This window comes from Anomaloglossus baeobatrachus, chromosome 6 (genome assembly GCF_048569485.1).
Source record: "Anomaloglossus baeobatrachus isolate aAnoBae1 chromosome 6, aAnoBae1.hap1, whole genome shotgun sequence".
In the NCBI taxonomy this organism is placed as follows: Eukaryota; Metazoa; Chordata; class Amphibia; order Anura; family Aromobatidae; genus Anomaloglossus; species Anomaloglossus baeobatrachus.
Genome location: NC_134358.1, coordinates 162612134 through 162736400, shown reverse-complemented (window position 1 = coordinate 162736400; position 124267 = coordinate 162612134). Strand labels below are relative to the sequence as shown.

Below are 124267 nucleotides of genomic sequence, written 5' to 3'. Positions count from 1 at the left end.
AGGTTGTCCCCAGCTCCACTAATATTGCCGTAATCCGCTGACCGGAGTGTTTTATCTTTGTGAATAAATGTCGTTTTTATTGCATCTGGACTTTTGCCTGCAGCCTTTTTGTGCATCGGCCGATGAAGACACCGACATACACTCTCTCAACATTGAAGAAGTGATGAAGCCAGGGATGTGCCTTGAATACAGTGCTGCCACGACTACACAGCCAGAGGCCTCCCTGGCTGGTCACTTCACAAACATAGCAAATAAACAACAGATGCACCTTGACAGGTCAGGCCTTCCCGGATTTCTAGGTTTTAACCTTTGCAGCATGCTATCTTCAGCTTAAATAGCAAAAACCTGCTCACATATTGCCTTTAAATGTGAGCTACAGACTTCATTGCCAACAGTGGGAGACATTTTTTTCTTTACATCTGTAAATGATGCTCTTCTTCTTTATAGGCACATTGTGCTGGTACAAAGATATACATCACGTTTCTATATACTATATATACTAAATATATATAATACACAATTTTCAATACTAAATGTATAAATTCTGCAAGATGTATTTTAAGATTCATAATAAAGAGAAAAGTACTTATCTGCCGCTCCACTCAAAATACAGATCCTGGCAGGAGGCAAGGGATGCATGGAAGGAAGAAAACAGCGGGTCACCAGAGTGGTGTAGTCCAAAACAAACGACAAAAAAGATTCCAGCAATCCCATGAAAAAATGAGTAAATAAAAAAAACCCACTTTATTTCAACAGCTTGGATAAAGTGACACAAAAATAAAAAAAAAACAGCAGATGACTCATTTTGAATTGTAAAATCCAAATCAATAATCAAAAAGAGGAATAAATAGTATAAAGACCAAAGAAAAAAATCCGCTAAAAGAATACTTTATTTCAATAGATTAAAACGGTATGCCTCAGAACCATCAGTATAATTCTATCCGACCGTAGTCAAGTGAAGGGGGTGAAGTACAAAATGCAAGATAGGGTGTGATAAAGTGGTAAAGAGGGGGTGACAGTGTTCACCGATACCTACAGAGATAATACTAGTAATCAGGGGCAATATATCTGCTGTCAATTGGCCCTCACTGTCACCTGCCTACCAGCGGAGTTGCACCATAATGTTTAGGGTGCCCCTCGCTCCTCGTCGGCTGTACCCTATCTTACCCTAGTTTGATATTTACCAAAGATTAACCCCATCACCATAAATTAATGTGAAGATAGTTTGTGCCCAAAAATCTGTCAGAGGTCAGAAAAGGCAAAAGTTAAGTCCTCCTAGTTATTGGGAACTAAACTCAGACTGCCTAAATTAACAGATTAGAGCAAAACACCAGATAAATATTATCATATATACGGATATTAGAATGTAAATTCCCAGCATAGTACTATATACCTGACGGTTGGAGTGACCTGTCATTCTACAGTGGGCACGAAACAGTCTCAACTGTGGAACTTTACCCAGGCACCAGCATTGTCTGCCCCTGGAATGGACACCATTAGATGGCCTTTTTGATCCTGGACTATTGTCCTGTGAGGGTTCCCTGATGAACCCCAAGAAATTCGGGGGGAAACGCGTCGGGACTGAGACAGTTTGCGGATACTGGCAGATATGTCCCTGCTGGAAATTTACATTCTAATTTCCATATATATGATAATATTCATCTGGTGTTTGCTCTTTGAGCAATTGTCTAATCTGGTAATTTAGGCAGTCTGAGTTTAGTTCCCGATAACTAGGAGGACTTAACTTTTGCCTTTTCTGACCTCTGACAGATTTTTGAGCACAAACTATCTTCACATTAATTTTTGGTGATGGGGGTTAATCTTTGGTAAATATCAAACTAGGGTATGATAGGGTACAGCCGACGAGGATCGGGGGGCACCCAAAACATTATGGTGCAACTCCGCTGGTAGGCAGGTGACAGTGAGGGCCAATTGACAGCAGATATATTGTCCCTGATTACTAGTATTATCTCTGTAAGTATCAGTGAACACTGTGTGTGTGGTGTGTTGTGCTGTGCGCGTGTGGCGGTGTGTGTGTTTTGGGGGGAGGTGTGCATCCCCATCGTGCTCCATCCCCCATGCTGCGCACCCCCCATCGTGCTCCTTCCCCCATGCTGCACACCCCCATCGTGCTCCATCCCCCATGCTGTGCACCCCCCATCGTGCTCCATCCCCTATGCTGCACACCCCCTATTGTGCTCCATCCCCCATGCTGCGCATCCCCATCGTGCCCCATGCCCCATGCTGCGCACCCCCCATCATGCTCCATCTCCCATGCTGCGCACCCCCCATCGTGCTCCATCCCCCATGCTGCGCACCCCCCATCGTGCTCCATCCCCCATGCTGCGCACTCCCCATCGTGCTCCATCCCCCATGCTGCGCACCCCCCATCGTGCTCCATCCCCCATGCTGCGCACTCCCCATCGTGCTCCATCCCCCATGCTGCGCACTCCCCATCGTGCTCCATCCCCCATGCTGCGCACCCCCCATCGTGCTCCATCCCCCATGCTGCGCACCCCCCATCGTGCTCCATCTCCCATGCTGCGCACCCTCCATCGTGCTCCATCCCCCATGCTGCGCACCCCCCATCGTGCTCCATCCCCCATGCTGCGCACCCCCCATCGTGCTCCATCCCCCATGCTGCGCACCCCCCATCGTGCTCCATCCCCCATGCTGCGCATCCCCTATCGTGCTTCATCCCCCATGCTGCGCACCCCCAATCGTGCTCCATCCCCCATGCTGCGCACCCCCCATCGTGCTCCATCCCCCGTACTGCGCACCCCCATCGTGCTCCATCCTCCATGCTACACACCCCCCATCATGCTCCATCCCTCATGCTGTAATAGTCCTCCTATTATACTCAGAGAGGAGTATAATAGGAGGAAAATAATAGGAGGAGTAGTCCTGGGGAAAGAGGAGTATAATGGGAGGAGTAGTTCTGGGGGGGAGGTGTATAGGTGCCCAACGTGTGCCGGGGCGGGGCCGAGCGGGCTAACGTGTGCCGGGGGCGGGGCCGAGCGGGTCGCCGGGGGCGGGGCCGAGTGGGACAAACGTGTGTTGGGGGCGGGACCGAGCAGGCCAACGTGTGTCGGGGGCGGGGATAAGCAGGCCGCCGGGGGCGGGGCCGAGCGTGCCAATGTGTGCCGGGGGTGGGGCCGAGCGGGCGAGGCGTCAGCGTATGCCGGCTCCCTGCACATGCGTACCGGGAGCCGGTGTACGCTGGTAACCATGATACACATCGGGTAACTAAGGGAAGCACTTCCTATAGTTACCCGATGTGTATCATGGTTACCAGTGTACACCGGCTCCATCACGATCCCAGCATCGCAAGGTTATGTTCGCCGGGGCCGAGCGTGCCAACGTGTGCCGGGGGCAGGGCCGAGCGGGCGAGGTGTCAGCGTATGCCGGCTCCCTGCTCATGTGTACCGGGAGCCGGTGTATGCTGGTAACCATGATACACATCGGGTAACTAAGGGAAGCGCTTCCTATAGTTACCCGATGTGTATCATGGTTACCAGCGTACACCGGCTCCGTCACGATCCCAGCATCGCAAAGTTATGTCCGCTGGGGCCGAGCGTGCCAACGTGTGCCGGGGCCGAGCGGGTGAGGTCTCAGCGTATGCCGGCTCCCTGCACATGTGTACCGGGAGCCGGTGTACGCTGGAGCGGGCGATGCGTGCGGAGAGCTGGGGCGAGCGGCCAATCCATGCGGGGGGCGGGGCCAGGCCGAGGCAAGCGGCCAATCCGTGGGGGGGGCGGGGCCAGGCCGAGCCCAGTGGCCAATCCGACAGTTGTCACTGTAACGACACTGTCACTGTAACGATACAATTTTGGAGCAAGACAGATAGCATAAGGCAATTATATATATAAATAGATAATCTTTGTTTATTACCATATGTCTAATTTTCCTTCTTTTTTCCCATTTACATACTATGTGGTGAGTATTTCTGTGCAAACTCAGGCTTTATTGAATCCACCTGAATGTGGGTGAGCGCCTGCCTGACAAATATGTAATAATGGTGGATGTTTTATGTGACCGTAGAAATGTGTAAGGATCCTGTGTGATCAGAAACGTGTAACTGCTCTATTTTTAATTTTGTGTCCTATAGCATTTTATCCAAGATGTTTAAATAAAGTGTTTTTTGTAGTAATTCATTTTTTTTGTGGGATGCAGCTATTCAAACAGTGCGGGCCCCCTTTAATCAGCTGCTTGGAGACCGGCCCGAGGCACCCTGCCCTGCTGGGGATGATGACAGTAAAAGCCCACACAGCGGGCAGCCATGCGGGCCCCTTCAGGTCATGGGCCCCATACCAGTGGTGTGGCCTGCCTCTACTGACGGTACACCACTGGTGCCTAGTTGACAGGTAGTCTCGCTAATTAAGGCTTTTCTTGTAGTTAATTCTCAAATTTTGTTCTGCCAGATACCAGTCCAACCTCACTCACCCAGCTTGGGGCAGTAGGAAAATGTGACAGGGGGAGTCACAGAGTGAGATTTTTCTCCCCTCAAACAGTTTTCACAATGTTAGCACACACATTTTTCACTGACGTGTTGAAGGTGCGTATGGCCCTCCGTGTGCTGTGATTTTGGCACACGTTTGTTTTGTGCTATTCATGATAGCACACGATGATCAGGAACTTTATACTCACCTAACCCCGGCACTACTGTCCGTGGTGCTGATGTTTCCAGTGCTACAGTCACACTTGCTTCCGGGTCCGTAGTGCAGTGAATATTCATGTGCATAATGAGCGGGCCTTGAAGCAAATGACAGCAGCGCCGAAGAAAGAAGCGCTGGAGACAGGTGAGTATAGAAAATAATTTTATTTCACAGACGTTTTCTCCAGTATGTGTAACACGGATCACACCACTGTGTGGTATAATGCCTCAAGCATATGGACAAATATTGGAATATACAATGAAAAATGCTACTTGCTAATTTGAACATGTGAATAATGAATTGCATACCTGCCATGAATATTAGGAAAAAGGAGATATTTAGCAATCGCATTGATCAATGTAACTGAGCCCCAAGGCCTCGTCAAGGCATATCTCTATATTGGGGTCCCTAGCTCTGTGACCCTAACTGTGTGTCATCTCATTGCAATTAAAAACTGCTATGGGTGGAGAGGGGTAACTAAGGACTTTCTTATATAGGAGATGGAAAAAACATGGCCGAAAGGGGCGGAGCTGTGTTCACATTCAGAAAAAAACTACATATAACTGAATAGGATAACTGAAGTGAGCACTAATATATATATTATGAGTGCAAGCCAAAAATTACATACTATATACGGATAAGGCTGCACATCAAACTTAGATAATAGTATAATGCCTCAAGCATATGGACAAATATTGGAATATACAATGAAAAATGCTACTTGCTAATTTGAACATGTGAATAATGAATTGCATACCTGCCATGAATATTAGGAAAAAGGAGATATTTAGCAATCGCATTGATCAATGTAACTGAGCCCCAAGGCCTCGTCAAGGCATATCTCTATATTGGGGTCCCTAGCTCTGTGACCCTAACTGTGTGTCATCTCATTGCAATTAAAAACTGCTATGGGTGGAGAGGAGTAACTAAGGACTTTCTTATATAGGAGATGGAAAAAACATGGCCGAAAGGGGCGGAGCTGTGTTCACATTCAGAAAAACACTACATATAACTGAATAGGATAACTGAAGTGAGCACTAATATATATATTATGAGTGCAAGCCAAAAATTACATACTATATACGGATAAGGCTGCACATCAAACTTAGATAATAGTATAATGCCTCAAGCATATGGACAAATATTGGAATATACAATGAAAAATGCTACTTGCTAATTTGAACATGTGAATAATGAATTGCATACCTGCCATGAATATTAGGAAAAAGGAGATATTTAGCAATCGCATTGATCAATGTAACTGAGCCCCAAGGCCTCGTCAAGGCATATCTCTATATTGGGGTCCCTAGCTCTGTGACCCTAACTGTGTGTCATCTCATTGCAATTAAAAACTGCTATGGGTGGAGAGGGGTAACTAAGGACTTTCTTATATAGGAGATGGAAAAATAGATAGAAAGTCCTTAGTTACCCCTCTCCACCCATAGCAGTTTTTAATTGCAATGAGATGACACACAGTTAGGGTCACAGAGCTAGGGACCCCAATATAGAGATATGCCTTGACGAGGCCTTGGGGCTCAGTTACATTGATCAATGCGATTGCTAAATATCTCCTTTTTCCTAATATTCATGGCAGGTATGCAATTCATTATTCACATGTTCAAATTAGCAAGTAGCATTTTTCATTGTATATTCCAATATTTGTCCATATGCTTGAGGCATTATACTATTATCTAAGTTTGATGTGCAGCCTTATCCGTATATAGTATGTAATTTTTGGCTTGCACTCATAATATATATATTAGTGCTCACTTCAGTTATCCTATTCAGTCACACCACTGTGTGGTCCGTGTGACATCAGTGCTGCCAGAGAAAAACAGACTTGTCTCTGTGCGGAACAAACGGAGATGTATGTGTGCCGCACGGATACACGGTCCCTGAGAAATCACTGATGTGTGCACAGACCCATTGATTTTAATGGGTCTGCGTATGTCTGTGATTTCGGTACGTATAAAAACGGCAACATACGTACCAGAATCACTGACGTGTGAAGGAAGCCTTAGCTTGAGGAGACGCTTATTTTCTTGGGTTTTCTTTTTCAGGCTGCTGCAGACGCCCTTGCTGCCTCTTTACTCCTGTCTTGGCCTCTTCTTTTCCTCAGCTAGCATCCAGACGGATGATCCAGGTGTCTTCTGTCACTAGTGCCATTTGGGGACACAGCAGCTTGTTTTCCCAGTTCTTGCACCCTTACTGGTTAGAGTAGGCGCCCAACGTGACTTATTTCTATGTATTGATTTGTAAAGTTCATTGTTATACATTGTATGTATTTATATCTTTGTCCTTTTTGTTATATAAATAATTCTATTTGTTTTAATAAACCAATTTGAGCACTATGGGTTCAATTTTCATTTATATAAGGGTGCACTAACATTAACTTATTAAATTCGCCCAGATTCTTAGCCAGAAAAATTTGGCAAGTGTCATGAGGGTTTTTTTTTCCCTCATCTAGCATCCATATGTCATGCGAGTGAGCACTTTAGGCAAGAAAAAAATGCATACACGTGTAGCACTCGCATGACATACAGATGCTAGGTGAGGGAAGAAACGCATGACACTTGTCAACTTTTGTGGCTGAGAATCTGGGCGATTTTATATACACGAATGTGAGCGTACCCTAATTATACAGCTTAATGTGACATTAGTGAAAAGTAACTGCCAGTGGAATCTTTATCAGTGTATGTTCACATATTGCTTCTGATAATTTCCCAAACAGTCACAAAGTCTTTACATGACGCACAATAAATTGTTCAGTGTTAGAAGGATTAAAAGTTTATCAACAATTTCTCATTTTTTTCAACAAAATGTACAGAATCAAATTTTTTTTGTAGAGACCACATCATATTTAAAGTGACTTTGAGGGGCCTATGTTACAGAAAATACCCAGAAGTGACAGCATTACTACACCGCACAGCAGGGCTCGGAAGGGAAGGAGCGCCATTTTGACTGGAATAGAATCTGAAGCAAGAAGAAAAGACGTTGCACATAAATGAGCACAACCCAAGATAGAGAAGTAAATAGAAAACCTTTGGAATAGAATCTGGACGTCATGTCACAATTGAAGAGCCCCAGACATGCCAAAACAGCAGAAACCCCCGCAAATAAGCCGCAAGGAATTTATTTAATGTTTGGTGAGCACCTTGAACTCACAGGTGCTTGATAGAATTTTATAATGTTGAGCAGTAAAAATGTAAAAACATATTTTTCCACACAAACATGTTGCTTTTGCCTCAATTTTTGTATTTTCACAAGGGTTACAGGAAAAAATGCACTATACCATTTGTTGTGCAATTTCTTCTGAGTATGCCGATACCCCATATGTAGTGGAAAACTACTGTTTGGGTGCATATATAATAAAAAAAATGCCATGGTAAGGTGTCTGCAAAAAACAATTGTGATATCAAAAAGCCCCTATGAACAGACATATGGCATGAAACTGTTCATAAAAGTCAAGAAAGAAAAATTCATAAAAAATATATATTTTATTGAATAAATTCATTTGTTAAAAAATCCTTTATGGAAACAATCATGGTAATAAATTGGAACAAAGAATATTTATCTAGACCGAGTTACTCCAAAGAAGACAAAAAACGAGGTAATAAATAACAGAGGGACCACTAGTGGCAAATGTTAACACTCCATCCAAAAATATTCAATAAACATGGCAAAAAATAACCTATTCAAATGAAAAAATAAATAGATAAATACCGATGCATATAGCACTAATTTTATCCCAATTGTAAAAATAAATAAAGTGCAATAGTGCTTGATAGAATTTGTAATGGGAATACTGCATGAAAGTTTAAATATGGAGTAATAGAGGATGTGAAAAATGCCTAATACAGGGTCTGTGAAACTCGTCTGTACTCAGTCCAACGCGCATTTCCTCTAGCGTTGACTTCCTCAGGGGGGGTAGTGTTAAGAGTGAGTAGTAGTGTGAAGAGTGTGTATGGGTGCATTGCAGCAATTGGAAGGGAAGGCGTGCCACTCTATTTTAGAGCTCAAAATTGGCTGAAATAGATAGTGGGTGCATGTCACTTTTGCAGAACCCATGATGTGCCTAAACAGTGGAACCCCCCACAAGTGACTCCATTTTGGAAAATAGACCCCTCATGGAATTTTTCTAGAGGTGAGATGAGCACCTGGAAACCAGAGGTGCTTTGTAGACTTTTAAAACATTCAATATTGAAAATAAGAAATTAAATTTTTCCCACAAAAATGTTGCTTTAGCCCCCAATTTTTTTTATTTTTCACAACAGAAGAAAATGGACCATACGATTTGCTGTGCCTGCACAATTTCTCCCCAGTGCGCCAACACCCTACATGTAATCAAGAATTACTTTTCAGACACAGACAGACACAGTGGAAAGCTCAAAGGGAAGAAACGCCCTATTATAGCTCAGATTTTTGTGTTATGGTTTGTGGGTGTCATGTCACATTGACAGAGCCCCTTAGGTGCCAAAACAGCAGAACCCCCAATAAATGACCCAATTTTACAAACTGCACCCCTCAATAAATTCATCCAGGGGTGCAGTGATCATTCATATTGACACCACAGGAGTGTCACAGAATTTTATACCATTGGGTGGTGAAGAAAAAAATAAAAATTTTTTTTTTTACATGGGCACACATTTTTCTACATTTTCTCATGGCGAAATGAGTAAAAATGGCACCAAAACATAACAGTTTTTGCTGAACGTGGCAATACCCTATACATGGCAAGACTCCTAAAAGAAGGAGCACTATAGGAGAACAAATCTTCATTGAATAGTTTTTCAGATTCCACATACAAAACCCCTATGTGCTAGAAGAGCAGAATCCCCCCTCAAGTGACCCCATTTTGGAAATTACACCCCTCTGAGAATTTACAGGTGTGGTGACGATTTTGAGTCCACAGAAACAAGCAGCAATGGATGCTGCTGAACGAAAATTGCAAATCTGACATTGTAGTGCTCAGTACATTGTAGTGCCTGTACATTATGCCCACCTTGTGCTTTTAGAGAGATGCACTCTGTAAATTAAGCATGCCCTCCTCACTACAGTAATGCCAAATGTGTGGACACTAAATGTGTTATATACACACTGTGGAGCTCAGAATGGAGGGGGGGCACTTTGATTCAGGAGCACAGATTTTGCTGGATTTTTGGGGGGAGGAGCCATAGCACGTTTCCAGAGCCTTTATGCTACCAGTGATGTGGAAGCCCCATATATTTTCATTGACAGATTACATACCTCAGTGAGGACTTGATTTTTCTGTGGATGGAGTTAAAACTTTTATTGGGAACATGTACATTTACATTTTCTGTGGATGGAGTTAAAACTTTTATTGGATCACATTTATCCTGTGCTCTACACTGATCAGTTAAGAGGATTTTAATCTAAATCGCCTTAGGACAGGAATCAGATGAAACCCCCAAGGGATCCATTTACTATAATGAGGCAGCAGAGTAAAGGGCACTTTACACGCTGTGATATCACTATCGATATCGCTAGTGAGTGGAACTGCCCCCGTCAGTTGTGCGTCACGGGCAAATCACTGCCCGTGGCGCACAACATCGCTTACACCCGTCACACGGACTTACCTTCCCTGCGACGTCGCTGTGGCCGGCGAACCGCCTCCTTTTATAAGGGAATAAGAAAGCCGCGGAGACACCATCACGTGTTTCTCAACGCTGCCAGGAAACTAGCCAGGTCTTTCACCGGGAAGGAACAACCACGGGAAGGGCAGTCTCCAGTCAAGGAGACCACCTATACCAAACATGGTATCCATCCACAGACAGCCGTTTCGGGGTATTTGCCCCTCATCAGTGTGGAGTAGGAATCTGGCTAGTGGGGGGCAATGCCTAGTAAAAGACTTCCCAGGGGGCGTTGCTCTAGAATCACTGCGTTGAGAAACACGTGATGGTGTCTCCGCAGTGGATATGTTGATCTCCCTAAGGTCAACAATACTTGCTTAAGGAGTCTTTTACTAGGCATTGCCCCCCACTAGCCAGATTCCTACTCCACACTGATGAGGGGCAAATACCCCGAAACGGCTGTCTGTGGATGGATACCATGTTTGGTATAGTTGGTCTCCTTGACTGGAGACTGCCCTTCCCGTGGTTGTTCCTTCCCAGTGAAAGACCTGGCTAGTTTCCTGGCAGCGTTGAGAAACACGTGAGTGTGTCTCCACGGCTTTCTTATTTGCATACTTCCCAGGGGGCGTTGCTCTAGAATCACTGCGTTGAGAAACACGTGATGGTGTCTCCGCAGTGGATATGTTGATCTCCCTAAGGTCAACAATGCTTGCTTAAGTAGTCTTTTATAAGGGGGCGGTTTGTGCGGCGTCACAGCGACGTCACACGGCAGCCGTCCAAAAGAAGTGGGGGGGCGGAGATGAGCGGGTGGAATATCCCGCCCACCTCCTTCCTTCCTCATTGCCAGTGGACGCAGGTAAGGAGATGATCATCGTTCCTGTGGTGTCACACATAGCGATGTGTGATGCCGCAGGAACGACGAACAACCAGCGGCATGCAACAACAACGATATTATGAAAAGGAGCGACGTGTCAACTATCAATGATTTTTGACGTTTTTGCGATCGTTGATCGTCGCTCCTAGCTGTCACACACTGCGATGTCGCTAACGACGCCGGATGTGCGTCACAAACACCGTGACCCCGACGATATATCGTTAGCGATGTCGCAGCGTGTAAAGCACCCTTTACTCTGGACTCCGTCTGGCCTTTGTTCAGCGGTACCTTTCTTTTTAGAAGTGCACAATACTGTGGTTGACCTCGCTTTTATGCATACTTAAAAAGACATACACCGCTGGATCATTGGACATAGAGGGTCTAAAGGACTCCATCTGCATCATTACAGGGAATCTTCCATCAGGGTCATTGTCTGAATCACGTATTTCATACATTTACACTGAAACCCAGGTGTAAGCGCTCAGTGTAAAGCGCATAATAAACGTGAGCCGCGCCTTACTGTAATCTTCAGGAGGAAGAATGAACAAATTAACAGCAGGTCAAGAATTGCTTTTATTTGTTTTTTATGTTGTTCACCATACGGTGTAAGTATGATTATGCGGCTTTATTCTTACAGCAATATCAGTTTTATTTAGCTTTTTCTTTAAGGCTACTATCATGCACTTTTTTGTGTGTGATAAAAGTGGTAAGACAGGTGTACTCTTCTGGTGAGTATAATTAAAGCAATGTCACATTTATATAAGTGTGTTTTATGTTTTGATGCTTTTATACAATAAAAACTTTTATAGAAAAAAAGATTTTTTTTGCATCGATATATTGTTTGAGGTATAGTGTTTTTATTTCTCTGACAGAGCTGTGTGGCAGATTAGTTTTTGCAGGATGAGATGACGTATTCAGCGATACCATTTTTATTTACATGCAAGTTTTTGATCGCATTTTATTCTACTTTTTTCAGCTGAAGGAAAAGTATTTTTTTTGTTTGTTGAGCTTTTTTTACGGTGTTTATTGAAGTGGTTTAACATTTATTATTCTGATCACTGGTATAATGTATTGAAATGCACAAGCATTGTAATACATTACTCCAGTCAATGTTGCACTAGCAGAAGCCTTTGAGACTGGCTGCAAAAATATCATGAACCTTCGATCAAATCATCTCTACAATCAGATTGCTGGACTGGAGTTGCTGCAGGAAGGAGGTGCTTATAGACAGCACTATAGAATTTTTCTTTTCCAGTATGTACGCCAGTCTCTGTTAGCACCACTATTTTGAAGAGTGGGCGGAGCATTGCGAGGAGAGGGGGTGACCATGACAAAGCATCATAATTTACATTACAACAGTGGCATAAATTAGGACATACACGTACTTTAGTAACCCCGGACATTTCTGTCATGATGTATGTCACTTTTGTGTGGTAAGTTATGATGTCTCTGCCGACTGCTCTTTTGCGCTTTCTCCCCTTGTAGCTCCTCACTCTTCAAAATGTTGGTGGTGCTGGTGAGGACTGTTGTACATCCGGCAAAAGTCAGATCTGCCGAAACTGAACAATCAAAGCGGTGTGTAATTTTTATATTATGAAAAGAGATAAAGAAAAATGCAAGTTTTATTAATCAGAAAAAAAAAGTATTGCCCTATAGAAATACATCAAATATATAACTGCAAGATTTGATGTTTGCTCCATTAAACATGTAAGCAATACCCTAAAAAGCCATGAAATCATTGTAATTATAAAGAAAGTAACAGAATCTCGCCCTGTGTCACAACCGTCCAGAAAGTCTGGGACAACTTTTTGCCTTGTCTGTGAAAACAATGTAAGGCATCTTTTAATTTTTTGAAAGCTGATGAAACTTATACAGATTATTTGGTTTGTAATTATTATTTTACAGTGACTGTGTAGCACCCACGCGGCAGGGGTTAAATTACTCGTCGCCGGGCCTGGTGATGTCAGATCTGGGATGTCACGGGTGGCCCTGCCCGGCTTCGTGGCCCCGAGGTGTACACCAAAAGGGGATAGATGATGATAGGATGGTGGGATGATGAAGATAAAGGGGTTGATGATGTTGTAAATGGTAGTTGTCTCGTGACGCCACCTGCGGTATGTGGCTAGGGATTAGCCCCCGCTGTGGTCACTGTCCTTTGGGACAGATGGTGTCGCAGCTAGGATAGTTCAGCTTCCCGCAGGTGAAGTTAGACTCCAGGGAGGATGATGGGGGTGGTAGTGGTGGCCGTTGGCGCCAGAGAGTGGGGCGTTGGTGCCGGCAATGAAGGGCTGATTCAGTAGTTGCGGTTCAAGATTTTTACTCACTGTCCAGTTGTCACCCTTAGAGTGCCGGTCTCTGCCGTGATGGGTCCCAGCCAATACCGGATAATTTGGAGGTTACCGCCAGTGTTCCCACTGTGTGTCCTTTCTGGTTAGGGTCCCTCCAATCCCGTGGATGGAATGGGGAACAGGCTGTGGGTGTTTCCTGCACTGTCCACAGACCCTGGAATCCCCGGTAGCTGTAGTGAGTCCAGGCTGAGCTGCCTGCTCCAAGCCACGGGTCTTGCAGTGCTCCCAGAAGTGTGAAGGTAGAAAGAAATGCCTGGACCGAGGTCCCGACTGTGCTCCTGACCCCAAGCTGTGCCCAGGGCTAACTAAGTGTGTAGATGCTCCTTCCTTTTCTCTCAAGTGGTGCACGCCCCCAGGTGGTTGTCCTAGTCACTAGTCACTAGAGTTGAGCGCGGTTTGTGGTTCTCCAGTTCGCGGTTCGAGTGATTTTGGGGGCTGTTCTAGATCGAACTAGAACTCGAGCTTTTTGCTAAAGCTTGATAGTTCTAGTTACGTTCGAGAACGGTTCTAGCAGCAAAAAACCAAGCTAATTACTAGCTGGCTTTCCGCTGTAATAGTGTAAGTCACACTATTATGAAATTTCAGCGTATAGTGTGCGGAAACAGCGCGTTCAGATCACTGCTGCTGGGATAATGGCGATCCACATTTTTTTTTTTGTTCTTCCTTCCCAACCTAAGCGCACGTGTAGTGGGGCGGGCCAGCATGTCAGCCAATCCCAGACACACACACAGCTTAGTGGACTTTTAGCCAGAGAAGCAACGGCATGTGTGATAGGATGTCCATGTCACATGTCCCTGCATTATAAAAACGGACAGTTTGTTCCAGCACGGCATTATCTGCCTTCTGCGTTTGGGTGTCAGTCACCTCTCATGCAGCTCCTGTCGCCGATACTGCTGTGTACGCTATACACACAGCGCTATACAGAATAGGGATAGAAGTTTCTTTCAGCCCTTGTAAGGGCTAATTACAGCAGGCTCAGAGCCATAGGTGACAGTCAGGTCCGTGGAAAGAGGTTTTAACAGCTACAGATAAAAGCATCTGTGTAGCTAAGGTCAGGGAGTTCCTTGCTGCATTTCACCATTAGGAGGGATAGAAAGTGAGGCTTCCTTTCCTCTACAGTGACCCACAACCCGGCCACTGTACCCTCCTGCCCTTTGCACACTCAAGCTCATTGTTACTAAGCCATTATACTAGCAAACACTGAGGAAACTTAGTGGCATCCTAAAAGTGGCTGTTGGACTTCCATTAGTGTCTCACTAGTGCAAAGATATTTGCAGCACCTCTGCATTGCACACTCAAGCTCATTGTTACTAAGCCATTATACTAGCAAACAGTGAGGAAAATTAGTGGCATCCTAAAAGTTGCTGTTGGACTTCATTAGTGTCCCACTGGTGCCAAGCTATTTACAGCACCTCTGCATTGCACCCTCAAACTCATTTTTACTAAGCTATTAGAATAGAAAAAAACACTGAGGAAACTTAGTGGCATCCCAAAAGTGGCTGTTGGACTTCATTAGTGTCCCACTGGTGCCAAGCTATTTACAGCACCTCTGCATTGCACCCTCAAGCTCATTTTTACTAAGCTATTAGAATAGCAAACTGTGCTGCCAGTTTAAGGGCCATAGTTGCATTGTCGGGGATAGTTATTGTTGTTTATTCTGCTGTCAATAAAGCTAGACCACCGCTGCAATCTACACCACCTCTCAATTTTTACTACCACATTTTAAGTGCACTATCTTGTCGCAATCAAAATGAGTGGCAAAATGACAGATGCTGGTGGAAAGGGGAACAGGTGTGTTGGGAAAGGAAAAAAAGTTTGTGTCCATGGGGAAGGTGGCAAAGCTCCATTAACATCTGCTGAAGATAGGCCATCTACCAGCAAAAGTAAGACGTCTACTACTTTCCGTGGACAATCCGATGTGCTCCCTTTTTTACGGACACGAAGAACTGGAACAAAGGTAGATGATGCCCAAAAAAAGAAAATGCTTGAATGGATCTCAAGTGGTCCAAGAAGTGCCCTCTCCTCCACCACAACTACCGCATCCAAAAAACACCAGTCCTCTGAGTTGTCATCCCAATCACACTTGCTTTCTCCTAGCTCTCAAGTTTCCATCCGCCCTGCACAGTATGGTGGAACAGAGATGGCTGAGTCTGCAGAGCTGTTCAGTCACACTATAGCCTGGGAATCAGAGGTCTGATCCCAAGCTACAGTGAGTACAGACCAGGAAATAGTCTGCAGTGATGCCCAGAACCTTTGTGACTCAGATACAGGCCCTGATGACCAAGTTTCTGAGCATAATGTAGACCCTTATTCACAAACTGTAACACCTGTTGTTATAGACAATGAGGAACATACTGATGACGATGAGACGCAGATACTAGATTGGGATTACAACTTAAATATTCAGTCAGGGCAGGAAGCGGCTCGGTCTGAGGGTGAGGGGAGTGCAAACACAACAATTGATGAGGAAATTCTAGATCCCACCTACTGTCAACCCAGAGTCAGGCACTCGAGGAGGTCAACAGAGGCGGTGGAGGAGGATGCAACTGACGACGAAGTTACCTTGCGCCTTCCAAGACAGAGGAGGAGTACTGGTAGCGTGTCTACAACTGCATCCTCAGCCACCACTCTGCCTCTGAGCACTAGTCGGAGTGGCTCACCAGGTCGCATGCCCTCTAAGCCTTGCCTAGCCTGGTCCTTTTTTGACCTTGCAAAGGATCGCCCAAATCATCTGATCTGTAAAATTTGTCGGGAATCTGTTAGTAGAGGCCAAAACCTCAGCAGTTTGACAACTTCTTCCATGAATCGTCACATGAATAAATATCATATGTCCAAGTGGGAAGCTTACTGTGCTGCAATGCGGCCTAGCGGAGCGGACCATCCACCGCCTGCCCCTTCCAGTGCATCCGCGCGCTCTTCATCTTCTAGGACTGTGGGGACAGCTGTCACACCTGGTTTTCCACGCACAACTTCCACCACTGTAACCGCAACAGGCAGTTTGCTTGTTAGGTCGTCAGTTGGTTTGGAAGGGGAAACGAGTGCGTGTGTACAGCTCTGTCAGACATCGATAGCACCAATGTTGGATGAAGGCAACATCAGGTCTACGCCTGGACTTTCCTCACAAACCTGCATTTTTCCAGGGACACCATACTCACCACCGTCTACACACAGCAGCCAGATCTCTGTCCCTCAGATGTGGACAAATAAAAGGCCATTTCCTGTGACCCATGACAAAGCTAAGAGATTGACTTTATCCCTCTGGAAGCTCTTGGCTACCGAAATGCTGCCTTTCCGCCTGGTGGACACACAGGATTTTAGAGACCTTATGTCTTTCGCTGTGCCACAGTACCAGATGCCCAGTCGCCACTACTTCTCTAAGAAAGGTGTGCCTGCGCTACACCAGCATATCGCACACATCACCGCTTCCTTGAGAAACTGTGTGTGAACAGGTGCATTTCACCACAGATACTTGGACCAGTAAGCATGGACAGGGACGTTACATGTCGCTGACTGGGCACTGGGTCACTATGGTGATAGATGGTGAAGGGTCTGCTGCACAAGTCTTGCCGTCCCCACAACTTGTGTGTCAATCCTCTGTCTGTCCAAGTTCCTCCACTGCTTCTGCCTCCTCAACCTCGTCTGGGTCCTCCACCTCCGCACCAAGCCTGCCTGGTCAGGCCACCAGCGTTATAACTGCGCAGAAGGAATCACGCACCCCTCATTACTATGCTGGCAGCAGAGCACAACGGCATCAGGCGGTCTTTATCTTGAAATGTCTTGGAAATAAGAGTCACACAGCGGTTGATTTGTGGGCAGCTCTGGAGACTGAGTTTGGTAAATGGTTGTCTCCACTCAACCTGAAGCCTGGTAAGGCTGTGTGCGACAATGCTGCAAACCTGGGTGCAGCCCTTCGCCTGGGCAAGGTGACACACGTGCCTTGTATGGCTCACGGGTTGAACCTTGTTGTCCAGCAATTTTTAACACACTATCCCGGCCTAGATGGCCTTCTGAACACGGCACGAAAACTGTCTGCTCACTTCCGACGTTCAACCGCTGCAGCTGAGCGACTTGCATCGCTCCAGAAGTCTTTCAGCCTGCCGGTTCATCGCCTGAAATGTGATGTGCCGACACGCTGGAATTCGACTCTCCACATGTTACAGCGACTGTGGCAGCACCACCGAGCCCTGGTGCAATACGTCATGACGTATAGCCTGGGCCAACGAGATGCAGAGGTGGGGCAGATCACCCTGATGGAGTGGTCTCAGATCAAGGACCTATGCACCCTTCTGCACAGTTTCGACATGGTGACGAATATGTTTAGCGCTGACAATGCCATTATCAGCATGACAATTCCAGTCATTTACTTGCTGGAGCACACGCTAAACACTATTCGGAGTCAGGCGGTGGGACAACAGGAAGGGGAGGAACTACAGGAGAATTCATATGCGGAAGAGACAACAACATCACCAAGGTCCAGACGTTCATCATCACCAAGGCGGCAGGCATGGGACCATGGGGGACAGGGATCAACAAGGGCGCATAGTAGCAGGCAAAATGTTGAGGAAGGTGCAGGGGAACATGAAGAAATGGAGGACGAACTGTCCATGGACATGGAAGACTCAGCGGATGAGGGAGACCTTGGTCAAATTCTAGTTGAAAGAGGTTGGGGGGAGATGTCAGAGGAAGAAAGGACGGTTAGCACCTCTATGCCACAAACACAGCGTGGACTTGGTCTGCATGGCTGCGCCAGACACATGAGCGCCTTCTTGCTGCACTACCTCCAACATGACCCTCGTATTGTCAAAATTAGAAGTGATGATGACTACTGGCTTGCAACACTATTAGATTCCCGGTACAAGTCCAAATTTTGTGACATAATTCCAGCCATAGAAAGGGACGCACGTATGCAGGAGTATCAGCAAAAGCTGTTACTCGATCTTAGCTCGGCTTTTCCACCAAACACCCGTGGTGTACGGATTGAATCTCCTAGTTGTAACTCGACAAACATGGGACGGTCTCGTCATCTTCAACAGTCTACCTGTACCAGCAGCACCGTATCTGGTGCTGGTAACAGCAATTTTATTGAATCTTTTCAGAATTTTTTTAGACCATCCTTTGCAAGGCCACCAGAGACAAGTCTGACACATAGTCAACGGCTGGAGAGGATGATACAAGAGTATCTCCAAATGAACATCGATGCCATGACTTTGCAAATGGAGCCTTGCTCATTTTGGTCTTCAAATCTTGAAAAATGGCCAGAGCTCTCCACTTACGCCTTGGAGATCTTGTTGTGTCCAGCTGCCAGCATTGTCTCTGAATGTGTCTTCAGTGCTGCTGGGTGTGTGCTGACAGATAAGCGCACGCATCTGTCCAGTGACAATGTGGACAGACAAACGTTCATCAAAATGAACAAGTCATGGATCAACAAGGAATTTACTACCCCTGTGTCATCATGGGGAGAGTAAATGCTTGTGTATTTTGAATGTGGAGAAACCAAGGAAAAAATTGTGAAAACATACCCTGCTGTAACTAAATAAAAGCATAGTGCATATAAACATAGGGTACTTAGTAAACACTGTTTTTGATCAAAAAAAGCATAAAGCTATCCCACCAACGCCAAGGTGTACCCAGTTGGGATAGTACCTACACTCTCTAATATTAAAACCTTACAATGGGTCTAAAATAGGCCTCAATGTGGCTAAGGGCTGAGAGCGACCGGGTCAGCCCTTAGCTACATTGAGGCCTATTTTAGACCCATGGTAAGGTTTTAATATTAGAGAGTGTAGGTACTATCCCAACTGGGTACACCTTGGCGTTGGTGGGATAGCTTTATGCTTTTTTTGATCAAAAACAGTGTTTACTAAGTACCCTATGTTTATATGCACTATGCTTTTATTTAGTTACAGCAGGGTATGTTTTCACAATTTTTTCCTTGGTTTTTCCTTGTCTCATGGTCAGTGTGAACATGGTCTCACAAGTTCCATGTATACCATCTCATACTCCGGCTCACTTTTTTGTTTTTGTTTTTATGTATTTTGAATGTGCTTGATGCAAATCAACCTGTGAAGTGTACAACTGGGGCACAAGTGCTGCCACTGAAGGGGTGTCTGTGTGGCCCAATTTTTGGAAAAAAGGGAGACTCCGCTTGGAGTAACCCTTGCATTGCTTTTAAAAATGATCCAAGATGAACAAGTCATGGTTCAGCAAAGACTTTGCTACTGTTGTAGCTGTTCTGTTTTGTCACAAGTCAGCTTATGGGATCACCAGTGAGGTCCTCTGAATTAGGCCTCTTCAGACCTAATCAAGAGCGAGCGCTCGGAGAAAAAGACCTGCATCATTCATGTGAGCATGATCAATTCTTCTGTTTATTTAACGTACAGTTTATTTATACCATTTACAGATCAATGTGATATTGCAAATAAAGCTTCTAGCTGGAAATTTACAAGTTGCTCATATGACCTTTAAGTTTCAGCAAAACAGAAATGTAGAGTCATGCATATGAGATAAGAAGAAGATAAGAAGAACATTTAGAGACAATAATAATCCTTGATCTTGTCTCTTATTCCGAAGGCTCTGACTATGAACTACTTACTATTGAAATAAAATATCTTTAATAAAGAAATAGAGAAACCATTTAACCCTTCTATATCAATTTCCCCCTTTTGTAAATGGTATAACCTTCACTACAGGGTCAGTAGGCGTCCAAACAGGAGCTGCTGGCTCATGGGCCTAGTACCCATGAGGGGTCTTCCTAAGACTTCACCCATCCACCCTCAGTGTGGACACCTACTCCCGGTCAGCAGAGGCCATTTGGGGTCCGTAGTAAACTACAGAGGGTTCAATACTGAAACTCTTAGAACATACATTATTCAATAGTTTAGCTAACGCATATATCAATGCTTTTACAGCTATATAAAGCAATAGACAGAATAACAATATTTGCATACAGGATTGTATAATGCCAGAAATCCAACCTGCTAGGCCCTTAAACCAATTAGCTGGATTCATAAAAGAAAATGTCCAAGAAAAATGTCCAAAAAAAAAATATAAAAGAAAATGTATTTCCCCACCAGGAGTCTTTGCTGGAATCATCCATATATATACATATATACATATAATAGGAGAACAGACAAAAACTGGTGACTATGTATGTAGATACACATATAGACACAAACACACGGAAACAATCATTGTCCTTTCCACAGATAGCAACATCATTATATTGAAGACTGAACCATAATCCATCGTAGGTAATGGGGCCTGAATGAGGGATCTTAGTCTTTAGTTTGGTAACTACACCCTCAATGTCCGGATTGTATTCCATCCACCACGACTGTCCCCTAGGCTGTGTGATATTTAGCTGGAACCAGGGATTAGTGACCTTTCCAGCTATAGTCAAGGTGGCAAATACATCTTTTCACCAGAATATCGATAGAGTCCAGGTTTCATTGTGTATACAGTCTGATATCAACACCTCCTGTGGTTCCAGAGGTAAGGCTAAATAAGGCATAGTCTTTGAAGAAAATAAAACTGTGTGTGCAGATCCAACAGTCTTTTGGCTTTTCTCCTTCCATGTCCTCAGTAAGAGAAATATGGTGGCGAATGAGTTTATTATCCCAGTCCGTATTTAAAAGTTCGCTCAGTGTCTTTGTTTGGTGCAGCAACCCTGCTACACCTAGCAGGATAATTAGCAAAACTGTCATTCTGCCGGTGGAGTGACCTTTTTACAGTGACTGGCGTGGATCCAGGTGGGCTTTCCCTCAAGTTTCACTGAGGTGGATGTGGTCAGCTGGACTTGGAATGGGCCATCAAAGCGTGGATCTAGGCTCCTTCTCACGTGTCTGCGCACGACCACCCAATCACCTGGATTCAGCTGATGCACATCTGCACTTGCATTGGGATCTGGAATGGATGAAAAGACATGTTTATGCACCACATTAAGTCTTTCCTGTAAGGCCTGGACGTAGGCTGTCATAGTGCCGTGTTGCATCTGTAACACTTGTGGAAAGTAGAGACCTGTTTTTGGGGCACTACCAAAAAGGACTTCAAAAGGAGACAAGCCTGTCTTTCTATTTGGAGTGTGTCTGACTGAAAAGAGTGCCAGGGATACCCAATTCTTTCCTGTCTCTGCCATGGCCTTTTGAATTTTTAGTTTAAGTGTCCCGTTTAATCTCTCTACTTTTCCACTGCTCTGTGGATGATAAGGGGTATGGAATGCCTGCTCTATTCCCAGGGCCTGCATAATGTCCCTCATTATTTCTCCAGTGAAGTGTGTACCCCTGTCACTTTCTATGGCTTCTGGGATGCCATACCGACAGACTAGTTCCTTCATCAGTTTTTCTGCAGTTGTTTTAGTATTTGCACATTTTACTGGATAGGCCTCAACCCATCCTGAGAAGAAATCTACACATACCAGAACGTATTCATACACTCCTACCTTGGGTAGTTGTATGTAGTCTATTTGCAGTCGTTGACACGGTAGAGCGGTCTGGGTGTCGCTTTCTTAGGGACTTTTACTGTTTTACCTGGGTTGTGTTGTGCGCAGATAATGCAGGATTGTACGTGTTTGGAGCCTACGTAACTGAAGCCAGGAGCGATCCAGAAGGCATTCACCTGGTTACACATGTGACTTTTTGAGGCGTGAGTGGGGCCATGTGTTGTTTGTGCCATCATAGGGACCAGGGACCTTGGTAAACACAACCTATCCTTACTTTCCCATACTCCATTTGAGTTCAGCCCAGCTCCCATTTTCCCCAGTGTTCCTTCTCTGTTTGGGCAGCCTGATGCTGGAGGGATTTCAGGACATCCAGACTCACTGTGGCTGGGACTTTCTGGCTCCCTGCCACTATCCTCTGATCCCAAGGCCTCTTTGCCGCTGCTTTCGCCCGCTACCTCCAGTGAGTCACCTTTTGTGTGTGCTTTCACCTTAATGATGCCAACCTGGACTGGTAACATTAGTGCCTCCATTAACCGTTTTACCAATTCTGCATTTTTAATAGGCTTACCAGCTGACGTAAGAAAAGCTCTACTTCTCCAGATAGGGCCAAAATCATGACAGATCCCAAATCCATAATTTGAGTCTGAATAAACATTAATTTTCCTACCTGATCCCGCTCTACACGCCTCAATGAGCGCTGTTAGCTCCGCCTCCTGCGCGGACATGTGCGGCGGGAGTGGTTCAGCTCGGATTACCTCATGCGAGGATACTACTGCATATCCAGTGTAGAATCTCCCATCCAGGTGGTATCTGGAGCCATCTACAAAAAACTCAAAATCTGCATTAGTAATAGGTGTATCATAGACATGGAAAACCTGCAGTCTCCTGACTCATCAGCTCTATGCAGCCATGCTCGTGCGTCATGTCAAAGTATTCATCCTCACTTGTCACCAATTCCCCCTTTTCTGAATCTACTGGCAAAAGGGTGGCTGGATTCAGAACATTGCACCTCTTGAGGGTGACATACTCAGGAATCAGAAGGGCACATTGAAGTCTGAGCTGTCTGGCCATAGACAGGTGTTTCGGTTGGACTTGCACAAGTATAGCATGGATGTCATGCGGGGAGTAAATTGTTAAGGGAAATGTCAATGTGATCTCGCAAGCTTTCCCTAGCAGTACTGCAGCAGCCGCTACAGCATGGACACGTGGGAGACCCTCTGACAACTGGGTCCAATCGCGCTGAGTAGTTTAAGGGAATGAAAGGAATCAATAGCTTCCTGAGTGAGGTCAAAGGGGTCAGATGACAGACAATCATAGAGGGGTTGCATCAGGTCATGAGGCATGAGGTCCCCTCATGTGTGAAGGCAAAAAGATACTGACAGTCAGGGTGTAGAGGCACAGAGAAAAATGCATTTGCCAAATCAATTACTGTAAAACATTTGGAGGTCCCTGGGATTTGTGACAGTAAGGTATGTGGGTTTGGAACAATTGGTGTTACACTCTCAGTGACAGCATTGACAGCTCTCAAATCATGCACCATTCTGTACGTGTCAGGGGAACCTTTGGGCCCTTTTTTTCTTGATTGGATACAAGGGAGTGTTACAGGGGGAGGACCTTTGTACTAGAGCCCCTGCTTGCACATATTCTCTGGTCAGGGCCATTGATTTGGCTGGGCTTAAGGGATACTGTTTTATCAAGGGAATTTCAAACACTAATCCCTCCAGTCCCTTCATGGTCACCAGTTTCCTAGGCCAGAGGCAAAGGAGGAGGGAAGGAAGGAGGAGAGTCAGTCTGCTCCCTCTCCTATTTGGGGTTTTTGCACTGTCTGGCGTAATGTCCATTCTGTCCACAATTCCAGCACTGTACGGTCGCTCGGTCACCTGGTGCCCTCCCTCTCTGCTTCCACTGTCTTCCTTGTGCTCTAGCATACATAACTGGTCGCTTGCATTTTGTCAGTTCAACCCCCTTAGCTATTTGCAGAAGGTCTGTTGGGTCCATGTTTCTCCACTCAGGTCTGGCTGTCTGTACTGCTTTTCGTAAAACCTTATTCATACCGTTAACGAATATACTCATCAGTATTTTGTCATTAAGGGAGGTTCTGACTTTGTACCCCACGTCTGCCCACTTCAGCTGTAACCTCCAAAAGTACGTCTCTATACTCTCCCCTTCCTGCTGTATTACGTCAGTCAGGGAAAGAGGGAAAGGTTGGTCTTCAGGGTCAGATAACTGTTTTCTTTCCTCACCATCAGGGTAATGTCCAGCTTCCTCCCCAAAACTCAATTCCTTCACTACCTCTGTCTCAGTGTCAGCGTCCTCTGTCATCACATGTGATCTGGTTCGAACAGGATTTAGTGCAATCTGCTTAGGGCGAGTAACATTACACGTAGCACAAGTACCTCTCCAGTCTGGGTTTTTCTGACTACAATGTTTACAAGTCCATTCATCTGGTCTGGGTTTCTGCTTATGTGAAGGGGGGGCGGTAGCAGTCACAGTTTTTGCTCTTGGTGCATTAAAACATTTATAATACACTTTACATAACAATAATATAATAATACATCCCACTGTTATTTCTTTACATCCACAATGCTGCACCTCTTCCTTGAATCTGTGCCATTTCTCAACATCCAAACACCCACACTCTGGCATGTCTGCCTTTCTGAGTATTGGTCTGACATTTTTCACTGCTTCCTTGACTTTCCTTTCTTGCACTATCTGTTTGGCTGTTTTGGATCCTGCTGGAGCCCCACACTGCACACTGAACAAGTTGCCCATGGCTTCAACTTATTCCCACACAGCCCACCTTTCTGCAAATGCCCTCTCAGTGTCCCTGAACCTTGTTAACAGGCCACACGTCTCCTGGCAAGTCAGAATGGGCTCTCAATTGGTAGCAAGAAGGCTCAATCAGCATTCACTCTCACCTGCTACACTTGTAGGGCGTATTGGGAAGGGTTAAAAAACACCTCTCACCCAATAGACCAGATGACTAAAGCAGGAAGGACCAGGTGTGATAGTCCTCTCACCTGCTAGACCACCTCCATGTAAGTGGGAAGGCCACACGGCTCTCTAACCCACTTAGACCTGATGTGCAGTTGGGTACCCCATGCTGGTCCTTTACAAAGTATTCCAGCAACGAACGTAAACTAGAGTTAAACCAATACAATCCTTAGAGCTGACTTCTCACAGAAGACAGAAAATCGCGCAGCTGTTCACTTGACCCCTCCCAACAGAATTTCAGCGCACAGTTTGTTTAGCAAGAGTGTTATCTCGTCCAGATTCAGATTTCCAAAACACAATCCTAATACCCACTGGTATAATACACAATCCCAGCAGAAAATTGAGACTACTTATATACCTTCTCAGTACTAATATTCTACTTTGCTATAAAACCTTCATCCCCATTTTGAGGGGAAGAAACACACAATATCTCACTATAAGGACAGATCCCAGGACCACTTGTCTTACTCATTCATTGATTCCAGAAGCATATGTAACAATACACCTTCCAAGGATCAGTTAACCTCACATGCAAATAAAATTATCTAAACCGCTCTTGACACTGATGGGAAAAAAATACATATGTCAGGTATCCACTCAAATACTCTATATGGCTATGCCCTGTGACATTTCACAACCGGAACATCTTTTCACAGTCCACAGTATGACCTATAACCATTAGACTTATACATACATATTATTTCACCAAGTCTCTTATCTCAATTACTCATCACTTTGTTATTCAGAAACTTCTCATCAATATACAACAACCTATTGCCTGCCTACTTTATCTAGGCATTAATATGGAACCACTTATGAACACATATCCCTAGACCAGTGTATTGCCCATCAAAGATGCAAAGATGGCCAAAGCAAAACACAAAACACAGCAACACAGCAAATGCAATTATACAGAGACTGTCCCAAATTCTATGAAATCTATGCAATCAGTTAATGAACGGACAACAGATTATCTTATTACTCTATATTTCAACTTTCATTCCGACATGCATGAAAAAACAATACTCACTGGTGATGCCAGAGTTCTTGAACCGTGTGTACAGCCTTACCCAGAATATTCGGGAAATCAGAGAGAGTGAAATGAAGTGTAAGAATAAAGCTTCTCACCTTGCTGCAGCTGAAATTTCACTGTCTCAAGAGTCCCCAAAACTTCTTCCGAATAGGCTGGTTGGCCACGACCCCACGTTGTAGCTGTTCTGTTTTGTCACAAGTCAGCTTATGGGATCACCAGTGAGGTCCTCTGAATTAGGCCTCTTCAGACCTAATCAAGAGCGAGCGCTCGGAGAAAAAGACCTGCATCATTCATGTGAGCATGATCAATTCTTCTGTTTATTTAACGTACAGTTTATTTATACCATTTACAGATCAATGTGATATTGCAAATAAAGCTTCTAGCTGGAAATTTACAAGTTGCTCATATGACCTTTAAGTTTCAGCAAAACAGAAATGTAGAGTCATGCATATGAGATAAGAAGAAGATAAGAAGAACATTTAGGGTACCTTCACACTTAGCGATGCAGCAGCGATCCGACCAGCGATCTGACCTGGTCAGGATCGCTGCTGCATCGCTACATGGTCGCTGGTGAGCTGTCAAACAGGCAGATCTCACCAGCGACCAGTGAACAGCCCCCAGCCAGCAGCGACGTGCAAGCGACGCTGCGCTTGCACGGAGCCGCCGTCTGGAAGCTGCGGAGACTGGTAACTAAGGTAAACATCGGGTATGGTTACCCGATGTTTACATTAGTTACCAGTGTGAGCAGGGAGCAGGGAGCCGCGCACACTGAGCGCTGGCTCCTTGCTCTCCTAGCTACAGTACACATCGGGTTAATTAACCCGATGTGTAATGCAGCTACATGTGCAGAGAGCAGGGAGCCGCGCACACTGCTTAGCGCTGGCTCCTTGCTCTCCTAGCTGCTGTACACATCGGGTTAATTAACCCGATGTGTACAGCAGCTACATGTGCAGAGAGCCGGAGCCGGCAGCACAGGCAGCGTGAGAGCTGCAGAGGCTGGTAACTAAGGTAAATATCGGGTAACCACCTTGGTTACCCGATGTTTATCTTGGATACAGCTTACCTCAGCTGTCAGACGCCGGCTCCTGCTCCCTGCTTGCTTCATTTGTCGCTCTCTTGCTGTCACACACAGCGATCTGTGTGTCACAGCAGGAGAGCGGCTTTGAAGAAAACGAACCAGGGCTGTGTGTAACGAGCAGCGATCTCGCAGCAGGGGCCAGATCGCTGCTCAGTGTCACACACAGCGAGATCGCTAATGAGGTCACTGCTGCGTCACAAAAAGCGTGACTCAGCAGCGATCTCGGCAGCGAGCTCGCTGTGTGTGAAGCACCCCTTAGAGACAATAATAATCCTTGATCTTGTCTCTTATTCCGAAGGCTCTGACTATGAACTACTTACTATTGAAATAAAATATCTTTTATAAAGAAATAGAGAAACCATTTAACCCTTCTATATCACTACCTACCCCGGTGTCATCCTGGGGGCAGTTAAGGCTGGCGTATTTCTGAATGTGTTTGATGCAAATCTACCTGTGAAGTGTACAACTGGGGCACAAGCGCTGCCACTGAAGGGGTGGGTGTCTGTGTGGCCCAATTTTTGGAAAAAAGGGAGACTCCGCTTGGAGTAACCCTTGCTTGCTGTGTTTTTAAAAAGGAGCCAAGATGAACAAGTCATGGTTCAGCAAAGACTTTTCTACCGACCCCGGTGTCATCCTGGGGAGAGTAAATGCTTGTGTATTTTGAATGTGTTTGATGCAAATCTACCTGTGAAGTGTACAACTGGGGCAGAAGTGCTGCCACTGAAGGGGTGTCTGTGTGGCCCAAGTTTTGGAAAAAAGGGAGACTCTGCTTGGAGTCCCCTTGCGGTGTTATACATGATTTTAGAAGGGCATGCCATGCCTATAGCTGTGTCTCGTCCTCTTTTTCCTCGTTACGCTGTATTGTTTTCGCATGAGAATTTGTTCATGTCACTTTCCCATGTGTTTGTGTTGTGTTGTGAGTTGTTTGTCACCTTTTGGACACCTTTGAGGGTGTTTTCTAGGTGTTTTTATGTGTTTCTGATTGCCTCCCATTGTTTGCTATGCGGTTCGAGTGGTTCGCCGAACCGAACTCGAACGAGACCTCCGTTCGGCGAACCGAACTTGAGCTGAACCGCGACCGGTTCGCTCATCTCTACTAGTAACTCGGAAAGTCCCATGCCTCATGATGGCCACCCCCCCTGTCTACCCTAGGCCAATCCCAGTGGGAAAGCACCTACCTGTGTGTGATATGTGATTGTGAGAAACATCAGCAATTAACCTCTTCCTTACCTTGGATAAGCACCGCACCTTAAGTGAGGTGCAGTACGCTGTGGCGACTGAAGCCTCAGGGGCGCCACAACAGCAGCTGATGTCTTATCAGAATTATGGGCTGTACACATGTATCACTTTTATAATCATAATGATTTATTTTTGTTTTCCAATATGTCCGTAAAAAAATATTGTCTGTCCTTGTTTTTTTATAAGCTGTCCAGAGCAATAAAAAGTTAAGTTCACAATCTTGATCTTGCCCTAGAACTGAACAGCTTTGCCTTATTCTGTAATGGACGTTTCAGGGTGCTATCTGCATTTGCAAAAAAAGTGATCTTGTACAAACCTGCACAATGTTCGGCCTATCAAAAGGTTTGCTAGAGCCCCCAGAACGCTGTCTGGGAGACATCGGCGCTCTTCTTCCTATATTCCAAATTATTTGCATCTTTTTGACGTGAATACAGTTGAACACTTGTGCTCCGTAACTGGGGCAGAGGAGCGCTCATCAACCCCAACCCAATGTACAGCACCACAAAGAGGTCAGCACTAGAGATGAGCGAACCGGTTGTGGTTCGGCTCGAGTTCGGTTCGCCGAACGGAGGTCTGGTTCGAGTTCGGTTCGGCGAACCGGTTCAGCGAACCACTCGAATCCCATAGGAAACAATGGGAGGCAATCACAAACACATAAAAACGCATTATGAATGTACACATACAGTTAATGTACATTGCCATAACACTTACTTGTCCCCGGGATGCGTCCTGCACTCTGTCTCCCGCAGCTTTTCCATCGGTAATCGCTGCGTCCTCCGGGAACACCAGCAGTGATGCAGGACCTATCGTGACGTCAAAATAGCCATGTGACCAGTCACGTGTCTATTATCTCATTGGCTACAGACTGGTCACATGATTATGACGCGTCATGCTAGGACCTGTCATTGCATCTCTCTGTTACACGGTGCACGTTTGTGTATCGCCGTGTACCGGCGACATGCTCTAGCACATGGTCGACTCCCCGCTCTGCTTCCCCGTTCCCTTAAGGTACCGTCACACTAAACGACGCTCCAGCGGTCCCACCAGCAACCTGCCCTGTCAGGGATCGCTGGAGCGTCGCTACACGGGTTGCTGGTGAGCTGTCACACAGGCAGATCTCACCAGCAACCGGTGACCAGCCCCCAGCCAGCAGCGACACATGGAAGCGATGTTGCGCATGGTAACTAAGGTAAATATCGGGTAACCAACCCGATATTTACCTTGGTTACCAGCGCACACCGCTTAGCGCTGGCTCCCTGCACTCCTAGCCAGAGTACACATCGGGTTAATTTTACCCGATGTGTAGTCTGGCTATGTGTGCAGGGAGCAGGGAGCAGGGACTGAGAGCGGGGGACGCTGGTAACGAAGGTAAATATCGGGTAACCAAGGGAAGGGCTTCTTGGTTACCCGATGTGTACCGTAGTTACCAGCGTCCGTAGAAGGTGGCTCCTGACCGGCTGACACAGCCGGTCAATAACGGAGATCACCGTTGCCATAGCAATGCGCTTGGTAGCGGTGACGGTCACGTCCCGCTAACAGCATGCAGCGGCACCGGAATCACGTGATCGGAGCAGCGTTGCTATGGCAACCCGTGCCACCGCTTACAGCCGGGAGCCTGTGGTCACTCTCACAGAGTGATTTCTGCAAGGAGCACAGCGTCCTTTCTCCCATGCAGCTGTGCTGTCTGATGGAGCAGACAGAGCTGCATGTGTTGAAGGAGAAAGAAGACAGAAGAGCATGGATCGTGGAGGAGTGAGAGGGGGTAATAAAGATGGAGTCTCTAAGTGTGTCTGTGTATTTATTTCTATTAAAGTATTTTTTCTCTGTGTGGTGTTTTTTTTTAACCCTTTATTGGAGATTCTTAATGGCCGGGTCAAACGTGCCTGACATTAAGAATCTCTGGCTTAATACTAGCTAGTAAAACAAAGCTAGTATTAACTCATTATTACTGAGCAAGCCAACCAGCTTCAGGGCTGTTGGAAGAGTTGGATACAGCGCCAGATGATGGTGCTTCTATGAAAGTGCCATTTTCTGGGGCGGCTGCGGACTGCAATTCGCAGCAGAGGCGCCCAGAAACCTCGGGCTAACCTGTGCTGCGGATCCAATCCCCAAAATGGGGCGAAGCCCACGTCATATTTTTTTTAAATTATTTCAAAAATTCATGAATAAAGTAAAAAAAGGGCTTCCTTATATTTGTAGTTCCCAGCCGGGAACAAATAGGCAGCTGGGGGTTGGGGGCAGCCGTACCTGCCTGCTGTACCTGGCTAGCATACAAAAATATGGCGAAGCGCACGTCATTTTTTTTGTAGTTTTTGGGCAAAAAAAATAAAAAATGCTTTTCAGGATTTTCCATTGCCAGTGAAGGTAACACCAAGCAGTGGGGGTTAGCAGCCAGTAGCTGCTTGGATTACCCTTAGCTAGCAATACAAAAAATGCAGCGGGAGCCCATATATATTCTTTTTAATTATTTATTTAAATAACTAAAAACAAAATGGGCTTCCCTGTATTTTGATTGCCTGACATCACAGTGCTGTAAAAATAATTCTTTAAAAATAGACGTAGCGCTCCGCAGTATTTTTGATTCTCAGTGCAGATAAAGCAGACAGCTACGGGTTGCCACCCCCATCTGCCTGGCGTTACCTTGGCTGGCAATCAAAATACAGGGAAGACCATTAATTTTTTTTATTTAAAAAATAGTTAAAAAAAAAAATGACGTTGGGTCCCCCCATTTTTGATGCCAGCTAGGGTAAAGCAGACGGCTGTAGCCTGAAAACCACAGCTGGCAGCTTTACCGTGGTTGGGGATCCAATGTGGAGGTCGTCCCAGGCTCTTTTTTTATAATTATTTTATAAATTTTAATAATTACAAAAAAAAAAGTAGGGTCCCCCTCAAATTGGATCACCAGCCAAGGTAAAGCGGACAGCTGTGGTCTGGTATTCTCAGGGTGGGAAGGTCCATAGTTATTGGTCCTTCACAGCCTTAAAATAGCAGGCCGCAGGTGCCCCAGAATTGGCGCATCCACTAGATGCGCCAATCCTGGCGCTTCACCCCAGCTCATACCGTGCCCTGGTGCGGTGGCAAACGGGGTAATAAATGGGGTTGATACTAGCTGTAAGGTTACCTGACATCATTCTCAGCAGTTTGTGATGTCATGGCGTCTATAAGATACCCGACATCACAAACTGTCAGCACTAACAAAACAAATAGACGAAAAAAAATGTATTTGAAAAAACACTCCCCAAAACATTCCCTCTTTCACCAATTTATTGTAAGGAAAAAAAATAAGGGGGTCCCACGATGACTCTGGACCGTCTAGAATATGGGGGGACACGCTCAGGGAACGTGTCCCCCATTTTCTAGGAGTGCAGACCCTCCATGTGAGGAGTGTGGGTGCAATGAATCTGCACCCACTCTCCCCGGGTCCACAGCAGCCGAGTCCATGTCGTAACTGTTGCTACCAAAGCTGCAATGCCCTGCTCATGAGGTAAGGGCATGCCTAATCAGGAGAACTATTCTACATTTCCAAATATTGACATTTGCTGATATTATTGCTATTCCACCTACTATATATTGGGGATTGGATCTTGGAGATGGAATACCCCTTTAAGTCCAGTTATCCAGCTGAATGAATTCTAAACAACAGAGCTCGCTATTTAGACATGTTTTCTTGTGGCGTATAACGAACTCTCATGTTTGGTAGTTGTTCTGCAGGGCAACAGAAATAGCAAATCCCTCCATTTGTAAATGTAGTATAGCTCTCCTGATCAACTATGTTCCTTACCTCATGAGCAGGGCATTGCAGTAGCTTACAGATGCATGGTTACCACCACTCACTGTGTCTGAACACAGGAAGCTGAGCTGACAGCCGCTCTGTGCATGCGGCAGCGTCTATTGTGAAGGAGGGGGCCGCGGGGGATCAACGCTGCACAGGTACCGTGGGACATCAGGGAACACCGGTGGGTTTATAGGGGGTGACCTGGCAGGGCCTAGGGAGGAGTTTTCTGTCGCATGTGTCATGGCACATGCGACAGAAATCAGAGGAGTAGGGTGAATGCGGCCGGCGCGCTGCTGTGCGCATGGCCATCTTGGATTTTCGGGAGGGGGTTGGGGGGGGCACTTTGGCGACACCGGGGGACCGGAGGGGACTGGGGAGGAGATTTATCTCCCATCTGACATGTTTGTTCATGCCAGATGGGAGATAAATAATTTTTTACCGGCGCTGTCATTTACTGTAACATGATCACTGGTATATGGTGTATACTGGTGATCACATGAGCGGGGACCGGAAAAAACGACCTGAATCATGATCTCCAGGGTCTCAGCTACCCCTAAAACCCCGGAGATTTTCTGATGCTGGGGGACGCTATTCACTTATTATTGCCTGCTGTTTATAAACGGCAGATTAGAATAAGGCTACATTCATACGACCGATCCGTTAGTTAGGTCCGGGTGGTGGATCCACTGGGCCGTGCACCCCACCGGAGGCCTGGGTGCACGTTAGCCGGAGCACTAGCGTGGCAGGAACTGCGCCCCACAGGGGACGGGTAGAACAGTCACTGGGTCTTTAGAGTTCCTGGAGACAGTGCAGGAATCTGGTACAGGTGCCGGGTAGGAATGTCAGGCAATAGTATTGATCACAGGACACGGCACAAGGGGGACCTGAGCACCTAGCTTTCAAGACAAGGCTTACAAGACACGTTGATCAGGCCCCGCCCACATGGCAAGGCCAGTCTTATATACCCAGTACAGCCTCATGTCATATCCTGCTGCAGCAGTGCTGGGCCCATAAGACCAGATGAGTGGGCGCGGCCCGACCCTATACAGAAGCATGAGTCAGACACATGAGACTGGGGACAGGACACAGGAAAGCATAAGCGGGAGCGGCAGCCATGACCGGTGGACCGGATCAGTGGGTAAGGAGCGGTGCCGTGCAGGTGCGACCGGATCAGTGGGTAAGGAGCGGTGCCGAGGCATCGGGAGCGTGACACGTATCTGGTCCGTATGTTATCTGTTTGTCATCCTTGCGCCTTCGGTTTTTTTGGCGTACTGCCAAAAAACTGAAGGAGGGAAAATACATAAATTTACCCAGGATCCATAGCTTCATCCTACATGAGGCGGTCACATGTTCACTCCAGTGCCATTTTCTACTGCTTTTCACAGCGTAGAGCGCTCTGGTGATTTTCCTGTGCTTGTACACTTCATATCAGTCTTTTCTGTCATTATAATGGCAGAAAGACACATAATGTCCCACTCTCCTGCATTTTGTAATTTTGCACCCTTTGGTGCCTTTCATGTGGCACTAAGGGGTGCTTAGCCTTGTATTTACCAAAATAAATAAATAAATTTAAAAAAAATGACGTGGTGTTCCCCCTATTTTTGTAGCCAGCTAGGGTAAAGCAGACGGCTGCAGCCTGCAGACCACAGCTGGCAGTCTCACCTTGGCTGGTAATCCAAAACTGAGGGCACCCCACGCTGTTATTTTAAATTAAATAAATAATTAAAAAAAAACAAAAACACGTAGGGGTCCCCCCAAAATTGGACCACCAGCCAAGGTAAAGCAGACAGCTGGGGTCTGATATTCTCAGACTAGGGAGGTCCATGGTTATTGGACTCTCCCCAGCCTAAAAATAGCAGGCCGCAGCCGCCCCAGAAGTGGCGCATCCATTAGATGTGCCAATCCTGGTGCTTCGTCCCAGCTCATCCCGTGCCCTGGTGCGGTGGCAAACGGGGTAATATATAGGGTTAATACCAGATGTGTAATGTCACCTGGCATCAAGCCCTGGGGTTGGTGAGGTCAGGCATCTATCAGATACCCGACATCACCAACCCAGTCAGTAATAAAAAAAAATAGACGACAAACACATTTTTATTTGAAAAAACACTTCCCAACACATTCCCTTTTTCACGAATTTATTAGAAAGAAAAACAAATCCAGGTCTGCTGTAATCCAAGCGGTTACCATGACGATCCATACCATAGTCACTGTCCCAGCCAATGAAGAACAGAATGTTTCCCATTGGCTGGGAGAGCAGTGCAGTGACCTAAGCTAACATCAATAGGTCAGCCCAGGTCACTGCAAGGCATGAAAAGTGCTGCTGTCAGGAGCGAGATACATTACCTTCGCTGATCTCCGGCACTGCTGACAGCAGACCGGTCACTGACTTCAATGACCTTCACAGCCAAGTATCGCGAGAGCCTGTGACGTCACCGCTAGTGACAGTCTCGGGCCGCAGTGAGAGATGTGAAGCGGCAGCCATGGAGGACAGTGTCAGCGCTGAGGTCAGGAGGGCGTGACTTCATCACCGCAGGTAAGCCGAGCGGGGTAATGCGTGCAGAGTGCGAGGCAGGCGGAGCCTAGCAGGGTAATGTGTGCAGAGTGCCAGGTGGGCGGAGCCTAGCGGGGCCATGTGTGCAGAGTGCCAGGTGGGCAGAGCCCAGCGGGGCCATGTGTGCAGAGTGCCAGGTGGGCAGAGCCTAGCGGGGCCATGTGTGCAGAGTGCCAGGTGGGCGGAGTCTAGCAGGGCCATGTGTGCAGAGTGCCAGGTGGGCGGAGCCTAGCGGGGCCATGTGTGCAGAGTGCCAGGTGGGCGGAGCCTAGCGGGGCCATGTGTGCAGAGTGCCAGGTGGACGGAGCCTAGCGGGGCCATGTGTGCAGAGTGCCAGGTGGGCGGAGCCTAGCGGGGCCATGTGTGCAGAGTGCCAGGTGGGCAGAGCCTAGCGGGGCCATGTATGCAGAGTGCCAGGTGGGCGGAGCCTAGCGGGGCCATGTGTGCAGAGTGCCAGGTGGGCGGAGCCTAGCGGGGCCATGTGTGCAGAATGCCAGGTGGGCGGAGCCTAGCGGGGCCATGTGTGCAGAGTGCCAGGTGGGCGGAGCCTAGCGGGGCCATGTGTGCAGAGTGCCAGGTGGGCGGAGCCTAGCGGGTCCATGTGTGCAGAGTGCCAGGTGGGTAGAGCCTAGCGGGGCCATGTGTGCGGGTGGCGGAGTGCGAAGTGGGCGGAGCCTTGCGGGGCCATGTGTCCGGGCGGCGGAGTGCAAAGTGGGTGGAGCCTAGCGGGGCCATGTGTGCGGGCTGCGGAGTGCAAAGTGGGTGGAGCCTAGCGGGGCCATGTGGCGGTGAGGAGGTCAGTGCCGGGGACTGCATGGCTGGGGACAGGTGAGTGTGAGTATACATGCCGCGTTCAGGAGGGGGCGGAGCCCAGCGGGGAAGTGTCGGCTCCCTGCACACGTAACCAGGGTAAATATCGGGTTACTAACCAAAGCGCTTTGCTTGGATACCCGATGTTTATCTTGGTTACCAGCTTATCGCAGGCTGCCAGCGATGGCTCCCTGCACACTGTAGCTGTAAAAAGCCCTGCTTTTACTGATAGAACCGTTCTCGAACGTAACTCGAACTGCCGAAATTTTACCAAAAAGCTCGAGTTCAAGTTCTAACTAGAGCACCCCCCAAAATCACTCGAACCGCGAACTGGCGAACCACGCTTAACTCTAGTCAGCACATGACTGACCTTAGTAGCAAAGAGGGGCAGAGAGGAGAATATTTCGGAGAAGGGCAGTGGGGAAGATAATTTAGAGAAGGACAATGTGGGGGGAAAAATATCAGAAAGGCAGAGAAGAATGGTGAGAACAGTCAAGGACAATCCACAGACCACCTCCAAAGACCTGCAGCTTCATCTTGCTGCAGATGGTGTCAATGTGCATCGGTCAACAATACAGTGCACGTTGCACAAGGAGAAGCTGTATGGGAGAGTGATGCGAAAGAAGCCGTTTCTGCAAGCACGCCACAAACAGAGTCGCCTGAGGTATGAAAAGCACATTTGGACAAGCCAGTTACATTTTGGAAGAAGGTCATGTGGACTGATGAAACAAAGATTGAGTTGTTTGATCATACCAAAAAGCGTTATGCATAGAGGCAAAAAACACGGCATTCCAAGAAAAGCACTTGCTACCCACAGTAAAATTTGGTGGAGGTTCCATCATGCTTTGGGGCTGTGTGGCCAATGCCGACACTGGGAATCTTGTTAAAGTTGAGGGTCGCATGGATTCAACTCGGTATCAGCACATTCTTGACAATAATATGCAAGAATCGGTGACGAAGTTGAAGTTACGTAGGGGATGGATATTTCAGCAAGACAATGATCCAAAACACACCGCTCCAAATCTACTCAGGCATTCATGCAGAGGAACAATTACAATGTTCTGGAATGGCCATCCCAGTCCCCAGACCTGAATATCATTGAAAATCTGTGGGATGATTTGAAGCGGGCTGTCCATGCTCGGCGACCATCAAACTTAACTGAACTGGAATTGTTATGTTAACAGCAATGGTCAAATATACCTTCATCCAGGATCCAGGAACTCATTAACCCCTTCAGCCCCCAGCCTGTTTTCACCTTAAAGACCCGGCCATTTTTTGCAATTTTGACCAGTGTCACTTTGACAGGTTATAACTCTGGAACACTTCAACGGATCCTGGCGATTCTGACATTGTTTTTTCGTGACATATTGTACTTCATGTCAGTGATAAATTTAGGCCGATATGTTTTGCGTTTATTTGTGAAAATTTAGGAAATTTGCCGAAAATTTTGAAAATTTTGCAATTTTCAAAATTTGAAATTTTATGCCCATAAATGTGAGAGATATGTCACACAAAATAGTTACTAAATAACATTTCCCACTTGTCTGCTTTACACCAGCGCAATTTTTTTTTTAAAAAAAAAAATTCCGTTAGGAAGTTAGAAGGGTTCAATTTCATCAGCAATTTCTCATTTTTCCAACAAAATTTACAAAAAAAAATGTTTTAGGTACCACAATACATTTGGAGTGATTTGAGAAACCTAGGCGACAGAAAATAGCCAAAAGTGACCCCATTCTAAAATCTGCACCCCTCACTCTGCTCAAAACCATCATCCAAGAAGTTTATTAACCCTTTAGGAGCTTCACAGCAACCATAGCAATGTAGAAGAAAAAATGAAAATTTTACTTTTTTAACACAAAAATGTTACTTTAGCCATAAAAATTAGTATTTTCACAAGGGTATCAGGAAAAATGCATCATAAAATGTATCGTGCATTTTCTCCTGAGTACGCAGATACCTCATATGTGGTGGAAATCAAATGTTTGGGCACACGGCAGGACTCGGAAGGCAAGGAGCGCCATTTGAATTTTTGAGTGCAAAATTAGCTGCACTCATTAGCGGACGCCATGTCGGGTTTGAAGACTCCCTGAGGTGCCTAAACAATGGAGCTCCCCCATAAGTGACCCCATTTTGGAAACTAGAGCTCTCAAATATTATTTCTAGATGTTTGAAGTGCACTTTGAACCCCTGGGGGCTTCACAGAAGTTTATAACGTTGAGCCGTGAAAAGAAAAACATTTTTTTTTACCACAAAACTGTTGCTTCAACCAGGTAGCTTTTTTTATCACAAGGGTATCAGGAAAAAATGCACCATAAAATGTATTGTGCATTTTCTCCTGAGTACGCAGATACCTCATATGTGGTGGAAATCAAATGTTTGGGCACACAGCAGGACTCGGAAGGCAAGTAGCGCCATTTCACAGCAAAATTGGTTGGAATTATTAGCGGACGCCATGTTGCGTTTGGAGACCCCCCTGAAGTGCCTAAACAATGGAGCTCCCCCACAATTGACTCCATTTTGGAAACTAGACCCCTCATGGAATTTATCTAGCTCTTTACTGAGCACTTTGAACCCCTGGAGGCTTCACAAACGTTCGTAATGTTCAGCCGTGAAAATATTTTATTTTTTTTTTACCACAAAATTGTTTTTTCAAACAAGTAACTTTTTTTTCACAAGGGTATCAGGAAAAAATGCACCATAAAATGTATTGTGCAATTTCTCCTGAGTACACAGGTACCTCATATGTGGTGGAAATCAATTGTTTGGGCGTACGGCGGGGCTCAGAAGAGGAGCGCCATTTCACAGTAAAATTGATTGGAATTATTAGCAGACGCCATGTTGCATTTGGAGACCCCCTGAGGTGCCTAAACAATGGAGCTCCCCCACATGTGATCCCATTTTGGAAACTAGAACCCCCCCCAATACAAAAAAAATAGTTTGGCGAAATAAAAATACAGACATCAGTAAAAAAAAAAAAAAAAAGAATAAAAAAAAAAAAAACTAAGACCAGTGCCAAACGTGAGAGCAATGCACGAGTCTCGCATTGCATCATCCACTGCAGTCTGGAAGCGAGCAACTGCGCTGGATAATGCGATGCGAGAGGGCGGGGCGGCAGATGAGAAAGGGCGCAGCGGATGGAAGATGGGAAAGGGCGCAGCGGGTGGAGGAGCGGCAGAGGATGGGAAAGGGCGCAGCGGATGGATGATGGGAAATGGCGCAGCGGATGAAGGAGCGGCAGAGGATGGGAAAGGGCGCAGTGGATGGAGGAGCGGCAGAAGATGGGAAAGGGCGCAGCGGATGGATGATGGGAAATGGCGCAGCGGATGAAGGAGCGGCAGAGGATGGGAAAGGGCGCAGCGGATGGAGGAGCGGCAGAGGATGGGAAAGGGCGCAGCGAATGGATGATGGGAAATGGCGCAGCGGATGAAGGAGCGGCAGAGGATGGGAAATGGCGCAGTGGATGGAGGAGCGGCAGAGGATGGGAAAGGGCGCAGCGGATGGATGATGGGAAATGGCGCAGCGGATGAAGGAGCGGCAGAGGATGGGAAATGGCGCAGTGGATGGAGGAGCGGCAGAGGATGGGAAAGGGCGCAGCGGATGGATGATGGGAAATGGCGCAGCGGATGGAGGAGCGGCGGAGGATGGGGGGGAGGGAGGTGAGATGGGGATACCTACCTTACAGGATGGATCTAGGCAGCAGGATCATAGCAGACAGAAGAGGCAGCAGATGAAGGAGGCAACAGATTGAGGAGGGTGGCTTGCAGCACATGTGGGGGGAGGGTGGCTTGCAGCACCCCACACAGGGCCGGCTCCAGTTTTTTGTGGGCCCCGGGCGGAAGAGTCCCAGTGGGCCCCATCCACACGCAGACACACATACGTACACATACATATACATATTTAACGACAAACTCACAAAAATACATATAGAACTGACACATCTATACAGTCATATACACTGACATACATAGATACACATCATACATGCATACAGACAAACACACACAGCTCTGCTGGATACATACATACAGACACAGCGCTGCTACATACATACACACATAGCTCTGCCACATACATACACACATAGCTCTGCTATATACATGCACACAGCTCTGCCACATACATACACACATAGCTCTGCTATATACATGCACACATAGCTCTGCTACATACATAGCTCTGCTACATACATAGCTCTGCTATATACATACACACATAGCTCTGCTACATACACACATAGCTCTGCCACATACATACACACATAGCTCTGCTACATACACACATAGCTCTGCTATATACATACACACCTAGCTCTGCTACATACACACATAGCTCTGCTATATACATACACACATAGCTCTGCTATATACATGCACACATAGCTCTGCTATATACATGCACACATAGCTCTGCTATATACATGCACACATAGCTCTGCTATATACATGCACACATAGCTCTGCTATATACATGCACACATAGCTCTGCTATATACATGCACACATAGCTCTGCTATATACATGCACACATAGCTCTGCTATATACATATGCAGTGGGTGAGCAGACCCCCTGCAAAAGGGAGCATAGTTAACCCGGAAATGTTATTAATAAAAATGTTTTATTTGTATGTGCATGTGTATTGTGTTAGGGTACCCCTAGTGGCCGGGTGGGACGGCTGTCACCACAGAGGGGAGGAGAGAGCAAGGGTGTGAGGAAGAGATTAGATCAAGGGAGCAGTCGTCTCGGGGACAGGAGCGGAGCAGCAGAGCCGGGGCAGAGTGTGGGAGCTGGAAATCAGGGAAGCCGGTGAGAAAAGGAGCGGGCGGAACCTCATAGTGTGAAGCAGTCCGGTGTGGGTCCGGGCTGTGGGTAGCCAGAAGTGGGAGCCGGGCGAAGTGGAGTAGCCAGGCACATCCCCATTGGAGGGGACGCAAGGACAGGCTTCCCCCAGCTAAGAGAGCGTATCATCACCTTTATTGCTTTGTTTGGGACTTTGTGAAGAATAAAAGAATGTTTGTTCATTGCATCGAACCCTGCCTGAAGAGTGTTTGTGCGCCGGATAACATCTGCATCACCACCACACTCTGCCCCACCAAGTCATCTCCTGTCCCCATAGTGACGGTGGAACCAGGGGTAAGCCGGATTGCAAGGGCCACGACTACAAGGCCAGAGGCACCCCTGGCACCCCGTTACATGTGGCGTAGTCGGCAGGATCCGAGTCCCCTGCCAGGGACCCAGGAGGCTGGAGATCGGGTCGTGCCTGAAGCACAGGATCCGGACCAGGATACAAGATTTCCAGTCCTGTGGTGGGAAGAGAACCCAGTACCCGTAGCGTTGGACCGGGTACAAGATGGCGGTAAGGAGGCCGTTATCTGTGAGGAAGAAAAGGCGCGGAAAATTGGCGCCGAAAGAAGAGCCTGGGGCTGGCCGGTGCCGAAGAGAAAGCATGGAGTACTCCGCCCAAAGAGGGGAGGCGCCAGCTCCAGGGCATGGAAGAAGAAGAAAAAGAAGTACCTCAGCGGAGGAGTCAAGATGATGCGTGGGGCTGGGGGTGGAATCTGTTTAAGAGCGGGAAACGAGGACCCGTCTCCACTCTACCCAGTCTCAGCATTGACACCGCCGCCGTTACCAGCAAGATTGTCAGGGGCAGCGACGCCTTCACCACCGAGAGGAGCTGCAGCAGCTGCGCCCGTGGAGCCACCCTACGCCCCTGCGTCCGTCCAGAGGAGGAGAGCTGCGCACACTGGTGGCCGTCCAGAGGAGGAGAACTGGGCACACTGGTGGCCGTCCAGAGGAGAGCTGTGCACACTGGTGCCCTCTGTGTGGGTGCTGCGCCTATTGTGGACGGTATTGCAGACTTTACGTGCTTCTGTGTGTTTTAAGTAAGAGCCGTGCCGGGAGGCTCGGGTTTTAAGAGGGGAGGTATGCAGTGGGTGAGCAGACCCCCTGCAAAAGGGAGCATAGTTAACCCGGAAATGTTATTAATAAAAATGTTTTATTTGTATGTGCATGTGTATTGTGTTAGGGTACCCCTAGTGGCCGGGTGGGACGGCTGTCACCACAGAGGGGAGGAGAGAGCAAGGGTGTGAGGAAGAGATTAGATCAAGGGAGCAGTCGTCTCGGGGACAGGAGCGGAGCAGCAGAGCCGGGGCAGAGTGTGGGAGCTGGAAATCAGGGAAGCCGGTGAGAAAAGGAGCGGGCGGAACCTCATAGTGTGAAGCAGTCCGGTGTGGGTCCGGGCTGTGGGTAGCCAGAAGTGGGAGCCGGGCGAAGTGGAGTAGCCAGGCACATCCCCATTGGAGGGGACGCAAGGACAGGCTTCCCCCAGCTAAGAGAGCGTATCATCACCTTTATTGCTTTGTTTGGGACTTTGTGAAGAATAAAAGAATGTTTGTTCATTGCATCGAACCCTGCCTGAAGAGTGTTTGTGCGCCGGATAACATCTGCATCACCACCACACTCTGCCCCACCAAGTCATCTCCTGTCCCCATAGTGACGGTGGAACCAGGGGTAAGCCTGATTGCAAGGGCCACGACTACAAGGCCAGAGGCACCCCTGGCACCCCGTTACACATACACACATAGCTCTGCTATATACATACACACATAGCTCTGCTATATACATGCACACATAGCTCTGCTATATACATGCACACATAGCTCTGCTATATACATGCACACATAGCTCTGCTATATACATACACACATAGCTCTGCTATATACATGCACACATAGCTCTGCTATATACATACACACATAGCTCTGCTATATACATGCACACATAGCTCTGCTATATACATGCACACATAGCTCTGCTATATACATACACACATAGCTCTGCTATATACATGCACACATAGCTCTGCTATATACATACACACATAGCTCTGCTATATACATACACACATAGCTCTGCTATATACATGCACACATAGCTCTGCTATATACATGCACACATAGCTCTGCTATATACATACACACATAGCTCTGCTATATACATACACACATAGCTCTGCTATATACATGCACACATAGCTCTGCTATATACATACACACATAGCTCTGCTATATACATGCACACATAGCTCTGCTATATACATACACACATAGCTCTGCTATATACATGCACACATAGCTCTGCTATATACATGCACACATAGCTCTGCTATATACATGCACACATAGCTCTGCTATATACATGCACACATAGCTCTGCTATATACATGCACACATAGCTCTGCTATATACATGCACACATAGCTCTGCTATATACATGCACACATAGCTCTGCTATATACATACACACCTAGCTCTGCTATATACATACACACCTAGCTCTGCTATATACATACACACATAGCTCTGCTATATACATACACACCTAGCTCTGCTATATACATACACACATAGCTCTGCTATATACATACACACCTAGCTCTGCTATATACATACACACCTAGCTCTGCTATATACATACACACCTAGCTCTGCTATATACATACACACCTAGCTCTGCTATATACATACACACCTAGCTCTGCTATGTACATACACACCTAGCTCTGCTATGTACATACACACATAGCTCTGCTATATACATGCACACATAGCTCTGCTATATACATGCACACATAGCTCTGCTATATACATGCACACATAGCTCTGCTATATACATGCACACATAGCTCTGCTATATACATACACACATAGCTCTGCTATATACATGCACACATAGCTCTGCTATATACATGCACACATAGCTCTGCTATATACATACACACATAGCTCTGCTATATACATGCACACATAGCTCTGCTATATACATACACACATAGCTCTGCTATATACATGCACACATAGCTCTGCTATATACATGCACACATAGCTCTGCTATATACATGCACACATAGCTCTGCTATATACATGCACACATAGCTCTGCTATATACATGCACACATAGCTCTGCTATATACATACACACATAGCTCTGCTATATACATACACACCTAGCTCTGCTATATACATACACACCTAGCTCTGCTATGTACATACACACATAGCTCTGCTATATACATGCACACAAAACTCTGCTATATACATACACACCTAGCTCTGCTATATACATACACACCTAGCTCTGCTATATACATACACACCTAGCTCTGCTATATACATACACACATAGCTCTGCTATATACATACACACCTAGCTCTGCTATATACATACACACATAGCTCTGCTATATACATACACACATAGCTCTGCTATATACATACACACCTAGCTCTGCTATATACATACACACCTAGCTCTGCTATATACATACACACCTAGCTCTGCTATATACATACACACATAGCTCTGCTATATACATACACACCTAGCTCTGCTATATACATGCACACATAGCTCTGCTATATACATACACACATAGCTCTGCTATATACATACACACATAGCTCTGCTATATACATACACACATAGCTCTGCTATATACATACACACCTAGCTCTGCTATATACATACACACATAGCTCTGCTATATACATACACACCTAGCTCTGCTATATACATACACACCTAGCTCTGCTATATACATACACACCTAGCTCTGCTATATACATACACACCTAGCTCTGCTATATACATACACACATAGCTCTGCTATATACATACACACCTAGCTCTGCTATATACATACACACATAGCTCTGCTATATACATACACACATAGCTCTGCTATATACATACACACATAGCTCTGCTATATACATACACACATAGCTCTGCTATATACATACACACCTAGCTCTGCTATATACATACACACCTAGCTCTGCTATATACATACACACATAGCTCTGCTATATACATACACACATAGCTCTGCTATATACATACACACATAGCTCTGCTATATACATACACACCTAGCTTTGCTATATACATACACACATAGCTCTGCTATATACATGCACACATAGCTCTGCTATATACATACACATAGCTCTGCTATATACATGCACACATAGCTCTGCTATATACATACACACATAGCTCTGCTATATACATACACACCTAGCTCTGCTATATACATACACACATAGCTCTGCTATATACATACACACCTAGCTCTGCTATGTACATACACACATAGCTCTGCTATATACATGCACACATAGCTCTGCTATATACATACACACATAGCTCTGCTATATACATACACACCTAGCTCTGCTATATACATGCACACATAGCTCTGCTATATACATACACACATAGCTCTGCTATATACATACACACATAGCTCTGCTATATACATACACACCTAGCTCTGCTATGTACATACACACCTAGCTCTGCTATGTACATACACACATAGCTCTGCTATATACATGCACACATAGCTCTGCTATATACATGCACACCTAGCTCTGCTATATACATACACACCTAGCTCTGCTATATACATACACACATAGCTCTGCTATATACATGCACACATAGCTCTGCTATATACATGCACACATAGCTCTGCTATATACATACACACATAGCTCTGCTATATACATGCACACATAGCTCTGCTATATACATGCACACATAGCTCTGCTATATACATACACACATAGCTCTGCTATATACATGCACACATAGCTCTGCTATATACATACACACATACCTCTGCTATATACATGCACACATAGCTCTGCTATATACATGCACACATAGCTCTGCTATATACATGCACACATAGCTCTGCTATATACATGCACACATAGCTCTGCTATATACATGCACACATAGCTCTGCTATATACATGCACACATAGCTCTGCTATATACATACACACATAGCTCTGCTATATACATACACACCTAGCTCTGCTATATACATACACACCTAGCTCTGCTATGTACATACACACATAGCTCTGCTATATACATGCACACAAAACTCTGCTATATACATACACACCTAGCTCTGCTATATACATACACACCTAGCTCTGCTATATACATACACACCTAGCTCTGCTATATACATACACACATAGCTCTGCTATATACATACACACCTAGCTCTGCTATATACATACACACATAGCTCTGCTATATACATACACACATAGCTCTGCTATATACATACACACATAGCTCTGCTATATACATACACACATAGCTCTGCTATATACATACACACCTAGCTCTGCTATATACATACACACCTAGCTCTGCTATATACATACACACATAGCTCTGCTATATACATACACACATAGCTCTGCTATATACATACACACATAGCTCTGCTATATACATACACACCTAGCTTTGCTATATACATACACACATAGCTCTGCTATATACATGCACACATAGCTCTGCTATATACATACACATAGCTCTGCTATATACATGCACACATAGCTCTGCTATGTACATACACACATAGCTCTGCTATATACATGCACACATAGCTCTGCTATATACATACACACATAGCTCTGCTATATACATACACACCTAGCTCTGCTATATACATGCACACATAGCTCTGCTATATACATACACACATAGCTCTGCTATATACATACACACATAGCTCTGCTATATACATACACACCTAGCTCTGCTATATACATACACACATAGCTCTGCTATATACATGCACACATAGCTCTGCTATATACATACACATCGCTCTGCTATATACATGCACACATAGCTCTGCTATATACATACACACATAGCTCTGCTATATACATACACACATAGCTCTGCTATATACATACACACCTAGCTCTGCTATATACATACACACATAGCTCTGCTATATACATGCACACATAGCTCTGCTATATACATGCACACATAGCTCTGCTATATACATACACATAGCTCTGCTATATACATGCACACATAGCTCTGCTATATACATACACACATAGCTCTGCTATATACATACACACATAGCTCTGCTATATACATACACACCTAGCTCTGCTATGTACATACACACATAGCTCTGCTATATACATGCACACATAGCTCTGCTATATACATACACACATAGCTCTGCTATATACATACACACCTAGCTCTGCTATATACATGCACACATAGCTCTGCTATATACATACACACATAGCTCTGCTATATACATACACACATAGCTCTGCTATATACATATACACCTAGCTCTGCTATATACATGCACACATAGCTCTGCTATATACATACACACATAGCTCTGCTATATACATACACACAAAGCTCTGCTATATACATGCACACATAGCTCTGCTATATACATACACATCGCTCTGCTATATACATGCACACATAGCTCTGCTATATACATACACACATAGCTCTGCTATATACATACACACATAGCTCTGCTATATACATACACACCTAGCTCTGCTATATACATACACACATAGCTCTGCTATATACATGCACACATAGCTCTGCTATATACATGCACACATAGCTCTGCTATATACATACACATAGCTCTGCTATATACATGCAACATGTGCTGCAAGCCACCCTCCCCCCACATGTGCTGCAAGCCACCCTCCCCCCACATGTGGGGGGAGGGTGGCTTGCAGCACATGGAGGGATAGGTGGTGAAGTGGCGATGGAGAAGGGGCCGCCGATCGGGAACAGTGGGGGCCGATTAGGGGGCAGCAGCGGCTGAAAAAGGTGGGTGCGACAGCGGCGGGGACAGTGGCGAGCGTGGCGGCGGGGACAGTGGCGAGCGTGGCGGCGGGGACAGCGGTGGATCGGGAGCGGCGGCGGGGAGAGTGGCGAGCGTGGCGTCGGGGACAGCGGTGGATCGGGAGCAGCGGCGGGGACAGTGGCGAGCGTGGCGGCGGGGACAGTGGCGAGCGTGGCGGCGGTGGATAGGGAGCAGCGGCGGGGACAGTGGCGAGCATGGCAGCAGGGACAGTGGCGAGCGTGGCGGCGCTGGATCGGGAGCAGCGGCGGGGACAGTGGCGAGCGTGGCGGCGGGGACAGTGGCGAGCGTGGTGGCGGGGACAGTGGCGAGCGTGGCGGCGGTGGATCGGGAGCAGCGGCGGGGACAGTGGCGAGCGTGGCAGCGGGGACAGTGGCGAGCATGGCGGCGGTGGATCGGGAGCAGCGGCGGGGACAGTGGCGAGCGTGGCGGCGGGGACAGTGGCGAGTGTGGTGGCGGGGACAGTGGCGAGCGTGGCGGCGGTGGATCGGGAGCAGCGGTGGGGACAGTGGCGAGCGTGGCGGCGGGGACAGTGGCGAGCGTGGCGGCGGGGACAGTGGCGAGCGTGGCGGCGGGGACAGCGGTGGATCGGGAGCGGCGGCGGGGACAGTGGCGAGCATGGCGGCGGGGACAGTGGCGAGCGTGGCGGCGGGGACAGTGGCGAGCGTGGCGGCGGTGGATCGGGAGCAGCGGTGGGGACAGTGGCGAGCGTGGCGGCGGGGACAGTGGCGAGCGTGGCGGCGGTGGATCGAGAGCAGCGGCGGGGACAGTGGCGAGCGTGGTGGCGGGGACAGTGGCGAGCGTGGCGGTGGGGACAGCGGTGGATCGAGAGCAGCGGCGGGGACAGCGGTGGATCTGGAGCAGCGGCGGGGACAGCGGTGGATCGGGAGCAGCGGCGGGGACAGTGGCAAGCGTGGCGGCGGGGACAGCGGTGGATCGAGAGCAGCGGCGGGGCTGGCAGGGCGATCGGGGACAGGGGCGGGGGCAGCAACTTACCGATGGGCACCCGCAGAGACTGCTCTCCTCGGCTTCCAGGGACGGTCACAGGCCCCAGATCCACATTGATTGGAGAAATCGGTCACAAGACCGGTTTCTCCAATCAGAGCTGGGGGCGGGTGAAGCACCGATCACCCAGCTCCAGCCAATGGCCAGTGCTACAGCAGCACTGATCAGGGCTGGATTTCAATGTTCCAGCCATTTTCAATGGCTGGAACATTACAGTGACTGTAATTGGCTGAGCGGCGTTTGTCAGCCAATCACAGCCTCTGTAGGTTCGGGGAGGAGGCACCACCCCTCCTGAGGTCAGGCAGAGGTCCCCTCCTTCCCGAATCTACCGTTTAATCAAAGAAATTGGACTCCCCGGGGCTCCGGGACCGCGATTTCGCCATGACGTACTGGGTACGTCATGGGTCGTTTAGCACCATGTCACCGTGACGTACCCAGTACGTCAAAGGTCGTTAAGGGGTTAAAAGCTACAGGAAGCGACTAGAGGCTGTTATTTTTGCAAAAGGAAGATCTACAAAATATTAATGTCACTTTTATGTTGAGGTGCCCATACTTTTGCACCGGTCAAATTTTGTGTAAATGCGGATTGCACATTTTCTGTTAGTACAATAAACCTCATTTCAATCCAGAAATATTACTCAGTCCATCAGTTATTAGATATATGAAACTGAAATAGCTGTTGCAAAAACCCAAATTGTTATAAAGAAAAAAGGTTAACATTAATAGGGGTGCCCAAACTTTTTCATATGACTGTACTGATAGGGACTTTAGACTGCGAGCCCCAATGGGTACGGTGTTGCCAATGTATGTAAAGCGCTGTGGAATTTATAGTGCTGTATAAGTTTATAAATATTATTACACTAGAAGGTGGCCCGATTCTACGCATCGGGTATTCTAGAATTTACGTATTGTGTAGTTCATGTATGATTTTTGTTATATATATATATATATATATATATATAGATGTTGTTGTGTGTAGTTACCAAGTGTTTGTGTAGGGCGCTGTACATGTTCTGGGTGTTGTCTGGGTGTGACGGGGGGTGAGAGCGGTGTTGTATGTGTGTTGCGTGTGTTGCGTTGTTTGTGGAGCGCTGTGTGTCTGTAGCGTTGTGTGTGTGTTGCGCGGTTTGTGTGTGTGTGGTGTGTTTTGGGGGGAGGTATGTTTTGTGCAATGTGTGTGTTGTGCGGTATGTGCGTATATTTGTGTGTGCCGCGGTGTTTGTGTGTTGGGTGTTGTGTGTGGAGCGTTGTCTGTGTGTGTGGGTGTCTGTGTAGGGCAGTTGTTTGTGGTTCCCAGTGTGTGTGTGTGGTGTGTTGTGCAGTGCGCGCGCGTGTGTGTGTGTGTGTGTGTTGGGGGAGGTGTGCACTTCCCATCGTGCTCCATCCCCCATGCAGCGCACTCCCCATCGTGCTCCATCCCCCATGCAGCGCACTCCCCATCGTGCTCCATCCCCTATGCTGCGCACCCCCCATCGTGCTCCATCTCCCATGTTGCGCACTCTCAAACGTGCTCCATCCGCCATGCTGCACACTCCGCACACTCCCAAACGTGCTCCATCCACCATGCTGCGCACTCCAGAACGTGCTCCATCCGCCATGCTGCGCACTCCCAAACGTGCTCCATCCGCCATACTCCGCACTCCCCGTCGTGCTCCATCCCCCATGCAGCGCACTCCCCATCGTGCTCCATCCCCTATGCTGCGCACCCCCCATCGTGCTCCATCTCCCATGCTGCGCACTCCCAAACGTGCTCCATCCGCCATGCTGCGCACTCCCAAACGTGCTCCATCCGCCATGCTGCGCACTCCCAAACGTGGTCCATCCGCCATGCTGCGCACTCCCAAACGTGCTCCATCCGCCATACTCCGCACTCCCCATCGTGCTGCATCCCCCATGCTGCGCACTCCCAAACGTTCTCCATCCGCCATGCTGCGCACTCCCAAACGTGCTCCATCCGCCATGCTGCGCACTCCCAAACGTGGTCCATCCGCCATGCTGCGCACTCCCAAACGTGCTCCATCCGCCATGCTGCGCACTCCCAAACGTGCTCCATACGCCATGCTGCGCACTCCCAAACGTGGTCCATCCGCCATGCTGCGCACTCCCAAACGTGCTCCATCCGCCATGCTGCGTACTCCCAAACGTGCTCCATCCGCCATGCTGCGCACTCCCAAACGTGCTCCATCCGTCATACTCCGCACTCCCCATCGTGCTCCATCCCCCATGCAGCGCACTCCCCATCGTGCTCCATCCACTATGCTGCGCACCCCCCATCGTGCTCCATCTCCCATGCTGCGCACTCCCAAACGTGCTCCATCCGCCATGCTGCGCACTCCCAAACGTGCTCCATCCGCCATGCTGCGCACTCCCAATCGTGCTCCATCCGCCATGCTGCGCACTCCCAAACGTGGTCCATCCGCCATGCTGCGCACTCCCAAACGTGCTCCATCCGCCATGCTGCGCACTCCCAAACGTGCTCCATCTCCCATGCTGCGCACTCCCAAACGTGCTCCATCCCCTATGCTGCGCACCCCCCACCGTGCTCCATCTCCCATGCTGCGCACTCCCAAACGTGCTCCATCCGCCATGCTGCGCACTCCCAAACGTGCTCCATCCACCATGCTGCGCACTCCCAAACGTGGTCCATCCGCCATGCTGCGCACTCCCAAACGTGCTCTATCCGCCATACTCCGCACTCCCCATCGTGCTGCATCCCCCATGATGCGCACTCCCAAACATGCTCCATCCGCCATGCTGCGCACTCCCAAACGTGCTCCATCCGCCATGCTGCGCACTCCCAAACGTGCTCCATCCGCCATGCTGCGCACTCCCAAACGTGCTCCATCCGCCATGCTGCGCACTCCCAAACGTGCTCCATCCGCCATGCTGCGCACTCCCAAACGTGGTCCATCCGCCATGCTGCGCACTCCCAAACGTGCTCCATCCGCCATGCTGCGTACTCCCAAACGTGCTCCATCCGCCATGCTGCGCACTACCAAACGTGCTCCATCCGCCATGCTGCGCACTCCCAAACGTGCTCCATCCCCCTTGCTGCGCACCCCCCATCGTGCTCCATCCCCCATGCTGCACCACCATCAGCCTCTCTACCCGCAGCATCAGCCTCTCTGCCCGCAGCATCAGCCTCTCTCCTCCCAGCATCAGCCTCTCTACCCGCAGCATCAGCCTCTCTCCTCCCAGCATCAGCCTCTCTGTCCCCAGCATCAGCCTCTCTGTCCCCAGCATCAGCCTCTCTCATCCCAGCATCAGCCTCTCTCCTCCCAGCATCAGCCTTTTCTGTCCCCAGCATCAGCCTCTCTCCTCCCAGCATCAGCCTCTCTCCTCCCAGCATCAGCCTCTCTCCTCCCAGCCTACCCCAGCCTCAGCCTCCCCCAGCATCAGCCTCTCTCCTCCCAGCATCAGCCTCTCTCCTCCCAGCATCAGCCTCTCTTCTCCCAGCATCAGCCTCTCTTCTCCCAGCATCAGCCTTTTCTGTCCCCAGCATCAGCCTCTCTCCTCCCAGCCTACCCCAGCCTCAGCCTCCCCCAGCATCAGCCTTCCCCAGCATCAGCCTCTCTCCTCCCAGCATCAGCCTCTCTCTTCCCAGCATCAGCCTCTCTCCTCCCAGCCTACCCCAGCCTCAGCCTCCCCCAGCATCAGCCTCTCTCCTCCCAGCATCAGCCTCTCCCCTCCCAGCATCAGTCTTTTCTGTCCCCAGCATCAGCCTCTCTCCTCCCAGCCTACCCCAGCCTTAGCCTCCCCCAGCATCAGCCTCCCCCAGCATAAGCCTCTCTCCTCCCAGCATCAGCCTCTCTGTTCCTAGCATCAGCCTCTCTCCTCCCAGCCTACCCCAGCCTCAGCCTCCCCCAGCATCAGCCTCTCTTCTCTCAGCCTCCCCATCCCAGCCTTCCCCAGGATCAGCCTCTCTCCTCCCAGCCTCCTCCAGCACGCCGTGCTCCTCTGCCGACACTCACAGATCCGATCGCATACACTCACACACACACACACACCCGATCGCATACACTCACACACCCGATCGCATACACTCACACACACCCGATCGCATACACTCACGCACACACACATTGACGATATTACACATACGCGCTCTCACTCACAACATCCGGAGATACCACATGCTTCTGGCCATGTGATCCTCCGGCAGGTCCTGGAAGCTCACAGCACAGTATCGCCGCCGAGAAGCAAGCGATATCCCAGGATGTTGTGAGTGTGTGGATGCGATGTGATGTGTGTGTGAGGTGTGTGTGAGAGTGAGTGTGATCTGATGTGTGTGTGTGTGCTGTTATGTGTGTGCGTGTGTGTATGTTCCGCCGCTGCAGGACCTTGATGCGCTGGTAACTATGCTACCATGGTTACCAGCGTATCTCGTCCCCCGCTCGCACGGGAGCCCACACCAGCATACGCCGGCCAGCCCCAGCAATGCGAGGGTATGTGTCGGCTGGGTTGGCGGCGTACGCTGATGTGGGCTCCCAGGGGTACAGTACTCACCTGGGAGTCGTGGTTCCGTGACCGTGTCGGTTCGGGGAATGCGTGGGGGGGGCGGGGACAGAGCTAGCGTGCATTGCGTGAGGGGGGCGGGGCGTGGCCGAGTTGCCAATGCCTGCAGGGTGCCGGGGCGAGAGGCCAATCTGTGGGGGGGGCGGAGCCTGGGCGAGCGGCCGGCCAATCCGTGTGGGGGCGCAGCCTGGGCGAGCGGCCAATCCGTGCGGGGGGCGGGGCCATGGCGAGCCCAGCGGCCAATCAGCTTTGTGTCACCGTAAGGACACAATTTTGGAGCAAGACAGACAGACAGACAGAATAAGGCAATTATATATATAGATTTTTGAAAGAGGCAGTGTCACGTTCTGACTATGTGACATCTGATCACATGGCATGAAAGATGCACATGGACCAAACAATGTCCAACGCACAATGAAATACACAGGGGACACCAGGACAACAGTAGGCCCTAACACTAGGGAGAGGGGAGTGGGGACACCTCCTGCAATCACGTGAGGCTGTACCCTAAGCTTCCTAACGTTCCTTTATGTGTTCTTTCACCCCATCGCTGATCATATTCCTAGGTCCTCACTTCTAAACTCGCTCTGACTAGTGAGATGGCCGGCAAGAGCAGTAGTCCCACCAGTGCACTAATAATACACAAGGAAAGGTAGACAGACAGGGGACTCAAGAAAAAGGACATACACCAACTTCACAGCTGCATCCAGACACCAGGGCTGAAGCCAGCACTGCTTCCATCAGAAGGACAACACCACCGGAAAGGGCTCCAGCAGCAGCAAGGCTTTGGTGGTTTTCAGAGCAACTTTTGTCCTCTGTGGCTAGTCTCAGAATGAAAATTCTATTACTGGCTTCATGTGATGGACTATTTAAAGGGAATGGGTATGGTCACAAACCGGCTGCATATGAGGAGAATTAGCAAGGAGCTGCTAGCAGAAAAACTGACATTAACCCTTGCTGCACCGAAGAAAAGGAAAATATACAATATTTAAAATCCAGAATCTCAAAAGGCAAAGTGAGACTCCGGCCTCAAACCTGTCATAAGTCTCCTAATGATGGAGACCATTGTGGCAGGTAGTGGGGATATTTGGAGGTGCAGTGTAGGGGGGATATTTTGCAGAGGGGCAGTCTGTGGGGAATATTTTGGAGAGGGGCACGTTGGGGGACAAATTTTGGAGAGGGGCAGTGGGGACGATATTTTGGAGAAAGGAAGTATGAGGGGATATTTTGGAGAGGGGCAGAGTGTGGAATATTTTGCAGACAGGAAGTGTTGGGGGACTTTTTGAAGAAGGGCAGTGTGTGTGGGATATATTTTGTGCAAGAAGCACAACAATTATTTATTCAGGGTCACAGCATGGGAAATATTTTTATTTATAGGGAAGTGTAATGATACCTTTATTTTTAAGGGCACCATGTTGGGAAGTGCTACTGAAAATGGAGAAGAGGGAAGTCTAGAGAGATGAGCTCTGGGCGTGAATTCTCATCATGGCGACTGAGCTATAAGGAAACAAATTATGGGAACGATATCAGTTAGAAAGGGTGTAATCTAAGGCGGGGTTTGCACACTACGACATTGCAGGCCGATGCTGCGATGCCGAGTGCGATAGTCCCCGCCCCCGTCGCAGCAGCGATATGTGGTGATAGCTGGCGTAGCGAAAGTTATCGCTACGCCAGCTTCACACACACACTCACCTGCCGTGCGACGTCCCTGTGGCCGGCGACCCGCCTCCTTGTTAAGGGGGCGGGTCGTGCGGCGTCACTGCGACGTCACACGGCAGGCGGCCAATCAGAGCGGAGGGGCGGAGATGAGCAGGATGTAAACATCCTGCCCACCTCCTTCCTTCCGCATATCCTACGGAAGCCGCAGTGAGGCCGGTAGGAGACGTTCCTCGCTCCTGCGACTTCACACACAGCGATGTGTGCTGCCGCAGGAGCGAGGAACAACATCGGACCGTCGCGTCAGCGTAATCATGGATTACGCCGACGCTGCACCGATGATACGATTACGACGCTTTTGCGCTCGTTAATCGTATCATCCAGCCTTTACACACTGCGATGTCGCATGCGATGCCGGAAGTGCGTCATTTTCAATTTGACCCCACCGACATCGCACCTGCGATGTCGCAGTGTGCAAAGTGCCCCTAAGTGGTACATAGATATACGGTAAATGTTTATTTGTGATCCTTCCTGTTTCTCATCAGCACTATGGATCCTGTATGGTCCACAGTCTGATGATGACTGTTAATAAGTCCCAGTATCTCCTTACCATTATTAGGGGCATACTGGGAGTTGTAAGTTCATGAGACCCATGTACAATTGTACATGGGTCTCATCTGACATTGCAATGATCGCTGTTCTAACCTTAGTGATTTATTCATGTTCTGATGACAGTTCTGGAGCTGCATTCTTGTACTAACGGTGGACCTGGCGCTGTATTCACGTACTGATGGTGGTTCTGATGTTGGATTCATGTGCTGATGGTGGTTCTGATCCTGTACACATGTTGCAATCCAAAACATGCTTCATAGCTATGTTAAAACTCAATAATCTTCAAAAACTTAGAGTTTTGTGATTATAATGAGGATTTGGCAAGATTCTGCTCAGTTTTCGCTCCAACATTTCAGTGTACGTTAAAGGGAACCTGTCACCACTTTTTTGGCGTATAAGCTGCGGCCACCACCACCAAGCTCTTATATACAGCATTCTAACATGCTGTATATAAGAGCCCAGGCCGCTGTGAGAACATAAAAAACACTTTATAATACTTACCTAACGGTCACGTGGTTGGCAATATAGGTGTCTCCTTTGTCCGGTGCCGGCGCCGCCTCTTTCGTCCATCTTCTGAAGCCGCGGTGCATGACGCATCCGACGTCATACACACTCGCCGGCATTCAGGTCCTGAGCAGAGCAGATCAAAGTATTGTAGTGCGCCTGCGCAGGACCGGCGAGTGTTTATGACGTAGACGCGTCATGCACACAGGCTTCAGAAAGAGGACGAAGATGGCCGAAAGAGGAGGCGCCGGCACTGGAGAACGGAGACGCCCATATGGCCAACCGCGCAACCATTAGGTAAGTATTATAAAGTGTTTTTTACGTTCTCACAGCGGCCTGGGCTCTTATATACAGCATGTTAGAATGCTGTATATAAGAGCCCGGTAGTGGTGGCCGCAGCTTATATGCCAAACAAGTGGTGACAGGTTACCTTTAACATGTTCTCATTTGTTTTTTTGGAACAGAATGCTTACAAATCCTCTTCAAATACTCAAAACATGGTTCTAGTGATGTATTTATATAAGTATCCCTTTAACTCTTTTGCGGCCCAAGGGATTGGTTCAGTATGGCAATATGGTATTTGTATCAACAAATTGTTGTACACCCCTGCCATACACGGACACCCAGCCAGGACTACATTTTTCATGTTCTGCGGTGTAAGAGAACTACACCGCACTTACAACTACCGCCCCATGCCACACTACACTTGGCGTAGTCAGCAGGATCTGGCCTTGACGAAGAAAGATGGTGATGCAGGGAAGATTCAAGTCGCATGGATGATGGCGATGGCTACGTGGTCCAAGATGGCGCCGAGCGGGAACTGTAAGGGCGCTAACATCTTGTCAGCCAGCAAGAGGTTGCACCTATCAGAGGGAATGTCACACCTCGAGATGTCAGTTCGTTGTGAGGAGAGTTTGCCCTATAGAGCAAAGTCACCCGTTGCAGAGTGACAGTGTACCGCCCCGTGCTCGGCTGTAGCCGAGCCGCTCAGATCCGGGCTCGTTGGTGGGTGACTCGAGCGCCTCCGGACCCGGGGTCACTTCGCTCTGAAAGGGTGCTGGCGCTACTTAGGGGGGTGGTAGGTAGGTGTACGGCCGGAGCCGTGTTTAAGTTCGTGACGCCACCCACGGGATGTGGTGAAGGTGTAGACCCCACCGCTGCAGTTACGGGGCACCCGGGGGAGATGGTTATGCAGCAAGATGTTAACCCCTCCGTGGGCAGGGATGATGGCCTCGGGACCCGTTGGGGAGAAGTAGCTGGGCGGTGCGCGGCCGGATGGCACTGTTGTACTCACTGTTATTGACACACACAAGTCTCTGGTAAACAAAGTTGATGGTGGTCGGTGCCCGCAGCCGGCTGCGTCTGGTCCCCCACCCGGTTCGGTGGTCTTTGCCTTTCTCCTGCACCGTGTAGTGTATGTGTAGACTGCCTGCACTTCAGCGATGGGAGTCCACTCCCCGGCTTTGTATATGTCGGAGGAGTCCGTTTACCTGCAGACGCTGGCCCGTGGGATCTCTCTGCCTGTGCGGTGGCTTTCTATCCCCCTCGGTGGGCTGTTGTCTTCAGTCGGGACTTGGGTGGGAAAGGACCTATAGTCCAGACCGCAATCAGTGAATTAACTCAGTCCAGTGGATTCTGGACCTTGTTTCAAGGTCTGAGTACCCCCTGTGTACTCCGGTTTCCGAGTTGGTTCCCCGGGTCGGTACCGGCGGGCCACTACCCTGTCCTGGTCCACCATGGTTCCACCGAGCAGTCTTCCCGGCTCCTGCAGGCTAAGGCCACCGTTTGCCTCCTAGCCAAAGGTGCCCAGGCTCCAACCCTGGCACCTGTCAGACTCCTTCACTCCTCACTCAACTACCACTGCACTGAACTCCACTCACTGAACTGACTGACTGTTTGTTTCCAGCCTCAGGCACTCTGAACTCCTCGGTGGGCATGGCCAACCACCTGGCTCCGCCCCCTGGTGTCCATCAAGCTCTGAGGGAGGTGACTAGGGTTTATGGTTTGGCTGGTGTTACCTTGTGTGGGACTGGTGTTGTGCGGGGCGCTATCTGTGACTACCTGGCTGGTCCAGGGCATCACAACAGCAAACCTGAAAGAAACGAATGGTAAGCCGTAAGAGACCCCACCCAATGCTAGGCAGAGCTGTAACCCAGGACCCTGAGAGGTGAGATGGACAGCTCTATTTGTTGGGCTACAGTGGAGCTGCACAGTGGCAGGTACTGAAGAATGTGGTCGAACTCGATCCTTTATCCCAGGAAGTGGAGGGGGGTGAAGCAAATATCACAGCCCGCAACCCTTTAGATGTCAAGGACTTCTTCAAATACGATGGACGAACATCATCATCATCACCATCACAGAGCAGACAGATTATGGCTGCTTCAACAAGGAGGAACTGAACCATCTTACCATCGTCTGTGTCTGCACAAGCAGGAAGAATTGCTTTTCTGCATTGCCTGTTCTGACTTCAGCTGAAGACATCGCTGAAGGTGGCACATACCATATTTTTCGTTTTATAAGATGCACCGGATTATAAGACACACCCCAAATTTAGAGATAAAAAAAAAATGTGGTCCGTCTTATACTCTGGTGTTGTCGTACCAGAGGGGGGCAGCAGTGGTAGTGAAGCGGGGTCACAGGAGACAGAGGTTGTGCTGGCAGCGGCGGGTCAGTAGGGACAGCTGCTTTGGTGGCTCAGTTGTAGCACTGGCGGTGACAGCACAGTGGTGGCAGCGGCGGTGACAGCTCAGTGGTGGCAGCGGCGGTGACAGCTCAGTGGTGGCAGCGGCGGTGACAGCTCAGTGGTGGCAGCGGCGGTGACAGCTCAGTGGTGGAAGCGGCGGTGACAACTCAGTGGTGGCAGCGGCGGTGACAGCTCAGTGGTGGCAGCGGCGGCTCAGTGGTGGAGCAAGCCGTTACGGTGTGTCCCAGTGTGTCCCCGGTCCCGATGCACAGATGGAGTTCTCATCCAAGGGCTTCATCTGCACACGCGCTGACTCTTGGAGCGGCGCGTGCGCAGATGGAGCTCTTGAATGAGAGCTCCATCTGCGAACACGCTGACACCCGGCGCCATCATTTGAAAGCGGACCGCGGACACACTGGGGCACCTGCCACACAAACACCGCAGGCCGCCCACCCGCCCAGAGAAGCAGCTGGTCGCCGGGACAGAGAGGCAGACGGCACGAGGCCACAGGCACCCGGCCGCACGCACGCACACACTCAGCCACAGGCACCCGGAAGCCCACACACACCCGAAAGCCCGCACGCACCCGGACGCCCGCACGCACCCTGACGCCCGCACAGACAGCCCCACCGGTAGGCTATATTCGGATTTTAGGACGCACCCCTCATTCTCCTCCCAAGTTTTTGGGAGGAAAAGTGCGTCTTATAATCCGAAAAATACGGTAGTCCTAACCTTGAGGTACAGTGGGTACAGAATATATTCAGACCTCTTTAAATTTTTCACTCTGTTTCATTGCAGCCATTTGGTAAATTCAAAAAAGTTAATTTTTTTCTCATTAATGCACACTCTGAATCCCTTTGCTCAGTATTGGGTAGAAGCACTCTTTTGAGATAGTACAGCCATGAGTCTTCTTGGGAGTTATGCAAAAAGTTTTTCACACCTGGATTTGGGGATACTCTGCCATGCTTCCTTGCAGATCCTCTCCAGTTCCGTCAGGTGGGATGGTGAACTTTGGTGGACAGCCATTTTCAGGTCTCTACAGAAATGCTCAGTTGGGTTTAGGTCAGGGCTCTGGATAGGCCAGTTAAGAATGGTCACAGAGTTGTTCTGAAACCACTCCTTTGTTATTTTAGCTGTGTGCTTAGGGTCATTGTCTTGTTGGAAGGTGAACCTTCAGCCAAGTCTGAAGTCAAGAGCACTATGGAAGAGGTTTTCTTCTAGGATATTTCTGTACTTGGCCGCATTCATCTTTCCTTCAATTGCAACCAGTCATCCTGTCCCTGCAGCTGAAAAACACCCCCATAGCATGATGCTGCCACCACGTTTAACTGTTGGGATTGTATTGGGCAGGTGATGAGCAGTGCCTGGTTTTCTCCACACATACCACTTAAAATTATCACCAAAAACTTCTATTTTCGTCTAATTAGACCAGAGAATCTTATTTCTCATAGTCTGGGAGTCCTTCATGTGTGTTTTTGCAAACTCTATGAGGGCTTTCATATGCCTTGCACTGAGGAGAGGCTTCCGTCGGGCCACTCTACCATAAAGGCCCTACTGGTGGAGGGCTGCAGTAATAGTTGACTTTGTGGAACTTTCTCCCATCTCTCTACTGCATCTCTGGAGCTCAGCCACAGTGATCTTGGGGTTCTTCTTTACCTCTCTCACCAAGGCTCTTCTCCCATGATTGCTCAGGTTGGCTGGACAGGCGAGTCTAGAAAGAATACTGGTGGTCCCAAACTTCTTCCATTTAAGGATTATGGAGGCCACTGAGCTCTTAGGAACCTTGAGTACTGCAGAAATTCTTTTGTAACCTTGGCCAGATCAAACAATTCTGTCTTTGAGCTCCTTGGACAATTCCTTTGACCGTATGATTCTCATTTGGTCTGACATGCACTGTGAGGTCTTATATAGACAGGTGTGTGCCTTTCTAAATCAAATCCTATCAGTTTAAACACAGCTGGACTCCAATGAAGGAGTAGAACCATCTCAAGGAGGATCACAAGGAAATGGAAAGCATGTGACTTTAAATATGAGTGCCCGAGCAAAGGGTCTGAATACTTATGACCACGTGATATTTCAGTTTTTCTTGTTTAATAAATTTGCAAAAATGTCTACATTTTTGTTTTTCTTCTGTCAAGATGGGGTGCAGAGTGTACATTAATGAGAACAATAATGAACTTTTTGAATTCACCAAATGGCTGCAATGAAACAAAGAGTGAAAAATTTAAAGGGGTATGAATACTTTCCGTACCCACTGTACATCTCCCCCAATGTGGGACTGTCCTGCTGTATCCATGATATTTGGGAGATGCGGGTAATAAGGTCCCTGGGCAGCTATGTTAACACTGGAGAATAAGAAGGAAGAAAGAGGATTTCAACATATGTGTAATTAACAACAGACACGGTAACCCAGAAGTATTCATTGCATTCAGGTACGTTTATTTACGATGTTTTAGCAGATGCTTGAACCTGTAACATAAAGCAGAGAAGTCAGTGTTAGAGATCAGTAAATTACTTGGTACAAAATACAGCAGCATTTAAGAGGTTAATAGCAATGATTGGCAGGTGATATAATATAGCTGGCATCTCCCCTGTTTACAGCTGGCTCTGCTTATCTATTGGGTTTCAATTAAAGGAATATTTATAAGGGCTGCAAAGTTAAAATGCTCCAAGAATAAAGCTGTCAGTGGGGTAACGTGAAGCTCATGGGCCCAATGCAGAAGTTCCAACGGGGCCCACAATAAAGCAAGAATTTAATAACATTGGTCTGTTTATAAAGTCAAGGGGACTTTTTGGTTTAGGTTGTTTTTTAGTTCATTGATCACGGGTTGTACTTGGACCCTGACACAGATTATTAAATCTGCCCCTAGAGAAAGGTTTTCCCACCACTTGGACTCGCATTGATCCGTGGATTGGGAAACTTTTATGCTTGTTACAAAATGATGCATCAAGTTGGACGCCCAACTGCGGCTCCTTTCATTCCTTGTGAGGCTGCCGGAAAAAGCGGAGCGGAACGCTTATCAACGTAATAGGGAATGAATGGAGCACAGGTCGAGCATCTGCAGTGCTGCTCCATTGTACCTATCACTGTGAGCCCCAGAGGACAGATACACGGGAACTAACAAATCATCACCTATTCTGTCGATAGGTGAAAACTTGCTTTAACCGGACAATCCATTTAACTATACACAAATTACAGTCTTCAGTTTTGATGTGCGCAAGTGCCAGGGAGTCACTACTACTTCACAGTCACTCCACAGCACCTGCGCACATCAAAGTTGAAGACTGTTCCCACGGAAGGGTGAAAATGTACAGGGGGAGAGATGACATGCAGAATGCAGAGGTGCGGGATTTTCGGCTGTGCTCCTGACATCACAGTCAGATACTTGAGAAAAAAGAGGACAAATTGGGGATAATGAAGACTGGAGGCAGCTTATCTTGTGGGCAGCAAATGCCCCATAGCCCGGAAGACAGAAGATATAAAAGAGGATTTTTCCAAACTGGCCCATCATCCAGGAGGTATACAGGTATGGCTAATTTCAGCTGTATGCCCATATTAATAACTAAAAAACACAAAAGGGTGACAGATTCCCTTTAAGCTTCTACTGATAACAATAGTTATCTCCAGGAACACATGCAATCATTATTGGTTTGCATCAAAATGGATTTAAAGACAAGGATATGGCTGCCTTTAAGATTGCCCCTAAATGAACCATTTATCGGACCATTAGGAACTTCAAAGAGAGAAGTTCATATGCTGTAAGAAAGGATTCAAGAAAGTCCAGCAAGTGCCAGAACCATTTCCTAATGAGGATTCAGCTATGGGGATCGATCAACAACAGTGCATAACTGGCTCAGGAACGGTATCAGGCAAATGTTAATGAATCTGCATGCCCAGGTAGGGCAGCAAAAAAACATTTCTCTACAAAAAAACCCATGAAAGACAGACTGCTATATTGCAAAAAGTATTGGGATTGGACTGCCGAGGACTGGGAACATTATTTTCTCTGATGAAGCCCCCTTCAGACTGTTTGGAACATCTATAAGAATGACAGTCCAGAGAACACAATGTGAGCACTACCGTGAGTTCTGCCATTCCAATAGTAAAGCATCTCTCACAAGACCATTCATGTTTGGGGCTACTGATCATCCAGGGCAGTGCGCTCCCCTACAATTTGCCTAATAACATTGCCATCAATAAAGAATTGGATATAGACATCCCGTAGAGCAACTTCCCCAATAATTCAGGAGTAATTTGGGGAACAATGCTTTTTCAGTATGATGGAGACCATGTCGGAAGGCAAAAGTTATAACCACGTGTATTGGTGAATAAAACATTGACATTTTGGGTTTTGAAATCTGTCAGGATTTGGCCTAGAACTGGATATTCAGAATTGCAGAAGTCTTGAAAAATTAGTGTCAACAATGTAAACATTGAGTCTGATAAAAAAAATGGATATATTTGTTAATAAAAGGTTTGTTCACATGTAGCATCTTTGCTGCATTTTTAAAAACACAGCATTTTACATTAGCAGCAAAATAGATGAGATTTCTATAATCTTAATAAAGCGGTGCTTTTTTTTATGTTTTTTGTGCTGTGTTGCATGTCAATTCTTTTAACGGTTTTACTGAATTTTTTTACTCATTCAATTGAAGGTATAACAGCTACATAAAAAAAAAGAAAAATGCATTAAAAATATGAGTAATGTAAGTGGCCGTATTCCGTTTTTCATGCGCAAAAAAAACTGCAAAAAAAACCCCCACTTTGTGAATGTACACGAATTGTACTTCATATACCATAGAAATATCTGCCTAAAAAAAGCTAGAAACACAGAATCAGCAAAGTTTGTGAAAAACAAAATTTGTTGTCGGTCTCCAAACTCCAAATTTTTTCCCACGACTCCGCATATCCATAGGAGGACTTGCTTTTTAGTGGGACGAGTTGTATTTTTGAATGAAAAAGATCCACAATTGTTCTTGTTTTTTCTTACTGCGTGTGTGACCTGCCAATATTATAGCGTTACCAACTTACATAGGTTATTTTTCGAGGCGAGCTGACATTTTTATTGATACCATTGTAGAGTTACATATGTCAATTTGTTCACTTATTGTTGACTTTTTGGATGGAGGTGTGTTGACCAGACAATGATAAATATGGCATATCAATTTTTTTTCTAAGACAGTTTATCAGAAATTTGAAATCTTGCAATTTTCACATTACTTCACAATTTTCACTGAACCTGTTCTTTCAGGAAGAGTTTTCAGCAGTTTAATTATCATCACAGACTGGATCGCAAGGACAGACATACCCAGTTGATAGCGCAGAATGCACCATTTACAATAGGTAATGTCACAGGTTCCCTTACTTGCCCCACCCTTCCCAATCACCTTGGTCATGCTCATTAGCTGCTTCCATACAAAAAATGGGGCCTGAGTCAGTCAATTGCTGCTAATGTAAATGTTGATTTCCTGAGAAAGGAGAAGTGTACAATAGCTCCAGTTGCCAGGATTAAAAATGTAAGATTTCTCACTTTAATTAATATAAATTGTGATGTGAAATATAAAAACCTAAATTCATAGAAAGATATATTTAAATAAAATTCTGAATTAAACATTAGGTCATTTTCTCATGACAAATTCCCTAGGAATGGGATTGTCTAGTTTAGAAAACTAATTTTTATGTATCCTATTAGGAAATTCTGAGTTTATTGTGGTGGGTTCAATGTTAGGATCCTTATCTATAAGACACAGTGATGAGCAGTTGTAAAGTGTGTCTTTTGCTCTGAAGGATGTCTATTGCAGAATATGAACACTCACTTCCAAATTGCTTCTCGAAATGCAACTAATTAATGGGTCTTAGCAAGGAGGGCAATTTGTGGTCAGCAAATTCATCAAGGAATACTTCTATCAAGTAGATTATTAAAAGTGGAGAAACCATTTTCTATTTTCTTACCTAGCATGGCGATGTACTATTAATCTTGGATGGTCTGACGTTCTTCATCCTGAGCTGTCTTGACCCACGAATACTTTCTCTGATTCAGCCCGCCCATAACAGATGAAGATTTGGAGGCAGCAGTTTCTTTACCAGTGACCTTTCTAGGTTCAGCAAAGGTAACTATAGACTTTGCCTGAGCAAGGTGCGTTCTAGATAGTGCATCACACATTTTCCACTGTTCTTTTTTTGGAACGTCAACAGGATTTCCATCTCTCTCATTTCTACCTGCAGTAACTGATGGTATCTTTACCTCAGCAAGATGAGTGATATATTCCACATCATTTAGAGTCTTCTCTTCCTCTGGAACATCTGTAAGAATGTAATTTTTGGCCTTTCTATGAGCAAATGAGGGTATAGACTTTGCCATAGCAAGATGAGTGATAGATGGTGCATCAATCATTTCCCTTTCCTCTGGATCTTCTACAAAGATGTTATGTTGTACCTTTCTATTTGCAGCAAAGGAGGGAATAGACTTTGTCACAGCAAGGTAAGTTATCGATGGCGAGTCACTCATCTGCTCATAACCCTCTTGAGCGGACTGTGAGAAACACATGGGATCTTCTTGTAAGCGGAAGCTCTGCATGCGATTTTCAGTGTTTGACTTGGTTCTACCACAGGGGATGGGCGATGTGGTAATCCCATCCTGCTCATTCCAGGAGTGCTTGGTTTTATGGTTATTAGAACCATCGCTGGCATATGGAGAACTGGTCACGAGCTTGTCTTCATCTGGAAGCTCATTTTCTGGAGATGTGGGCTGCATATTGCATGATGGCGGATCCCTCATATATGATAGGCATTCCCTGTCTTCTGGGCTTTGGCTCGGTGATATTTTTTTTCTATGCTGTGAATTCACTTTTGGGTGTGAATAATTGAAATCTGTATGTTCATGAAATGTCCACAGGATTTCTTGGTCCATCTCACCTGAATATGAAATAGGTGAAATTACTGATAACTTACTATTAAATCACCCCAATGACGTGTTCCAGCATACGGTAGTTATTCTACTAACAGTCCAGCTTACTTATTTAGACCCAACCTATTCTACATAAAAATATATCATTAATATTTGGTAACAAAGAAATTTACATTTAAAAATCAGAGATTGTTGTCTGGGGTCGTGTTCTTCTTCCCCGTATGATGTTGACCAATCATAAGTAGGCAGCAACATACAGAGGAAAAAGTACACACACCCTCAATAGCTTAAAGGGAACCTGTCACCAGAATTTTTGCAATTAAACTAAAAGAATCCCCTTCTGCAGCTCCTGGGCTGCATTCTAGAAAGGTTCATCTTGCTACTAGCCCCCTTTTCAGACCTAAATAAACACTTTATAAAACCTTACCTTTTGGTATGCTAATGATGTTTTCTGGCCACGGGGGTGGGCTGTTTTTTAACCGTTATTCCCCCTTCTGCCGCTGTTCGCCATCCCCCATTGTTTATTTACATACATGAGGCCGCCGCCCTCATGTAACACAGTTCTCTTGAGTTCTAGCGCATGCCCAGTGGCACTATCGCGGGACTCAGCATTGTGCAAATTGCGAGCGCTTGTGAGGTTTTTGCGCAGGCGAGAGATTATAGGCGGCGCTGTGAATGTCATCACCAGCGTCATCCAAGTACCCACCCATAATCTCGTGCCCGCGCTTTTCCCTCTGCCTGTAGCGTTATGCGCAAGCGCTGGCCATATCATCACGTTACCTATTACCGCGGGTACGAGATTATGGGCGTGTACTTGGATGACGCTGGTGATGACATTCATAGCGCCGCCCATAATCTCACGCCTGCACAATAACCTCACCAGTGCTCGTAATTTGCACAATGCTCAGTCCCGCGATAGTGCCACTGGGCATGCACGAGAACTCAGGAGAACTGCGTTATATGAGGGCGGTGGCCTCATGTATGTAAATGAATGATGGGGGACGGCGAACAGCGGCAGGAGGGGGAATAACGGACGAAAAACAGCACGCCTCCGTGGCCAGAAAACATCATTAGCATACCAAAAGGTAAGCTTTTAAGTGTTTATTTAGGTCTGAAAGGTGGCCCAGTAGCAAGAGGAACCTTTCTAGAATGCAGCCCAGGAGATGCAGAAGGGGATTCTTTTAGTTTAATTGCGAAAATTCTGGTGACAGGTTCCCTTTAAAGCACGTTTCTCCGTGTGAGACATGTAACAGCAAACAGTCTCCTCACTGGTCTTCACTGCAGAGATCTGTGTGATTACAAAGTGCCAGGAGTAGAGGGAAGATTACAAACACCTTTTAGCTTTCATGTCATGGCAGTTAGTGTGGGGGAAGAGGAGTGCAGCTGAGCTGACAGCAATGCAAAAAAAGAGAGCTGCAGCTACAGAGTTTTTTGTAATAAGACAAAGCTCAGCTATACTGTGCTGACCCTCCCCCCACACTGATTCGATTTCTTAAGGTCTGATGCACTATGCTTGTACTGTAAAACAATGTGAACTTTTCTCAAACAAATGCAATCTATATTTGGTCTTAAAGGGTTATTCTCATGTTAAAAATAGGAGAAAAATAGTTACTGAATGTAAATATTTATTCTGTATCTACTCTTTATAAATCTCCATTTATGTGGACTGAGCAGTGGGACTAAACGACCGCCGATTGGTAAGCCTTTACTTATCGGCAGTTGTTTAATAGCCTGTTTATACAAATAAGGCAGTAAATATGCACACTCAGCGATCTGTAACAGAACGCACAGTATGTATAAGCCGCCAAGGTTCTCAGCGCTCTGAGTCTTGTTTACACAATACGATGCACCGCTAAGAACAATACATTCCGCTGCACAAAAGATCTTTTCACAAGATGACCCGAGCGGTCCAGTAACAGTCTGCTTACACAGGGTCACTGCCGGAAATGATTCTGGTATTGAGCGATCCGTAATAGACCGCCCAGTGCACATAGGCTGCCATAATTCGTGGCACTGTGAGTTCTGTTTGCTGCACAAAACATCATTTCACCCAATGAATGAGACTTTTTCTCCAAATTACCATTCTGTCAGCAAAGAAAAAAAGCAAAACCTCAAAACTTCCTCTATGTAAAAGTAATTTCTTGTGCAAAAGTAGCATCAAACCTGCATAAATTTGGCATGATGTACCACAAAATGGCACCAATTAAAGCTACAACCTGTCATACAAAAAATAACACCTTCATACAGTTATGCTAATGGAAAATTGTGAAACGTAGGGCTTCGTTCTCACGATGAGTATTTGATAAGCTTTTGATATGTCAGATTTTCTGAAGCAGTTCTGCATCTATAGTGTAAATTATATTATGTGTGAGTTTTTTCATTGCATTTTTGTGTGGTTTTTTTTAGTCGTTTGTGAGACTGCGTTTTTTATGCATTATTTGTCTGTAATATTCTAAACAAAGCTGCTTTGTTTCTGATACTTTCTGGTATTTGGCTTTCACAAAATTTCATTTATGTGGACTGCATGCATTTGTGATGCATTTCCACGGAGGAAAAATGCACTAAAAATGCATATGGCATATGTAATTTTTACCTGTGCATTTTCCACAACTAATGCAATTCTATTGGGAAAATCCCACACATAAATCTCAGCGTAACCAGAAGAGTAATTGACATGTTGCGGATTTCAAACACGCACTGCAGGTCATTTTATGCTGGAAAAAAAAAAGTACAGTGGGTATGAAATTTCTATGAATCTACAGGTGCATATCAAGAAATTAGAATATTATATAACACCAACTAAAAAAATGATATGAAACTCAGAAATGTTGGTGCCTCTTGAAAAGTCTGTACAGTAAATGTCTTAATACTTGGTCATGGCTCCTTTTCCATGAATTACTGCATCAATGCGGCGTGGCATGGAGGCGATCAGCCTGTGGCACTGCTGAGGTGTTATGGAAGCCAAGGTTGCTTTGATTGCAGCCTTCAGGTCGTCTGCATTGTTGGGTCTGGTGTCTCTCATCTTCCTCTTGACAATACCCCATAGATTCTCTATGGGGTTTAGGTCAGGAGAGTTTGCTGGCCAATCAAGCACAGTGATACTGTAGTTATTAAACCAGGTATTGGTACTTTTGGCAGTGTGGGCAGGTGCCAAGTCCTGTTAGAAAATGAAATTTCCATATCCAAATAGCATGTCAGTAGAGGGAGGTATGAAGTGCTCTAAAATTTCCTGGTAGACGGCTGCACGGACATTGGTCTTGATAAAACACAGTGGACCTACACCAGCAGATGACATGGCTCTCTAAACCATCACTGATTGTGGAAACTTCACACTAGACCTCAAGCAGCTTGGATGGTGGTCTCTCCACTCTTCCTCCAGACTCTGTGACCTGGATTTCAAAATGAAATGCAAAATTTACGATGTCGGGCTTCTTCAAGCAATAATTGACTTATGCTGAAAATGTTTTAATAGAATCCAGTGAACCCTGTACTGTGATGATATTGAAATGCTATTCTGCTGTTTTAGAATTGTTTTTCATGCTTATTATAAAAAATAAAAAGAATATTGAAAGAACGAAAGAAATGCAACATTTACTTTCATCTGAAAACAACACCTTGGACTACTGAGCAACAGTCCAGTTCTTTTTCTCCTTGGCCCAGGTAAGATGCTTCTGGCGTTGTCTATTGGTCATGAGTGGCTTGACACAAGGAATGCGACAGTTGTAGCCCATGTCCTGGATACGTCTGTGTATGGCGGCACTTGAAGCACTGACTCCAGAAGCAGTCCACTCTTTATGAATCTCCCCCAAATTTTTGAATGGCCTTTTCTTAACAATCCTATCAAGGCTACGGTCATCCTGGTTGCTTGTTCACCTTTTCTACCACAGTTTTTCCTTCCATGCAACTTTCCATTAATATGCTTGGATACAGCACTCTGTGAAAAGCCAACTTCTTTAGCAATGACTTTTTGTGGCTTACCCTCCTTGTGGAGTGTGTCAATGACTGCCCTCTGGACATCTGTCAAGTCAGCAGTCTTCCCCATGATTGTGTAGCCTACTGAACCAGACTAAGGGACCATTATAAACGCTTAGGAATCCTTTACAGGTGTTTTCTGGTAATTATTCTAATTTTCTGAGATAATGACTTTTGGGTTTTCATTGGCTGTAAGCCATAATCATCAACAAATAAACACGTGAAATAGATCACTCTATGTCTCTATATAATATGTGTGTTTCACTTTTTGTAGTTAATTACTGACATAAATGAACTTTTTGATGATATTCTAATTTATTGAGATGCACTTGTATACATCCCATCCACTTTGCTGGAATGGAAAAAATAAGCAGAGTCAAAAATTCACCAAAATCTCATCATGGGAACATAACTTTATAGTTATGAGATAGACCGGATTAATCTTGCTCACTATCAGATAGTGGGTGCTCAGAGAAAAAAATGATAAACTTTTAAATATAACCCTGGCACACCAAAAAACTGGAAATATATTAGTGCTCAAATACATTTTTTATTCGGAATAAACTCCAATTTCAGATTTTGCCATGTGCAAATATTTCATGCAAAATTATAAATGTTTCGTGACATGACATCACCTGTACACTCGGGACCGCACTCCTGTGGCGTCTGACTCGTGCTTTCTTCCATGTTTACACAAGCTTACCCTTACCTGGATAATTTTGAACATATTTGTGCTCTTACTTCATGACTTAGTACCCTAGATCTAATTTGAGAAAGGCTCAAATAGCCGAAAATATTTATATTTTGCATGAAATATTTGCATATGGCAAAATCTGAAATTGGAGAATATTTATTTATTTATTTGAGCACTAATATATTTCCAGTTTTTTGGTGTGCCAGGGTTATATTTAAAAGTTTATAGTTATGAGAATATGGTGAACCAAAAGCAATTTTTTTTCAAAAAGTGTATTAATTACACAAAAATATTAAAAAATACATTTATCCATAGAAATGTGGTATTGCCATAATTGTACTGATCCACATAATAAAGTTTTGCTTGTGCAGTTTGGCAAATAAGTTTAAAACTCAAAAAAACAGTGGCAGAAATGGTATTTTGTCTAGGACTTATCTGTTAGAACGGATCCTGCATAGATCCGTTATATTTTTTTCTTATTTTCTACGTCTAAAATGAAAGGTAAATAGCAATATGTTAATGGATATGTTCTAATGTTAAAAAAAATGGATCAGTCAGAAATCATTTTGCCAAAGTATCTCTGCAGGAATCATTTTAGCAAATGATTAAAGGACTTGTGAACTCAGCCTTAAAAAGATTTTTTTTTTAATAAGTACCGGTGATACGTACCAGAAAATGATGCCACTGACAAGTATACCGTAACTTATTCCGAAAAAATAAGCTCTCATATGATTGTTGTTCAAAAAAATAGAAAAGTTATGACCGTCGCAATAAAAAAAACTGAGAAAAACTAAAAATTGTTTGTCATAAAGGAACAAATTGCTGTGACACTATGGAGTTAAGACATTACGGCATTTTTTTCGTTTTATAAGACACACCGGATTATAAAGACGCACCCCAAATTTGGAGAAAAACAAAATATGGGGTCTGTTTTATAATTCAGTGGTGTCTTACCAGGGAGAGGGAGGGGGGGTGGCAGCGGAACGGGGAGGGGGCACAGGAGGCAGGGACCGTTCTGGAGTACTGCGATGCTGTGAGTGGTACAGAGGGGGGCCCACATACTCACTGCTGGAACTGTCCTGTGCGGAGCTGCTCTGTGTGGGGCTGATCTGTTCTGCAATGTACGGGGCTGATCTGCTCTGCTCTGTACGAGGCTGATCTGCTCTGCTCTGTGCGGGGCTGATCTGCTCTACTCTGTGCGAGGCTGATCTGCTCTGTGCGGGGCTGAACTGCTCTGCTCTGTGCGGGGCTGAACTGCTCTGCTCTGTGCGGGGCTGAACTGCTCTGCTCTGTGCGGGGCTGATCTGCTCTGCTCTGTGCGGGGCTGATCTGTTCTGCAATGTACGGGGCTGATCTGCTCTGCTCTGTATGAAGCTGATCTGCTCTGCTCTGTACGAGGCTGATCTGCTCTGCTCTGTGCGGGGCTGATCTGCTCTACTCTGTGCGGGGCTGATCTGCTCTACTCTGTGCGGGGCTGATCTGCTCTACTCTGTGCGGGGCTGATCTGCTCTACTCTGTGCGGGGCTGATCTGCTCTACTCTGTGCGGGGCTGATCTGCTCTACTCTGTGCGGGGCTGATCTGCTCTACTCTGTGCGGGGCTGATCTGCTCTACTCTGTGCGGGGCTGATCTGCTCTACTCTGTGCGGGGCTGATCTGCTCTACTCTGTGCGGGGCTGATCTGCTCTGCTCTGTGCGGGGCTGATCTGCTCTGTTCTGTGTGGGGCTGATCTGCTCTGCTCTGTGCGGGGCTGATCTGCTCTGCTCTGTGCGGGGCTGATCTGCTCTGTTCTGTATGAAGCTGATCTGCTCTGCTCTGTACGAGGCTGATCTGCTCTGCTCTGTGCGGGGCTGATCTGCTCTACTCTGTGCGGGGCTGATCTGCTCTACTCTGTGCGGGGCTGATCTGCTCTACTCTGTGCGGGGCTGATCTGCTCTACTCTGTGCGGGGCTGATCTGCTCTACTCTGTGCGGGGCTGATCTGCTCTACTCTGTGCGGGGCTGATCTGCTCTACTCTGTGCGGGGCTGATCTGCTCTACTCTGTGCGGGGCTGATCTGCTCTACTCTGTGCGGGGCTGATCTGCTCTACTCTGTGCGGGGCTGATCTGCTCTGCTCTGTGCGGGGCTGATCTGCTCTGTTCTGTGCGGGGCTGATCTGCTCTGCTCTGTGCGGGGCTGATCTGCTCTGCTCTGTGCGGGGCTGATCTGCTCTGTTCTGTGCGGGGCTGATCTGCTCTGTTCTGTGCGGGGCTGATCTGCTCTGCTCTGTTCGGGGTTGATCTGCTCTGCTCTGTGCGGGGCTGATCTGCTCTGCTCTGTGCGGGGCTGATCTGCTCTGCTCTGTGCGGGGCTGATCTGCTCTGCTCTGTGCGGGGCTGATCTGCTCTGCTCTGTGCGGGGCTGATCTGCTCTGCTCTGTGCGGGGCTGATCTGCTCTGCTCTGTGCGGGGCTGATCTGCTCTGCTCTGTGCGGGGCTGATCTGCTCTGCTCTGTGCGGGGCTGATCTGCTCTGCTCTGTGCGGGGCTGATCTGCTCTGCTCTGTGCGGGGCTGATCTGCTCTGCTCTGTGCGGGGCTGATCTGCTTTGCTCTGTGCGGGGCTGAACTGCTCTGCTCTGTGCTGGTCTGCTCTGCTCTGTGCGGGGCTAATCTGCTCTGTACGAGGCTGATCTGCTCTGTTCTGTGCGGGGCTGATCTGCTCTACGCGGGGCTGATCTGCTCTGCTCTACGCGGGGCTGATCTGCTCTACTCTGTGCGGGGCTGATCTGCTCTACTCTGTGCGGGGCTGATCTGCTCTACTCTGTGCGAGGCTGATCTGCTCTGCTCTGTGCGGGGCTGATCTGCTCTGTTCTGTGCGGGGCTGATCTGCTCTGTTCTGTGCGGGGCTGATCTGCTCTGCTCTGTGCGGGGCTGATCTGCTCTGTTCTGTGCGGGGCTGATCTGCTCTGTTCTGTGCGGGGCTGATCTGCTCTGCTCTGTGCGGGGTTGATCTGCTCTGCTCTGTGCGGGGCTGATCTGCTCTGCTCTGTGCGGGGCTGATCTGCTCTGCTCTGTGCGGGGCTGATCTGCTCTGCTCTGTGCGGGGCTGATCTGCTCTGCTCTGTGCGGGGCTGATCTGCTCTGCTCTGTGCGGGGCTGATCTGCTCTGCTCTGTGCGGGGCTGATCTGCTCTGCTCTGTGCGGGGCTGATCTGCTCTGCTCTGTGCGGGGCTGATCTGCTCTGCTCTGTGCGAGGCTGATCTGCTCTGTGCGGGGCTGATCTGTTCTGCTCTGTGCGGGGCTGATCTGCTCTACTCTGTGCAGGGCTGCTCTGCTCTGCTCTGTGCGGGGCTGGTCTGCTCTGCTCTGTGTGGGGCTGGTCTGCTCTGCTCTGTGCGGGGCTGGTCTGCTCTGCTCTGTGTGGGGCTGGTCTGCTCTGCTCTGTGCGGGGCTGATCTGCTCTGCTCTGTGCGGGGCTGAACTGCTCTGCTCTGTGCTGGTCTGCTCTGCTCTGTGCGGGGCTAATCTGCTCTGTACGAGGCTGATCTGCTCTGTTCTGTGCGGGGCTGATCTGCTCTACGCGGGGCTGATCTGCTCTGCTCTACGCGGGGCTGATCTGCTCTACTCTGTGCGGGGCTGATCTGCTCTACTCTGTGCGGGGCTGATCTGCTCTACTCTGTGCGGGGCTGATCTGCTCTACTCTGTGCGGGGCTGATCTGCTCTACTCTGTGCGGGGCTGATCTGCTCTCCTCTGTGCGGGGCTGATCTGCTCTACTCTGTGCGGGGCTGATCTGCTCTACTCTGTGCGGGGCTGATCTGCTCTACTCTGTGCGGGGCTGATCTGCTCTACTCTGTGCGGGGCTGATCTGCTCTACTCTGTGCGGGGCTGATCTGCTCTACTCTGTGCGGGGCTGATCTGCTCTACTCTGTGCGGGGCTGATCTGCTCTACTCTGTGCGGGGCTGATCTGCTCTACTCTGTGCGGGGCTGATCTGCTCTACTCTGTGCGGGGCTGATCTGCTCTACTCTGTGCGGGGCTGATCTGCTCTACTCTGTGCGGGGCTGATCTGCTCTACTCTGTGCGGGGCTGATCTGCTCTACTCTGTGCGGGGCTGATCTGCTCTACTCTGTGCGGGGCTGATCTGCTCTGCTCTGTGCGGGGCTGATCTGCTCTGCTCTGTGCGGGGCTGATCTGCTCTGCTCTGTGCGGGGCTGATCTGCTCTGCTCTGTGTGGGGCTGAACTGCTCTGCTCTGTGCTGGTCTGCTCTGCTCTGTGCGGGGCTAATCTGCTCTGTACGAGGCTGATCTGCTCTGTACGAGGCTGATCTGCTCTGCTCTACGCGGGGCTGATCTGCTCTACGCGGGGCTGATCTGCTCTACTCTACGCGGGGCTGATCTGCTCTACTCTACGCGGGGCTGATCTGCTCTACTCTGTGCGGGGCTGATCTGCTCTACTCTGTGCGGGGCTGATCTGCTCTACTCTGTGCGGGGCTGATCTGCTCTACTCTGTGCGGGGCTGATCTGCTCTACTCTGTGCGGGGCTGATCTGCTCTACTCTGTGCGGGGCTGATCTGCTCTACTCTGTGCGGGGCTGATCTGCTCTACTCTGTGCGGGGCTGATCTGCTCTACTCTGTGCGGGGCTGATCTGCTCTACTCTGTGCGGGGCTGATCTGCTCTACTCTGTGCGGGGCTGATCTGCTCTACTCTGTGCGGGGCTGATCTGCTCTACTCTGTGCGGGGCTGATCTGCTCTACTCTGTGCGGGGCTGATCTGCTCTACTCTGTGCGGGGCTGATCTGCTCTGCTCTGTGCTGGGCTGATCTGCTCTGCGCGGGGCTGATCTGCCCTGCTCTGTACAAGACTGATCTTCTCTACTCTGTACGGGGCTGATCTGCTCTGCTCTGTACGAGGCTGATCTGCTCTGCTCTGTACGGGGCTGATCTGCTCTGTGCGGGGCTGATCTGTGTGGCAGACGGTGAGGTACCGGCCAATCTGAGGATGTAGGCGGTGAGTGCTTCAAATAATGGCAGCCGGAGTCGGTGCCTGTGCAAATGAGAGCTTGAGCCGAGAACTCCATCTGCACTATTTGAAGTACTCACCACCAATGTGACGCCCTGGGCAAGCCAGGGGTCACAGGTCATGACACCACCACACCCTACACCCCGGATAGGTACACCAAAGCTACACCAGAAATCCTTGTTGCCTTCCTCCAGGGGCTGATGTCCACACCAGGGGGTGGGCCAGGCGGTTGGCTCCGTCCACCGAGGAGTTCACAGCCCTGAAGGCGGGAAAACCAGGCAGTTAGAGTTTGGAGGAGGAAGGGAGAGGAGAGAGGAGTTAGAGTGAAGTGGTAGAGGAGCAAGAGAGAGGAGTTAAGGTGGAAGAGAAAGTGACAGTTGAAAGCCTGAAGTTGGTCTGGGTGTGTGCCCCGGACTGAGACAGCAAGGTTAGCAGACGGTGGTGACCGTCTGCAGGAGAGGCTGATCGGAGGTTGCCGAAAGGACCGTGGATGGGTGGTGGCCCGGCGGTACCGGAACGGTATACGAAGAGAAGCCAGCACCATTGGCAGGGGCCTTTCGGATCCCGGCAAGGCTAGGAGTCGCCGTGAATTTGCCAAATCTGTCAGTGAAGGGGACCTCTGGGTCTCCCAACAACTAAGTCCCGATTGAAGGCAACAGTCCAACCGTTGGAGAGAGACATCGCCACCGCCAAGGCACCAGTTTCTCAGGGCCAGCGCCTGCGGGCAAAAGAGGGGCTCCTCCGGCCCATATCCAAGTCGGGGAGCGGGTAACCGGTGGGAATCCATCGCTACAAACAGTTACACTAGGTGCAGGGACAGAGACTGTCACCGCCAACTACCGGGGAAAAGCAACAGCAGCCGTCCGTGGGAACCGTCTTTCCAGCCGTGTGTTTTACCGAGAACTGTGTCAACGTCTCAGGCTGAGTGAGTACCACCGTGCCGTGCGGCACAGCGCTGCCCCCGCGACCCTGCACCTCACCAGGCCCCGCACCTGGCCTGTCATCCCTCATCCTCCACCCCATCACTGGGCCCCGGGACAACCAACCCCTACCCACGGAGGGGAGAACTAACAACTGTGCTGCTCCCTGTCACCGCTCCCGGGATCCCCATACAGAGCAGCGGTGGTGTCCACACAATCACCACAACCGTGGGTGGCGTCACGGACAACAATAAATCCCCAAAACCAATCCCCTTTTCACTCACGGGCGAGGAGCGCCGCTCGAGTCTCCGGGATCCAGCCCATCGCTCGAGCCACCGAGCAGCAGAGGCCGCAGCAGCAGCCGGACCCGAGCAGTGGGAGAGCGAAGCGTCCCCTCCTCCGCCCGCGACAACTTGGCGTCACGAACAGGATCTTACCGCTCTGCCGTTGGGTAGAGGTGCGCCTTGTTACCGCCGGAGGTGTCCGGCCGAAAAATTTCGGAAGTCGCCATCTTTGGCGCGAAAAGTTCCCGCTCGAGCGTCTTCTCGAGTAGCGGAGGCCAAAACCCCGCTCCGATAGAGGAGGGGCCGGAAAGAGGCTAAGGGGGACGAAATGGCGACTGGTCGCATGTAGCCGCGGCTATAAAAGCGGGGACGCCAGGACTCTGCAGCCATCTTGTTCCTGGGAGAAGCCGCCAGCAACATGTGGATGCCGTCCCGCAGCACCGTAGCCCCCGTGCCTGGAACCGCGGCGTGGGTGGAAATCCGGACCGCGCAGCTCTACCAGAGGCTGCAGGTCAAAATGCAGCTCCTCATGGAGGAGTGGGAGACCGACATGGCGGATGTCATAGCGACCATGCGGAGACGCGAGGAGGAAGCTGAGGAAGGGAGAATGAGTGACCCACGCCCCGATGCCCTTGAAGGGCCGGTCATCGCGGCTGCGGGACCCGGTCTAAACCCTCTCGCCCTGCTACCTCCCTCGCCACCCGTCCCGGAAGCCATGACCCCGCCACTAGGCCCGCTGCCACCGCAACCGGGAGCGATACCCCGCATGTCCGCCCAGGCGGACCGACCTGCAGCCGGAGCCCGGAGCCGACCGGAGGTGCTGCCATGGAAAGCCCCGAAAGCCGAACCGGAGGCGTCCCCCGAGAAACCCCCCGAGCCGGAGCCGACAGTCCGCTCCGTGCCGAAGGCCCAGCAGCGGAAAGCCCCTGTACCCATCCCCCACACCTCGGCTGAGGTTGCGCCGGGTTGCCGCTGCAAGGCGGCGTCCAAGGCCAAGTCACCGCGGGACCTGCCGCCCAGATCAACAGTAGTGGGCAGCGTCCGAGAGGTCTCGCGGGGCCCGACCCGTGCGCCGGAGCTCGCAGCAGCGCCGTACTGGGACAGGGAGCCGGTACCGTTGGGGCTGGAAATCGAGGAGAGAGAAAGAAGGAAGGCGGAGATGGTGGCCCGTACGATACGGGAGAAGGAGAGCCTGAGACAAGCGACCTTCCGTGTCTGGGGCCCGCTGTATGAGGGGCAGGTGAGGCGGTTTGATGTCCGCCGGGGCTATGGATTCATTTACGAACTGGGCCTGGAGGCCGAAGTGTTTATAGCCCGGCGGGATGTGAATGCTCACCTGCCAGAAGAGCACCCAGGCCGCAACTTGATGCCAGGGGACCTTGTACAGTACACCCGGCACTGCGGGGAGAGGGGGTGGTTTGCGCTGGATGCCAAGTTAAGGGGCAGCCAGGAGGCCCGTGTGAGCGCCGCGCCCCCTCCCTCAGGTGATGTCGAGGACTCTGAGTAAGGGCAGCGGAGCACCGTTGCACCGTCCCTGTCGGTACCACCTGTGTATGTTTAAAAGTTTTGAAAGGTATGAGAAAATGAAAATGATTACCGAAGGTTAACCTGATTGTCTGCAACCGTGATTTGGAACCGGCCGTTGCCGGCATTGTTGTCCCCATGAGGACCATCCACAGTTTATGCATAGAAACTTCTATGAACAGGCCCGAGAACTTGCAGGGCAACTACAAACGTTAGTGGGTTGTAAAAAAATATGTTGTGTTGCAGCTAACTGTTACTGCCTCCGGAGAGGCAGGTTGGAGGGAGGGCCCGCAGTGGAGCAGGCTGGGGCCCAGCCACCACCGGAACCGGTGGCTACCCTCTGGAGGGGAAGGACAGATCCCGCTCGGGTGACTTGGTTCAGGGCTGGGGTCAAGGGGTGCTGCCTTTTCTTATGGGCAGCATCAGGGCCAGGTTACTTGGGTGGGAGAGAGCGGCAGCCGCAACCGTTACCGTAACGTTTAAGCAAAGTGCCTCCCGTTGTGGGATGATGTTCTTCTACTTGTATATTTTACCGTTTTCATCTTTTTCAGAAAAATAAAACCGGTGTTGGACGGGCAGCCCGCGGACGGTCTGCATTTTGCTAAGGGGGAATGTGACGCCCTGGGCAAGCCAGGGGTCACAGGTCATGACACCACCACACCCTACACCCCCGATAGGTACACCAAAGCTACACCAGAAATCCTTGTTGCCTTCCTCCAGGGGCTGATGTCCACACCAGGGGGTGGGCCAGGCAGTTGGCTCCGCCCACCGAGGAGTTCACAGCCCTGGAGGCAGGAAAACCAGGCAGTTTAAGTTTGGAGGAGGAAGGGAGAGGAGAGAGGAGTTAGAGTGAAGTGGTAGAGGAGCAAGAGAGAGGAGTTAAGGTGGAAGAGAAAGTGACAGTTGAAAGCCTGAAGTTGGTCCGGGTGTGTGCCCCGGACTGAGACAGCAAGGTTAGCAGACGGTGGTGACAGTCTGCAGGAGAGGCTGATCGGAGGTTGCCGAAAGGACCGTGGACGGGTGGTGGCCCGGCGGTACCGGAACAGTATACGAAGAGAAGCCAGCACCATTGGCAGGGGCCTTTCGGATCCCGGCAAGGCTAGGAGTCGCCGTGAATTTGCCAAATCTGTCAGTGAAGGGGACCTCCGGGTCTCCCAACAACTAAGTCCCGATTGAAGGCAACAGTCCAACCGTTGGAGAGAGACCCCGCCACCGCCAAGGCACCAGTTTCTCAGGGCCAGCGCCTGCGGGCAAAAGAGGGGCTCCTCCGGCCCATATCCAAGTCGGGGAGCGGGTAACCGGTGGGAATCCATCGCTACAAACAGTTACACTAGGTGCAGGGACAGAGACGGTCACCGCCAACTACCGGGGAAAAGCAACAGCAGCCGTCCGTGGGAACCGTCTTTCCAGCCATGTGTTTTACCGAGAACTGTGTCAACGTCTCAGGCTGAGTACCACCGTGCCGTGCGGCACAGCGCTGCCCCCGCGACCCTGCACCTCACCAGGCCCCGCACCTGGCCTGTCATCCCTCATCCTCCACCCCATCACTGGGCCCCGGGACAACCAACCCTTACCCACGGAGGGGAGAACTAACAACTGTGCTGCTCCCTGTCACCGCTCCCGGGATCCCCATACAGAGCAGCGGTGGTGTCCACACAATCACCACAACCGTGGGTGGCGTCACGGACAACAATAAATCCCCAAAACCAATCCCCTTTTCACTCACGGGCGAGGAGCGCCGCTCGAGTCCCCGGGATCCGGCCCATCGCTCGAGCCACCGAGCAGCAGAGGCCGCAACGGCAGCCGGACCCGAGCAGTGGGAGAGCGCAGCGTCCCCTCCTCCGCCCGCGACACCGACATCTTCCCGCCCACCGCACAGGTCAGCTCCGCCACACCGCACCCTGCCGCACAGAGCAGCCCCGCGCCGGACAGAGCAGCCCCGCTGCACAGAGCAGAGCTGAGCCACGGCCGCACAGGGCACAGCCACGCCGCCCTACAGACACAGCAGCGCCGCCAGCACACAGCAAGCATTGCTCCTGCCTTTTTGAAACCTCTTCACCACCCCCCCATAAGCTACATTCAAATTTAAGTGTGTGACGCCCTGGCAGGGCCAGGTAGTCACAGGTAGGCCCCTGCATTACACCTTTCCCTCACAAGGAAACACACAGCCAACCAGAAAACCTAGTCACCCCCCTCAGGGACAGACAGACACACCAGGGGGCGGAACCAGGCGGTTGGAAGACGTCCACCTAGGAGTCTAGACAGCCCGGGGCGGGAAAACAGAGAGTTCAAGTCAGTTCAGCTTACAGTTCAGTGTGGAGAGGAGTGTGGGCTGGAGCTAGGGGTAGCTCCAGCAGTCAAGTCCAAGTTGAACGGTGCCAGGGTAGGAGCCCTGGTACCACTGGCTAGGAGGCAGACGGTGGTCTCCGTTAGCAGGAGACGGGAAGACGGCTCGGCAGAACCGAGGTGGACCGGTACAGGGTTGTAGCCCGCCGGTACCTACACTGGGGACCCGAGCAAAAACCGTGCACAAAGGGGGGTACTCGGACCCTGAAGCCAGCGCCAGAACCTACTGGAACTGGTTAATTAACTGATTGAGGCCAGGACTAGAGGTCCTGTCCCACCCAAAGAACCTCATAGAAGACAACAGCCCACCGAATAGGGATAAGTGGTCACCGCCAAGGGCCAGAGATCCCACGGGCCAGCGTCTGCGGGCATGGCTCCTTAGGCCACATCCAGCCGGGAGCGGACTCCCGAATTTCATACCGGGGAAGTCCACTGAACACAAAACGTTGCAGGAACAGGATAGAGACCACCAGCCGGGTGGGGGATCCCGAACGCAACCGCGGCACCAGCCACTACCATCTTGGTTTACCAGAGACTTGTGTGTGTTCTTAATCGTCAGTAAGTACTCCTGCACCCCTGTGGTCACCATCCCCCTGCACCGAACCACTGGGTCCCGGGGCCACCATCCCTGCCCACGGAGGGGTTAACAACTTGCTGCACAACATCTCCCCCAGGTGCCCCATAACAGCAGCGGTGGTGTCCCACTTCTCCACTCACCGTGGGTGGTGTCACGAACTCGCTATGGCCTATCCCGTACATCTACGTTCCCCCATTTATTCGGCGTGTCCGCGAGACCCCCGGGTCCGGAGACCCTCGAGTCACCACCCATGAAGGCTCAGACCCGAGCAGCACCGGCTGCTGGCACGGGGGCGGCACAAGTGCATCTTATAATGCGGAAAATATGGTACTAATTATACAAAACGTTCCTCCCAATAAAAGATAACTTTTATTTATGACAATAAAGATAAAATATCACACTAGTTCCGGTAATACACAAATAATGCTGGCCTGAGTAGATTTTATTATCCACTATTATGCCGGCAAACTACAGACCTGGATAGGTCATGATACCGTGCAAAAGAAGTTGGGACCCTAGATAAAACACCAAAGATTTGGGCCCCCCGATCACGGCTGTCTTAGGCGGGCTTTGCACACTACGACATCGCAGGTGCGATGTCGGTGGGGTCAAATTGAAAGTGACGCACATCCGGCATCGCATGCGACATCGTAGTGTGTAAAGCCTAGATGATACAATTAACGAGCGCAAAATCGTCGTAATCGTATCATCGGTGCAGCGTCGGCGTAATCCATAATTACGCTGATGCGACGGTCCGATGTTGTTCCTCGCTCCTGCGGCAGCACACATCGCTGTGTGTGAAGCCGCAGAAGCGAGGAACATCTCCTACCGTCGTCACCACGGCTTCCGTAGGATATGCGGAAGGAAGGAGGTGGGCGGGATGTTTACATCCTGCTCATCTCCGCCCCTCCGCCGCTATTGGCCGCCTGCCGTGTGACGTCGCTATGACGCCGCACGACCCGCCCCCTTAGGAAGGTGGCGGGTCGCCGGCCAGAGCGACGGTCGCAGGGCAGGTGAGTGCATGTGAAGCTGGCGTAGCGATAATTTTCGCTACGCCAGCTATCACACGATATCGTACCTGCGACGGGGGCAGGGACTATCGCGTGTGACATCGCAGCATCGGCTTGCGATGTCGCAACGTGCAAAGCCACCCTTACTCTAGAGACCCAAGGGAGCTCTGTACTCAAAGAAATCAACCCTAATCCAGATGAACCCCAAAATCCAAACAGGAATCTGAGTCACTTATAAATAAAAGACGCCATACAACTACCAATTTGTTGAGATCTACACCTTTTCCCATCCTTGATACAAGTTCATCAGGAGGTATTAGAGGTAATCCAAAACAGATCCTTGGAGTCATGATGCCTGGATATTTATTTTTTAGTTATTTAGTTTTCTTTAAGTACAGGGCTCCCCAGGGTCTATAGGGTTAGACGACAGTATATCAGGTCCTGCTTTTCCCTATATCCTGACCTATCCAGTCCTGTAATTTGCCTGGTACAATAGTGGATAATAGAATTCACTCAGGCCAGCATTATTTGCATATTACAGGAAGTCGTGTGATCATTTATTGTGATAAATAAAAGTTATCTTTTATGGGGGGAAATGTTTTGTATTTTTTTTTTGGTTAAAAAAAACCTAGTGTGAAAGCAGCCTTAGTCTAGTTAAAGGGAACGAATCACCTGGATTTTCCTATATAACCTAAAGCCAGTGCTATGCTGGCACTATCAGGCTGATTCTATACATACCTGTAGTGGTCAGCTCGGATGTTTAGTTTTGAAACACAAGCAAGTAAAGTTTATAAAATCAGCAGCTTCTTGAGTGACAGCAGCTGAGGATCAGATAATATCTGGGGGGGTATTCATACTTCTCCCCTCCCCCTCTTAGAATTAGCATAAATTACCGTATTTTTCGGACCATAAGACGCACCCTGGTTTTAGAGAAGGAAAATAGGAAAATAAAATTTTAAGCAAAAAATGTGGTCATGACACACTGTTATGGGGCGAGGATCTGCTGCTGACACTATTATGGGGGTAATATCCTCAAATTCTCTACTAAGGTACCCCATCCTGGTAATGATCCTCCTGCCTTGTGTATGTATTTATGTCCCTCATCCTGGTATAGCCCCATCTTGCTATATACTGCCATGTGCTCCCATCCTGCTATATACGCCATCATCCTGCTCATATACGCCATCATCCTGCTCATATACCTCCATCATCCTGCTATATGCCATCATCCTGTTCATATACTCCTATCATCCTGGTATATGGCCCCATCATCCTGCTCATATACCCCCATCATCCTGCTATATGCCATCATCCTGTTCATATATTCCCATCATCCTGGTATATGGCCCCATCCTGCTCATATACCCCCATCATCCTGCTATATGCCATCATCCTGTTCATATACCCCCATAATCCTGCTCATATACCCCCATCATCCTGCGGCGCACACACAAAAATAAACGTTTACACTCACCTTTCCTCATTCCACGCAGCGTCGCTCCTCCTCCTGTCTGTACCGGCAGTGCTGTGTTGAGCCGGCCACGTTCCCTACAGCACTGCGATGTCCTCCTGTCTGCCAGCGCGGCTGTGAAGACACACGTGCACACAGCGATGACGTCATAGCTGTGAGCACCGCTAGTCTCCAGTCCACACAGCGCGGCAGGCAGACTGGAGGACATCGCGGTGCGCAGGGGAACGGTGAGTACATTGATTCACTTCACCCCGAACTGATGATGATGCACAGGGGGCAGTGAATACAGCCGAGCATGATCACTCCAGGCTGTAGTTGCCAGGGGTGATCACTGCCGGCTGTTAATTATGCGCGCGGCCCCGCCCATCACCCCGTCCACCTATCAGCCCCGGCTTCAGCGCTAAGAGATGGCCAGGAGGATGGGCGTGCATATGTAATGAGCGAGCCCACGTGGTCACGGCAGGCGCTGCTGCTTGCTCGTGCCCCCAATGACCCGCTCCACCGCAGCAGCCTCATTCCCCGCAGCCATGCCCTACCTTCAGACCATTAGACGCACCCCCCACTTTCCCCCAACATTTGGGGGGGAAAAAGTGCATCTTATGGTCCGAAAAATACAGTAAAAGAAAACAAAAATTGGTACCGTGTTAGCCAGTTGAAAAATGATTGATTGCTCTCAGTGAAAGAAATAAAATGATAATTTTGTAGTTGTGATACCTATTAATGGCTAACTAAAATAAAATAAATGATGTTACAGAGCAAGCTTTCAAGACTTCTCAGGTCTCTTCCTCAGGCATGGTATGACAAAATATCTGAAGAAACACAAATATATACACACACAGAGCAGGGGCATGGTATAAGAAAAGGACATTTAAATAAACAAACACTGAGCTTTATAGAGAGAATCCTTCATTAGCTTTGAATAGTGATGTGAAAGTTTGATTTTCCCAGGGCACCAGACCTCTGATCCTACATGGATATTGGGACACTAAAACTTTCATATCACTAATCAAAGCTAATGAAGGATTCTCTCTATTAGCTTAGTGTTTATTTAAATGTCCTTTTCTTATACCATCCCTCTGCTCTGTTTGTGTATATATTTGTGTGTCTTCAGATATTTTGTCATACCATGCCTGATGAAGGGACCTGAGAAGTCTCGAAAGTTTGCTATGTAACATCACTTCATTTTATTTTAGTTGGCCATTAAAAGGTATCACAAGATTATCATTTTGTTTCCCACTGAGAGCAATCAATTAGCATAAGTGTTATACCATCAATTCACTCATTCACTTGCAGGACCTGTGTGAGGTCATACCCATGTGACCAGAAGGGGTGGGGCCTCAGCCAACAAAGCTGATACCCATAAGCAACATTTTTCTGTTGGCTGAGGCCCCGTTATTTTTCAATTAAAGTAATCTCGGTAAATGTGTATGTAATGTAGTGTATATTAATACACTCACCAATTGCCATCTTCTCCAGTTTCCATTACTGCGCTGGTCTTCTCACTCATGTAACTTCTGTTTCGCTGGATCACACTGGGGTCTATGTGTGAACTGGAAGTCTCTTTTGCAATGTAAGACTATGGAACCTTGTTCTGTTGCTCAATAGAATTAGGCTATGTGCGCACGTAGCGTTCTGTCCCTGCAGAAATTTCTGCAGCGATTTGAACAGCACACGTGCGCTTCAAATCGCTGCAGAAAGTAAAAAAAAAGCCGATTCCATGCGCTCTGAGTACAGCCCCTCCCATAGACAGAGCGGGGACTGCAGGCAGAGCACACGGAATAAGTGACATGTCACTTCTTAGAACGCACGCTTCGGGCGGCAGCCGAAGCGCTGCGCTCTAATACGCCACGTGCGCACGTCTCCAGCATAATCTTCATAGATTATGCTGGGGACACAGGACGCAAGCAGTTACGCTGCGGTGCAGATCGCAGCGTAACTGCATGCAAATACGCAACGTGCGCATATAGCCTTACATTGTAAAAAAAACAGTTCCAGCCAACGTCAGTCTAGCCCTCTGGGACACCAGATGATGCTCCAGTGGGCCCCTTTCCTCGATGTACCATCGAGTCGGACATAGAGGGAGCCCGCTGGTAACAGTTACTCAATGTAAAATGGCCACCGCTCTATAGGCCAACAGCTTCCATTGGCACTAGGCGCTTGGCAGTGACATCATTTCCAGGCTACACCTTCCAGCAGGACAATTACCCTAACCATACTGCCAGAGCTACAATTAAATGGTTTAGATCAAAGTATATTCATATGTGTGAATGGTCCAGTCACAGTCCAGACCTAAATCCCATTGGGAATCTGTGACAAGGTGTGAAAATTGCTGTTCACTGAAATCTCCATCCAATCTCACTGATCCCTCCTTCACACATTTGTGTTTCTGGTACGTGTTCTGTCTGTTTCCACACATACTGGAGACATGGACACACATAGACCCATTAAATTATTGCTTCTGAGCCCGCTCATTATGCTCATGCATATTTACTGCACGGACAGCGAACCCGGAAGTAACACAGGTAGGGTAAAAGAATCGGGTTTGATGCTGCGCTAAAAACCACAATTCCAAGTGTTGTAATAAATTATTTTCTTTATTTTCAAAGGTCTGAAGCAGATATAAGGCAATAGGACAGGTACTCACCTGTTGTAGTTGTGACAGGCACAACTCCTTGCAAGGCAGAAGCAAATGAATACCAGCTTACCACATCATTGTATTTATTTGCTTCTGCCTTGCAAGGAGTTGTGCCTGTCACAACTACAACAGGTGAGCACCTGTCCTATTGCCTTATATCTGCTTTATCATCGGATAAGACCCTATGTGCGCTTTTTTTCCACAGTTTCTCTGAACCCGGAAGTAACAGCAGTGCCAGAGACAGGTAAGCATACAAGTTCATGCTGTCTGTGTGCTATCCGGCTGTCACACAAATAGCACATGTTCAGCACACAGAGAACACACACACTGAGACAAGGACAAACATACTGACCTGCCCCACGGACCGTCACACATGTGCGTTATATGCACGGACGTGTGAAAGAGACCTGAGCTAGAGCTATTTTGCATAGAAGAATGGGCAAAATTTCCAGCCTCTAGATGTTCGAAACTCGTAGAGACATACACCAAAAACACCTGCAGCTGTAATTGCAGCTGATCGGTGCATTGGCAAATGATGCCCCAGCCGGATGCTGATGCCAGGACACCAGTAAAGGTAAAAGTTGTGAGTGTAGAGGGGCAGTGCTGGTCAAGGAGGTAAGTACTGATTTTTTTATACCTCCCCAGGCCAAGTAGTTGACAACCCTTTTGAACATACATATATATATATATAAGATATACATGTGTATCAGACAATCATTGTAATGCTTAATAACACTGGACTGCTCTCCTAAGTTGTCTAACTCTGGGAAGAGTAGTGATTAATCTCGGCAGCATTCCATTAAAGCCTAGGACACACGGCGAGTAAAAATTGCATTCCACTCTGACCCATGTTACTCTATGGGGCTTTTCCCATCTGCGATATTTTCCTCAGCCCTAATCGGACTAAGAAAACAATCACAGCATGCTGCGGGTGTAATCTGATCTGTATTCACTTGCACCCATACAAGTCTATGGGTGCGAGTGAAACATCGCACTGCACTCGGATGACACCGGAGTGCAGTGTGATAATCGCATCAGCTCATAATGGAGGAGATGGGGAGATTAGTCCTTCTCTCTTCTCCGTAGTTGTGATCCGATCACAGGATCGGAACACAGTATAATGACATTCGGCTCACACTCGCAGCAGAGCAGGAGCCAAGGGTCATTAGCATATTGCATCCCATGTTCTCACATCGCATGCCATAGACTTGTTTGTCCCCATAGCTGCGGCCAGGTTGCAGCACAAGATAAAATCAATATCTGAACAGCTGGCCCTGGCTCCAGGTTTTTGTGTGCCCTGGGCGAAAGAGTCTCAGTGGACCACATCCACACATAGACATGCACAGATACATACAGGCATACATAGATATGCACAGATACATACACATACATGCATACGTACACATACATATTTAAAGAGATATTCACAAAAACACATATAAATAAGACATAAATCTAGACACAGTCATATACACTGACATACATAGATACACATCATACACGCACACACAGACACATTAGAGATATTTCTAATATTGGGAAGCCGGCAACAGCCTCATTCACATCCCTCACTTGTCTCCATCCAGCTCCTCCTGGACATGTGTCTGTGCCACGCTGATTGGTGTCCGTCACTAACAGACATGGCCGCACATAGAGCACACTGACACAGTTATATATACACATCACAAGAGAGGCTGGGAACATACAGTTAGGTCCAGAAATATTTGGACAGTGACACAAGTTTTGTTATTTTAGCTGTTTACAAAAACATGTTCAGAAATACAATTATATATATAATATGGGCTGAAAGTGCACACTCCCAGCTGCAATATGAGAGTTTTCACATCCAAATCGGAGAAAGGGTTTAGGAATCATAGCTCTGTAATGCATAGCCTCCTCTTTTTCAAGGGACCAAAAGTAATTGGACAAGGGACTCTAAGGGCTGCAATTAACTCTGAAGGCGTCTCCCTCGTTAACCTGTAATCAATGAAGTAGTTAAAAGGTCTGGGGTTGATTACAGGTGTGTGGTTTTGCATTTGGAAGCTGTTGCTGTGACCAGACAACATGCGGTCTAAGGAACTCTCAATTGAGGTGAAGCAGAACATCCTGAGGCTGAAAAAAAAGAAAAAATCCATCAGAGAGATAGCAGACATGCTTGGAGTAGCAAAATCAACAGTCGGGTACATTCTGAGAAAAAAGGAATTGACTGGTGAGCTTGGGAACTCAAAAAGGCCTGGGCGTCCACGGATGACAACAGTGGTGGATGATCGCCGCATACTTTCTTTGGTGAAGAAGAACCCGTTCACAACATCAACTGAAGTCCAGAACACTCTCAGTGAAGTAGGTGTATCTGTCTCTAAGTCAACAGTAAAGAGAAGACTACATGAAAGTAAATACAAAGGGTTCACATCTAGATGCAAACCATTCATCAATTCCAAAAATAGACAGGCCAGAGTTAAATTTGCTGAAAAACACCTCATGAAGCCAGCTCAGTTCTGGAAAAGTATTCTTTGGACAGATGAGACAAAGATCAACCTGTACCAGAATGATGGGAAGAAAAAAGTTTGGAGAAGAAAGGGAACGGCTCATGATCCAAGGCACACCACATCCTCTGTAAAACATGGTGGAGGCAACGTGATGGCATGGGCATGCATGGCTTTCAATGGCACTGGGTCACTTGTGTTTATTGATGACATAACAACAGACAAGAGTAGCCGGATGAATTCTGAAGTGTACCGGGATATACTTTCAGCCCAGATTCAGCCAAATGCCGCAAAGTTGATCGGACGGCGCTTCATAGTACAGATGGACAATGACCCCAAGCATACAGCCAAAGCTACCCAGGAGTTCATGAGTGCAAAAAAGTGGAACATTCTGCAATGGCCAAGTCAATCACCAGATCTTAACCCAATTGAGCATGCATTTCACTTGCTCAAATCTAGACTTAAGACGGAAAGACCCACAAACAAGCAAGACCTGAAGGCTGCGGCTGTAAAGGCCTGGCAAAGCATTAAGAAGGAGGAAACCCAGCGTTTGGTGATGTCCATGGGTTCCAGACTTAAGGCAGTGATTGCCTCCAAAGGATTCGCAACAAAATATTGAAAATAAAAATATTTTGTTTGGGTTTGGTTTATTTGTCCAATTACTTTTGACCTCCTAAAATGTGGAGTGTTTGTAAAGAAATGTGTACAATTCCTACAATTTCTATCAGATATTTTTGTTCAAACCTTCAAATTAAACGTTACAATCTGCACTTGAATTCTGTTGTAGAGGTTTCATTTCAAATCCAATGTGGTGGCATGCAGAGCCCAACTCGCGAAAATTGTGTCACTGTCCAAATATTTCTGGACCTAACTGTACACATTACTGGGGGGCATACATATTACTGAGAAAAGGGGTATTCAGCAATGGGGGCATACAGCTCCAGAGTGGGGCATACAGCTCTAGAGGGGGCAGTGGCTCTGGGGTGGGGAAGACAAACAGTTCTGAGGTGGGCGTGACATGCGGCTCTGGGGGTATACAGCTCTGGGGTGAGGGGGTGACACACAACTCTCGGGGGTATACAGCACTGCGGTGGGGGGAGATAAAGCTCTGAGGGGGTATACAGCACCGGGGTGGAGGGGACATACAACTCTGGGGTATAGTAGTATGCAGCCCCCATATTCCTCCATATAGTGTTATGAAGCCCCTATAGTCCTCTATATAGTATTATGTAGCCCCCATGTAGTATTATGCAGCAACATATTGCACTATGCAGGCCCCATATTGCATTATGCAGCCTCCATATTGCACTATGCAGCCCCCATATGGCACTATACAGCCCCCATACGGCACTATGCAACCCCCATATGGCACTATGCAACCCCCATATAGCAATATGCAACCCCCATATAACATTATGCATCCCTCCTATAGCACCCTCGTGTAGTATACAGTACATATATAGCACAGTGCAGACCCAGATAGCATTAGGCATCCTCATGGAGTATATAGCCCCCATAGTTGTCAGGCCACAGTGATTAATACATACTCACTTTTCCTCATTCCCCCGCTGCTCCAGTCTCCTCAGCTCATCCACTGCTGTCGCTCTGACCTCACAGCAGGCGCGCAGTGTTGACGTTACCGCGCTCTGCTGCTGAGCTTAGAAAAGAGGCAGTTCATCGGCCAAAGCGACGTCGTTAGGCAGGTAAGTATGTGTGACGGGTACTAGTGATATTGTGCGCCACGGGCAGCGATTTGCCCGTGACGCACAAACGACGGGGGCGGGTGCTTTCACGAGCAACATCGCTAGTGATGTCGCTGCGTGTAAAGCAGCCTTTACACCCCCATAAGTGACCCTATTTTATGAACTTTAACAACTTCATCTAGTGGTGCAGTGAGCAAATTGACACCACAGCTGTGCCACAAAATTTTATAATATTGGGCATTAAAGAAAAAAATAATGACATTTTTACCACTTAAATGTTGTTTTAGCCTCAAGTTTTTACTTTTCAAAAGGGCTAATAGGAGATAGTGGAGCACATAATTTGCTACACAATTTCTCCTGAGAACGCTAACAACCCATATGTGACCGGAAAGTACTTTTCAGCCACAGTAGAAAGCTCAGGAAGAAAGGTGTGCTATACTGGAGTGCAGATTTTACTGGAATGGTTTGCGGGTGCCATGTCACATTGAGAGAACCCCTGTGCCAGGACAGCAAAACCTCTATGAGTGACCCCATTTTACAAACTGCACCACTAAGTGAATACATATAGTGATGCTATGTGCATGTTGACACCACAGGTGTGTCACAGAATTGTATACCGTTGGGTGGTGAAGAAAAAATAATTCCATGTTAATAACTAACATACTGTTTTGGCCCCAGATTTTTTATTTTCACAAGAGAAAATAGATAAAAAGGGCCTCTAATCTGTTATAGTTTCTTCTAAATGTGGCAATACACCAGAAGTAAGTAGCTGTGCAGTACTGCTTGGCCTCACAGGGGAAGAAGGGTTATCTCACTTTTGTGGCGCAGAATACAATAGATTGCAGACAGGGGCACTTTGCACACTGCGACATCGCAGGTGCGATGTCGGTGGGGTCAAATTGAAAATGACGCACTTCCGGCATCGCATGCGACATCGCAGTGTGTAAAGGCTGGATGATACGATTAACGAGCGCAAAAGCGTCGTAATCGTATCATCGGTGCAGCGTCGGCGTAATCCATGATTACGCTGACGCGACGGTCCGATGTTGTTCCTCGCTCCTGCGGCTGCACACATCGCTGTGTGTGAAGTCGCAGGAGCGAGGAACGTCTCCTACCGGCCTCACTGCGGCTTCCGTAGGATATGCGGAAGGAAGGAGGTGGGCAGGATGTTGACATCCTGCTCATCTCCGCCCCTCCGCTCTGATTGGCCGCCTGCCGTGTGACGTCGCAGTGACGCCGCACGACCCGCCCCCTTAACAAGGAGGCGGGTCGCCGGCCACAGGGACGTCGCACGGCAGGTGAGTGTGTGTGTAAAGCTGGCGTAGCGATAACTTTCGCTACGCCAGCTATCACCACATATCGCTGCTGCGACGGGGGCGGGCACTATCGCACTCGGCATCGCAGCATCGGGCTGCGATGTCGTAGTGTGCAAAGCCCGCCTAAGTTTGCAGAGCCCCTATGTTCCAGAACAGCAGAAACCTCCCTCAAGTGACTCCTTATTGCAATTTACACACCACAGGGAATTCATCTACTTGTGTAGTGACAATTTTGACTGGGGTCAATGGGTGATTTCCAGAAATGAGTACGCAGTGGACATAGCAGAGTGAAAATGCAAATATATCATTCTAATGCCTAATACATTGTAGTGCCCATACATTGTGCCCAGCTTGTGTTTATGCAGTCACCTAACAGTAAATTAAGCGGGCTTCCTCACTACAGCAATGCCAAATATGTGGACACTAACTGCGGTTTAGGCATTTGGAAGCACCAATGTCACTGGATTTCTTTTGGAGGGAGCCATAGCGCATTTCCGGGGCTTTTGTGCTACCAGTAATGTGGAAACCCCTATATTTCTGTTAAAGATGACGAACCTGAGTGAGCACTTGCTTTTTGTGAGTTGCAGCTTTTATTGGTAGCATTTTGGGGTACATAACATTAGTTCACATTCATCCTGTGGTCTACATTGAGCACCTACATCAGGGTTTCCATCTAAATCTCCAAATACATAATTGAGATAAAACCCCTGATGGATCCACTCACTAATGAGGCAGGCAGAGTTACTCTGGACCCCATCTGGTCTCTTTTCAGTGGTGTCTGTCTTTTCACAAGTGCACAAAACTGTGGCTGGCTGAGTTTTCTTGCAAACTTAAAAAGATGAACACCGCCGGATCAGAGTCCACAATCACTCCCTCAGCCTCATGATAGGGAATGTTCAATTGAGCATTTTTATGTGAATAATGTATTTCAGAGATCTAAATGTAAACCTCAGTGTAAGCACTCAGCGTAGAGGGCAGGATAAATGTGAGTTGAGCCTTACTGGGCTGTGGGATGTTTGTGAGGCAGAATGAACAAATAAACAGGAATTCAAGAATTGCTTTATTTTTTCTTTTACGCCATTTACCTTGTGGTATAGGTGATAAAAAGACTTTATTCTTCAGGTCAGTATGATTACAGCGAATTCTGCGATTGCTATTGATCGCTGCATTCAGAGGGTTAAACAGTCAGGGGCAGTGATAGCAATGTCCTTGGCTGTGACAGCCGGAGCGCCGCTATCACTTAAGCCAAACTCCCAGCATGTGGGAACATCTTATGTTCCTGCATAATGACATACAGTTACATCATATATTGGGAAAGGGTTAAAGGCAATTTGTCACCAAATTTTGCTGCTCCATTTTCGAGCAGCATGATGTAGAGCAGAAACCCGAATTCCAGTGATATGATATATCACTTATTGGTCTGCTTGCTGCAGTGTTGATAAGATCTAGTAGTTGTCTGATAGTTGAGCTCTGTATGGCACTGATTGGCAGCTTTCTCTGTACACTGTGCATAAGCAGAAAATTACCAATCAGTGGTGGGGGCGGGGTGAAGTCAAGCTAAGGAATATGGACGAGTACATAGTAGCATGTTTGCTAAACCTCAAGTGATAAAATCTGTTTTATCAGGAGATTATCAAACCTACAGCAAGCAGATCAGTAAAGGACACAACTGGAATCACGGTTTCTGTCTCTATATTATGCTGCTCTCAGATTAGCTGACAAAAACCTGGTGACAGATTCCCTTAAAGAGTGATCTGGGTTTTTTTTTCTCTTTCTCTTTGTTAGCAATCATGTGACCTTGTGAATGGGATTGATAGTAAAGTGTCAGTCTTTGCTGATGACACCGAACTATGTAGGATATCCACATTTTAAAAAGGACATTCAGAAGTTAGAGTCAGTTCAAAGGCGGGCAACTAGACTACTACAAGGAATGGAAGGCCTCCCATATGATGAGAGGGTGAAAAAGTTAGATATGTTTAGCTTAGAAAAAAGACGTCTCAGAGGAGATCTCATTTTTATGTATAAATACATGTGTGGTCAATATAAAGGACTGGCACATGACTTATTCCTTCCAAAGACAGTACTAAGGACCAGGGGGCACTCACTGCGAGTGGAAGAAAAGCGATTCCAACAGCTAAATAGGAAAGGGTTCTTTACAGTTAGAGCAATCAGACTGTGGAATGCCCTACCACAAGAGGTAGTAATGGCAGATACTACAACAGCTTTTAAAAAAGGGCTGGATGATTTCCTCAGTACTCACAACATTGTCTGTTATAAATGACTTAGTGACAAAATGTAGAATTGGTGGAGGAAGGTTGGACTAGATGGACCTAGGTCTTTTTTCAACCTATGTAACTATGTGTATGTGTAATGACAGCATACAGGCTGGTTGCTGTCTTCAGCTGTTTTGAGTAGTGCCGACGTGATCGCATTTGTACACTGACGGTATCTTCTATGTGGAGCAGCAGTTACTTTCTCAATTTAAAGGGAACCTGTCATCAGACATTTGGCTTTCAACCTAAATGTTTCCCCCTCTGCAGCTCATGGGCTGCATTCTAGAAAGGTTTCTATACTTTTTGTGCCCCCTTTTAAACCAAAATAAATACTTTATAAAACTGTACCTTTCGGTTTGAAAATCTTGTAAATTATCCATGGGGGCGGGCCGTGTGGCGTCCGTTGCTGTATCTTACGCCGTCCCCCCACGCTTCAAATCATCCCTCAGGACGCCGCCCACTGCGCCCGAGGTCCCGTGCACGCCAGGACACCTGGTAATGTGGTCGCAGGCACGAGAGTATGGGCGGCGCTGTGATTGCATCGCAAGTGCCCGCCCATACTCTCGTGGGCGCGCTCTCCCCTCTGTACATCGCTCAGATCCTCCGCTTCTCCTGTGCTGTGCTGCTCCGCTCCTCCCATCTATTTCCTGCTGCAGGGTACGATGGGAAGGAGGTGACGTCGGGCCGGCGCAGAACGCTGGAGGCAGTGGGGAAAGGGCGGGCACGAGAGTATGGGCGGGCACTTGCGATGCAATCACAGCGCCGCCCATAACCTCATGCCTGCGACCACGTCACTAGGTGTCCCGGCGTGCATGGGACCTCGGGCGCTGTGGGCGGTGTCCTGAGGGATGATTTGGAGCATGGGGGACGGCGTAAGATACAGCAACGGACACCACACAACCCGCCCCCATGGATAATTTACAAGATTTTCAAACCGAAAGGTACAGCTTTATAAAGTATTTATTTTGGTTTAAAAGGGGGCACAAAAAGTATAGAAACTTTACCAGAATGCAGCCCACGAGCTGCAGAGGGGGAAACATTTAGGTTGAAAGCCAAATTTCTGATAACAGGTTCCCTTTAAGTCTATGAGACTTAAGCGGGCTTTACACGCTGCGATATCGTTAATGAATTATCGTCGGGGTCACGGTGTTTGTGACGTACATTCAGCTTCATTAACGATATCGCAGTGTGTGACAAGTACGAGCAACCTTAAAAGATCGCAAAAGCGGTCAAAATCGTTTGCCGCGGAGAGGTCGTCCTGAAACTAAAAATCGTTCTCTGCTTATTAGCGATGTTGTTCCTCGTTCCTGCGGCACCACACATCGCTATGTGTGACACCGCAGGAGCGACGAACATCTCCTTACCTGCGTCCACCGGCAATGCAAAAGGAAGGAGGTGGGCGGGATGTTACGTCCTGCTCACCTCTGCTTCTATTGGACGCCTGCCGTGTGACGTCGCTATGACGCCGCACAAACCGCCCCCTTAGAAAGGAGGCGGATCGCCGGCCAGAGCGACGTCACAGGGCAGGTAAGTGCGTGTGACGGGGGTAAGCGAAGGTTGTGCGGCACGGGCAGCAATTTGCCCGTGTCGCACAACCGACGAGGGTGGGTACAATCGCTTGCGCTCTCGCAGCATGTAAAGTACCCTTAAGGCCTAATTCACACATCAGTATTGTTGACCAGTGTTTGTATGCCTAAACCAGCGGTGTCTCCAAAACCCAGAACAGGTTTCAGTCTTTCAGTGATAGTTTTTCTCTATTCCACTCGTGGTTTTGGCATACATACACTGATGAACATATACTGAGATGTGAATGAGGCCTCAGAACAAGGCCCTCTACCCTCATTCTGAGTCTCATAGACTTATAGTGTGAAAATGTAAAAAGTGACCTTCACAAAATAAAACAAAAAACTGCTCAGTCATTAAGGGGTTAAACGTTAATATAACATTTTTAATGACCAATGACATGCCTCTACTGTAGTTTAAAGGGAACCTGTCATGTGAATAAACGCTAATAACCTGCAAATATGGGGTTACTCTACAGTTTAACACTAGAAGAGCCAGGAATTTCGAGCTCCATAGGGTTTTAATGGTAGAAATGTTACATGACCCCTCTCTGGGACTTCTAGTGTTAATAGCGTTTTTAACCTGGCTGGTTCCCACACTTAGAGCCCCGCCGCCGGGAGGAAAAGAACTTTATTCATCCTGGTAGCTTCCAGTCATAGGGCTGATGCCGCCGCAGGTTCAGAGCTCAATCAATGTATAGGGCTGTAACCATGCCCCCCCCCAACTGACTGACAAACCACTCTGCATGCAGTCAGTCAGTGATAAGGGCGCAATTACAGCTGCCGCTCACTATACACTGAGTAATGATTGAAATTCCGCCAGCACCACACCTATGTCTGGAAACCAAACTCTGTTGGGAGGAATAAAGTTAATTTCCTCCCGTCATTGGGGCTCTAAGCGCGGGCGCCAGTCAGAGATATTAAAGGGAACCGGTCATCAGAAATTTAGCTTGAAACCTAAAAGTTTCCCCCTCTACAGCTCCTGGGCTGCATTCTACCAAGGTTCCTGTACTTTTTGTGGCCCCTTTTAAACCAAATTAAATACTTTATAACCTTGTATCTTTTGCTATGTAAATTTTGTAAATCGTCCATGGGGGCGGGCTCTCTGCTGACCGTTGCTGTTCCTCCAGCACATTGATGCCGTCCCCCCACGCTCCATTTCATCCATCAGGACGCCGCCCACTGCGCCCGAGGTGCCGCCCACGCCAGGATCGCTGGTGGCGTGTGTCACAAGCACGAGATTATGGGCAGCGCTGTGATTGCATTGCAAGTGCCCGCCCATAATCTCGTGGATGCGCTTTCCCCCACTGCCTCCAGCGTTCTGCGCAAGCGCTCGCCGGCCAAATGACCCAACGTCACCTCCTTCCCATCTTACCCTGCAGCAGGGCAAGATGGGAAAGAGGTGACGTCGGGTCATCTGGCCAGCAAGCGCTTGCGCAGAACGCTGGAGGAAGAGGGGAAAGTGCGGTCACGAGGTTATGGGCGGCACTTGCTGATGACACTCACAGCGCCGCCCATAACCTCGTGCCTGCGCAAAACGTCACCAGCGGTCACCCGTGCACACAGTGCACAGTCCCGCTACAGTCGCACAGCGCATGCGCGGGACCACGGGCGCCCAGGGGCGGCGTCCTGAGATATGAAATTCAGCGTTGGGGGGCGGCGTAAATCTGCTGGAGGAACAGCAACGGTCAGCAGAGAGCCCGCCCCCATGGACGATTTACAAAATTTACATAGCAAAAAGGTACAAGTTTATAAAGTATTTAATTTGGTTTAAAAGGGGCCACAAAAAGTACAGGAACCTTGCTAGAATGCAGCCCACGAGTTGCAGAGGGGGAAACTATTAGGTTTAAAGCAAAATTTCTGATGACAGGTTCCCTTTAAACTGTAGATTAACCCCATATCTGTAGATTAAGACCTTTTTTTCACATGACAAATTCCCATTAAAACATTCAATCAATGCTTCTCTTTATACAGCTGAGTACAGTATGTAGGAGTATAATTACCTTGTCTGCGCTGAAATTCTTCAACAAGGTCCTTAAAGTCCATTGAAGGGTTTTCTAGAATTAAAACACAAATTCTCTAATTACATCCCATCCCTTTCCACTAAAGTCCGTCCACTTTTTAAAGTTGAAGAGAGCAATGAAAAACAAGAATTTTTTTGTAAAATATGGGACAGATAATTTGTATGTGTAGCGCCCAGTCCTGGTCCTAGCATGACACCCTCACACGCCCCCGCTCTCAGGCCTCGGAGGGGGCGCCACTCTCCTCACCTGCCGGACAGTTCTACATGCTCCTCTCCTGCCCTGGGGTCTGCTGCGGCCTCCTCCTGCTTCCAGGTCATGTGTAGGCCTTCTGTGAGTGCCCGTAGGGTGTGCACGGCTACGCCCCCTCTCTGAAAGGGCCAGCGTCACATTACCCGGAAGGGTCTCCTGAGGTGACCCATTACCCCAAAGATATTTAGTCTGCCTCCCCTTATGGGAGGCGCCTGAGCAATGTTGCCTACTAGTTAGTGCGTTTCTAGTTCTCAGGTCACATTACACTACTGTGTCTAGTTCTGCTTATTGCGCCCTAGTAGCAGTCTCGTGTTCCTAACTTGTGTCATGTCCTAGAGCCTGCTCACAACCACCACCTCTGTTTTGCCATGTCTGAGCCACCACCCTCTGTGCTGCTATGTCTGAGCCTCGATTCTCCATGCTGCCACGTCTGAGCCACCTCCTCCGTGCTGCCACGTCTGGGCCACCTTTTCCGTGCTGCCACGTCTGAGCCACCTCCTCCTTGCTGCCATGTCTAAGCCACCTCCTCCATGCTGCCACGTCTGAGACACCTCCTCCGTGCTGCCACGTCTGAGCCACCTCCTCCGTGCTGCCATATCCGCGCACACCAGCGCCGGACATTAAGAGACTTTACCAGTCTGTAAGAGCCGAGCCCCACTGGTTCCTGGCAAGTCGTGCATTTGGGGCCCCTGGAGCTGTGACAGACAATCCCTGTATAGGGGTTCGCTACTAGTTAGCTCCTGAAGGGGAGTACGGTGTACGACTCAGTGGGTCCACTCCCGGATGCTCGCTGCCCCTCGACGACCGTAATAGTGTGCCATAAATCACACCTTTTTACTGTCAGGAATTTGATTTTAGTTCATTAATACATTTCCCCTATTAGGTTCTGCAAAACTGACCTGGCCTTAAAGGGTTACTCCCACGTTTGTTGATTGGTAAAATTGAAAAGTGCACGTTTGAAATTTACGTATTATTAAAAAACCTTTCTGACCTCAAGAATGGAGTGAATGTTAATGTTATAGTTTATGGCTCATTGCCTAGGTTACCGACCATTACTGCACTTTGGCTGGGCATGAGCAGTCACACAAGCTCTTCCAATAGAGATTGTTAGTGCTACTCTGAAGCTGGCCAGGTGGAGAACAGTATTAGTGCCTGATCCCGGCTTCAATACCTCTACAATATGAGGCATCGCTACTTCACATAGCAGCATCGGAGAGTGCACTGTTAGGGCCATAAGCGCAATCATGTCCATCAATCATGTGTGCCACTCCAAAGCCGGCAGGAAGCCCAGAGGTTGGGGAGCAGTGTGTTCCAGGAAGCCCAGAGGTTGGGGAGCAGTGTGTTCCAGGAAGCCCAGAGGATGGGGAGCAGTGTGTTCCAGGAAGCCCAGAGGCTGGGGAGCAGTGTGTTCCAGGAAGCCCAGAGGCTGGGGAGCAGTGTGTTCCAGGAAGCCCAGAGGCTGGGGAGCAGTGTGTTCCAGGAAGCCCAGAGGCTGGGGAGCAGTGCTTCCTGTCCTGACTGAGAACATGGGTCAAACCCTTTAAATCAGCCATACATAGCCACAAAACCCAGACTACTCATGTAAGCCTAGAGTTACCTTGTTTGTATTGTAGTAGTTGCACGAAATAGTGTGAGGCAAATTGGACAATGTCTTTGGGTTGGGTGATCACGACAGCTCGGCTCAGGCCCTCCAGCAGTGTTTTTAGACCATATGGCACTATGAGTCTTTGTTTTCCAGACATATTTCTTTACAGCCACTGAAAGAGGGGAGAAAAGAGCAAAATCTGAACACAAGCTATATATACACATGTAACCATATAATAAAGCTTTTCACAGCTACAGTATGGACAGTGATCTGGAAGATGGATCTCCCAAATAACGTTGCAGTGTGTAATGCTATGAAATGGTATGAGGGCAAGGGAAAACCAACTGGGTACCATATAACATTGCAGTGTGTGATGGAGGACAAGGGAAAACCAACTGGGTATCATATAACATTGCAGTGTGTGATGGAGGACAAGGGAAAACCAACTGGGCATCATATAAAGTTGCCGTGTGTGATGGAGGGCAAGGAAAAACCAACTGGGTAACATATAATGTCACCGTGTGTGATAGAGGGCAAGGAAAAACCAACTGAGTATCATATAACGTCGCCGTGTGTGATGGAGGGCAAGGGAAAACCAACTGGGTATCATATAACATCGCAGTGGGTGATACTATCCAGTGCTATGAGGGCAAAAGAAAACTAACTGGGTATCATATAACATCACCGTGTGTGATGGAGGGCAAGGAAAAACCAACTAGGTACCATATAACATCGCAGTGGGTGATATCATATAACAATTCAATATATCAAATCAATCTTACTATGATTCCTGCCATAAAAAAATATTCTTCTTTTTGGATTATATCGTATTATTACTATAAGGGTAAATCATCATCATGCAATTTTCTGCATTGTATAAAAACTTGTGGACAAGAAGGGGTATTTATCATGTTTTTTTTAAGTAAAACTACTGTACCACAGTTGTGAAAAAGTATACAGTTTTTATTATTCCAAAAAGTGCAAATATCAAAAATCACATGTGATGACAATTAGTAGTTAGACATACATAGTTAAAATCCAATTAGATGAGACAGAGAGAGAAAAAGGTCCCAGGGAGGGAGACAGACTACCCCTTAACTAAAACTGGTAAGAAAGTAGTATTACTATATCCCGAGTGGGGGGCATATAAGTAACCAAAAGATATCAATAGTATACCCCCTGGGCTAGTGGAGTGATGGAATGTCCATACATGAAACAGTAACCAACAAGATAAGGTCCAAATCAGGGCCTGAGTACACCAGTATGTAACACCACCAGAATAATTATTATTATTCTGAGGTGGACAGCCGACAGCCTAGCACTATCACTAGGCCGGGACCGAAGGCACGACGGGGTACACGGACCCTAGGTCGGGGAGTAGCTTCAGGCAACCCGACAATTCAACTGAGGAGAACGGAGCCTTTATGATCTGTTTCCACCCGCTCCAGAATTGGGGCATTAGCGCGATGAGGGGGATAGGACTTTCCAATCCAAAACGGTCCAGAAAATCCCAAGCGTGAGCCCTGAGAGCAAGCTCCCATACTTGGCCATAGTAGGGAGTGGGGACCGGCTAGTTCCATACTACCGGGCCACCAAGCTGAAGTCAAACGTAGTGCCAGGAGGCAGGTCATGGATCACCAGGCAACACTATTGGGGACGGGACCTGGACGAGCTCCCCTCAGCGGCGGCGGTACCCAGAGACTTGGTTTACCTGGTTGTCAGTGTCTGCTTATAAACTGAGTGAGTATGAGAGTGACCCTTGCACCCCATGGTACCCCTCACTGAGTCCCGGGGCATCCCCTTACCCGTGGAAGGCTATGACACCTTGCTGCCCCACTTCATCACCCCTGGGTACTCCCAACGGCAGCAGTGGTACTCCCCAAATTACCGTACACCACGAGTGGCGTCATGAACTACATATCAACTCCCCTGTAAATACCACCTTTCGTTTGAGTGGCCGTACGACCCCCAGGTCCAGAGACCCTCGAGACACAGCGAAACCGGATCCGAGCAGCTCGGCTGCTTCCACGGGGGCGGCACATATGCACAGCACAGCAAGTCATTTTGATACTGCTGTGCATTCATGTTAATTCCTTTTAGCATGTTTAAGTGGGTTTTTCGGTGGGTTTCGGAGCACAGCTGCCTGAAAAAAATATCTTCCTTTTGGGAACGTGCACTCAGAGTATTTTTGAGGCAATCAAAGACATTTAATTTTCTTGATGCATTTTTTAAGCATTTTGGATTAGCTCAATTTTTTTTTTGCAACTCTCTGATTGGACAGTGCCTAGTTTGGAGTGGATTACATGTGGAGCTGCTCCAATCGGTGACATGCACTTGTTTTTTTCACCACCAGTCATTTTTCAAAAGCTGATGCAAAGAAAATGAAAAAAGCTCAAAAGGCGGAAGAAATGACCAGTAAAGTGGGCTTACAATAGACATGGATAGGCAGGCTATTTCAAGTGTTTTGGAGGAACTTTTCAGGCAGTTTTTGTAGCTGAGCCGCTTCAAATACTGAAAAAACTCTTCAGTGATGCGCTGCTGAAGAGCTGTCAATCAAAGGGCTGATGCGTGCTCACGACTGCCGCGAACAGTATAGCCGGCACACCTACAGTACTGAAAGCTGGCGGCTCCCGCGAGAAATAAAGTCAAAGGGAACTTGTCACGTGGAAAAAGCTATTAATAGTGTAATAATAATAAAAATAAGCAGCTCATCATTATACTCTGCTGTCAATCAGTGCAGGGGGAGAGGAGGGGGGTGCAACTACAGACACCGCTTTCCATACACAGAGCGGTGACTGAATCTGCGTCAGCGCTACCTCCATGACGTAAACCTGAACACTGCCGGGAGGAGTAATGTTAATTTCCTCCCAGCAGCGGGGTTTAATGTGTAGGTTCAGAATGCTATTAACCTGCAGATTAATCCCATATCTGCAGGGTAATAGCATGTTTTTGCGTGACAGGTTCCGTTTAATTTTCTCTCAGTACTGCGGCCGAACACCTTCCTAATGATTAAGAAAACTATCGGACATGACAGGTTCCCTTTAATAAATGTCGAGTGGGGGGATGCAAATGTCGATCTTTAACATGGCACCCCCTCTATTCCATCACTTAGCAGTAAGACGACTATGGCTGGGCAAAGTCACAAGGGAACAATTGAGTTGGCAAGTGTCGGACATATGTGATCCTTAGTGTCTAATATAACTGTTGTAGGTGACTGCAGCTTCACTAAGACGTCTTGGGCTGTGTTCACATCCGTATCAGTGTCATAAGAAAATTCGGTGGCCCATTATATTCCATCACGGAGTCATCATTTTACCAGAAAACAATATGACAGAACCTGTGATGGCGGCTGTGGTGCGGATGTAACCCGAGTCTTAGCAGTAATAAATATAGAGACACCATAGATGTTTACAGGCGCCTTTAAGGTGAGGTTGAGACGTTACCCGTGCTGCTGCCTTTTTCCTTAATTTTAAGGTCCAAACGATCTGTTACTTTTTCATGTGACACATGTGAGAAGATGGGATCTCAGGTCACCGGCAGCTTCTGCTATTAGGAGCTATGATCCAAGATGGAGATTATGGAAAACTGTCATAACAGACAAACTGCCTTTGTCGCCCCCAGTAACCAATCACAGAGCAGCTTTCAAAGCCGTACTGTGATTGGCTGCTGTGGGTCCGCTATAGACTGCATGAGTAGGAGATCAGAAAATAGTGTAGAAAATTGCATCACCCCTCAGTCTATGGCTAGCCGTACAATATGCCAAAATATTATATAGGTTGCACAACCCGTGTGGTTAAAAGAAGAATAGCGGAACATTTTACCACTCATTAACAATAACCCGCTCATCATCGGGGCCATCTACACACTTTCATGAATGCCCTGAAGCTATAGGGTCCTCTTTGAAGGTGATTGAATGGGTTAATAAACCCAAGAGGAAAGGAAATAGAATGGGAAACTCTTCATGGGAGAATTGTATTGGATGTTAAAGCTGAATGCTCTTCCCCCGGGTATAAATGAAGATGATGATTTGATGAATCTACCATATTTTGAGATTCTAGATATATGAATGTTTGATTGTTGAGTCAGAAGTATGGATCCCTGTGACCTGATTTCTGGAGGAGGATATGGGTATATATTGGTTGGAAACCATTATTTAGTATACCTATGAAGAAGGCCTCCTCTTAGTCCGAAACGCGTAAAGTTCACGTGATTTTTTTTTTCTCCTTTTCTTTTATGACTTGGACATTTATATATATTTTTAATAATCTAGTACAAATATGTTATTTTTTTTTTTTTACTGAGCTGGATCCTATTCTCTCTTCCCCCTTTTTTTCTTATGATTGACTGCTCAAGGTCGCCGGACGGAGATTTCCACGCGCTGTCTGCATATATTCCCGTATAGCTGATGTACTGCTATGTATAGCGCAAGAGATCAGACAATTGCAGCTTCCAGTCCGCTACGGGGACTATTAAATACAGTAATAAAAAAAAAAAGCACCTCCACAAAACTTCAAATCACCCCCCTTTTGCCCCATTAAAGATAAAAATGAAAAAAAAAACAAATATGTGGTAGCTCTGCGCTCGTAAGAGTCCGATCTATCAAACTATACAATAAATTACCTGATCGGTAACAAATGGCTGAATGCAATAAGAGGCGATCAACACATCACTGCAACCCCAAGATGGTACCAGTAAAAACGTCACCTCAGTGCGCAAAAACCCTCATACAGCCCAATATCCCAAAAGTTAAAAAAAAAAAAAAAAAAGCGAGACAAGAAAGTTTTGTTTTTTTTCCTTTATAAATTTTCGTTTGTCTTTTTTTTTTACACCACATAAAAAAACCCCCAAAACTGTGCATGTTTGATATTTACATAATCGTGCTGCCCGGGAGAATTATGTTGTTAAGTTAGTTTTACTGTATAGTGCACATAGCAAATAAAAGTAAAGCTATTTTGAAATTACACTTTTTTAATTTTTTTGTCAACACTGCACTTTACAGTTTGTAGCTATTTCCCTGTACATTATATGGTAAAATAAATGCAGTCATCCAAAACTGCATCTCGTGATTGGTGCGTCCCGACAGATGCTTAGTGGCTGATGCCCGGCACTGCGGTGTGTGTCACGTCAGGTTAGCGGTGGGTGTGCCGCCCCCACGGATCACTGATCGGGGATCTCTCCTAGGTCCTCGCTTCTTTATTCACAGCCCACCTCTTGGTTGTGACCACACGGAGCTTATGGTGTGAATTTTGTGGTGAATCTGCTTCAAGATCCACAAATTATCACTCTGTGTGAACAGTCCCTTAAAGTTTATTATAGCCCATTAAAACTATGACAATGACTAAAAAAGTGTAGTGCATAGTAAGGGTCTGGGTCTGGTGCCATTTTGGCAGTTTCTATGGTGCACAAATCTTGGTGGATGCACAAAACGCCCAGTAGAGAGGTGACTGCATGCCTGACAGCTGCACTAGCTACAAGCAGGATAATCCGACCCATCATGGGCCACAGGAGTGATGCCTGGCTTACCTCCTCCAGCGGCACAGTCCCATAGACAATGCCAGATCCCCCTCCTAGAACCAGGAGTGATGTCACAGCCAGGGACATGACGGAACAGTGTGCTGCTGGACTGAGGAGATGACGTCACAGGGCGGGGCGGGGCCTCCTCCAGGAGCAGGGCCGGTGTGCTGCTGGTGATGAGACTGATGGAGGGATCAGGGAACTGAGCCGATCAGGGGTGGAGGGATCAGGGTGCTGAGGGTGGAAGGATCAGGGGTGGAGGGATCAGGGAACTGAGGAGGGATCAAGGAACTGAGGGTGGAGAGGTCAGGTGACTGAATGTGGATGGGTGAGGGGGCTGACTCGGCTGAGGGTGGAGGGCAGGGCCGGACTGGGACTAAAATTCAGCCCTGGCATTTGGAGGTGCACAGGCCCACTTTTTGCGTGGTGAATGTGTAATATCTTTGTGCACTTGTATATGTGACTACTGTATGGCGCTATGTGACAATGTATGCCACTATGTGACACTGTATCACTCTGTCACACTGTATGGCGCTATGTGACACTGTATGGCACTATGATACTGTATGGCGCTATGTGACACTGTATGGCGCTATGTGACAATGTATGCCACTATGTGACACTGTATCACTCTGTCACACTGTATGGCACTATGTGACACTGTATGGCGCTATGTGACACTGTATGGCGCTATGTGACACTGTATGGCACTATGATACTGTATGGCGCTATGTGACACTGTATGGCACTATGATACTGTATGGCGCTATGTGACACTGTATGGCGCTATGTGACACTGTATGGCACTATGATACTGTATGGCGCTATGTGACACTGTATGGCACTATGATACTGTATGGTGCTATGTGACACTGTATGGCACTATGATACTGTATGGCGCTATGTGACACTGTATGGCGCTATGTGACACTGTATGGCACTATGATACTGTATGGCGCTATGTGACACTGTATGGCACTATGATACTGTATGGCGCTATGTGACACTGTATGGCACTATGATACTGTATGGCGCTATGTGACACTGTATGGCACTATGATACTGTATGGCGCTATGTGACACTGTATGGCGCTATGTGACACTGTATGGCGCTATGTGACACTGTATGGCGCTATGTGAGACTGTATGACGCTATGTGAGACTGTATGGCGCTATGTGACACTGTAGGGCACTATGACACTGTATGGTGCTCTGTGACACTGTATGGCGCTATGTGACACTGTAGGGCACTATGACACTGTATGGTGCTATGTGACACTGTATGGCGCTATGTGACACTGTATGGCACTATGTGACACTGTATGGCACTATGACACTGTATGGCACTATGTGACACTGTATCACTCTGTCACACTGTATGGCGCTATGTGACACTGTATGGCACTATGTGAGTAATGTATGCCATTATGTGAGTACTGTATGGCACTATGTGACACTGTATGGCACTATGTGAGTAATGTATGGCATTATGTGACACATTTTTGTAGACCTTGATGTATTTTCTGCTCTTTGCTTCCCTGATTTGTGGATTGTTCCGCCACATACCTGTGTCCTAATCACTCTACAAGCGCTGCAGTCACTACAGGGGATTGTACCTGTGCGGACAGGTCCAGGACTAATATCACTGATATCACACTAATTAGTCCTCGATTAATGACTCTGCGCCCATCCACACACACTCACACACACACAAACACACACACACACACACACACACACACTCACTCACTACAATACAATGCACCCCCATTACCCCTCCCCCTCACACACACACACACAATACAATGCACCCCCCATTACCCCCTCCCCACACAGATATATACAATGCACCCCCCCATTACCCCCTCCCCACACACACAATTTAATGCACCCCCCATTACCCCCACACACACAATACAATGCACCCCCATTACCCCTCCCCCCACACACAATACCAAACACCCCCCATTACCCCCCTCCCCACACACACAATACAATGCACCCCCCATTACCCCCCTCCCCACACACACAATACAATGCACCCCCAATTACCCCCCTCCCCACACACACAAATACAATGCACCCTCCACTACCCCCTCCCCAGACACACACCCCTCCCTCGTAGTACAGTTCTCCTCCTCTGCCTGTCACAAAGCTGTGTTCCTTCACAAATATTCCCCGTTATGTGTCCTCAGCACCTCCCCACTCATCCCCATTAATTATACCTGTCTCTTTGGCTTCTCCATGGAGCGCTTACTGCTGCCTGATGTATTCTGTGTGGCGCCCGCAGCACTGTGAAGACGTCAGCAAGGTGCTGATCTCATCACGTTGCTGCACGTCGGGGGCGGGGCCCAGTCAGTCCCGGCGCGCTGTTCAAATGTATTTACATCTGAAAGACACAAATACATTTGAATAAGAATGGAAGGACGAAGCTGCGGTCACCGACACCGCCACGCTCATCAGCAGTGTGTGCAGGCCGGGCACACTGTCACACAGCAGGGCCGGCACAGCACAGCGCTGCCTCCTGCTCCTGCTGCAGTTAGGCTATGTGCGCACGTTGCGTACAAGCCCTGCAGAAATTTCTGCAGCGATCTGAAGAGCACATGTGCGCTTTAGATCGCTGCAGAAATGTCCGTAGTGAGCGCCGATTCCATGCGCTCTGCCTGCAGCTCCTGCCATAGACAGAGCAGGAGCTGCCGGCAAAGCGCAGGAAAGAAGTGACATGTCACTTCTTTTTGCGCAGCGCTTCGGCAGTAGCCGAAGCGCTGCGCTCTTAGACGCCACGTGCGCACGGCCCCTGCACAATCTCCATAGACTGTGCAGGGGCCGCAGGACGCATGCAGTTACGCTGCGCTACAAAGCGCAGCGTAACTGCATGTTTTTACGCAACGTGCGCACATAGCCTTAGTGTGCCCGGCATGCACGCACTGCTGAGGAGCGTGGAGGTGGCTGCAGATACAGTGGCCCACTACAGGCACCGACCCACCACAGGGACCGGTCCATCTGGCATTTGCCAGAATTGCCCTATGGTCAGTCCGGGCCTTGTGGAGGGACAGGGAACTGAGTAGGGAGGGATCAGGGGACTGAGGGTGGAGAGATCAGGGGACTGAGGAAAGGGGGATCAGGGGACTGAGGGTGGAGGGATCAGGGGACTGAGGGTGGAGGGATCAGGGGACTGAGGAAAGGGGGATCAGGGGACTGAGTGTGGCGCAACCTTTATACACAGAGGACTGCGTGATTTGAGGCATACCTCCCAACTTTTGAAGAAAGGAAAGAGGGAGAAAGTATGCGGCGTACACAGCGCGCCGCGGCAATTTTGCCCATGCCCCTAGCCACACCCATTTGTCAGTAAGGGTCATTCAGCAGATATCCCGGACTGTTCGTTAATAGTCATAGCAGTCAGAATTTTCTTATATTTCTATGTGTCACTATATGACATGTTGCTTATTTGTGCCTATAAGGCCGTGTTCACACATTGCATAAATCCTGTGGTTTTTGTTTCTGTCTGCACCAAACTACACAATAACAATCTTCTCTGGTTTTTCCACTTTTTCTGCATTTTTTCTGCCTTTTCTCCATTATTTAATATGTTTTTGGTTCAGATGTGAATCTGCGTTTTTAAGTGTTTTTATTGTACTGAGAAGCTTTTTCCTGGGTTTTTTAAGCTCCACATAGAAAGCTGTAGAGAGAAAAAAAGCTTCAAAACCGCAGAATTCAGCGACGTCTTCTCATGGAATCAACTTTGCTTGGACAATTAAACACAGCAGAATAAATGTGCAAAAAACAGGAGAAAAAAAATGCAGCATTTACACTACATGGGAATAAGGACTAATTGTCCAAGCAAATGGATAAGACGTCATGAAATCTCCGCCCCTGGTGTCTATAGACACCGCTGAACTCTGCGGATTTGGTGTTTTTTTCTTTATAAGCTCCAGGATTCACATCAGCAACAAACACGTATCAAATAAGAGGGACAATGCGTAAAAAATACCGCAAACAAGCAATAATCAGAGGAGAATGTTATTGCGCTCGTGGTGCAGACACCTGCAGAAAAAATACAGCATTTACGCTATGTGTACACGGCCTCAACAATACATTTTTATTACATTTTTTATGGGTTTTAATAAAGAAAAATAATATTTTTTTTCCCGCCATTTACCGATCCCCATCAATAATCTGATCACTGTGTTGTTCGGGTCATTACAATTACAGGGACACCAAATATGTTATTTGCTGATTTGTGATGTTTATTATTTTATTAAAAAAAAAAATGTAATAAAATTACATTATTCTATTTTTTTTAATTATTTTTAGTAATTTTATTAGAAGAAAAAAAAAATCTTTTCCTCTCCCTCTAGAATACAGGAGATAGAGACACTGCTGTGTACAATGGAGCTGTGTCCTGTGTTAACGGCTGCATTAGAAAAAAACCAAGGAGAAAAATTGTAGGAAAAATACCCTGACTATAAATAAATAAATTGCAAGTGCTTAATAACAGGGTACTTAGTATATACATTTTTGCAAAAAGGTAAGAAGCTGTCTCACCTCGTCACGGTGTACCCATCTGAGACAGTCCCTAACCTACTAAAGTTAAAAACATATTCTGTACCTGACTTGTGTCATGTCCAAAACTTCAATATGAATGGTAAAGTGGTCAGCTGGGTCCCAGATTAAATACACAGCAAAAAGTGAGACGCAGGTAATTGTTCAGCCTCAGTATCAGGAGGGCTGCACCCCCAACTTGCCTTCAAGCAAGATAACAGACAAAAAACACAAAAAAACTGAGCTGTAACAAATGTTCAATAAACATGCAACATTACAAGCATGTGAATTGCAGCCTCAAGACTAGAAAAAAACCAAGGAGAAAAATTGTAGGAAAAATACCCTGACTATAAATAAATAAATTGCAAGTGCTTAATAACAGGGTACTTAGTATATACATTTTTGCAAAAAGGTAAGAAGCTGTCTCACCTCGTCACGGTGTACCCATCTGAGACAGTCCCTAACCTACTAAAGTTAAAAACATATTCTGTACCTGACTTGTGTCATGTCCAAAACTTCAATATGAATGGTAAAGTGGTCAGCTGGGTCCCAGATTAAATACACAGCAAAAAGTGAGACGCAGGTAATTGTTCAGCCTCAGTATCAGGAGGGCTGCACCCCCAACTTGCCTTCAAGCAAGATAACAGACAAAAAACACAAAAAAACTGAGCTGTAACAAATGTTCAATAAACATGCAACATTACAAGCATGTGAATTGCAGCCTCAAGACTAGAAAAAAACCAAGGAGAAAAATTGTAGGAAAAATACCCTGACTATAAATAAATAAATTGCAAGTGCTTAATAACAGGGTACTTAGTATATACATTTTTGCAAAAAGGTAAGAAGCTGTCTCACCTCGTCACGGTGTACCCATCTGAGACAGTCCCTAACCTACTAAAGTTAAAAACATATTCTGTACCTGACTTGTGTCATGTCCAAAACTTCAATATGAATGGTAAAGTGGTCAGCTGGGTCCCAGATTAAATACACAGCAAAAAGTGAGACGCAGGTAATTGTTCAGCCTCAGTATCAGGAGGGCTGCACCCCCAACTTGCCTTCAAGCAAGATAACAGACAAAAAACACAAAAAAACTGAGCTGTAACAAATGTTCAATAAACATGCAACATTACAAGCATGTGAATTGCAGCCTCAAGACTAGAAAAAAACCAAGGAGAAAAATTGTAGGAAAAATACCCTGACTATAAATAAATAAATTGCAAGTGCTTAATAACAGGGTACTTAGTATATACATTTTTGCAAAAAGGTAAGAAGCTGTCTCACCTCGTCACGGTGTACCCATCTGAGACAGTCCCTAACCTACTAAAGTTAAAAACATATTCTGTACCTGACTTGTGTCATGTCCAAAACTTCAATATGAATGGTAAAGTGGTCAGCTGGGTCCCAGATTAAATACACAGCAAAAAGTGAGACGCAGGTAATTGTTCAGCCTCGGTATCAGGAGGGCTGCACCCCCAACTTGCCTTCAAGCAAGATAACAGACAAAAAACACAAAAAAACTGAGCTGTAACAAATGTTCAGTTAACGGCTGCATTGTAGGTTCATTTATGTAAAATTCTCACTCTGACATTGGCATTCCTAGTGGCTCAACAGCTTAAATCAGCTAGAAAAGCTAGGAGGCTGCTGGACACATGTTTGAAAGTTGCTGGTTTTAATCCAAGGTGGTGAACATAAAAAAAAACAAACATTTGTATTTTTTCCCCTCAGTTCTTTATAGTAGTTTTATGGGAACAAATGAATCTGACTCTTTCCTTCACCTACAAAGAGATGCAGTATCTATCTATCTATCTATCTATCTATCTATCTATCTATCTATCTATCTATCTATCCATTATCTATCTATCTATCTATCTATCCATTATCTATCTATCTATCCATCCATTATCTATCTATCTATCTATCTATTTATCTATCTATCTATCCATTATCTATCTATCCATCCATTATCTATCTATCTATCCATGTATCTATCTATCTATCCATGTATCTATCTATCTATCCATGTATCTATCTATCTATCCATGTATCTATCTATCTAACTATCTATCTATCCATTTTCTATCTATGTATCCATGTATCTATCCATCTATCTATCTATCTATCCATTATCTATCTATCTAGCCATTATCTATCTATTATCTATCTATTTATCCATGTATCTATCTATTTATCTATCCATTATCTATCTATCTATCTACCTATCTATCTATCTATCCATGTATCTATATATCTATCTATCCATGTATCTATCTATCTAACTATCTATCTATCCATTATCTATCTATGTATCCATGTATCTATCCATCTATCTATGTATCCATGTATCTATCCATCTATCTATCTATCTATCCATTATCTATCTATCTAGCCATTATCGATCTATTATCTATCTATTTATCCATGTATCTATCTATTTATCTATCCATTATCTATCTATCCATTATCTATGTATTATTTATCTATCTATTTATCCATGTATCTATCTATCTATCTATCTATCCATGTATCTATCTAGCCATTATCTATCTATCTATTATCTATCTATGTATCCATGTATCTATCTATCCATGTATGTATCTATCTATCTATCTATCTATCTATCCATGTATGTATCTATCTATCTATCCATTATCTATCTATCTAACCATTATCTATTATCTATTTATTCATCTATCTATCTATCCATGTATATATCTAGCCATTGTCTATCTATCTATTATCTATCTATGTATCCATGTATCTATCTATCCATGTATCTATCTATCTATCCATTATCTATCTATCATGTCTGTATCTATCATATATCTATATATCCATCCATCCCTCCATCCATCCATCCCTCCATCCATCCCTCCCTCCATCCATCTCTCCATCCATCTCTCCATCCCTCCATCCATCCCTCCCTCCCTCCATCCCTCCCTCCATCCATCCCTCCATCCATCTCTCCCTCCATCCATCCCTCCATCCATCCCTCCATCCATCCCTCCTCCATCCATCCCTCCATCCATTCCTCCATCCATTCATTCCTCCATCCATCCCTCTATTCATCCATCCCTCCATCCATCCATCCCTCCATCCATCCATTCATCGCTCCCTCCCTCCATCCATTCAGCCCTCCATCCATCCCTCCATCTATCCATCCCTCCATCCATCCCTCCCTCCATACATCCCTCCCTCCATCCATCCCTCCATTCATCCCTCTATCCATTCATCAATCCCTCCATTCATCCATCCATCCATCCATCCCTCCCTCTTTCCATCTATCCCTCCATCCATCTTTGCAGATGAATAATCTGCTTCTGGTTTCTCAACTGCAATATAGAGGACAAGATAACCTCCATCCCTCCATCCCTCCATCCATCCATCCATCCATCCATCCATCCCTCCATCCATCCCTCTATCCCTCCATCCATCCATCCCTCCATCTCTCTATCCATTCATCCATCCCTCCATCAATTCATCCCTCCATCCATTCATCCATCCCTTCATCTATCCATCCCTCCATCTATCCATCCCTCCCTCCATCCATCCCTCCATCCATCCATCCCTCCATCCATCCATCCCTCCATCTATCCATCCCTCCATCTATCCATCCCTCCATCATCCCTCCCTCCACCCAATCCTCCATCCATCCATCCCTCCATTCATCCTTCCATTCATCCCTCCATCCATTCATTCATCCATCCATCCCTCCATTCATTCATCCCTCCCTCCATTCATCCCTCCCTCCATCCATGCATCTCTCCATCCATCTTTGCAGCTTAATAATCTGCTTCTGGTTTCTCAACTGCAATATAGAGGACAAGATAACCTCCATCCATCCATCCCTCCCTCCATCCATCCATCCATCCCTCCATCCATCCCTCTATCCCTCCATCCTCCATCCATCTCTCTATCCATTCATCCATCCATTCATCCATCCCTCCATTTATCCATCCCTCCATCTATCCATCCCTCCATCTATCCATCCCTCCCTCCATCCATCCCTCCCTCCATCCATCCCTCCCTCCATCCATCCCTCCCTCCATCCATCCATCCCTCCATCTATCCATCCCTCCATCTATCCATCCATCCCTCCATCTATCCATCCCTCCATCTATCCATCCCTCCCTCCACCTATCCCTCCATCCATCCCTCCATCTATCCATCCCTCCATCCATCCCTCCCTCCACCTATCCCTCCATCCATCCCTCCATCCATCCATCCCTCCATTCATCCTTCCATTCATCCCTCCATCCATTCATCCATCCATCCATCCCTCCCTCCATCCCTCCATCTATCCATCCATCCCTCCATCTATCCATCCCTCCATCTATCCATCCCTCCATCTATCCATCCCTCCATCTATCCATCCCTCCATCTATCCAAGCCTCCATCCATCCCTCCCTCCACCCATCCCTCCATCCATCCATCCCTCCATTCATCCTTCCATTCATCCCTCCATCCATCCATCTATCCATCCATTCATTCATTCATTCATTCATCCATCCATCCCTCCATCTATCCATTCCTCCATCTATCCATCCCTCCATCTATCCATCCCTCCATCCATCCCTCCATCCATCCATCCATCCCTCCCTCCATTCATCCTTCCATTCATCCCTACATCCATTCATCCCTCCATCCATTCATTCATTGATTGATTCATTCATTCATTCATCCATCCATCCATCCCTCCATTCATCCATCCATCCCTCCATACATTCATCCATCCCTCCATTCATCCCTCCCGCCATCCATCCCTCCATCCATGTTTGCAGCTGAATAATCTGCTTCTGGTTTCTCAACTGCAATATAGAGGTCAAGATAACCAAAACTTCATATGCTTTTTCAGTACAGGCAGTGGCTCAGTGGTAAAGCTGCTGCCTATGGAGCAATGAGCTTCACAGTTCACTGGTTTGAGTCCCCGCTGCCCTGATAATCCAAAGCCAGATGAGAATTTAATTTAATTTATTCACTGCACTGAGGGGAGGAGCCAGGACATCAGCTCTGAGCTGCGGGACAGACATGAACAATCGGGGCAGTCCCGCAGAAACCGGGACGGTTGGGAGGTGTGTTTGGGGGTTGTTTCTACATGGAGGCTACATATTGTGGTGCTGAATATGGAGAGGGTAATTTTATATATGTGGGACTGTGTGCTGGGGGCATGGGATAGAGGGTGACATTTCCTGGGTGGTGCTCCTGTAGATGTGGAGGGTGTATGAGGTGTAGGGGGATGTTATGTGTGGCCGATGATGCGTTCTGGGGGCTACCAGTATGGGGTTACTTATATGAGCTGGGGGGTTTCTTGGATAATGGGGGGGATGTTACCTGTGAAGGATGTGTTCTGGGGTGCTATGTGGGGAAAAGGATGATGTTGCACACGTGGGGAAGGGGGTGATATGTGCATGGGATGTTACTCGTGTGGGGCTGTGCAGGAAAGTGTCTGATGTCACTATGTTGAGTTGCATGCGGGGGATGTGCAAAGAAGGGGGTGTGTTTATTATGTGGGGATGTGTGTGGGGACAGGGGCTGAACAGGAAAAGGGGTAATGTTGGGGGATCTGAAGGGAGTGATGTTATTTACATGGGACCATCTGTCTGTTACTAGGGGTTTCGAAATTGTGTAAAAGAAAAAAAATTGTTGGCTCCACATAACGTGCTATATCCTCTCCTCAGACACTGTGCAGATTACATTAACCTGGTGTCCAGAGCAGTCAGGATAACGACTGTTATCTTTTGTATGATTGTTTCCTTTCTTCCTGTTTTATTCTAGGTATTGTGGATTTCCTCCATCTTTTTTCACCCCATGCTTTCCATAGCAGTGCCCGTCCCTGCAGATGCCATTTCATCACTGGTCACCTCCCTGCCATGTGGAGCGCTAATGTCCCCACAGTCCATGTGAGGCCACGGATGAGGTGACACTGCGGGCATCCGATGATGTCAGATAGATGAGTATAATCCCCTCCCCCTCTCCATGTCTATTGGATTGCCAGGTTCTGTCCTGTGGGGGGTCTTCCACCTTTTTATTTTGTTTGGGCAAGTCTTTCTGGTCTGCTGCTTTAGGTTTCTGCTTTACAGCCCTTTTCTGTACTCTTGATGCTTTTCTGTGGCTTTTTTCCAGGGCTGTGGTGATTGTTGTTGTATCCTAGAAGCCATTATTCATGGTACATGGCTCACCAGTGCTTTTCTAGTAACTAGGTCGCAAATTTTATTCTGCCAATAGGGTGGCAGGATACCACTCCGACCTCGCCCACCCGGCTTGGGGCAGTGGGAGAGATTGGTGAGGAGGGGGGGAGTCGCAGAGTGAGATTTGTCTCCCCTTAAGCAGTTCACAGTGTTACCTTGAGAAGACGCTTATTTTCCTGGGTCTTCGTTTCCTCAGCTAGCATCCAGACGGAAGATCCGGGTGTCTTCTGTCACTAGTGCCATTTGGGGACACAGCAGCTTGTTTTCACAGTTCTTACTGGTTAGAGTAGGCGCCCAACGTGACGTATTTCTATGTATTGATTTGTAAAGTTCACTATTGTACATTTGTACGTAGAAATATATTTATATCTTTCTCCTTTTTATTATATCAATAATTCTATTTGTTTTAATAAAACACTTTGAGCACTATGGGTTCAATTTTCATTTCTGCTAACATTAAGGCCCGTTTCACACGTCAGTGAAAAAGACAGACGTTCTTCACTGACGTGTCAAACACGCACATGTCCCTCCGTGTTCCGTGATTCACGGCACACGTGGGTTGTCCATGTGCAATCCGTGATCCGTGATTGCATATGGACTTTACTCTCCTGCCTTCGCTCCTGCTGTCCATGGTGCTGAACTCTTCGGCTCTGCAGCGTCCGCCCACCGCTCTCAGCAGCTACTTCCTGGTCTGGAGTTCCTGCTTTCATGAATATTCATGAGCCAGGCAGGAGCTGCCGAAAGCAGAGGCTGCAGAGCGAATCGCAGGCAAGGTAAGTTGAACATTTTTAATATTTAATATGTCCGTGATTTTCTTGTACGTGTTTCACTGATCACACACGGATCACACCATAGTGTGGTCTGTGGGTCATCAGTGATGCCAAACAAAAACTGACATGTCTGTGCAGAATCACTGCCAAGAGTGCATGCTGCATGGAGACACGTTCAGTGAAAAATCACTGACGTGTGAGCAGACCCATTCATTATAATGGGTCTGCGTATGTCAGTGATTCTGGTACGTTTTAAAAAAAAAAAGAACAAACGTACCAGAATCACTGACGTGTGAAACAGGCCTAACATATATAAAATCACCCAACTTCTCAGCCAGAAAAAGTTGGTGAGTGTCAGGAGTTTTTCTTTTCCTCATCATATGTCATGGGAGAAAAAAATGCACCCACGTGTTGCACTTGCACGAAATACACATGCTAGATGAGGGAGGAAACGCATGACACTAGCCAACTTTTGTCTGAGAATCTAATTATACAGCTCGATGTGACAATAGTGAAAAGTAACTCCCAATTGGATCTTTATCAGTGTATATTCACACAGTGAAACTATACATTAAAAAAAAAGTTAGAAAATCCCTCCAAATAAACAGACCATTAAGCTCCTGAAGTGAACCCAACCAAACAGCGGACGTAAATCAGGTAGACAATCAGTCCTATTTGTTACGTCCCTTAAGGAATAATGAGATTGGGTGCTCAGGATGCCACTAATAATGTTCATACAGAAAAACACAACAAATAAAGCAGATAGAAAGCAATGAGTAAGTGTTCTCTTATATGAGGCTGGACAGTGGTCCTTACACAAAAAAGGAAAAAAACAAAACACAAAATACCCAAATAAACAGATCTCAGTGACAGTGGTCAGCCGTGTACTATAGACATTCAGTACGATGGAATAATCTCACCAAATCCACAAGAGTCAAGGTGTAGAGAGAGTCTCTGCCAGAGCCAGGGTCCAAGGTTCTTCAAAGACATCACTGACCCTATCATCTCCTAGGGCAGTGATGGCGAACCTATGGCATGCGTGCCACCAGGGGCACGCAGAGCCCTTTATGCTGGCACGCACGCTGTGTCCTCATCCTGCCGCTTTGAACTGCTGGTGCGGTGGCGCCAGCAGTTCAAAGCTGTGTTGGAGTAGAGGAGACATTTCTCCTCGCTCTGACAATCCTCCTCTCCCAGGCCACAGGTGTGTTGCCTAGGAGACGGAGGAGCGTCAGTGAGCGGCGCCGGCGTAATGACGTCTTCTGGCCACGTGGGAACTTAGGACCCAGCGGCGCGCAGCAGTGGAGCGGGTGCTGAAGGTGAGTTGTTTATTTTTAATAACTTGTGTGCGGCTGTCCCAAGGTGAGGATGAGGGGGCCAGTGCCAGCATGGGGGGGGGGAGAACACACATGCCAGAATGGGGGGGAGAACACACATGCCAGCATGGGGGGAGAAAACATAAATGACAGCATGGGGGTGGGGACATATATGCCAGCATGGGGGGAGAAAATATACATGCCAGCATGGGGGGAAAGATGCATGCCAGCATGGAGGGGGGAAACATACATGCCAGCATGGGGGGAGAAAACATACATGCCAGCATGGGGGGAGACATACATGCCAGCATGGGAAGGGAACATACATGCCAGCATGAGGGGGGACATACATGCTAACATGGGGAGGAAACATGCATGTCAGCATAGGGGGGAAACATACATGCCATCATGGGGGGGAGACATGCATGCCAGCATGGGGGGGACATACATGCCAGCATGGGAGAGAAAACATACATGCCTGCATGGGGGGGCATACATGTCAGCTTGGGGGGGGAACAAGCATGTCAGCATGGGGGGGAGATATACATGCCAGCATGGGGGGGGAACATGCATGCGAGCATGGGGGGGAAACATACATGCCAGCATGGGGGGGAAACATACATGCCAGCATGGGGGGGGAAACATACATGCCAGCATGGCGGGGGAAACATACATGCCAGCATGGGGAGGAAACATACATGCCAGCATTGGGGGGGAGAAAACATACATGCCAGCATGGGGGGACATACATGCCATCATGGAGTGGAAACATGCATGCCAGCATGGGGGGGAAACATGCATGCCAGCATGGGGAGAGAACACACATGCCAGTATGGGGAGGGAGAACACCCATGCCAGCATGGGGGGGAAACATGCATGCCAGCATGGGGGGGGGGCATATGTCGCGGGCGGGGAGGAGGGTGTCAGCACACCACGCTCACCCCTTCTGCTCGGGTCCGGCGGTTGCTGCTCAGTGGTGGCTCGAGCTGTGGGCCGGATCCCGGGGGTTTCTCGAGCGGCGCTCCTCGCCCGTGAGTGAAAGGGATTGGTTGGGTGTGGGGATTGTTTATTGTCCGTGACGCCACCCACGGTTGTGGTGATTTCACCACCGCTGCTCTATACGGGGATCCCGGGGATGGTGATGCGGAGCAGCCAGGTGTTGTGTTGCCCCTCCGTGGGTAGGGGTTGGTGATCCCGGGGCCCGGTGATGGCTTGGGAGGTGCAGGGCCTGGTGGGCGCAGGGACGCGGGGGCAGCGCTGTGCCTTGCGGCACTGTGGTACTCACTCAGCCTGAGACGTTGACACAGTTTTTACGGTAAACCAAACGGCTGGTAAGACGGTCCCACGGACGGCTGCAATTGCTCTCCCAGTAGGTGACGGTGATGTCCCTCTTCCTTGCACCTTTGTGTACTTGTTGGTTGCGATGGGTCCCCACCGGTAACCCGCTCCCCGGCTTCAAGCTGGGCCGGAGGAGCTCTACTCTTTGCCCGCAGGCGCTGGCCCTCAGAAACTGGTGCCCTGGCGGTGGCGGTGTCTCTGTTGTACAGGTTGGGCTGTTGCCTTCACTCGGGACTTGGTTGTTGGGGGATCTACGTCCCCTTCACTGACGGATTCGGCAATTTATGGCGACTCCCAGCCTTGCCGGGGTCCGAGAGGCCCCTGCCCTGGTGCTGACTGTCCTTCGGAACACTGCTCCAGACCACCGGGCACACAGCCTACGGGGTCCTTCCAGGAACTTCCAAACGGTCCCCCTCCAGACAGTCACCGCCGTTGCTGACCTTGCTGACCTGTCCTGCACACAGCTGGACTACTTCAGGCTTTTCTCTCTCTGTCTCCACTCTTGCTTTCCTCCTTTACTACCTTTCTTCTTCACTTTCACTTAGTTGTTTTCTTTAGCCCTGGCTGGGCTACTCCTCCACTCCTTCCACTTCCTCCTTCCTGACTAGACTCCAACTCTAGACTGCTGGTACTTCCCGCCTCCAGAGCTGTGAACTCCTCGGTGGGCGGAGCCAACCGCCTGGCCCACCCCCTGGTGTGAATCATCAGCCTCTGGAGGAAGGCAACAACGATTTTTGGTTAGCTTAGATGTTCCTACCTGGGATGTAGGGTGTGGTGGTGTGTGACCTGTGTCCCCTGGCTTGCCCAGGGCGACACATTCCCCCTTAGCAAAATGCAGACCGTCCGCGGGCTGCCGTCCTACACCGGTTTTATTTTTCTGCAAAAGATAACATGGTAAATCAACACATATACATTTTTAATAACTCTTCCCAAAACGGGAGGCACATTTCTTTAACGTTGCAAACGGTTTACGGTTACGGTTTCCGCTCTCTCCCACCCAAGCAACCTGGCCCTGATGATGCCCCTAAAGCCCAGGCAGCACCGCTTGACCCACAGTCCAGCACACGGTACCCGAGCGGGATCTGTCCTTTCCCTCCAGAGGGTAGCCACCGGTTCCTTTGGTGGCTGGGCCCCAGCCTGCTCTACTCAGGGCCATCCCTCCAACCTGCCTCTCCGGAGGCGGCATTGCGGAAAACGGTAACGGTAAACAACATATTTACAAGCCACTTAACGTTTGTGGGTGCCCTGCAAGTTCACGGGCTTGTCCATGGATAGTTCCCATGCAAAAACTTTTTAAACGGTCCCCACGGGGACAACGGTGCCGGCTCCAGCCGGTTCAATCACAAAGCAAATCAGGTTACTGTTCGGTAATCATTTTCATCATTGGCAGAACTTTCAAACTTTCAAACTTTTCAAACAAACAAACACTCTTTACATTCCGTGACCCCTTGTACTCACAGAACGGTCTCCCTGTACCTAAGTGGAGGTCTACCTAGGTTGGAACGGGTGGACCTTCGGGGACCGGTGTCAGTGGTGCTAGACAGTGGGGTAGAGGGAACAATCGGCTCCTCCTCCCGGCTATAGTGTGGGGCAGGCGGAGGCAGAGGGGAGCTGGGTACAGGTTCATCCCTGGGCACTGGCACTGGTTCTGGCTCACGGTTAACCGCTTCCACTACTTCTTCATCCACGGGTTGTGGGAACAGTATCACTGGAAGAATCACCGCGCCGTTCTGTGTAGGCCAGTTTGCTGGGAAGTCACCCATTACCGTGTGGATTATCTCGGCTGCCTTCTCCGCTGGTGGAGGAACCGGTACTTCAGCCTCTGCCTTCAACGCTGGGGGGCACCTTTTTAGATGGTCCCGGGAAACTGTGGCCAGGGTGCCCCCTTGGTCACGACTGATCTGGTAGGCCTTCCCATCTTCCCATTCTGTGGGTTGTATGACGTAAGGGACTTGCTCCCACTGATCATCCAGCTTGTGGGCCTTCCTCTTCCGTTTCAACACTACATCTCCTGGCTGGAAAGGACCCGCGGACGCCTTCTGATTGAACCGGTGCTCCTGCTGTTCTCGACTTCGACTGAGGTTTTTCTCCACATACTCCTGGATTTGCCAGTATTGTGCTCTCCTCCGACTTTCCCACTCCGCCGTCGAAGGGAGTGCTTCTGGGGCCTCCAACCCCATCTCCAGGTCCACCGGCAGGCGGCCAGGCCGAGCCCTCATCAGATACGCTGGGGTGCACTTCGTCGAGCTAGAGTGGATATTATTGTACATGTCGACCAAGTCGGGTAACTTTTCCGGCCACAGGTTCCGTTCTTCCAGCGGTAGCGTCTTGAGAAGCCCCAGGACCAAGTGGTTCATCTTCTCGCACATGCCGTTGGTTTGGGCGTGGTACGGAGTGGTCCGGATTTTCTTGCAGCCGTACAACTGGCAGAATTCGTGGAACACCTCTGCTTCAAAGGCCGGGCCTTGGTCAGTCAGCACCTTTTCGGGGTACCCATGAGGTCGGCAAAAATAAGCCTGGAACGCTCGAGCAGCAGTTCGACCAGTCAGGTCCTTAACGGGGACTACCACCATAAATCTTGAGTAGTGGTCTACAATGGTCAATGCGTAGGTGTACCCACTTCGGCTAGGGGTGAGCTTGACATGGTCTAGGGCGACCAACTCCAGCGGCTGATGGGTGACTATTGGATGTAAGGGTGCCCTCTGGCTAGTCTCGTCCTTTCTCCTCAGCGTACAAGGACCGCACTCTCGGCACCAGGCTTCCACTGATTCACGCATCCCACTCCAATAGAACCGCTCCCTCAACAGCATCTCCAGCTTCTTCCACCCGAAGTGGCCAGCACCATCATGGTATGCCCGCAGGACAGTAGCGACGTCAGCCTGAGGAATGACCAACTGGCATATTTTCTCATGGGTCTTCGGGTTGATCAGCTCACGGTACAGCCTCCCTTGGTGTAGGTAAAGCCGTTTCCGTTCCTTCCACAAGCGTTGGGCTTCGGCTGGGGCGGCAGGGTCTATTCCCGTAGCACCTTGTTCCACCAGAGTCTTGACAAGGCGAACAGCCGGCGCTTGGTCCTGAGCTTCCTGCCACTCTTGACTGGGCCGTGGGTCCAGATCCACTCGTTGCTGATGTACTTGTACCCTCTCAGTAGGCGGCTGGTGAAACGCAGGCAACTCAATCTCCTCGAGGTCGTCATCCTCGCACCCTTCTTCTGACAAATGGGGCATTCGGGAGAGTGCATCCGCATTTATGTTGACGCGACCGGCTCGGTACTTTATGGTGAAATCATAGTTGGCTAGCCGGGCTACCCACCGCTGCTCCAACGCGCCCAACTTGGCCGTGTTCAAGTGAGTCAGCGGATTGTTGTCCGTAAACGCGGTGAATGTTGCTGCCGCCAAGTAGTGGCGGAACCGCTCCGTGATAGCCCACACCAACGCCAATAGCTTGAGCTTGAAGGAGCTATAGTTCTCAGGGTTCCTTTCAGTCGGCCGGAGTTTTCGGCTAGCATAGGCAATCACCTTCTCCCTTCCATCCTGGACCTGGGATAGGACCGCTCCTAGCCCCACGTTACTAGCGTCCGTGTGGAGGATGAACGGGCGCCCATAATCAGGGTACGCCAGGACCTCTTCTCCGGTCAAGGCCGCCTTCAACTGACAAAAGGACTCTTCATGCTTGTCCTCCCACGACAGCGGGGCTCCAATGGGTCTACCACCTTTGGTCTGTCCCACGAGGAGGTCTTGCATGGGGGCAGCCATCTTCGTATACCCCTTTATGAAGCGCCGATAGTACCCCACCAGACCCAGAAACAGCCTTACTTCCCTTACTGTAGTTGGTCTCGGCCAGCTCTGGATGGCAGTAATCTTCTCAGGGTCGGGGGCGACACCATCCGCACTCACCACATGCCCTAGATACTGCACCCTGGGTTTCAGCAGGTGGCATTTAGAGGGCTTCAATTTCATCCCGTACTTGGCAAGGGACGCGAACACCTCGGCCAGGTGCTCCAGATGGGCCTCATACGTCTGGGAATAAACAATCACATCATCCAAGTACAGCAGGACGGTCTCGAAGTTTAAATGTCCCAGACAGCACTCCATCAGCCGTTGGAAGGTTCCGGGGGCATTGCACAGCCCAAACGGCATGCTATTGAATTCGCAAAGCCCCATCGGGGTGGTGAAGGCGGTCTTCTCCCGGTCCTCTGGGGCCACGGCCACTTGCCAGTATCCGCTGGTGAGGTCAAGGGTCGAGAAGTAGTTTGCAGTTCTCAGTGCAGCCAAAGACTCTTCAATACGAGGTAATGGACAGGCGTCTTTATGGGTTATCTGGTTGATCTTCCGGTAGTCCACACACATCCGCATGGTACCATCCTTCTTCTTGACCAGTACCAACGGAGCGGCCCAGGGACTACAGCTGTCCCGAATAACCCCTGCCTCCTTCATATTCCTCAACATATCCTTGGCACACTGGTAATGTGCAGGGGGAATAGGTCTATACCTCTCTTTGATAGGGGGATGTTCACCGGTGGGGATGTGGTGTTGGACCCCCTTGATCTGCCCAAAGTCTAGGGGGTGCTTACTAAAAACCTGTTCGTACTCCTGCACCACCCTGTATACCCCTGCCCTGTGATATGTAGGGGTATCATCAGTGCCTACATGTAGCTGTTGATGCCACTCCTTTGTCTCCCCCTGGGGTGGGGAAGTGCCGGTGGTAGGTGGGAGTGTGGATGGACTGGCTTCATGGATAGTGTGAGGGTCCAGGGTGAGCAGCTTGGCAATGGTGGCATACCGGGGAAGCCTGACTTCTTCCTCTCCACAGTTCAGCACTCTCACAGGCACTCTCCCTTTCTTCACATCCACCACCCCTCGGGCGGCCATTACAGTGGGCCAGTGCTCGGAAGGCATGGGCTCCATCATCGCAGGGTAGTCACGCCCCTGAGGCCCTACTGCTGCCCTACACCAGATCATCATCTCACTCCTAGGGGGCACAGTCAATGGAGCAACATCCATCACTCTCACTCCACCAATCTCCCCTCCTGTTGAGCTTACATGCTGGCGGTACATCAGGGCTCGGATCTCACGCTGCACAGCCCTCTGCCGGCTCCCTGCCGCTGTGGCGGCTAGCTGTTGTAATAGGGTTAACACATCAGCCATGCAGTGCTCCATCACATTGGTTCCCAGCACTATTTTCGGGTTATGATCACTGGGCTCATTCATGATCACAATCATACCCTGGTGTTGCAGTTCGGCTTGCCCCACTGTCATAGCCACTTGTTTATACCCCACCTGGGTCAATGGGAGTCCATTAGCGGCAATCAATGTTATACTATTGTCTGGGGGCGCCAGTTCGTCTACGGCCCAATACCGCTGGTACAACGTGTACGGTATGGTAGTTACCTGTGATCCAGTGTCCAAGAGAGCCATCACTGGTATGCCGTCCACAGCCACGGGGATGATAGGGCGGGCCCCGATATATCGGTCCCGCCAGTCCGGGGGGCCACGATGTTCTACTCCTGAGGATTGGCCCGGGGCCCCAGGGGTTGCTCGTTTAACGGGCACTGTCGGTAGTAATGACCCGGTTTACGGCACTTGTAGCAGATTGGGGGTCTGCTCCGCGGGTTGTTAGCACTTTTCCGCTGCATCCAGGGAACATCCTCGGGACTGTCAGCAAGCTGTATCTGCGCCGGAGGCTGAGGTCTGGTCAGAGGTTGTAGGGCAGCCAGGATTTTGGCAAGGTCTCCGTCCATGCGACGGACCTGGGCTGCCAGTTCTTCCACTGTGCTGCTCGGGGCTGCAGGTGTTGGAGAGGTTGATTTGGCTGAGGCCGCCACAACGGGAGCCGTCTCGACGGGCCACGGGGCGGGTTCCAGAACTTCGGTTGCTGGGGGCTGTAGTGCTTTAATGGCCCGCTCCTTTAACACAGCAAAGTCCACATCAGGGTGTTCCAGGGCCCACAGCCGGAGTTGTTTACGAT

At 48.2% G+C, this 124267-nt stretch overlaps 1 protein-coding gene across 3 annotated transcripts; it reads right to left on the bottom strand.

The window, feature by feature from the left end:
- Positions 1-60523: 60523 nt before the first annotated feature.
- Positions 60524-104267, bottom strand: CABYR (calcium binding tyrosine phosphorylation regulated). Of its 3 annotated transcripts, none has more exons than XM_075316372.1 (5): positions 104162-104267; positions 98651-98810; positions 96784-96837; positions 64059-65021; positions 60524-60574 (listed from the first exon to the last, which is right to left on the bottom strand). In XM_075316372.1, the coding sequence occupies exons 2-4, from the start codon at positions 98793-98795 to the stop codon at positions 64078-64080; spliced, it is 1143 nt and encodes a 380-aa protein (XP_075172487.1). In that variant the 5' UTR covers positions 98796-98810; positions 104162-104267; the 3' UTR covers positions 60524-60574; positions 64059-64077. The 3 variants fall into 3 exon arrangements, with proteins under 3 accessions (XP_075172487.1, XP_075172486.1, XP_075172488.1); XM_075316371.1 differs by lacking the exon at positions 104162-104267 and adding an exon at positions 102082-102244; XM_075316373.1 differs by lacking the exons at positions 98651-98810; positions 104162-104267 and adding an exon at positions 102082-102244.
- Positions 104268-124267: the final 20000 nt, after the last annotated feature.

Excerpts from the sequence above, each read along its gene's own strand:
- CABYR (XM_075316372.1), bottom strand. The coding sequence starts at position 98,795 with ATGTCTGGAAAACAAAGACTCATAGTGCCATATGGTCTAAAAACACTG. Across the intron at positions 96,838-98,650 it reads ACTACTACAATACAAACAAG|AAAACCCTTCAATGGACTTT; the intron begins GTAACTCTAGGC and ends TTTTAATTCTAG. Across the intron at positions 65,022-96,783 it reads AGAATTTCAGCGCAGACAAG|GTGAGATGGACCAAGAAATC; the intron begins GTAATTATACTC and ends TTTCATATTCAG.